The 107,977-nt window shown below is 39.0% G+C and overlaps 3 protein-coding genes across 4 annotated transcripts; 1 reads left to right on the top strand and 2 right to left on the bottom strand.

Annotated features, from left to right (window-relative positions):
- Nucleotides 1-21,460: 21,460 nt before the first annotated feature.
- exoc2 (exocyst complex component 2) lies at nucleotides 21,461-75,961 on the top strand. The gene is made up of 28 exons (XM_022205147.2): nucleotides 21,461-21,530; nucleotides 32,855-33,012; nucleotides 34,732-34,908; nucleotides 36,399-36,525; nucleotides 38,425-38,538; nucleotides 42,963-43,087; nucleotides 48,345-48,425; nucleotides 49,434-49,579; nucleotides 50,948-51,029; nucleotides 51,168-51,270; nucleotides 53,874-53,992; nucleotides 59,272-59,385; nucleotides 59,708-59,832; nucleotides 60,516-60,584; nucleotides 60,698-60,855; nucleotides 60,974-61,095; nucleotides 63,003-63,064; nucleotides 66,137-66,217; nucleotides 67,226-67,285; nucleotides 68,001-68,062; nucleotides 68,176-68,245; nucleotides 69,296-69,412; nucleotides 72,110-72,251; nucleotides 74,371-74,426; nucleotides 74,550-74,672; nucleotides 74,888-74,949; nucleotides 75,236-75,295; nucleotides 75,398-75,961. Exons 2-28 carry the CDS (start codon nucleotides 32,895-32,897, stop codon nucleotides 75,489-75,491), a joined length of 2,769 nt encoding a protein of 922 aa, XP_022060839.1. The 5' UTR covers nucleotides 21,461-21,530; nucleotides 32,855-32,894; the 3' UTR covers nucleotides 75,492-75,961.
- A 5,930-nt stretch (nucleotides 75,962-81,891) lies between these two features.
- On the bottom strand, nucleotides 81,892-91,955 carry LOC110958559 (interferon regulatory factor 4-like). 2 transcript variants are annotated; one of them, XM_051947321.1, is made up of 9 exons: nucleotides 90,849-91,954; nucleotides 90,473-90,721; nucleotides 89,285-89,471; nucleotides 88,950-89,026; nucleotides 88,369-88,507; nucleotides 88,153-88,254; nucleotides 85,806-86,180; nucleotides 84,634-84,746; nucleotides 81,892-82,800 (listed from the first exon to the last, which is right to left on the bottom strand). In XM_051947321.1, exons 2-9 carry the CDS (start codon nucleotides 90,668-90,670, stop codon nucleotides 82,639-82,641), a joined length of 1,353 nt encoding a protein of 450 aa, XP_051803281.1. In that variant the 5' UTR covers nucleotides 90,671-90,721; nucleotides 90,849-91,954; the 3' UTR covers nucleotides 81,892-82,638. The 2 variants fall into 2 exon arrangements, with proteins under 2 accessions (XP_051803281.1, XP_022060840.1); XM_022205148.2 differs by having other exon boundaries at nucleotides 90,473-91,955.
- A 1,524-nt stretch (nucleotides 91,956-93,479) lies between these two features.
- Nucleotides 93,480-104,082, bottom strand: LOC110958556 (dual specificity protein phosphatase 22-B-like). The gene is made up of 8 exons (XM_022205145.2): nucleotides 103,952-104,082; nucleotides 103,797-103,819; nucleotides 103,611-103,644; nucleotides 100,539-100,621; nucleotides 97,987-98,036; nucleotides 97,339-97,413; nucleotides 96,565-96,736; nucleotides 93,480-94,259 (listed from the first exon to the last, which is right to left on the bottom strand). The coding sequence occupies exons 2-8, from the start codon at nucleotides 103,815-103,817 to the stop codon at nucleotides 94,113-94,115; spliced, it is 582 nt and encodes a 193-aa protein (XP_022060837.2). The 5' UTR covers nucleotides 103,818-103,819; nucleotides 103,952-104,082; the 3' UTR covers nucleotides 93,480-94,112.
- Between the last annotated feature and the right edge of the window lie 3,895 nt (nucleotides 104,083-107,977).

A 107,977-nucleotide genomic window follows, 5' to 3' on the forward strand; every position in this document is an offset into this window, starting at 1 on the left:
ATTTCACCATTCATTTTAGAATTTAACGTTTTCACCAATAAACTGTGTGCAAATACAGTACTTAAGGAAACATGCTCACACAAAAAACTTTGACACAGCAAGTTCATATCTCCCGTCTAGTGGATTTTGATTTCAGGTCATTTAATGAGAGGAGAACAGGAAAGAAAGAAATCAAGATTTAAGTAAAATCAATGGTGTTAATATTAACATCTAATGTAGTAAGGAAAGCAACATATTTTAAGATATGTAGATAAAGCAGCAAAACGCTAGAATGACGATATTCAACTGTACGTAAGGAGAACAGATACGTAATGTAGTCACAACACCTCTCTGTCTCTGATGGCGATTGAAAGTTGAAGCACAGAGGTAAACAAAGAAGCAGAAAAGCTGGAGGGCAGGGACGGAGTAAAAATGAGCAGAGAAATTTTCGACACCTCTATAGCAGCTGGCTCTGCCAGTCACGCCATCCTGGGTGGGTTTGCTGACATGTATTACTTCACCTGCCCTGTGGTTACTCAGCAAGAGACCAAAACACACGCATACACAAACATACACACAGTCTTGACCGTGTAATTCTGTCATATGTACAATCACCATGCGTTGGTTTGAGCTCCAGGAAATTCTGTGGAGCTCGAAGGTTCATTTTATAAAGCGTTCCTCTAAAGTGCCTTTGCTTTTCATAGAGTTTTCTGTTACTTGTAACTGTTAAATGCTTAAACATCAGGAACACACAGCAACTACAGAAATGTGACTTATAAGCTATGATCGCTTTTTTTATACAGATCCAAAATGTTGCCAATTCTTAGCAATTACAATAGCAACTGAAACTATGACTCCTCTTACCCTTTACAGAATGCCATGCATAAACAACAGTGGTGCATTTTTCACTGTTAGGCATTTTTCTGTGAAGTTAATATCTATAAATTAATTTCAGTAAAATAGAGACATCAAAATAGTAACAAATCCTTCTGTTTTGACTAAGTAGCTTTTAGCATGACTGATATTTTATTGATGCATTTCACTGTTTATTTTCCCCTTGTTCATCCATATTGTAATGTATGCTAAGCACATCAAATGTTTCACCAACTCAAGTCTGTATATGGCTGCACTTGTTAACAAATTGATTAATTTTACTGAAATCATATTTAATCAAATACGCTCAGACATAAACCTAGACATACAACATCCTTTTTTTTGGTTTGCAAAGAAAATGACAAAAATAGAAGTGGTTATTTCACAGGCGGAGGCCTCAGGACATGTGGCAGTTACGCAATATAAAGACACAGACACTCTCAGGAGACATTACAAACAAAGGCAGTTTCTGAGAACATGACAGTTACACAATCCAGCTTCTGAGTGACTTCTGAGGTCGTATTGTGCAAATGGTTATATAAATTATCCATATTACATAAGAAACAACACATCTGAGATGAGACCGTGTCATCCATATTGTCATATCACTAACACACTGACTTACATAAATGAGCATCACCCACTTGAGATGCCCTCCTCAGGGAATCAGTAAGGCGTCATCAGATTGGTTGGCCAGTATCATATATTCTCTCCTCAGATTACCACCATAAACACACAGCACTATGTGGTGTAGGTGTCAGTCATAAAGATCCCTTGCATTTGGGATACGACCATTAATAGCTCTGTGACATGGTTGTACTCCAGTCTATTATTTACAACAGCATAGCTTTTAAGTTCAAATTCTGAAACTGTTATTTGTTCTAAATGGTTCCAGAAGCTGAAGGTGTCAGAAGTGAAATAAATCAATAATACCTGTGTGAGAAAGCACTGGCAGTTTCTATTTTAAGATAATGTTTCCCCAGGGCAACACAATGTAGCTGAGAACGTGTGTTTGTTTATTTCCAGTTGCTGTTTTGAATCATCTGGTTTATTATCAGTGTGGTAGTTTTTGATGTGAGTTTCCAGTATTTTCTGTTATCTCTCAAACAGTTCTCCTGTTGTAGATATTATTCAGAAGCTCCAGTACCAGCGATTGTACTCTTTTTGTTCTGCTGAGAGTTGTTTTTTCTTGGATTATTAAAATTGTCATTGGATTCAATAATCAAAATCAATTTGATTGAACTCATTTTTCAATTGTGCACATCTTCATACTTAGCGTTTTTTTTTTTTTTTTTTACATATTTTTCATTTCTATTTGACCCACTGGACCATTCAGTGCACTTGTTGTACAGTTGCACAACCATTATTGAGATTCTGAAGTACTTTCTTAGATAAACCTCTCCTTGTAGGATCATTAGTGAAACTGTACTGGAAAGAAATTGTGATAGTTAAAGTACATGGATAGCTGTGACCGTTGGCAGGTTGCTAGTAGAATCTGATGTAGCTGCTTTGACAGAGCATCTTTCTGAGCATCTCATGTGTAGTCTTGAAGCATACTGGATGTCACACCTCACCATAATATAGAATTTCGTCATTTCTAATTGTCATCTTGTTATTAGTCATATTAGCTGACTGTGTAAATAGACTGTCTGTTTACATTGCTACACGCTGACCCGTGTCCTGAACTGCACTTAATGTCTGACTACCTTTTTTTGCATTAAGGTGTGTATCTGTGAATGGCTCATGGCTTTAGCACATATATCTTGTAATGGGTGTGTCACCTTATGGTTCGGTGGTGAACTTTATGAAAGACAAACATTCGTTACTGCAGTAAGAGTAGACCTAAATGTTTACATGGGCTTGTATTATACAATGAACTGTATTACACCAGTCCTCAAATCACTACACTAGCTTTCGGTTATTCAAAGGATAGAGCTCAATATCTGACTCCTGGTCTACAAAGCACTGAATGGTCTTTGACAAAAATACATCCTGGACGCATTAGCTCCATATGAAGCATCCAGAGCCCTCAGGTCATCAGGGACAGGTTTACTGTGTGTTCCCAAAACCACAACCAAAAACAGTGAAGTAGCATGCAGCTACTACTCTTCACCTGTGGAACAAACTTCCTGAACACCTGAAGTCTGCTCAAACTGTCGGCTCTTTTAAATCAGGAAAAACCGATTGTTTACTGCAACTTTCTCTTAGATACCCAGTATCTTTTCTTGTGTTTTTTAATGCACTTTTATGATCTTAATGTCTACTTTTATGTTTTATTGAAAATGATTTTAATGTGTGTCTGTCTTTAAACCATCTTTCTGAATAGTAAAAACAGGCAAAAGGTGAGTGCATCAGTGGGTAAAGAGAAGTATTACAGGTGCTCTTCAGGATTTAGTGGAAAAAATCCATTGTAACAGCAAAAAGAAGAGCGGTCCGAGGCACTCCGAGTACCTAAAAGTCCTTTATTGACTCATGGACAACAGACACATTTTTCTGAATGTATTTCTTTTCCACTGTAAAACACCTTGAATTGTCTTGTGTATGAACTGTGCTATACAAATAAACTTGACTTCCTTGCCTTGCTTTACAGTACTGTACAACATTTTAGTGCTTAACCCTATGAGCTCTTGGTATTCCCAGGGTAATTTCACTGCCTTTATTTTTAAGTTCCTATTTTGGACATTATAAGAGCCAAACATATGTGGTGCATCTTTTTGTCTCAGAACAGTCTAGGCTATCCAGCTCAATATTGTATGATATAAAAATTTAAAAAAATGATGTACTTGGTTCCAAATATAAATAAGTGTTATTATTTTTGTCAATGAAATGTTCATATTTGGTTGTGTAAAACAGATGTGGCAAATCATGAGCACCTGTTTAACGAGGGCTCCCTAATTACCACTTTTTTTTGGTGATCTGCACTTATCTTTTGACCTCAACTTTAAAATCATTACAATAAAAACAAATTCAAATTGTTTGCAGAGGTTTAATAGAAAGGGGGATTTAATGTCAGCACTATGTTGAAGACAATATAAAATTTCCCTATGATTAGAAAGCCAGATTACTTTAACAGTTTTTCACACAAAGAAACCAGTAGTATACACTATATTGCCAAAAGTATTCATTCACCTGCCTTGACTCACATATGAACGTAAGTGACATCCCATTCCTAATCCATAGGGTTCAATATGACATCGGTTCACCCTTTGCAACTACAACAGCTTCAACTGTTTTGGGAAGGCTGTCCACAAGGTTTAGGAGTGCGCTTATGGGAATTTTTAACCATTCTTCCAGAAGCACATTTGTGAGGTCACACACTGATGTTGGACCAGAAGTCCTGGCTCTCAGTCTCCAGTCTAATTCATCTCAAAGATGATCTATCAGGTTGAGGTCAGGACTCTGTGCAGGCTAGTCAAGTTCATCCACACCAGACTCTGTCATCCATGTCTTTATGGACCTTGCTTTGTGCACTGGTGCACAGTCATGTTGGAAGAGGAAACAGCCAGCTCCAAACTGTTCCCACAAAGTTGGGAGCATGGAATTGTCCAAAATGCCTTGGTATGCTGAAACATTCAGAGTTCCTTTCTCTGGAACTAAGAGGCCAAGCCCAGCTCCTGAAAAAGCCCACACCATAATCCCCCCTCCACCAAACTTTACACTTGGCACAATGCAGTCTGACAAGTATGGTTCTCCTGGCAACTGCCAAACCCAGACTGGTCCATCAGATTGCCAGATGGAGAAGCGCGATTGGTCACTCCAGAGAAGGCGTCTCCACTGCTCTAGAGTCCAGTGGCGGCGATTTTTAAATCACCGCTTTGCATTGCACTTGGTGATGTATGGCTTGGATGCAGCTGCTCGGCCATGGAAACACATTCCATGAAGCTCTCTATGCACTGTTCTTGAGCTAATCTGAAGGCCACATGAAATTTGAAGGTCTGTAGAGATTGGCTCTGCAGAAAGTTGGTGACTTCTTGGCACTATGCGCCTCAGCATCCACTGGACCCGCTTCGTCAGGTTACGTGGCCTACCACTTGGTGGCTGAGTTGCTGTCGTTCCCACACACTTCCAGCCATTCTCTGTCCATTCTCTACACACCGCTTTATACTCACTAGGGTCGCAGGGGGTGCTGGAGCCTATCCCAGCTGACTCCGGCGAAGGCAGGGGACACCCTGGACAGGTTGCCAGTCTGTCACACTGCAGTCTGCAGTCCCACACTGCTGCTCCTCACTGCTGCGGACAACCAACTGACAGAGCAAGAGTAGAGACAAAGGTTTTAGCAGATTTACATTACTGAAGGGGCCTTGAGTACCTTTAACAATTACCTATACATCCATTGACTATTTAATATAACGGTGTAATGCTATTCCTTCCTACACTACAGTAAAAAATGAAACTCACACACCATTTTATGCATTTGCAACAACTAATTGTGGCAATATTTCATCCATTCTCTACACACCGCTTTATCCTCACTAGGGTCGCGGGGGTGCTGGAGCCTATCTCAGCTGATTTGGGCGAAGGCAGGGGACACCCTGGACGGGTCGCCAGTCTGTCGCAGGGCTACGTATACAGACGAACAATCGCACTCACATTCACACCTATGGACAATTTAGAATAATCAATTAATCTCAGCATATTTTTGGACTTTGGGAGGAAGCCGGAGTGCCCAGAGAAAACCCACGCATGCACAGGGAGAACATGCAAACTCCATGCAGAAAGATCCCAGGCCCAGGCCGGGATTTGAACCGGGGATCTCCTTGCCCCTTGCTGCAAGGCAAAAGTGCTAACCACTACTCTACTGTGCAACCCCCCACTTTCTTATAATACAGCTGACAGTTGACTGTGGAATATTTAGGAGCAAGGAAATGTCATGACTGGATTTGTTGTACAGGTGGCATCCTATCACAGTACCACACTGGGATTCACTGAGCTCCTGAGAGCAACCCATTCTTTGACAAATGTTTGTAAAAGCAGTCTGCATGATTAGGTGCTTGATTATATACAGCTGTGGCCAAGGAAGTAATTGGAACACCTGATTCTGATTATTTGGATGTGAACAATGTTTAAGATGTGCAAAACCAAAATTTTTTCTATCAATAACCTACCAAAAAAAAGTCTGTTAGTATAAACAAAGGTAAAGCTGTTAAAACACAATTTTGTATTGATATACAATATTAATGCTCATATAATGTGCAGCGGAAACTATAAAACAAAAACAAGGATTTCAACCAAAAAATAATAGTAATTGTTTCAACTGGGTTGCTTTAATACTTTAAATACACAAAGTGTTTTTTATGGCAAAATAGCTGTCGACAAAAATGTCATATGGATATATTTATGGAAGTTCTGAAAATAGTATTTAGCACACAAAGTGCATCTTATATAGGAATCAATGTACTATTTCTGAATACATGCAAAGTATGCTTACTAAGTAATAAAATACAATTGTATGCATACGATATTGTTTATTTTCTATTGTTATACAAACTTAATAAATTGTTTTCATCCAATAAAATATACCTGAGTTTTTCTCCTCTACATTTACCTAATTGCTGCTTCATCATATGTCAACACATGATCATTACAGCTTCTTTGTGTTATTTTAAAACGTGAAAACCACCTGGAACTGGAAGCCGGCCGTTGCTTACAGTAAGGTTTTGACTCTGTTTTTCTGGATAGCGTGACTGCAGCCTACAGAAGTGCTTTGACTGTAAACTGAGGTCATCTACTGTGTTTGAGGATCTGGGCCTTCGCCAAGGAGTGGGGAAATCGGCAATACCTGCAGTCAACGGCTTTTGGAGCCATTAGCGCTGGGTGTGTCTGCATGCTGTCCAATTTTGTGCTTTGTGTGAATGACTAAGCATTCACATTAACTTAAATGAGCTGACAGCTTTATAGTTGTGGATTGAAGATTAAAATATTGATGCCATTTGGCCAAAAGGGTACAGAGCGACTCAGGTGAAGTTGTTGTGGAGTGATGTTCTAAAAACCACTTTTCGTGATAACTGAACCAACTTATATTTAACACTTACATTTAACTAAACATGTATGTGTTTTTTTTTTAGGGTACAAAGCTGAAAATTGCTTACATGTGACCATAGTTTCAGAGAACAATAGCAGAAAAGCTTAGGACCTGTGTTGTTTCTTGTCTCTAGGTGTGAGCAAGCCTCCCTATCAACAACCAGAACTGTTTAAACAAGATATAGCGAGTCCATTACCAACTCAGGTGTGTAACTATTCAAAATTGAGGCCAAGAGTCAACATGTGTAACACCTGTACTGATACGTAGCTCCCAAGTTTACCTTCTAAAGTCTTTACACAAAGCCTGAGAGATGAAAATGGCACTCTTATCAGCTTGTGAAATGACAGCCATTTTATTCCAGAAGCAGTTGCTGCAGTCTTTTCAATACAACCTACATTCTTTGAATAACCTTTGACCCTGACTAATTACTACAGCACAGTTTTACTATTACTTTGCCCCTATGGGTGCACGGAAGCTTTTTACATTTCTTCTCCTTCACTTGACAGGCAGGTACATAAGATGGTGTTATAAATGGAGAGACAGATCTGTCAGATGAGGTACACCTCATTACGAGTGACTTTTTATGTGATGTCTACATATTTGTCTGTTCCCTAGAGCCTGAAACACTTAAATAGCTTTCAGCCCCGTAAGTAATTACAGCCTTGTGTCATTTCATCAATCACCTGTAAGTTTCATTAACTCTGGGAGTTAACCTATTCCGAGGTGAACTTTTACATGACAGTTGGCCGCACTGAGCCGATGATTACTCATTTGTGTACGATGCACACAAGCCCACTATTAATGTCAGACATGCACTATCAGACAGAGAAATCTCACATGTACATTCAAATACATGTGTAACGGCTCATTAGAGCAGGCAACAGCTATCACCTGCCATTTAGGAGACCACATGAACCACGCTGCCACTTTCCATCCCTGCTCATAGCTAGACAGTTATGTGTGTATGGTGACTTGATTAAATGATGACGGACGGATTATAGTCGAAGTGAGGGACAAAGGACTTCTGAAAGGTAGATATATAACAGTTAAAGAGAAGTATGTGCATGAAGAAGAGACACTAATTGTTGCAGAAGAGAAACTGTAAAAAATATTGGGAGTTTGGGCGTGCTGCTTTGTGCTGCGGTTTGCATATATTGTATTAAGAGACAACAACATTGCAGAGTGTGCCTGTGCATGCTTGTATGAGCCACTGTATTGGAATGCTGGCCCCGGGCACTCAGCAGCTCACAGCTTTAACTTCTGTAAACAAACTAATGGCAGAAGACTGGAGGACCACACAGCCTCTCCGATGGAACACTAACTGCAGTCTGCAGTCCCACACTGCTGCTCCTCACTGCTGCGGACAACCAACCGACAGAGCAAGAGTAGAGACAAAGGTTTTAGCAGATTTACATTACTGAAGGGGCCTTGAGTACCTTTAACAATTACCTATACATCCATTGACTATTTAATATAACGGCGTAATGTTATTCCTTCCTACACTACAGTAAAAAATGAAACTCACACACCATTTTATGCATTTGCAACAACTAATTGTGGCAATATTTCATCCATTCTCTACACACCGCTTTATCCTCACTAGGGTCGCGGGGGTGCTGGAGCCTATCTCAGCTGATTTGGGCGAAGGCAGGGGACGCCCTGGACGGGTCGCCAGTCTGTCGCAGGTCTACATATACAGATGAACAATCACTCTCACATTCACACCTACGGGCAATTTAGAATAATCAATTAATCTCAGCATATTTTTGGACTGTGGGAGGAAGCCGGAGTGCCCGGAGAAAACCCACACACGCACAGGGAGAACATGCAAACTCCATGCTGAAAGATCCCAGGCCGGGATTTGAACTGGGGATCTTCTTGCTGCAAGGTGAAAGTGCTAACCACTACGCTGCTATGCAGCCCTAATTGTGGCAATATTTAAGCATATTGTAAATCACTGTCAGATGCAAATAGACTTTCAAGTGCAAGTCTCTATTCTGAGAGTCTCAACATACTCAATGTGTAACATAGCAGGTGCAAAAATGTCTGGTCTATCGCAAAAACAGAAATGTTCTGGCTGGGGTGAAGAATTCAAATAAGCATACATGTATTAAGTGAGCGGAACTTCAACATCTGTTGGTGCTTCATGTACACGTACCCCACAAAAATGATTTATGTTTGCTTATTGGACCTACTGTAATGAATCAAACTGTGATAATACAAAGTCATGGACGAAGAGTGTTTGTAACAGCCAGAAAATAGTTCACAGACTACTATTTTATGATGTTTGCATTTGAGAAAAAGTTTTTGAGCCAGGAGGCGTCACACGACCTGCAGTTCTATCTGTGTTTACTATGCTACAGCAACCTCAATCCTCTAGTGGTGTTTCTGGAAGCTTTAGCCAAAATAAAGTTGTGGTTTTATAATGGTAAATTGAAAAAAGATGCTCAGTGGTGTGATGGTTAAGGCAATCAACACAACTGTAATGTCCTGTCTTTGATTCCTGGCTGCAAAGATCTTTGTACCATATGACACCTCATCTGATGTGAACCCTCCATCTCCACCAATTCTCACTAATTAGGGTAAAATGTTGACAAAAACAGAAATGGCAAAATCCCTAGTTGCAGGTTTGATGCGAACAACACATACACCTGTCTTGAATCATCCTCAGATAAACCCCTTGGCAAGAACATCACTTGAAAGTATCATGATAATAAGTTCAATCAAATGAAATCTTTGTTGTAACATTAATGCCAGGGATGGACCAAATACACATGTTCAGTTTGTATTAACATCAACAGTAACAAACATGCTGGTGCTGTTCTTGCTCTGTTCACTGTGTACTGTACAAAACACTGTAATGTGTGTCAGAAGATGTGGTAAGTTGTCTTTTGTGAACAGAGCAAAAAGAGGAAAATTAACTTTGTGCTTAGAATGTTTTAAAAGTGTGAGAAAATACCACACTTCATGACACACTGTGACAAGTTTTCATTGTCGCTGAAGTATGCTTTAATTCTGATTTGAGGTTTAATCTGATTTCAGTCACAAAATCAATATACCAATTACAGATAATTGGTTTAAGCCTATCAGCAATATTTAGACATTGAACTGAAAGTGTTTTGTTTTATGACTTTATCTGGGAAACAAAATTTTATTGACCTGCAGACAATTCAAATCTAATGTTACTCTCTGGTGATGTGTAAGTCGGCTAAACCCGGGTCAATGAGAAGCTCACTGAGGTGTCAGCGTGTCTCTAACCTGCCTTTGTTTGGCTCCCTGATAACAATCCAACTGTCGCCTCATTATAAGCTGGAACAGGTTGGATGAGATGTTACATCTAAGAAGCCTCCCTGTGTGTTCGCTCTCCGCACAGCAGTTGCAGACGATGGGCAGGTTTTGGGTATTAAAAGAACAATACACGGCTCTGCCTCGATGTCTGCTTGTATAAACCAAGACAATTAGACTTTCACAAATGTAAAGAATTCAATGTAGCAAGGCATGTATCCTAACCTACTTATATTTTGCCTCTGCATGTCTATGTGTGTAGGTTTGTGAGGATTTATGTCGAGCAGGGCCATTGTCTCCTGCTGTAAACCCATGATGGATGTTCATTCAGGAAATCGTTAATCTATGATGACACCTTGATTCTTGCACTTATGAAATGTATTAACCACTGTAAATGCATCACATTCCATTTCCTGTTGCACACAAGGGAGTTGGGTGGGGGTGGGATGTGTGGGTGATGAAGGTAATTAAATGTGGAGTGGGAGAAGGATTTTGGAATTTGTTACCTTTTCCAGACACATTACACACAAGATTCCACTGTGATTTGAGCTCTCAGATGTCATTGCTGGGCTCTGTTGACACTGTAGGTCATCAGAGGAGAGGAGAGACAACTGTAGGAAAGTCACACAACTACAATAGATTTGCATATATGTACACGACATTAGTTTAGGGTCATTTTGAAAAGTGTGGGTTTTTTCAACAGTTTTCTTTTTCAATGAGGATAACATTAAATGAATGATAAATCCAGTCTAGACATTGATAAAGTGGTAATTAACTATTCTAGCTGGAAACGGATGATTTGTAATGGAATTCATAGGGATACCGAGGAACATTTCCAGCAACCATCACTCCTGTGTTCTAATGCTACATTGTGTTAGCTAATGGTGTTGAAAGGCTAATTGATGATGAGAAAACCCTTGTGCAATTATGTTAGCACATGAATAAAAGGGTGGGTTTTCATGGAAAACATGAAATTGTCTGGATGACCCCAAACTTTTGAAAGGGAGTGTCGGTGATTATTTTTATTTTACTTGCAGTCAAGTATTGTTCTTTAAACACCCCTGCATTTATTTGACATATAATGATAATACTGTACACTATTCGCCAGATCATTAATCACTTAGAAAAACACATCCAAACAGCAAAATACATAAATAATAAAATATTATAATGGGAAATTAAAGAATCAGTGTAGTTACAAAAGGACAAATCAAAGTAGAAGAAGTTCATTCAGTGCAAATTAGTTGTGATTCATAAATTGTTTCAGATGTTCAAGTCAAGTCAGTGTAATTTATGAAGCCCATTATCAGAAATAATGAATTTACCTTAAGGGGCTTACAATCTGCACAGGTCACAACAACCTCTATCCTAAGATCCTCACTTTATAAAAAAATAAACTTGACTTTCTTCTTAGCTAAGCACATTTCTGGGTAAGACCTTGCATATAGGAGCTAAACTTAAATGAAATATTTGTGTGAGGACATTTTCTTTTAGTTCATCAAAGGACTATAATGGCCCTTCATCTAATGAGCAACTTGTATGTACATCACAATGATTTGATGTTAAGAGAGTAAAAGAGCCTGTTTCCCAGGTCATTGAATAGGTGTTTTTCTGGCTGTGGAGAAGTGTCAGGACAGATTAGTTTAGAGAGTAAGAGAGATCCCCAGCTGTTGTGACTTGTCTTATTATGTGATATACAGTAGCTGATGATTCCATCCCCGTTCTAAAGCGAGAGGTGGTGTTGTGTTTCTCTTCAGAGCATTTTAGCATTTGGATGTGATGTATCAACCTGTCCATCAGTCAAGGCTAAGCTATAAATTACAAATCTGGTAAACACCTAAGAAATATGAGTTATATGTTGTTTCTAATAATTGGATTGTTTTAATTATGCACTGTGATAGAAACTATTTCAAAACTGCATTCCTCCTCTGCATGTTTCTATTCTCTTTGTGGAGTTACACCAGTGATCTACCATCTTTTATAGTAAATTATCAAAGGAGTACAACCTCTTCTCAGAGGGAGTTACTGACGCATTGTTTACTGATGTGAAGATGCTCTTTGTTCCCACAGACAGTGTGAGAGGATTCAGGCTGAATGGGTGCCAGATTAGTTGAGTTATTCAGTTATTCCTGTAATGTCACATCAGGTCAGATTATCTCTCAAGATTTCTTTGTAGCTCTGTTTTATTTCACACACATCATTTGCATCCTCCCACTTCTCTGATAAACCTCCAAGCTAGCAGCACGCACATCTCACATAACACCTTCAAATTTGACTGTTCATCTTATTTCTATTCCGCCAGTGATGAATTCCTTTTGACTGTGTGATCTCTCTCCCAGATGTCTGCTATCCTTGTTTCCCCATCCACACACTCCACTCAAACAAGAACAAATAAATGAAGAACATGCAGGACATCTATGGATCTGCTTGTCCTGTGTCAAACACAGGAAAGTGCTCCTCTATTAAGCCTCTTTGTTCTGGACTTCTATTGTATTTGAGCTCATAGTTCCATCCTGCCATTTACGCTCTGTTTTTTTTTTTTTTTCCAGTGTGAAGAAATACTTATCAATATTTCTCCAGAAAGCTAAACACAAAGTGAGAATTTAAAATGAGAAATGGCAACACTCAAAACTGGTGCAGGGACAAATGAGCTCTTTTATACTTTGCTGCCATTTATGCTCATATTCAGTATGGACATTTCTTTCAAGATAAAGGCTCCCACTGGAGTTCATGGCCATTAGTAGGGCTCTAGAGCAGTATTTTTATGAGTGGGTCCCCATTTTGTTGTCTTTGTAAACACTCATGAGGATGCACACACACATAGCAAGCACACAGGAGGCACAATTCACATCCTGCCATTGATTTCAAGTTATTCTACTGAGTGGTAACAAATTAACAAAAGCATTGTCTTTATTGCTTTTTATGACTGCAGGATATATGTAAACAATGTATACTTTCAAATAAAAGAATTAGTTTTACAAATGTTGAAATCTCAAGATCAAGCTCAGTGCATTTCAGTGAGTGACAGAGAATGTAAATTTTTGTTTGTTTGCATGAAAACTTCATGGAGAACCTTTCCTTCTCAGATATGACCCATAGAGGAAGCAGGTATGCCACAGATAAAGTCAATCACTTCTTTTGAACCAGGAAATAAAGCTCTGAAATAATTGTGACTGTCGGTTGGAAATGGAAAACAAACAGCGGTTTCTATTTAAGTGCAATTTTCTGTTGATCCGTCCATCCATCCACTACAACCTTCTTCCTCTCCATCTCTGTGGGTCTATAACAATGCCAGATTCCTTCTTTGCTACTGTCATAATTACTATTAATAGTTACCATTACATTTTGGGAGATCTGCTGAAACACCTGATGCTGGCTAACATAATAGCCAGACAGAACAAAACACACCATCACCATGGGTCATAATAAGCTGCAGCTTATTATGACTCACTCAGTGGAGTTGCTTGTTATGGGATGAGTCCTAACAATAGCAGAAAAAACATCAAAGAATTTTGACCAAGTAAAGGTTCTGCATTTTTTTTAAAAATTATGTTATCGCTACTGTAAACACTGTGGATGTCTCTTGACTTCCAACTTCCAAACACTTACTCGATCAAGTTCAGTGTTATTGTAAGTAATAGTCACAATCAAAACTACAGAAAATGGACTCCAGTTACAGCCCCTGTCCTTTTCAACCCATGCTGAAAATCTTTTTCCATCACCATGCTCACATTATGAATACACATGAGTGACATAGGGAGTTGAGTCTGAACAACATAATCCCATTAAGTAATTATTTTTTGATCACACAAGTAATGAGTGACATGATGTGGATGCTTTTGTGCCAGATCGCTCATGTGAAAACACACATGAGGCCACACACACGCAAACGTCGATTGCTCCAGGCTTTGGGTCCGGAGTCTGACAGGTTGTGGGAGGATCAAAGTTCACATTTTGAATGCACTGTAAAGGAAAACAACAGAATGGAGGGAGTCAGGGAAGAGCAGATAGAGAGACAAAGCATTGATAAAATCCATCAGGATTTATACAAGCAGGAAAAAGGGGGGAGGATTTACAGAATGGCGTGGGCGCAACTAGTTTAGCTGAGGAGAGACAGATGAAAATCAGAGATTAACTGTGTAATAGAGAAAACAGTTTGTGCTGCATCAAGCCATATTTATCAGGTAGAAAACTGGAGCCCTCCCCCCTGCTCGCCTCCCCGTTCTTCTTGGCGAGGGAAGCAGGATGTCTTTCATCCAGTTCAGCTGAAGGATCAAAGCTAAAAGGCTACTCAGCTGAAACTGACCTCAATTTGCACTGCTGCAGACTTGCGCACCTCTCCAGCATACACAATCCTATAGTTCTCCCTATACCCCAACACCACCTCCTGCTGAACTACACACGTTATTTCCTTTCCTGTATGCGACACTACCTCATCCACTTAGCACAGGAAATCTCTCACCGCCTCCAATCCATTAATAGTACAATTTATAGCCTCCTCATTAACCTCACAACATATTACTTCCAATCTGCACTATTTATACAATGCCATACATCCACCGTTATCAGGTTTGATTATCAGATATGTGTTGTACTAACTTGTATTTGTGTTGGTTAAATAACCTGTTCACAATAGCATTACCCTGTTCTGTACTTCAAAAAGAGCAGTCAGTGTTTAGCTTCCTCTCTGTGTCTTCTTTTGTACTGTTTTCACTACAAACAGCCTCTCTGCCTCAACTCCCCACCCACACACACACTGTAATGTATACACACACAATATTTGTGTGCATATACACTACTGTTCAAAAGTTTGGGGTCACCAAGGCAATTTCATGTTTTCCATGGAAACTCACACTTTTATTCATGTGTTGAGATAGTTGTACAAGGGTTTTTTACTCATCAATTAGCCTTTCAACACCATTAGCTAACACAATGTAGCATTAGAAAACAGGAGTGATGATTGCTGGAAATGTTTCTCTGTACCTCTATGTAGATATTCCATTAAAAATCAGCCGTTTCCAGCTAGAATAGTCATTCACCACATTAACAATGTCTACACTGGATTTGCGATTTGTTTAATGTTATCTTCATTGAAAAAAAATGCTTTTTAAAAAAACAAAGACATTTCAAAGTGATGATAGTGTACATGCACTCTCAACCATACTGATGTCTCATAAAAGTCTGAAATGTATTTGTTGTAGATTTTAAAGGAAATTATTGATTTATTACAAATGTTTTTTTTTTGACAATTCTGTTGTGTTTTAATACTACTTACTCTATTCTGTCATTTTGTTTGGAGTCTCTGGATGTACTGTGCAGATGTGTACCCCTTCATACACACATTTTTTTTTAACTGTTGCACTGATTCTGAAATTAGAATTAAACCACCTGTTTACTCAATATGTTGTTACCTGCCTTGTTACATGAATATAATCTAGTAAACAAAAATGATGTCTTAGCTGTACTGCAATAATAAGCAATTTAAAATGTTTTTTGGAGTGTGTGCGAAAGGTTGCTGTTAGCTGTATAATTATATGACCCTTTTATCTAGATTTCAGCTCTCTCATTTCTTTGTATGTCAAGTATTATTACTTTTATTTCCTTTCTTTTTACTTTTGTACAATCAATTCTGTAGATACTTGTATCTTGTGACTGGAATTTATTTTGTCTTCCAAACTAAATCACTTTGTGTTCCTCCTCTGTAAATGAATAAATAAATAAATTAATATTGTGAGGGATTGGCATTAAAGAGTAGTATTTTTTTGGTAGGAATCAAAATGCATTTATGGTGCAAATAATGATGTAAATCGTTAAAAATATTTCAATGCTCACCTTGGCAATGTGTGCCTGGTGAGATTTGGTCATTTATCAAAAACTTCATAATTATGATTTCAAACCTTTAGTACTGACAGTTCTATCGCTGAATTTAAATCAGTATTGGCACCAATTATACATCTTTTGAAAGGACAAAGCCTTGTGATTCAAATAATACAAACACAACAACAGCAGCTTTAGTCACTGAGGCTACTTTGTTATAGGAATATTCACACTCTAAATCAGTGACTTTTTAATTTTTCTGTCATCTATAGAAGCATATACTTGTTGATTCATTATGTATTCAAAAAAGAGAAAAGAGAAAAAACACTTTGTAGAAAAATATGTTCATTTTCACTACGAGTCCAAAGTTTGGACACATCTTCTCTTTCACTGCCTTTTATTTATTTGTGTTATTTTCTGCATTGTGGATTAATACCGAAGATTAACATTTTTTATTTACAACATGCTTCCACAAATATTCTTTTATAGTTTTGATGTCTTCAGTGTTAATCTACAATGAAGAAAATAATAAAATAAAAACTATTGAATGAGAAGATGTGTCCCGACTTTTGACTGGTAGTGTATGTTAATGTCAGGAATCTGTAGAAGCAGTCATTGTGTCATACAAAATCAACAGTAATATAGATTTTTGAAAACAGTCATTTCATAATTATTATTTCATATTGATACTTTCTTCACCCCCTACATTTATACTAGTACAAATGTACTGGTGAACAATGCAAAACTTAATGCTGGACTAGAGAAGTCACATTTCCTTTTGTTGCATTTTTTGTGTTTGTGCACCTCTCATTCACTGAACATCTTTTCTTAACAAACTAGATCACAGTGGAGAGGCCAAGTTCATAAACCACATTCTTGGGCGCCCCCTTCTGGGCTACAGCTACAGTTTTATCCTATTTGGTCTGCATGGCTAGAGTAAATTTTTTTGAGGACACAGTGAAGCTGCCCGCCAAGGCCTCAGTCCTTACTCTCATTGATTTAACAACGGAAATGAAGAAATATTATTAAATCACAGTTTCGTGAGCCAATACACAGTAAGCTCTGTTAATAGTCACTGAGTTCCACAGCTGAGTTCCTCCTGAGTGTGCTAAATCCTTACAGGCGGATTTGTGGGATAGAAAACCCATGTATAGCATTAGAGGGCTCATTCAAGTTAAGACTCTCTCTTCCTTTCACACAGTGGAAAGCAAGATTTTATTTTATTTTCATTTTGTATCATGTGGTTTCTAATCTATGATTTGTCCTTTAATTCCATGATTTCTGTGATATCTTCAAGTAGGTCCCCTATTTTTGAAGTTACTCTGTAGTATTACTTCTATACATGCCGTTTTGGGATCTGTCATTTTTTGTTAAAGTCTTTCATGTATGTCTATTTTGTTATTTTGTAATAAAAGACTGTGTTAGATGTGTTTGCAGAAATATTTTATTTCAAAAGCACAATAAAATCATTTAAAATGTCACAACAGAAACACACTCAGTACTTAAAATGAACAGCATGTCATTTTAGTGATGCTTTTGCTGTGCAAAGAAAGGTATAGTAATAAGATTATTTTACATTTAAATTAGGTAATATAGCTACAGTAGAAATGTCTCAATAAAGGGTACAATATGGCAGCATTATATCAGCAAAAAATATCAAAACATTGAAACAAAGACAACAGAAAACAGAGCTGAGTGTGATGTCAGCCGGGTGTATGTATGATTTTCTTATGCTCTCTTGATTGCGATTGACATGGGACCATCCAGCACACAAATAACCCCCAGCTAACCAAATCCACCTGTTTGTAGACACAAACAGTTATGAACTCACTCCAACCTGTCACATCTCATCAAAGCTTCAGCTTGCCCCTGTGCATGAAAGCTGTTTCCTCTAAAATTTGTCTTACTCATTCAAGGAGGAAAGAAACATTAAAATTTGAAAATGTATTACACAACAACAAATTAAAAGGCAATCCATGTAAGAGGAGGAAATTCTGGCTCTACTTTACGTTTTCAGCATCCTTGAGGATTTTTCATTTTACTCTCTGGACTTTTCCCAGGCAGTGTTTCTCCATAGCGCTCAGAGCTGATGTGGATGGTGCCTCCTGAGACACAGTAGCCTGTTGTCTGGCCTCAGGGGCCGAAAGAGTGTTGTTATGAGAAGCCAAGGAACATGTTATGTTAACCTGGGTGGTAAAAGCCTGAACATATTTGGGAAAATGTCCTTTTATACCATCTCACACCCTCCCATTTTCTTCAAAATCCGACACTTAGTTGCAGAAATTCTCCCTATATTCTCTATACATCTGTTCTTTAAGGATCAGTTATGTCTGATATTAAAATTCAAACTCTCCCTTTTCTCCTGTGGTATTTAGCTATTTAAATAGTGTTGGTTTCATATGATGAATTAGATTCTGTTTGTGGTGCTTATAACATTGGCAAATGACATTTATAAAGTCATCAGCCATGTAGCTGTAAAGACACACTGTTCCGTTCATGGAGGATAGTCATAGCTATCACGGCCACGGAAAGGATTTGAGTTCCAAATACAACTGATGCCACAAAGAAAATTTCATCGGTAATCAGAAACTCTATAATGCATTTTCTCCCCATTTTTAAAAGACAATGGGGCACCTATCGTAAACTTTTCAGTTCATAGAAAGTCTGTTCCTCTACTGTTTGTGTTATTTGTTCATCATATCAAGCAAAGTCTCAGCACTCAGACTGAAAGATTCTCTGTTCCCTCTAACTCTCATTCTTGCATTGTGTTCATCTGGATGCTTTTTCAAGCTAAGCCTGGCACAGACCTAGATTTCCGGAACCCAAAATGTGAGCCCAGGGAACTAGGCTCCTCCGGGAAAGGGGGACAGCAGGAGATAGAGCACCACTCAGAAGCAAAACAAACCCAAATATCAGAGGTTTATTTAAAATCTCCTTGTCTTATATTAACAGCAGCGCTACAGGCGAGTTATTAGCCACACATGGGTGGGGGTTCCTAAGCCTCACTTAATTTCCTTTGGAATACATATTTTGTGTTTTTTTTATGAGATGTGTAATACAGGCAGTCATTGGATTCATACATGGTCATTAAAAACATATTATGGGTCATTTAACAGTTACAGATACTCACTTAACAGCACCAATAGCATATATAGAAGAAAATGGGTATTTAATGACAAATTGAAATGTTTGTATAGATATTACACTATCTTAAGTTCTTGTCCATGAGCTGAGACCTGCCCAGGTTATTGTAATGTCAACACTGAGCATATGATCTCACTGCAGCGATCTTTGACATTGAGGGATTCATACTTGTTTGATGTCTTACAGTTGAAATGCCCCGTGCAGGAAGGAAGTGCTCACCCACTGGTCGCCTGTTCCATCTTCAGGAGCTCTCTGGGAGGGAGGGGGGATTTCAGTGCAATATTTACAGTGACCTTTTCCTCTCACTGGCCAAGGGCCCATGGGAAAAAACTGGAGAAGACAAACAATGAACAATAGGGTTCAGGGATGAGCAATGGTGCCAGCGCAGCATGTGCCATTACGGGATGTAGATTACAGAGAGATGGAGGGTCACAGCAAGGATCAAGGCACTGGCAGTGTCCCTAAGGAGCACACCTGGGACACCTACTCAGTACTATTTCAAAATACAACATGCAATCACAGGTTTCTTGATGAATGAGAATAATGCCAATACAGAGTAATATAAAGATTGATGTTTCATCTATCTATCTATCTATCTATCTATCTATCTATCTATCTATCTATCTATCTATCTATCTATCTATCTATCTATCTATCTATCTATCTATCTATTCATTTTTTTGTCGAGATTTATATGAGAACGTCATAACACTGTCATCCAGTTGTAGTCATCAGCCTGGTGAGCACAAAGTCCAGAAATGGGGGTGAACAGGTAGTCATTTCCACTAGTCTACCCAATAAACCCTGCAGGATATGGCCTCATGTAAAACCACAATTAGCTATTTTTACATTTTGTTGGTGACACATATTAAACAAATATAGTAAATGTAATAAATAATTGTGTTAATGAGTCAGCTTTTGAGGATTTGACAGGCAGATTTTGTTGTGTGTGGACAGTGCTAGGCTTGCTGCTTCTCCTTGTTTCCAGTCTTTATGCTAAGCTAAGCTAGCCAGCTCCTGGCCTGTGATTCTGAATTAACGGACAGACATGACAGTGGAATTCTTATCTTGTTCCTTATAGTGTATTTCCCAAAATGGTGAATTATTCCTTTGACCTGAGTAAATACTAATAATATGTACTAGGGGTTCTTGCATTTCTGAGCTGTAACATGTAAAATGGATCAAATCTTGATAAATACATAGATATTCTCTTCAAATAATTTTGCATGCATTACACTTCTATCTTAAAACACAGAGCATATATAATGAGATAAATAGCGTGCTGATTTGTAGATTTAGCAGGTGGTATATGTGATATGCCACTGAGTTTCTCATTCGCTGGCAAAGGCTGCACCACTGAGACCAAGATCAAAATCTTCCAGCGTCATTGCTTTAAGTTGATGTTTATGTAGACAAACAGCCTCTGTGTTACATCAGCATCTGTGCAAACTCCCAAGTCACAGTTTGATCCCTCAGTTATCAGATTATCCTGCCTAATTGGACAATGTGGTTTCCCTGGGGATTGGGCCTTGCCTTATCTCAGAAATTCTTTCTGTCCTGCACAATTTAGTGAGATAAATGTAATGGAATCAGGGTTCTACAGTGTGCCTGGGTGGTCTCTGTTGCATTTCTAATGATGCTGCGCCTTTCCCAGAACAAGTGGAAATACCTCAGAGATACACCGTGAAAAGAGAGATGAGGAAAGAAGTTTACCTCCCATTGGGCTTTAACATTCTCACACAAAGGACACAACACTTCAGATGAGCATGCAGACTGCTTTTATCACATGAAATTGATCCATTTTGAATATAAAAAAAAAATCGAGGACTGAATAAATTTTAGTCATCATTTGCTGTGGTCTTATTGATCACTTAAATTGATTCTCGAAAAAGTGCTCTGGCAGATGAGAACAAACCACAAATCATCACCGACTTAACATCCTGTCAAAGGCTAACTGAAAAACTGAACTACAATCAGAGATGATAAATCTGTCTTTTAAAGTAGAATGAATTTAGTAGTAATATTTAATCCTAAGATGTTGGAATTTCCCACTTGATTTTGCTTCTAGAATTTTATTTTAGGTCATGAACAGTTATGAGCAAAAGTGACTTGAAACTTGTATAAACCACAACCGTACTATAGTATTTTTCAACTGCAATGACAAACATAAATTGGAAAATTGCACGTTTCAGTGTAATAAATTACTCATAGCGTTTGCTGCAAACATTTTAAGTATATATATTATTATACATACAAATAATTATTATTCTGTTTCATTAATAGACTATTAATTATATACCGTCTATAATTTAAATTCATCAATTTTATTTTGAAGGGTGTGGCTGGAAACAGCAGCCGGAAGTAGTCACAGATACAGGAAACGGTCGCTGCAGGGACCCTGCTGTAAACTGTAAGTTTCCATTTCTCGAAGATATTTAACCTTTAGCTGTCTCAGATAGACTCAATTTAATTATTACACGGCATGTAGAAATAAAAGCGCTTCTTTTAGTGTAAGACGAACGTAAATGACAGCCAGTGCGTATCTTTCGGCCAAAACGAATTGGACTGCTAATGAACGTTAGCCTTAGCTGACGTTAGCTGTGAAATATGCCAACAAGGAAGAAATAATTGCCTTTAAACCCACTGAGGAGAGTTTTGTGTGTTGGAACGGCTGTCTGTAGCGTGTCTGTGATAGTGGGTGTTCGTAGAAGAAGCTGTGCGACGGACTTAATGTCATGTCGCATTGTGTGAACGACATGACGAGTAGTCACACTCCGTTGGCATTTCTGTCTGTGTAAAGGTGATATTGTGTGTTGTATGTTGCAAAACATATTTCTAGACTTTGTATTAGATGTGAACAGTTTCTGGGAATTTCGGCACTGTAATGTCACATTAATGGCTACAAAAACTCCTGCTGCTGCTTTGTTTTCTACTCCTGGCCACTTGTGTTTTTCTCTGTATTGTGATTGTCTCCGTATATTGAATAATATATAGTTTGTTCATATTGTCAGTATAATATTCTTCAAATATTTGTGATGCTCAGAGTCTTAACATTAAGTTTCACTCACCTGCAAATTGTTACTATGTTAATAGTTTGGTAATTCAAAAGGTGGCATTTTCTGCAAATATACCAAAACTAAATCAAAACACCATCAACATCAAAACCTTCCTTTATCACCCCTCTGTGTGATCCTCTAAACTGTGCGGAAGAAATCTCTAGTTCAAATTAAATACAATTGTGTGATGGTGGCAATTTAATACAGCACACACAAGTTAGGGAGTGTGTAGGTAATAGAAAATTTGCAGTTGTTGCTCATTGCCAGGTGGCATGATTTCTATTAAATTTTAAAAACACAGCAAGGCATTCCAGTGTATCATGAGTAGCAGCCCTTTAACTTCACTAAAATCACTAACATAATGGCCCATGAAACTGCCACTAAAAACAAAGAAAACGCATTGGATATGACACTTAAATTGTACTTGGAAAACATCTAAATGTTTACAGATAGGATTAAGTACAAAAGGAAATGACCACACCAAATGACATCATATGATTTAAAGTCAGCCTTGCATGTAGTGGAAGACACACAGATCACACTAAACCTTAGAATATTTGGATGAGATAGCACAAGTTGGTTTGTATATAATGGCAATTTGACTAACTGTTCCATTAAGCAACTTGATTGCAAGTAGAGCATTCTTCCAGTCTTGTCTCACTGCTATGACTTTGTCATTCAAGTACAGATGTGAATCTGCATTGAACAAAGGTATTTGTTTATCACTGGCATGAACTCGTTGGCTTGTTTTAAAAAACTGGACATCATTCCTTCCTCTTTGGAAATGATCTTATTATTTTTTTATTAACTGACTTTTTTTTTATTGCACACCATTCTCTCAAACTGCCTCTTTAGCTTGGAAAACTTGAACTGTAGCAAAGCTTGGAACTGTAGAAGGACACAGTAATTGTGCTACTGTACTCATTTTTAAAGCTGCTATTAATTGTGACTGCAGCTAATCATAATTTTCATTATTGAGTCACCAGATAACATTTTTATTGGGTAATTGTTTTATCTTAAGCTGTTGGAAAATTCCTGTTTTAATTTTGCAGAGCTCAAGAAGATATTACAATAGGGCCTGAAGAATTAATTGAAATACTACTCACTATGTGTCACAACATAAAATCACAAATTAAACAGATTTGTGTTATAAAGGTGCCTTGACCGCCAAATCATACTCTCCAGACATAAGGGTATTTGACTTTTTTGGTATGGACCACAGCAAATTCCCATAGTCATTTTTAAAGTTGTACCAGTGGTAAAGGAATGCAAAAAATCCTTTAAAAATTGTTACCGTACTCACATTACAATCCTAATATCTGTCAAGATAATGGCTGTATGATTTTTCTTTGTTTGTAATGCCCCAAATTTATATTTCTTGTTTCATTTAGCATGCCATGTTTACCACTTGAGAATCTAGAACCAGTGAATATTTGCCATTTTTGCTTGACATACCTTTATCCTGTAAAAATATTGTTTACGCTCACTGACAAGAGGGGGGTGGGGGTGTGGGGGGCGGCGCAGTGGAGATGACCCGAATATTTGAATCCGTTCGTCTGGTCTCCCGGGTCCAAATGTTGCCTTCGTTTTGTCTTCAGTTAAACTGAAGAATTCACAAACAGGGGAGGTCTTCAGCATCTTCTCTTGTGTTTATGCAACGAAGTGAAGTGTGACATCAGAGTCGGCAGCCACCCGGCCATTCGGGTGGTGTTTACAAACACGAATGGAGGAGCTGAAATGAGCCGAAGAACACGGCGGGATGAGCCGAAGTGGGCCGAAGGCGCAGGGAAGAGACGAGCACCGAATATTTTCGTCTGGGGGGAGGAGGGGGTGATCACATTTACATATGTGTATATGTTATAGACATATGTTTATGTGATCACACGACGAGATGAGCCGATAAATGCTGATGTGGGCCGAAGGCGGAGGGAAGACAGTAATGCTGCATATTCTTTCCGCCCGGTAACCTCTGACCGGGGGGGGGACGAATATTTGGATACCAAAATTAATATCCGGATAGTGCCGTAGCGAACGAATATTCGGATATTCGGGTCCAGCCCTACAAAAAAGTAACATCAAATTGTCCCCCCGAAAAAACTAATTAAATAAGAAGAATCAGAGAGCTCAGTTCTCCCCTATCATGCAAATTCAAAGAAAATAATCAGACTGGCCACAGAAATGAATAGTTCTTCCATTATTCTAAGATCTTGCCAAGTGTTCGCAGACTTGGCTGACAAATGGACAAAAGCACTGAGCTCATGCCTTCACCAAGGTGGAACGGAGGCAAAGGAATAATCTGCTTGGGCTGCAGTTAACAATTTACTGATGGGGGAAAAAAAGTGAAAACCAAATTCAGAAGATTAAACAAAGGAAAACAAAGAAAAAATACTGATATGGTTACTAGATGAGAAAAAAACAATTTTAACTGTTCATTTTGTATTAAGTGTGCCACTTTATAATTAAGCTTTGTCGGTGAGGCTGAATCTTGCAAGGATCCACACCAACTGAACTACACTATACACTGAGTCTGGGACTTTGAGCTATGCTGTTTGCCTGTTCACGTCTGACTGGGTCACAGAAACCATTGCGAGAAGATCAGTGGCCCAGCAAGCCTGTCAGCAGGGAGGAGGCTACCAGGTGGGGCAGACTGCAGAGAGCAGACAGGGGAAAGAGAGAAGTGCCGCTTCAAAAACAAGGCTCGGCCTGACCCCCGTCACTTGATTCACCCCGAGGTCTATGGAGCAGCGGCACTGAGGAAAAGCCTAAAAAAAAAACAACCCACCACATTCCACCAAAACAAACAAGCAGGGCCACCCAAATTTTTCAATTAGAGCTCCAGGAGGGGACAGGAAATGGATCAGCATAGCATTGCCCCCGCCATCTACCCCACCTTCCCCCAGCTGAGTAGCGCTTACTTTGGGGAAGAGAGGCAGAAGTGTAGTATAGAGTCCTGTATTTGCTAACTGTTAGGTGCTAACAGGGAACTTTTAAGGATGGATATCAACACAAATGATGGACAATGCACTGCTATCAACAATCAATGGCTCGCATACACTCTCATCCAATCAATCAGCTAAGCAAACCTATATGATCAGGCAATGCTTAACTTAGAAAGACCAAGTTAAAGAAAGTATTTTGCAACAATATTTGATAAGGTGCATTTGCTTAAATAGGCTTAGACTCTGCCCTGTATGAAAACACTCAAATTTGAAGTGTTTATACAATAACGAAGAGGGCTTCAGGTCTACTAAATAATATCTTAACATTTAGAGAAGAAAATAACTACATGTGCAGCCACAGTTTAAACAGTGAATTGGTATAACTTTTTTTAAGTGCAAAGAAATACAAAAAGAAGAGAAAAGAAGTATTACTGTAAGATTTCTCTTGCAAGCAGTCAAATGACTTGGAAACTTTTAAAAGCACTAAAGAGTGGTAAGATACTGTCAATTTTGTTAGTTTCTCTTTTTCCTTGCGGGCTCCAGTATTTATTACATAGATAGATACTTTATTAATCCAAACGGAAAGGAGTCGGTCCATGGTGGAGTTCTTAACAAGAAGGCACATGACATGTCTTCTTACCTGAGGAACTCTGGATATTAAGCAACCTCTTTACCCATTCCTCGGTTTAGCAGTTTAGCAATTTTACGTGTGTGTGTGTATATATATATATATGTGTATATATATACACACACACACACACATATATATGTATGTGTGTGTCTATATATATATATATATATATATATATATATATATATATCTCTACACACACACGTGTGTGTATATACATCTGCACACACACACACGTATATGTGTGTGTGTATATATATATATATAAATATATATATATATATATATGCGCCATTTGGAGGGAAGTGAAATACAGTTTAACTTGTCACTGTAAGTAGTCTGCAGTGACGGACAGGGGCACAGGCGAATATTCGGATCTCAAAATTAATATTCGGATACCACCGTCACGCCCGACTAATATTCGGATATTCAGGTCCAGCCCTAATATACACATTCACATATGATGGCCTAGCAGTGTTATAGCCTGGCTTACGAAGGTTCAAACTGCTCCATTTCGCAATGTCATTGTTTAGAGCTCCCCGTCTCCAGCTTCTTTATCCTTTCAAAACATTTTCCTGCATTTGCAGGCCTATACTTCATATTTCTGTTTATTGGTCCAAGGTTTTTATATGGGAAGTTGGGAACTTCACTTCTTTAGTCATAACTCTGTAAAGCACTTGAGACTGACAAACAAACAAACAGATAGCCCTAAAGATAATAAACCCTGTGGGCAGACATCATGATGGGAGGATAGTTAGCCAGAGGCACACATCTGATCACTCTGTCCTCCTTTGCTGTCACGGAAGAGTCTGCATGAGTTCTGGGAGTCGCTGGTCACAGAGGAGATGCTGACTCATGGTGGAAGAACTCTGTGATTGGTCAGTGGTCACAACATCTGTTTTCAAACAGATTCTGCGATTTTCATATTAATATGATCCATTCAGTTGAAACTTGATACAGTTGACACATACTATGGTCAATTTTTGGCTTTCAGCTACATTCCCCTCTCCACATCTTAGAGGCATGTGGTAGCCTGGGTGTGAGTGAACACTGAGGAGGATTGTTTGAAGCTCCACCCAGCCTGTGTGATTAAGCCAGTCTTCTCAAGCTGGGTGATGTTTGCTTGGCTCTGTGCATTCAGAGGAGTTGGGGGGGATCTTTTATGGAATCTGGTGGTTGTGTAATGTTGGGGAGTACGGAGTGAAATGGAGTTGGTGGGGGCATGGGGAAGGGGGTGTTTCTCAGCATAGCAAGTTATATTTTCTGATGGATGATGGAGGGGGTTGAGGGTGATGAGCTGTCTAAATGGGTCCCTTTGTGCCTACTAAACCCAACGCGCTCTCTCTTAGACACACACGCGCACACACACACACACGCATGCGCGCGCCAATCACTGCCATATGTGAGTCACCTTTGAGCTCAGAGCAGCATATGATATAAGGTACGAATGCCTTATTCATGAGGTAGTCATGTGGCAGCGTGTGCATGTGCTGATATCGTGAATAAGGTAATGGTAGACTTTATGTCTGTGTTAAAGCTGAGACTGTTTTTTTTTTTTAATAGTTATCAAAGTAAAAACCAATCAACGTTCAGAGTATGGAGGGGGAATTGTGATTCTAATGCATCACTTGGAAGACTATAAAGATTCTTGTTGCCCAGATGAACAACTTTTAGAGTTAGACTCTTCCATTTTTTATGGTGCACAGCAAAGATAGGCCAGAAATGGAGAGGGAGCTGTCTAATCTAAGTACATTTCAATTAGTTGTTGACCATTTTTTCTGATAGTTATTTTTTTATTAATCAATTATTTACATAGTGTATACAATTTCAAAAAATGTTCAGTTGTTCAAACCCAATGTGATAGTTTCAGATCGCTTAATGTGTTAAACCATCAACTGTAATCAGAAAACATGGGGCATTTTTGACTGATAACTGACTGAAAAGTAATTAATGAATAATTTTCTGTCTGTTGACCAATTCAGGAATCAGCATTTCAGCTTATTCCATAAATGCTTTCCAATTACCCGCAGAGTTGCATTTTGTATCTGATAATAGTATCGTTTTTACAGAATTCTGTTTTCAACATTGATGGTTTCAACTTTTTGTCAACAATCAAACACCGTTAAATACAAACTATTTTTTTTTTGTTTAGGTTTAATTTTTTGTGTTTTCTATGTAGTTTGGCTGGTTGTGATAAAAAAAAACATATCAATCATATTAATAAAGTATTGAGTTGGCTTATGAATGATTTTATAAGCCAAAATTGCAGTTGTGATTCCAAAATGTTTTTCTAATATAGTAGACTTTTCCAACATGTGTTTGCCATCGCCTTTCCAAACCCAGCATCCTGCCCAGCGACAGAGAAAATTCAGTCAGACATAAAAATCTTGATGCCTACATTCTACTCTCAAATATTTTTACAAGCATGCCTTTAGTGTCCTGATTTTCATTGAAAGGGAAGCATTGCTGCCATTATCTCTGGAACATTTAGGAAATGTTTTTTGTTAATAAAATGAAATGGTTTCATATGACAAAAGATTTGTTGAGATTTAATAAAAAAACGTTTTTCCTTTATGTCTGCCTATTCCAGCACTGAGCCAAAGTATGGTGGCCACTTAGTGCTGCCATGAGATCCCAAACTTCAGAGTTCTACAGCTCCCATGCAAATTAGTCAGCCACTAAGAAAAACAAATCTGCCTTTTTAGACAGTTTACCAAAAAGAGAAGGGTTGGGGCTTATGGCTACTGGCATCATGGTTGGGAGAGATCAGGCAAAACAAAAGAGGCTAAATCTGGTTCAGTGTTGTCATTTATTTGACTTTGCCTGCACAGAGCAACATAGCTTGACACAAGTTGGAAGCAACATGGGTATAATCTTAAGGGGATCTTCTAATGCCCTCTAGAGGTTAATGCCTTTATTCCTCTCACTGCCTACCTCATAAGTTTCCACTTGGAGATTCTGAAAGATTTTCTTTTGTTTTCCTCTTCATACTACTTTTAGGAAAATTCATTCATAGTTAGACCTCAGCCTTTATAAAATTATAGTTCCTATTACCTTGTTTGCAGGGTATTTGTGATGGTGCATGACATGAGACTTGTGCAAGAGTCTCCTTAGTTACTATGTGACTTGGAGCGTCATATGAGTGTGCGTGTCTGCGCGTGTGCGTGCATGCATGCTGGTGTTATGGAGAGGGGTCTGGGCAGTGTTCCCGTGTCCATGCACAGCCCCCAGAGTAAAGTAAACACAGCGGCTCTTTTCTCATCCCAGCCGTCAGCAGGCTCTCCCCAGGCCCGCGCCGGAGACCACACACCCAGACCACACACACACACACACACACACACACACACACACACACACACACACACACACACACACACACACACACACGCACTACCCAGACCTCTTTGCAGATCCTTCCACATACTCGCATACGCACAGACCACACAACACTAGTTCAGGCCCCTTGCACGCAACCTAGCTGAGCTGTCATTTTGCCCTGTGTGTGTGTACGTACATATATGTGTGTGTGTGTATTTCCAAGATTACTAGGGGATAGGATAGAAACACTCCTGGAAGCAGAATCAGAATTATACAAAACAGAGAGCCCTGTGCTGTGCCCCTTGCTGCTCCCACTCTAAACATGTGGGATTGATGAAGGGATATGCCAAGCTCTTGTTTTAGGCCTGTTAACCTTTTATCTTCTTCATGTCAGATCCATAGCCCCTCCATTTCCTATGACAAACGCAGGGCAGCAGCAACAACCAGAGGTAAATCCCGCTGGAGTTTACGTGTTAACTGTTACGCTGGCGCAATTTGGAAGACAAGGGGAGTTCCCATAAAGGTTCCTTCTCTTGGATGTTTCTGGGTCAAGACATTTGCTGGGGTCTAGACTGCTGTTTTTTGTGCTTCTGTGTTTTTGCTGTGTCTTGTTTCTGTAATTTCAGACCTTTTAAAGGAAAGTGTAATGAAAATCTGAGTTCTTTGTCCTGTGGTTTTTACTTCATGCCATATACTGAACAGCTGATAAACTGGGAGCTTTAAGTGGTTAATCTCTCAAATGCTTCGCCGATTTTAGTTAATTGACAATATTTTTTGTAATAGAGTATTTCAGAAAGATTCCCAACATTTCAACCCTCTGAACCCAAAGGAGTTTCTGGTCGATTTTTGCTCCTAACACATTTTTACTCACTTTGGGCTAATTTTTTCAATAAATTATAAACTGTGGCACCTCTGTGGAAGAAGTACAATGGCTCGAAGTAGTGAGAACTCAACAATGTCTTTAGTGCAGTATAATAAAGTTAGAATGCTGTCAATCCTTCAATAATGAAAGTTGAATTTTTGTGTACAAAAATTGACAAAATCTTGAAACAAGTCGACATTTTTCCATCTGCCCAAAGGTGTTACCAAAACTGGGAAAAAATGCTAATTATACATGCTATACACATTTTACCAAATAAATTTCTAATTTGTTTCCATCCTTGACTGCTGTTGGCCATGCAGTTCAGCCCAGTTCAGCCCAAAAGTCTGTGAGTTTTTGTTTTGTGACTCTTGTTTGCCGTTGTGTTACTAATGACTTCATGGTTATGCTGAGGAGTGTAATTTCTGTATTTATCGTATTTTTTTTTCTTACAGAATCTGGTGCAAAGAGATTATTTTTTGTGCATTTTGAAATGAAATAAAGAATGGAATCTAGAATAAAGTGATGTTATTACAATATTAGACATTTCAGTGAAGGAGCACAGCATAGATGATTAGTCGAAGCACCATCGAAAAATTGAAAGTCTGATGAATCTTTCTGTTTTTGTTATTAGTTTGTTCTTCAGTTTTATTTATATAGCTCAGATTGACAACATATGCCATCAAAGTGCTTAGGATAGTAAGGTTCAGAACTTGCGAATTACGAACAGGGAAAGCCCAACAATCCAAAGTTCTTCTGATAAATGGTGTAAGTTTGGTGAGTTCTATGTATTTGTTTATATTTTTAAAGAAAACAGGCTTGAACTGGCAGGTTTAGGTTTCAGAGGGTTAATTGACAGGTATTTTAATGATGTGTTATGAAAAAATATTTTACTCTAAAATGACCACTATGCAGCTTAAGATTCCTGAAGCACAATATGTTGACACTAGTGTTTATTTGAACTCACCAGGTCTAATTAGATGGGGTACAGGGCCTCACTGTGTAAATAATTAGTCAATGAATGCCTGATTTGTATATAGTAAGTCTGCAAGTAATGATCATCTTTATTATTTACTAATCTATTGTGTTCTTGATTATTCAGTACATTTATTTGTTTAGTCCTAAAATGCTCGAAATAATAAAAGGCATCCATCACACTTCCTAGAGTCCAGTGTGAGATCTTCAGCGTACATAATTGAAGCAGTTTATTTTTGACATGTGTATATAGGTTTTAAATTAGACTTTTTATTAAAGCTTTTTCAGTTTTTGGATTTAATCGCTACCTGTTTTTAATGTCATCACTTCAGGTCCAGACCCTGAGACTGGAATAGGATGCCTTAATTGTTAGGTTCATTTGTCAAGCAAAAGAATCTCTTGTGCTTTTTAAATGTGAGGTTTTGCTGTTTTTCTCACCTTTATATCCGTGAAAACTGTTGGTCCAGCCAAACAAGCAATGTAAAAATGTTTCCTAGGCATCATGGAAATTGCAGTGAACTTTTTATGAATTATGTACTTGATCTAATATTTACAAAATAATAGATTAATGCATAGTTAAGAAGAGATTAGCATACGCTGCAGCCCTAAACTTGGTTTGTGGCCATTGATCGATGAATTGGCCACTGAAGGAACTGAAACTTTTTGCTACAAGATAATATCTTTAACAAGTAGACTAATCAGTGTTGTGCTCTGTCAGTTTTTGTTTCCTCTGATGTTAGAGCCTCTGACTGGTTGAAGTCTGACTGCATCTCATTTGTGCACGTAACACCTAATTAGTGGCCAAATAACGCGTGGCTACCATGATTTTATTGTAGGTCTGGCCCATGTGAACTCCTGCATTGTTTGTGGAGATCGTGTTTTGGCTGCGGAGCAAAAGGGCGGAAGCCTTGCTCAACCCGCTTCAAAGAGTCTCAATTGGTCAGCCTTTTTGAGACCTGGCAGTAATTTATTAGCAAACATCTGTGCTGCTGAAATACATCCTTTCATTTTTTCATTTGGAACCTTTCCCTCTCTTTCTTAACTCAGACCCAACATGAACAGATTTGCATTGGTGCTCCTTCTTTGGTCCTGTAATCTGTACAGTATTGTGGAGGCTTATGTGGAATGATTGGGAAGGCCAGGTTTATTTATCCTGCACTGCAAGGTTTACATTCTTCCTTTCCTCCTTACTCTCTGTCTGCTCCTTCATTCTTGGCTGCCTTTTCTATTTTTCCAATTATCTAAGAGATAACTGCTGCAATGCATACATTGTTTGGAGACCTACAGGGTGGGAAATTAATTCTACCAACGTAACGCTACTCGTATTTTAAAATCCCCAGTCAGTCCTAAAAAACAAAGTATTAGAAATCCTGGGAACTTCTGGTGAATTGATAAAAAAAATATCTTTCATGAATTCTGATTAATCAGAACAGGGTTGTGTGTTTTCCAACTATTGCTGACAAAAATTTTCAGAGTTAGGCTTTCTGCGAAAATTTCTATTATGCATGCTTGTGTTTGTGGGAACCATTTGACACCATTCTGTCCCTTCGTAAAGCAGTATTGATTTTTTTTTTCCGTAGGCCATTTAGCGCACTAGAGATGTATCTAATACTTTTTATTTAGTCCGATTTATTGCTTTTATATGAAAGATCAATCATTTAGCTTTTAAAAAGTTAGTGATTTTGCTTCACATGATAATGGAGACCAAGCTGCCTTGTCCACATGTTTTTCAGTTTTTTCTAATTAAAAATAAATAATTATATGTGTCGAACAAACAGTGGGATGAATGATGTTTATACATTTCTTACTTATTAACCGATTTTCAATACTTCTGATTAATGTCCTGTCAGCGGTCGAATGAATTGTTTTTGTACAGATTGCTCAGTCAGTGTGCTGAGTTCTTTGTTAGTGACCATGTTCTGCTGTGTATGATTCTTCATTATTTTCCACTTCCAGGTGCAGATAGACCCAGCGTTCCTTTTTGCCTCAGACCACCATGTCCCGTGCCCGTCAACCCCCGTTAGTCACGGGCATCTCGCCCAAGGAGGGTGCAGCCTGGACCAAAGTCACCATCCGTGGAGAAAACTTAGGCACAGGCCCAGCTGACCTCATCGGTAATACGTTTCTAAACACATAGCTAACCTTACACACATCTCTGTCATAGTAAAATGTTGTAGTTTCTAAGTTTGTTACATTTTTATGTATATTTTTGTTATACTGTATTGCTTTTCATTTTTTAACTTTATCTTTCTTAGTAAAGTATTTTTATATGTTGGTGTATAATCATGATAAATATGCAATATCTGGATTTTTTTAGAGCACAATACGTAGGTGAACAGTACACCTAACTTTTTCCCCCTCTGACATAAGAATTTCCTTAGCTATTCACTACTTAGGTTTTGCTTTCAGAGCAGTTTAATAAGTGGAATAACAAGCTGCCTAAGTAAAAGCAAGTTAAGCCCTAATTCTGCAAGCATTGTCGCTATTCACATCAGCAATAATTAATTATTTTTCATCTGTATACATGATTGTTTAAAGTACCTAAATATATGTTATAACAACTATTTTTAAAATTAAAACAACTTGTTTATTTCTGTAATATTATTAAAAACCTGTGATATCTTATAGCTGAAGGAAGTGTTTTAAAACAATATCAGCTTAATTGTACAATTTATTTGTGCGAGTATAATTTGAAATATGCCATTTGTACTTTGTTTTACATTTTAAATGATTTGGTGCTGCAGTGCTTTTTACAGTTTACACACCAGAAAAGAAAATCTCCATGGAATTGAGATATTAGAAATTCATCAGTTTTACTAGAAAGAAAATATGTGAACAAATATCCCAGACTCGGCAAATATAAATTGACTTTGATTTAGTTCAGTTTTGCTTTTTGTGTTTTTCTCATTACTCTTGAAAAAGACTCCGTAATACACTCAATAATTCATTTATATTTAAATTACTGTCTGCCCAGTTTTACAAATGCAGGAGCTTATCAATATGGATTAATGTGTAAAAAAAATTGTTGCTGGTGTGTTTTTAAAATAATAATCTAAAGCCACACAGATGCACCATCTTGTTCTCATTGTGTGTTTTCTATGCGGGTATTTTCCCTCACATTTGTCAGTTCCTCCTGTAGCCTGCTTCTTTGATTTTAGTAGAGGTGGAGAAAGGGGAACGGGTTAGTGGACTCATACTTGGCAAGCAGTGTGGTGTCCAGTGATACAGGTCTATTTCTGACCACGAATGTCCCTGGGGCCTGGAATTAGACAAATAGATATGCACAAATGTGAGTGAGTGCTTATGTATTCAAGCAAAGTGACCAGTAGAGAACAGAGGCAGGAAATGGGATTCTAATGGGCATATTATTCATGGTTTTATGGGTCATTTGATAATCAGCTCTTGTAGGCTCCTACAACATTTGATTACACTCAGGTGAAACTTTTTGAATCCCCTTAGCTGGAAATGTGAAAGTAATTCCTTTGTCTGTCTTCCACTGCCCAAATGGTGTTTAAAAAGAGGTTGACAGATGCAGAGTGCACATCGTGCCACTAATGAGCCACTTAGCTCTGAAGTGACAAACATGACCCTGAAGGAGCTGAGTGAGAGGAAGGAAGATCAAGGCCACCCACACCCATCATGGCCCCAGCTTGAACTTTGACCTCCATTGACAGTTTGACTAAACTAGCGGATAGACTTCACTGCTGTCTAAGTGAGATCCTCTTGTTATAGATTTTCTGTGGGTGTGTGTCTGTGCGATAGTTTATTTATTCTGTCACAGTGTGTCTGTGTCTCTCACCTTTTTCACCTTTCCCTTCTCTCCTCTGTCTCAGGTCTGTCGATCTGTGGCCATAACTGCCTGCTGACAGCTGAGTGGATGTCAGCCAGCAAAATAGTGTGCCGCGTGGGTCCTGCCAAAGATGACAAGGGAGAAATCATTGTCACCACCAAGTCTGGAGGTCTCGGCACCTCCACGGTCTCATTCAAGCTGATCAGACCAGAGAGGATTGGTGAGACTCGAGACAAAAAAATCAACATGACATTTGTTATGTGCTGCCCTGGACAATTAGCACAGATAAAAGTTGCAGTAAATATTTGATTAAAAAAAAAAAAAATTAGACCATTTTACTCTTAAGACTATGAATTGTTGTAAAATTGTGAAAGTTCAAGTTGTTCAGCCTAAAATTGCAGGTTTGGGCCAGATGTCTATGTCATCACTGCAACACTGTTTCTCACGCCCTTGCTTCATGTGAGGGAAAAGCTAAAACCAAATGTACAGAAATAAGAATGAGAGAAACCTCAAGGAAATTTCCAAATGAAAGTGCATTCTAACAGATATCGTTCAAAAACAGGAAAACATGTTGAACAGTTTGACAACACATGAAGTACACTAAAAAAAAAACAAAAAACGAGCAAATTGAGAGACCCATTAACGAAATACTGTGAAAAACACATATACTGTTTGTAAAATGAACTTGCAATGTTTATTTTACTTCCAACATTCTGAGTGATGAAAACGCATGGACACATGTGGCAGGTTTAAGTCAAACACACATCAATGAGGTTGCTAAAAATGTTTATTTTACTTGAAGCATTCTTATGCATAATTACAATGGTTACTATTGACTATAAAGATAGTATTAGCCTTTTACTAATGCCTAGTATATTCATCATTCATTGTGTCCATTTCTTCATGCTGCATATATATTGTCACATTAAAAAATGTGTCTCAAATGGCGGGCTTTTTTTTATATTTGCAGCTTCTCCTAAAACTAATATAATTGTAATTAAACTAATTGTAATTGCTTGCATGATCATATTTGTTCATGTGCATGTGTTTTCTGAAACTGCAAATGTTAAGCCACTCTCAATCCCTTGACAGGAACCTACAATATATAGTTGACAGAATTTGGATAAAGTATAAATAAAACAAAACGAAAGATAATTAAGCTATATATTCAATCAAAGGAAAATAAATGTAAATAGTAAAGTATCTATCCTAAGTCGGTACTAATACTAATTAAAGTTTGGAGTCACTTAGAAATGTCCTTATTTTTGAAGGAAAAGCATTTTTTTCAATGAAGATAACATTAAATGAATCAGAAATCCAGGCTAGACATTGTTAATGTGTTAAATGACTATTCTAGCTGGAAACGGATGATTTTTAATAGAATATCTCCATAGGGATACAGAGGAACATTTCCAGCAACCATCACTCCTGTGTTCTAATGCTGCATTAGCTAATGGTGTTGAAAGGCTAATTAATGATTAGAAAACCCTTGTGCAATTATGTTAGCACATGAATAAAAGTGTGTTTCTATGGCAAACATGAAATTGCCTGGGTGACCCTATACTTTTGAACGGTAGGGTATATGTTGCTACATGTATATTGTACCTGCGTGAAATATGTTTGAGAGTGTATTTCAATGTGTGGGAGCACATCTGGGATGTGTTGTAGACCAGAGTGACTGTGTCTCGTCTGCCCTGCCCTGTCTTGCAGGTATCCTGGACCAGTCTGCAGTGTGGGTGGATGAAATGAACTACTACGACATGAGGACAGACCGCAACAAAGGAATATCCCCACTCTCCCTGCGTCCCAGCAATCCACTGGGCATCGAAATAGACAAGTATGGGCCGACAGCTCACCAATACACGCACAAAAATCGCTCAGCACAATCAGACCGCCATAAACACAAGTGCTCTAGTCATTGAGTCATGGTTTACATCTCTAAACAGAACCAAACTCGCCCCATATGCCAGCATTGGAAATATTATGCCAACACGGCAATGGCTAAACAGCACCTTACCGCTCCACACAGGGAGTGGAAACGAAATAATTGTGTATAAAGCAGAGAGGACAGCGATAGAGATTTGGAAAGAAGTAAGGCAGCAAACCCACACACATGTTCACTGCCTCAGAGCAGGCAGCATGGTGCAGCCTCCCACGTGCCTGGCAGGGACTACACAAGTTGTAATGTATAGTTTGTGTTTCAAGTTCTGGCATTTCTGGCTTAGCGTTTGTTTGGTTTAGAGGGGCCGGGGGCAAGTGACCGCTCGTGGTCAGAGACAAGACCCCCATAAATAGGCTGTACCATTCACTCTATGCACCACCAGTTTGAGTTGATTTGTTGCACAAAGGCATTTAAAAGGAGATGTTTTGTTGGTTGTAAAGCATCACTCTGTTGTCTGTTCTGTCTGCGTGTTTGTGTACATTTTTGTTTAGTGATGTCACTGGTAGATTATTCAGCTGTAGCTGTTTTTACAAGCTGTTCATTACTTAAAACTTGGACTAGCTGTAATGCAAGTGTTCGAGACATTTCAGTTGATGATTAGTTACACTCACTAAATATACTGTGATTGCTACACTTGCTATAATCTTAAGTGTTATGCTCGATTAACGATGTAATAAAATTCTTGATGCCGGGTGAATTTCCAAACATGAGTAGTAAAAATGTAGCTACCTGTCTATCTTGTGTCCTGTGCAAATTGAACACATGCAAGGACCCTAAAGTGTGTCACTTACCTGTGCAAGTAAATAATAGCCGGAGTGCAGTACCTAGCACATTAAACAAAGATCTAGTAATAGTAAATATTAAATATTTTCCTTCTCTATAATCATGGTGTGGTATCTACTGAAGTAGATTGGGCACCAGAAGCATTTTATTTTGCCATGCATATCTGTCAGTTAGCTTCACAGTTTGTTTATGCTTCTTCTTGGCAGGAATTAGATCACACAGGAAAAAATATACTAAAACCAAATAAATGTCAGTCTTGTTTATGCAGACCAAAATCTAGTACGTTGGTACTTTCTACCTTTAAAAATTCTAGTTTTGCATCCTAATTATTGCAGTATCTCTGCCATTAGAAGTAATATATTGTGTCCTGAATATGTTGAAAATAATTTTCTAATTTATTTTCTGTTTGTACACATAAATCTGTGTGCAATCATTTGTCCGTAAGGTTACGATATGAGCTCTCTGTCTTCTTTGCATGCGTATTTGCATGTCACCTAGACTGTTCTTGCAAATGAATTTTCTGTTTCACAGACTATGCTGTTTGTGTGGTGTTTTTTCTATGTATGTGTGCGTAGCTGCAGAGTGGGTGGTGGTGGTGGGGGGTTTGGTTTGTGTAGACCACAGGTCATTAGTAGAGATCAAGCTTCCCTAATGAGTACTGGGTCCTCCAGGGGCACCCAGGCGTCACACAGTGCACTTCCCACGCCAGGCTCTCCCAGCCTCTGTACCTTTCAGCTGCACACTGCTCCCTGCTGGAAAAGTTGACCCCAATATCACATTGAAAAATTTTCTCACAGTTCTTTTGCCAAGCCTTGCGCTCTCACAGTTTACCATGAATTTATGTGTGCAGTTTTTTTCTTTGTCTTTGTGTCACCACAGTTTTTAGTGCACAGTTTGAGACGTGGAGTTTTTCTGGTGTTTATATACCATATATTTGAACACTGTACATTTTTTAAATACGGTCTAATACAGATCTTCTGTGTTAATTTTTAATCATCTGTCTTTTTCCAGAGGTAAAATCCCACAGAAAGACATGGAGCTGACATTTCCGGGAATGAGTGGAGACTTCACCCGTGAGAACTTCTCTGCCACCTGGTATCTCATAGAAAACCATGCAGGCTCCAGGTATGTTTTTCTTAGTGACCGGTCTTATGTTGTTATTTCTCATAACCATTGCTAAAAAAAGGGGGAAATAAATGCAACACAGACATCATAGTTAAGCATCTTTCCCTTTAGCAGAAATTGTCTTGCATCATATTTGTTTCTCTTTTTTTTCAAAAGTCTTTTTATTAATCAAGATGACACTGTAATGTACAGTACTGCCAATGCTGCCAATTAACGACAACAAAAATAAATAAATAGTAATGGTAATAATAATAACACAAGACGCAAACATAAAACTGAAATGTAAGTAGCAAAAATAACAGTAATTATTCAAATAAATAAATAATAATAAATTTGAAAAAAAGGCAGGTGTGGGTAGGGGGGTGGGGGGGTGGGGCTGCTCAGCTACTCGGTGGCAGTAGTCGAGAGTCTCTCAAAGAAATCCAGAAAAGGACGCAGCGCTTCGTAAAAATTGTTTCTGAACCTCGAACTGTATACCTGATTTTTTTTCCAAGTCCATACATGACATTACATCTTTTAACCATTGGGAATGTGAAGGGGATGAGGAGTCCCTCCACTTTAGCAGAATAACTTATCTGGCAGTAAAAATGAAAATTTCAAGACTTTTAGCTTGAAGTTTGGTAAGTTAAGGTCTGGGGCCACTCAGATATGTTGACAGTTCGTTAGAACTGAGACCAAAGGACTTTAGAAGCTTCTAAAGTCCTAGAAGCCAAAGGAAGAAGCTTTATCCAGGAACACAATAAAGGCCTGAAACCAAACCTATGTAACGTGAAAAACATATAATCCTATTTGACTCTATTGAATGCTTTTTCAGCATCCATAGCAATAACACATTCTGGTATATTGTGGTTAGGGGTGTAAATAACATTAAGAAGTTATCTTATGTTAAATAAAGAATGCCGATTATTACTAAAGCCGTTTGGCCAGGTGATATTATGGAACGAAGAATTTTTTACAGCCTACATGCCAGTAGCCTAGCCAGAATTTTAAAATCAGTATTCAACAGAGATATTGGCCTATAAGAAGAGCAGTCAGCGGGTTCCTTATCCTTTTTAAGCAACAGAGATCAGAAGTAACATCTGAAACGTTATCACCCCAACAGGTTGCGAGGAACAGCAACCGCATGATCTGCTCTACACTCTTACCCATGCAGTGCTCCCAATCTATTGGTTTCAATCCTGCAGATATTAAAATTATAGCCTAAACTAGATTGGTCGACAGATAAACATAATAACAACAATCTAGCAAAAAAACAACAACTTTAGCTTTATATTAAACAGCAGAAAGAATGAACATAGGACGACGCAGCTTCACCATAACCGAAGATCGAGTGTGCTATCTGATCTGGCATAGTCAGTCCGGTAGTTGTGGAAGATCCATACCAGTGAGCCACATTATCGTCCGCCTTAATTTAGAGAGCGTTGGTTTCCCTCTGTGCCATAAACGAAGCGGGTGGCCTCAGAGACGAAAGACAGCCACCAGTTTTTGCCATCTGGAAGAGTAATCCGAAGCCTAGCAGGGAAGAGAAGGACGGAAACCTCTCCTGTATAGTTTGGCCATAACATCCCTGTACTCGACCCGATGCTTCTGAAGATCGGCGTTGTACTCCTCATAAAAATGAAGCTTGTGACCACGGTATTCCAAAGTCCCACGGCGTCTCCGCCACTTTTTCTCATCACCAAGTCCTTGACCTGAAAACGGTGAAAGCGAAGGATGACCGAGCGTCGGCCTCTCGTTTGGACCCAGTTTGGCCATCAGGCTACGATGGGCTTTATCCAGCTCGGGGGGAGACGATAGTCTGTGCGCCGAAAACCTCAACAAGCAGCTGTGAGATGAACTCAGTTTACCGTGGACCCACCAGACGAACGCTTTGCCTTCTGCTTCTTCCTTCCACGTCAGAAACATTAATTTTCGAAAGTTCATTCTCCCCTTGCATTGCTTGGCACGTAGCCTCGAGGGCCGCCAAGCGCCGGTGTTTTCTTCAAGTGCACCGATGCGTTGCTCCTGGTTCACAACCTCAGCTTGAATCTTCTCCAGTTTGCCGTTAATCACATCTGACAAAGCCTTAAAATCAGCAGCTATAGCCACTCTGTGCTCTTCAAGCAATGCAAGAAGTGCCGGTGTCAGATAGAAAATTGACCCCCATGGAAAAGTGACCCGTGGGTCACTTTTCTATTATAGAATTCTGACCCCCCCTATGGAAAAGTGACCCACCCCCAATTATTCTGTAAGAAATATTTAAACACATGAAAATTAAAATAATATTATTGTGTTTTACAAATACATGATATTTTTCAATATTGCAATAATAATTATATATAATAATAATATATAAGATTATAGGAAAAATCATGAGGGCCAATACTTTATAGCATGTAAGAGAGACTGGATGAAAACTTTACAACACATTATTGAAAATAATGATTTTATTTACAAATTCATTGTATTTACATTAAAATATACATTGAATCAGCTTAAACAGAGAAGACAGACTGGAAGTGGCTGCAGAACTAGCATAATACATAGTGGGGGTCAATATTCTATAGCATGGAAAAGTGACTTAGATTAAAAAACTAGTATAATACATAGTGGGGTCACTATTCTATAGCATGGAAAAGTGACCTAGGTCACAACACATAAGTAATATAAACACAAGTTTAAATGCTTTATTCAACTTACCATGGCTACTTCTGGACTGTTGAGAAAAGCACATATGCTGTCAAATTCACTGGATTCCATTCTGCTGAAGCTCATCGGCTGATAACTCTTGATATGTACTCAATGGATGTCAGGTGGATATCTGACACTTGACATGTTCATGGCCCTTTATATACCTGAGTTAATTCACACCTCATGTGAAACACCTATGAGGTGTGATCAGAGAAAAACACCTTCAGCCTTTAGGATAATCTACTCACAACCTCACAATAGGCAAAGATTAACTCAATCCATTACTTCTATCACATACATACATACATACATACATACATACAGAAATGTACTTTGTAGAATGTTCTTTAACATATGTAAATTATAGGCTATGGTGGTGAAAAGATGTTTTTTTCTAGTAAGTAAGTATAGCAGAACATTTTTATTAGCAAATTTTTAAATTTCATATAGGGGGTCACAATTCTATGGGGCGGGTCAGTTTTCTATACTAGAAAAGTGACCCACAGGTCAGAATTCTATATAGAAAAGTGACCCGGGGTCAGAATCAGAAACTCACCACGTCCAAAGAAGCAAAAACGTTTGCAAATGTACAGATGTGAGTGGGAAGACTGGAACCCCTAGCAGTGGGTACAAGGTCTAGCTGAAGTAACGCAGTGTCAGGGGACCAACATGTAAGAAACATGAGAACAGAGAGGACCCAACCAGCAGGTCAGAGTTTTTCATTCCCCAATCAACTCCCGAAGTCGACTTGGTAAGGGACATCAGTATATGGCTGTGGATTTACCAGAGGATGCTTATAGTCTGGCTAATGTAAAATTGCAAATTCCAAAACCGCTGAGAGAGACACAAATATTCAATAACTTAGCTCTTATACACTGTAGTGTCACCAAAATCACTGCAGCCTTCAGCTGGCTCACGGTTTGTTTTTTTCTGTGTGGTTTTTGTCTGTTTGTTTGTTCACTCTCAAATAGTAAACCACAGATATTAAGTAGGGTTATGGACTTTTGGTCAGAATTAACTGATTAATCCAGTAACCAAGGTAACCACTGATAGATTTATGAAAATAATCTTTAGTTACAGTCCTGTTGTATGGACTGGGAGATGTTATTAACTAAATTCAAAAGTAAATACATTACAAAGAACACGTTTAGGGGAAAAAATGTTCTGCTTGGTTTTATTACATTTTTTACGTTTTATTTTCTTGTTCAAATCTCCACATGGTCAGCTGTTTCTTCATAGAACAGTTAGGTATGCAGACAAGGCAGCCGCTGACCCAAAAGGCTGTCACATTAGGGCAGAGCAGAGTTATTTTGGACTCTCCTGGCTTCCTCTCCCCCTGCTTAGCCTTTCAGTAACCCAGACCCCAGGATCCAGCATGACCAGGGGCCTCTGTTTGGATCGCACCGGGTGACTGTTTCTTCCTGCGGAGGAAACCTCACTCAGGAGACTGACACACAGACACACGTACTCACAGTCCCTCCAGATGTGTGTCCAGAAATTGTTTCTCTTTACATACCAAAATACATGCATGCACAAAATTGGCAAAAATATATTTGAGTGTTGAAATTTTCTGTATTTTTTCTTTTTGATAATCATTTTATATATATATATATATATATATATATATATATATAACTGCTGAATGTACAAAGTAAGCATTTTAAGGATCTTCAAGATTCATCAGCTTATTTTAAATAAGTAATCATTAATTGCCGCTTTAGTGTAATGGCAATATAACTTTGTTGTTTTCACAGTTTTGAGCAACTGAAGATTGCAGCCAGTAATCTGAAGAAGCAGGCTACCAAGAAGAATGAGGGGAGTCTGGCTTATGTAAAGGGAGGCCTCAGTACATTTTTTGAGGCTCAAGACGCTCTGTCAGGTGAGAGGAATTAACACATTTATGTGTGCTATGGAATTGCACCAAATGGTCTGCAATTAATATACAAACTTTCAAATTTCCACTCTTCACCTCTACTCAGAAAATAACTTTTTTGAAAAGTGTGCAAGTGTCTGTGGAATATTTTCCTCCACATGTGGTTTAGCAGCGGTTGATTAAAGAGACTCATTTGGACGCGGTGTGAAAACCCTCCACTTTGTGCTACAGTTACACCAGCCAACCACAACATGGTTAATTCACCTTCATCAAAATGAGATCAGCTCTCACCTGTTACACACACTCTCACTTGACTCGGAAAAGTGGATATAAACACAGACATGTGCACACTCGCTGACCTTCAGATGCCAGAAAGATTTCAAGGTAGCAGAGCCTGACTGCTGTCACTCTGCCAGGTACCTCAAATCAATTGTTCACTTCATCATTCATACTTTTGTCTGTTTACTCTCTGCTCCCACCATAGCCACTCAGTTACTTCCCCTTACTATTTATATGTACACTTTTCTGCCTCCATCATTATTATTATTGCTTTCCGTATGTTTGTGCCCCGATTGGAAGAGAGGCAATGTTTTCATTGTTAGTGGCTGAATCTAAATAAACGGAGCAGCCCAACACAATGCAAGCCGGAGTATTAGGACTGATAGTGCTGATAACGGACCCAATATGACCAATGGGAACAATGCACAGTCATTCTCACGTTCAGACTGAGCGTGCCTACTGTGTGCCCGCTGCCCCAATGGGAAATGTAAAGGCTCCAGGGATGGAGGAAGCTGCGCACCATGGATGCCCTGTGACCAAGGCAACATGCTACACTGATACTTTATGACCTGTGAGACTACATGGAATTTTCTGGATCTGAATGTTATGTGTTCCTTATTACTGGACTACCCTCCTTGTCCTTCTTTAATTGGAACACCTGTTGTTAGAGAGCAGCTTTTTGAATAAGAGCAGATAGACAGATATTTAACAGAATCAGAAAAAGCAAAATATCCAGCAAACAAGGCAAGCTGTGCTCAAGTATCCTTTCTAGATTTATTCTGTATTTTAGAAACGGTTAACATAAATAAGTCAGTGCACCAAATGGATGCAACTGATTAGACTTGCCTTGTTTATTCAGATTTCCTCATTCTACATTTAATTTGTCAGCCTTAAAGCCAGTTGTATTTTAAAGTGATACATGAAATGATCTTTTTTTTAATCTGCTCTAATCAATATTTTTATATTTATAATGAATCAAATAACTAAATCTGAAAGGTGTCGCTGGCAGTGAGAATTATCTTTGAGCACCTCTTGATCCTACAGAGTGATTTTGTGCCTTTTCAGTCATTGTTTTGTAATTCTCTAACTCAGTCTACTGTACTCAACCTTCTCGGACACAGTGAAAAACAAAGTGAGTATCTGGAGAGTAAGTGATGTACTTAAATTATCAGGTGGTATTAAGCACATCTCCAAATGAATACTAATGTATCCTCTAAATGTTTAATCAGGCAATTGTTGAATAACATGTTTGCCATTTTAACCTTTTACCCAAATAACAAGAGAAATGAATGAATTCAGCTTTAAATGATGAATCTCATGTGTTTAGATTGTTGAGGTGTGTTTGGCAGGCAGACATTTGTTCATAAGTTTTTTGGTAGAGGTCAAAATGATTTCTTTGTTGGCATTTTCCAATCTGTCTTATTGGGCTTTACATTTTCCACCCCGTTAATGCACTTGATTTCATGCCTCATGGCTTTCTAATTTTCTTTACAGCAACTATACTTTAGTCTGGTGACATTATCATCTAGGAACAGGCTCATTTGGTAGCACAGTAGAAGGTGCAAGTGCTGTGAATCAACAAATATCTATTTCTTAAATGAAAACTCCTCTCTTCTCACAGTGACTTAATACAGCCCTACAGCATCTTGCTTGGGCCAAGATTTGGCTCTCAATCAAGTAGTGACTTCGAATGGGTAGCTCAAGTGCAGATAGTTCTGCACGCTAGGTATGGTCAGCCAAACCGACATACCATCTAGCACACTTGCAGTCAGCCAGCCAGCTAGCTTGAGACAGCTCTGCAGTAGTTCACTGCCAGACCTAGTTAGCACAGCTGTCTGAGCAACTGTGAATCCTTTCTTTGTCTCTCTGCAGTGTTTGGCAGTTTTCTGTTTTTCTTAGTCAATCCAAATGAATCTCACCTGAGAAGTAACTGTAAGAATTTGAAAGAAATCAACTGTGAAATAAGATATTAACAAGGCGCTTGTGTGTTGTTGTTAAGAGTGTGCTGTCTTACAAGTAGCTGTCATGCCTCCAGCTCTCTCAGTCATCATCATGACATTTCCATCTCCTGTTTATTTTCAGTTCTACTTGCATGTGAGATTTTTATTGATGACTTTAATAGAAATTTTTTTTCATGCAAGTGTTCTGCTGCTGGCAAGGTAGAAACAAGGAAGTGATGCCAAATCTAGGAAAAGAAATTAAGCAGATAATTTTTTTTTTTAGAGCAAACACCAAGACTCTGACTTTGATATCCAAGAGATTTCTGCCTCTCGCTCTTTTTTTCCCTCTTTCAGCTAATTGCTTCATAATTGCTCTCCAGTATAGCTAACAGTTTCCAGCAGAAATAGCAAAATAAAATCCTTATATAATAAAATGTCTTTTTTTGATAAACTCTGGACTCCAAGCTAAAGCACACACAGTTTAGACTTTTGCTTCTGCAAACCACACATCTTATTAATTACTATGCTGCTTGGGTTAGTTAGATGATTTCAACTTCTGGCAAATGGAGGAAAAAGTCTGGAATCTACAGACAGATTTTTAGCTTAGGATCATAATCTTAGAGTTTCTAAAGTAAAGATTTGATGTATATCATCAAGTTGCCTGGCCTCAAAAGATTTTCAATACATAGGATTAGCTGGAGCCATATCAAAATCCACTGTTTTATGTTTGTAATATCATTTTGGCAGAAGTGTTTAGTGAAATGGCATTATAGCGTATCTTTAGGTCACAATGACATGGTACCGCACTTGATGCTTCAATCCAGAGAGTCATTAGTCAAACAGAGTATCAGGGTCAGACATGAAGCAAAATTGATGCTCTGGGTTTAAGTTCCTTTTACAGTAGTCTAGTTTCCAAGAGGTAGAATGATTAAAGGGTGTTGGCGGCCATTTTGGTGGAGCATCATTGATCAGAGGAGTTTAATGAAGTTATTCTGTTTTATTTAGTCAAACATTTGCGTTGTCAAGCATTTCTGTCTTGAGATTCCAAAGTTTTACGTCTTATATCAGCTCTGTTTTGCACTTCTTTTACGGTTAGATAGAGATTTATTACAGTGTCATTTTTTTGTCACTTTCAAGGGAACCTATTAGTTAGATGTTTTTGCCCCACTGGAAAACTTTTCTGTTGCATACTCGCAGATTTCTTTGAATTAATTTTTTTTTTCTCTATGTTGAAGGGGAATATTTTGTTACAGTAAGTGGAATGGTTCTGTAAACACTTCATGTGAACCACCATAAACTGGTGAAAGAAATGGAAGGTTTGGGCCATGGCTGTTTGTTCATAAAGCTTTAGTGACAAACTGAGCCATGCTTCTGAGACAGACACACTCTGGCTGATTGACTGAGTGACAATTTGCCAGGGATCCCAGGGTTGTTTGCTACTAAAATGCTGAAATTTGAGGTTTTTCATTGTTGTGTGAAAAGGAAGTCTCCCAGTGATGCAGGAAACGGAACAGCTACCGTGTTCCAAAAATGCAAGATTCCCAGGGCCTATTCCCTGAGTTCCCAGCTCCGGCAGGAGTCAAAACATCTCCAGCTTTAGAAACCAGGGACACTGTATTTTTATTCTTATTCTTTTTTCCCCTCAACGGTTCCAGGAAGTTAAGTGGGAGCTGCAGCTCTTCCCCAGGTTCAGGCTTGTTATCCGGACCCTGACCTGATGTTTAGGTTAACTGTGACGTCGGTGGCCCTTCGGTGTGTGACAGATGCAGAGGACACACAGCTGGCAACTGGGTAAAGGGGAGTGTAGAGACATGAAGCAGACCTTCAGTGTGTGTCTTCCTTTGTATTCATCCCTATCAATCCTGTGCTCTCCTGTATACACTCTCATTGTACAGGCTTTAGTCCCAACCTGCATCTGGCCACATTTTCTGCTGGGTAGGAGTGAAGGCCAGTGACGTCCACACTGATTAGGCAATAGCATGTTTGAACAGTGCGTTTTAGGAATACCTCAGTCTCTGCCTTGAGGCTTCTGTCTGTCAGAATGGACCCACATATTTATTTACAGAACTCTCCCCCTTCACTTTGCCTCCTACTCCCTCTGCTGTCAAGCTCTACTAACAGCCAGTATTTGTAGTAGGACAATTGTGGCAGTAGAAGAAAGGCAGGGAGATTGAGATGATATTTGTTCTTTTTTGTTATCTTTCTATGACTCTTTCTGTCTTGACTTCATTCTTCAGATATCTGCTTGTTGTGTAGTTGAGTCACTTCACAAGTATGTATGAGAAGGTTTTTTTAAACCCTCTCCACCTCTCTTCCACCGTGTCAATAAACCCACACTGCAGCTCTCAGCACCCAGCTGCCCACTACTGCACAGCATTTATTTTTTCACTGGGGTAGCCCCACCACTCGCTCGCCTTCTTTTTTTTCTGTCTGTTTTCTCTCCTCGTTCCCTCTTTTCAAATTCTCTCTCCCGCGTGAAGCTCTTCATGCTAAGCATGGTAAGTAATAGATACAAGCCATTAGAGAGTTCCTGCCTAACAGTCATTTCTGGCATGTAGACCTCAAGCTCTGCTCTCCAAAATGTTTTTCAGACAACTGAAACATTTTAGATTCACATTACCTCTGGATCATAGGGCTTCAAATGTCCCAAGACCACCAAGCTGTACTGTTAATGGCTATGGTTTGGTGAATTGATCCGGTACAGTCACATCTGGGACAAGGCAAAGTCCTTGTTGCGTGAGAACAGGCACAAGAGGGTCTGGGGTTCAGTAGCAGCATCTATGGGTGGAGGGCCAGTGAGGTTATCTCCCATCTACCACTGGGGTAGGGCCTGTTTATTGTTTTACCTTCGGTTCCTGAAATTGAAAATGTTCCCATCTTTGTGGATTGGGTACTCCACTGTGTAGGGAACCTAAAATCATTTTCACTTTTCTTACCACTGCTCTCTCTGTTCTTTCAGCTATAATTTGCCAGTTTTTTTTATTTGTTGTCGTTTTTGTGGTATTTCACTAATAGTATGAATTAATTCAGACTTAATGTTGCAGCTATCCACCAACGGCTAGAATCTGATGGCACAGAGAAGGTGGAGGGATCGATGACCCAGCGACTGGAAAACATTCTGAACAGTAAGCATGTTGTCATTTGGGGTCCAACCCCAAGATGAATAGTGTCATCTTGCTGTGTAAATTATTACCAGCCTGTTACTGTTGGTTGTGGCATTATCTATATAATTATTTAGATCTCAGTTTTAGGAAATTTTCCCCAAAACATATCCAACAAATATTCAGATACTTAAAGAGGTAAAAGTAAATAGCAGAGCAGAAACGGTCTGTGTTCCACTGTGCACCTTCAACCAGCAGTTATTGCAGACACTGATACACTCTCTATGCAGGCCAAACTCATCTACATTTTGTATGTTCAATCAGCTTTGTAGGTCTATCTTTGTTCAGTAAACAGATCTTCTCAGAAGAGTGTGTGTGTGTGTGCGCTCACTGTTTCATGTCATACACGATAATCAGAGTGCTCTAATGGTGGGTCAATAAGCCAATCATTTTCCTCAAGTCTAGAGTAAATACGTGTCCAAGCCTGACATGGGTTTCATCCCTATGAACCCAGACTTGAGGGCTCTTGGCCCAGTGGGCCTAGGAAACCGTTTGTCCCCAAAACGCATACATCAAATGCACGGCGCCAGTCAAAAAATGTCCTTGTAAAATGTCAGTTTCAAGACAATTTAGATTGGTGAGTGAAAATGTAAAAATTTCCTCTGTTCATTCTCGTGCTGTTTTTCCATTGGGGATTTTGTTTTGGGAGTGAGGTTTTGTTTTGATTAGGTGAACTTGATTTTTTTTTCTATTCGACTGCACATCCAAGGCCACCCATGAAGTCAGTTAGTTATACAAAGGTACCACCAAGCACCCTGACTAAGAGATAGCTGTCACTTTCTCCTTAGCAGCTCAGTCTCTACTCTTGCTCCTCTCTCTGTGTCAAATAACATCCAGAGCAGGAAGAAAACCAGAGACCAGCAATAAGAGGGAAATGTGGTATCAACATTTGTTTATATAGTATCCCAGTTTCTCATTTTCTTGTGCCTCGTTTACTCGCACTCACTCTTTCTCACTCTGTCTTTCTCGTAGGGGCGAGTGATACCGCAGATACTCTCTTCCAGGAGGTCTTGGGGCGGAAAGACAAAGCTGATTCCACACGCAATGCACTCAACGTCCTCCAACGTTTCAAGTTTCTCTTCAACCTGCCACTCAACATTGAACGCAATATCCAGAAGGTACTTCATATTAGAAACAACAGCACATATCCAACTATTAAGTATGTGGTGCAAAATAAATGCAGCTTCCCCATTGCTTTCACACCAGTCCACAAATACAGTCATGAGTCCGAAGCTGTTAGTGTTGTGATATTAGATGATCTAGACGGTAAACTTTTATTTCTTTGTGTGATACAGGAGATGAAAAATGTATTTTACGAGCTGAGAATTTCCCTGAAAAGACATAGTTTAGTACTGGTTATTTGTTATGTCATTGTTTCAATTGTGCTGTTGATGAAATCAACTTTAAGTTCATGTAGCTGCCATAATATTGTCCTCTACTGGCTTAATATTTCATTTGGTTACATTGTCTCTCCTAGCACGACCATTATAATCCAAAACATGAAGCACTTAAACATACAAATATGTAGATAAAAACATTACCTAAAAGAACGGCAACCATAAAAAGAGCAAGTACACCATGCACCCAAGTTGCTATTTCTTCACAACTATAGAAACTAGTGGAAGATGGAAAGTTTGGAATTAAAAAAAAACCAACCCATTTAGGCTCACTTAGAAATGTCCTTTGAAAGAAAATCATTTTTTTCCCATGAAGATAACATTAAATGAATCAGAAATACAGTCTAGACATTGTTAATGTGGTAAATGACTATTCTAGCGGGAAACGGCTGATTTTTAATGGAAAATCTACATAGAGGTACAGAGGAACATTTTCAGCAACCATCACTCCTGTGTTCTAATGCTACATTGTGTTAGCAGGCTAATTAATGATTAGAAAACCCTTGTGCGATTATGTTAGCACATGAATAAAAATTAGTTTTCCTGGAAAACCTGAAATTGCCTGGATGACTCCAAACTTTTGAACGGTAGTGTACATTTTTGTTAAAATAGAGCTGTTGATTAAAGCTTGTTGTTAGAGTTGAGGCTGTAGATTTTTTGTCTTGTGCATTATGGCCATGTCTGTCTGAGTCTGTGAATTTAAACTAAATATTTTGCTGATTAATTTTTGTATGTTAACAATTACTATCACAAATTTCAAGAAATTATTAAATATCCAGTGACTTTTTCACTTATATGGAGTATCTAGTTGTCTCAACCACTTCCCAGAAGAAATGCCCCACAGGGCTACAAGATCCAGTGTTTTGTAAATATTAATTGTCATGTCAAAGTTTCAGCTCTTTTTCATTAAGCATTCCTTCAGTTTTGTCCATCCCCAGTTTGCATAGTTTATTTGTTTAACGAACCACTTGGATGGCTGTCAACCAGAGGGTGGAGCTAGAGAGTCTTAAATACACAGTGTATGCCATGATTGATAAATGAGTTCAGAAAAAACTCTGCGTTATTAACTGAACTGACTTTTCTTTCCAGGGAGATTATGATGTGGTGATCAATGACTATGAGAAAGCCAAATCTCTTTTTGGCAATACAGAGGTCCCCGTTTTCAAAAAAGGTATGGTTTTTCCTTTTTGATTTTTACCTGAACAAGTAAATAAAATAAAGTGAAAAATATCTGTATTTCAAGCTTCACAGCTTTTAAAAGGCTGAATTTCATTAAATTTGCCATTATTTGTTCTCTGCTCTGCTCCAGTGTATGCTGAAGTTGAGACAAGGATTGGAGCACTGAGGAGTCTGTTGTTGGAGAAACTGCTGCAAACACCGTCAACACTCCATGACCAGAAAAGATACATCAGGTAAAAATTACAATTTTATTATCTCTCAATGGCTATTTCCAATCTTCTGTCTGTATTCTGTCTGTTGTCATTCTGTGGTCTTGTTTGTCTCAGTTTGATTTGTTTGTACATCACGGCTTCATTATCTGCAAGTTCAGATTTTTTAAATCTTTGTCTCCACCCGTCATACAATCCACTCATTGCATACAGTCTGTAAACATCCAATAATAAGTCATGACAAATCTCTTATACTCCTTCATTGCCCTCCTTTTGGGCTCTTTGATGTCTGTTTGTATCATTGTTTACCAGAACTTCAGCCTCCATCCATATTTTTTCTTTTTGCCTCTCACTTTCCTCTGCTCACAAATCCTCTCATCTTTCTGTTGTCTGGCGCTCTTGTTTCTGCTTCTATTTTTCTCTCTCCTTTGCCTTTCTTTCCCTCTTTTTTCCCTTCATCCATCTGTCCATTCATACTTGTGGTCTCTCCCAATTTATTATTGTTAAGACCAACCTGTCAGGATCATGGAGACCAGCTCTCAACCACACGGCAACATCTTTCATCCTGGTGCATTAGGCACAGCTCTGAACGCCCACTCAGCTCCTGTTTACTCTTCACGTGTATGGCAGAGCTGCAGTGCTTGTGTGTTCATTTTGTTCATGTGAGTTTTACTCAAATCTTTGAGAGATGGCAACTAATGAAGAACAAACGAGCAGCTGGTTCATAGGATGACAGTAGAGGAGGCCAGGACACAGCTTGGAGAGTGAATCATCTGACATTGTAAAGGTCACTGCATGATGTCTAGGATATTAACTCCTGGCAGAGCGATAAGGCTCATTAAGGTGGATAAGAAGTGACCAAAAACTCTTTATGCCTTTCAGGTGCATATATTTACATCACATGTCCAGGGTGTCAACTGCCTTCGCTCCAAGTCAGCTGGGATAGGCTTCAGCCCCCCCGCGACCCTAATGAGGATTAAGCGGTGTATAGAGAATGGATGGATGGATGTTACTGGCTTTTTGTCTCTTTAATTAGCAATTTTGTTTGTCAGTGGTATATTGTTTTAACAGAGATGTTTATATTTTTTTCTTATTTACTCTTTTTGATCTTTCTTTTCCTTTAGATTTGTCCATATATTAGATTTGTTCTTTGGCCAACAACTAAAATTAGTGTAATTTTTATGTAATTGTATAAAGCCAAATTAGTGCACACAGTGTTGATTAAGTCTGTTATGGGCAACCAAATGCAATCCCTTTGTGTCAAAGTTACATATTTAGAAGTTATTTCCCTATAATGGCTTAGATTTAACTCTACATCATTGCTTTCTCTGGTCCCTGCTTCTCTCTTTGTCAACCCCTCAAGGCTCCCTGCTGCAACTGAAGCACACCAGCTCACCTACAACTCTTCTCAAACACTGCAAAACTAGTTTGCATGCTACAATAGCACATTGTGATATTAGAGTAATTCAGCCTTATATGTTTCAACAAGAAAGACATTCTGAAAAACAGTAATGATACAGAATGTCTCACACTGCTAGTAGACAGGATTGATTTATTAGACATGAAACCCAACTGACTGAATCTGGGTGTTTGAGACTGTCATTGACACTTTCTAGTTCTAAAGTGAAAATGCTCAGCCATGGAATTCACTCCTTATTTTGCCCATGATATGTTGAAACTGATGCTTCAGATACAAAAGAAACTTGGTGTTCAGTGGAGGAATTAGTGTTTGTGTCAGTGCCAGAAGGGGGAGACAAACATTCTACACTGTGTGTTTAAATGCTATTGCAACCAAGATTCATTGCATACTGAATGTGAGGCTTTATAATTGGAATAAAGAATTTGTTGCTGTTCTCTAATGGACAAACTATAAAATGCCAAACATATTGGCTATTGTGATACATTTGGGAAAAGGTACAAACATCTAAACTGTAACGACAGATACTTCTTTGCAACTCCCACTGGAGGTTCCAAAGGTAACATTATATAAATGTACACCGAGTGCCCTTCGTTTGAATGACAGTCTTGATTTGTGTATTTTGCTTTACTTTGTACTTTACTTTATGTCTTTTATGGTACAACATGACAAATTCAAGGTGGAATATTTTATCTTTTTTTCACTATTTTTTAACCTACTGAATTGTGTCAGCTGGCCTACACATTGTATACATGTTGAGGTCAAATGACAGGAAGAACGTAATGAATACTTAGAGGAACATAAAGATATATTTCCATGTATGGTAAAGCGTTGGTTGAAGGAGCAGCAAATTTTGAGAACAATCTGCTTTAGACTTTTCAGTTGCCAGATTTCCACCCAATTGGATACCTATGGAAGAATTTGATTACGCAGTCCTTAACAACATTAAGCACAGCCTTTTATTTATTCACTATTATTTATTTTATTTCATTATTTGTATTCTAAATACTTTATGTTCTTTCATTTGATTTTCTACCATCTGTGTGTCGCTTAGATGATTTCTTAATTCATAGATTCAGGAGGTTAAAGGGTGCCGCTCTCTCAGCCTTCCTGCAATATCTACATGCAAGTCAGCACTGCTCAACAATATGTGTAGATTCTCCTTTTATTCTTTCAGTGTTTATTTTTAACATTGTTCTTCTGTCTGTAGATACCTGTCTGATCTGCATGCTCCCGGTGACCCAGCATGGCAGTGCATCTACGCTCAACACAAGTGGATCTTGCAGCTGATGCAAAACTGCAGAGATGAGTTCATCAGTGGCCAAAGAGGTGAGGAACATGCACCGGACCACAGTTGTCTGAGCTGACAAGTTTAACACACAAAGCAAAAAAAACCCCTGCTTAGCATTTCCAATCACGTGGCTAGTGGATGTCATGTGGGCCTTATGGTAGCTCAGGGTAGAGAAAGCCAGCTACCCCTCTGTCGTACCAGCTGTCTTTCTGCATTCCCTGTACTGTTCCCGCCCTCCCCTGCCTGTTCTGCTTGAGGGCTTTATGTTTATTTTTTCGTGAATGTATGAATAAGATGAAAGTGAAGGAGCACTGGCTTTGGATTTGGGTTTCAGAGCTTGACATGTTACTGCACACAGAAACTCTCTTTCTCACTCACACAACTTCACAGATGGATTGGAACAATTAACCCCAATTAAGCTGTTTCTCTGTTAAATCAACCAGCAGAAAAATCTGGATTTGAAACCGTCCACTCAGGAAGACTAGCGATTCGCCAGCCATGCTTAGACACATACATGCACACACTCCTACACTTACACCTACACAAAGGCACCCACACAAATACATTGTGAGTGGGTGGCTGCTTCACATAGTGCAGCTGGAACATAAACACGTCTAATGCTAAGGGTAACAGTGGTTTCCGGGGCTCAGACTTGATGAATCTGGGGCTTGGTCTGTTCTCTGCTTCTCCACAGTTAAATATCATCCTGATTATCATGTCAGGGATGGCCCCTTTTTAGGTCACACATACATTCCACAGCAGAGCTACATGTGACAGAGAGTGAAATCGCATCCAATTTAGGCATCACATTCAACCTCAACTATTCTGAAATATGTTGGTTTGCTAAAATGCACGGAAACTGAGACACATATTTATAGTTACTTTAAGATGTATATTTATAGTTATTTTATATACTTTAGTGCATCTATATAAGACAGAAATATCAATTGTTTTAAGTGATTTAATAAAAACATTGGATTCCAACAGTAATCTATATACAAAACAATTCTGACATATAAATAAATGTCTTGCACAGTCCTCACACTTAAAACATGTAATGTGTTGTCAGTGTCTTCCAAAGGGACTCATTTAACTGCAATCAAGAATCATCGATCTGAGTAATCTGAGTCAATGAAATGATTTGAATCATTGTTTGACTAACTTATGTATCTCGACTATTGTTAAAAAGTGTATTCAACTAAGGCTACTTGGTTCAGTATTATGAGAAGGCCCACCTTCATATTTTAGAAGAATCCAAACTTGATCTTTTAGCAGTTTGAACATGAGTTGTAGTTTCTACTTTCAAGGCCATGTCATTTGTTCAAACCTTCCTGTATTGGTAGGAATAATATCACACCGTCTCTGTATAATATAAATATAGGTTATTTTAAATGTACCATGTGACGTTTTCTCATAAATACAATTCTCTCTGTGGTGTTCCTCATTGAAGCTTCTGTGACATTACTATCCTGTTTAGTGCATGTCCTTCATCATAACACATTTGCAAAGTTAATTGTTTCAACATTGTAGAACTGCAGTATTTACATCCACTTTTAATTCACTGAGCAATCCTGACTGCCTTTTGCTAGTACAGTGCAGTTTTCATGGTTTGTTACTGGAAATAACTGTCACTCAGTAGATTAGCATGAAACCATCTGTAGGAATGTGCTTTGACACGTATGTTTAGAAAAAAGAGTTGAATTATTTGGGGACTATCACTATTTTTTCTGACATCTTTTGAAATTGCAGCTTGCTTGAAAGTCAAGTTTCAGTTCGATATTTATTACTGTTAAGTTTAAAATATAGTGGAGCATTACCACATTATACACAATCAAAAACAGGACTACGATAAATAAGACAGCATGGATTTGTAAAACCACACAACAGTGTAAACCCTTGGGCAGACACAATGCATAACGTGTTGCCTAAATTGCAGCCTTTGCAATTTGTTAATTACTTTCTATCGAATTTCAGTTTAAAGTTAATTGATTATTCAGCCCTAAGACAAATCTTGGACACTTTTCAGTTTTCATTGTGACTTATAAGTCAACTTTGGATACCAGATAAAGACCAAGTGTTTGTGATTCTGATGTTTGTGTGCATGCGTATGTTCGTGTGTGTGTTTTTGCAGCTGTTTATTTTGGAATAAAAACTGTTAGAGCCAGTGATCATTATGTGACTTGCAGTTTTAACTGTGGTCACTAAACACATCTTAAAATCCAGTTAATTTTTTGAGGACTGGTTCAAGTAGTACAAAGAAGTGATTGGCCATTAGCACATTTACAGGTGAAAAACTCCACTGGGTGTTTTAAACAAATGACTGATGCAGTAAATCTTCTAGTGCGGACGGCCTTCATATACACAAAGACAATAGCGTACTCGCATACGGAGGTGTACACAGCCTTCCTGTTTTTTAGTAATTTCTGCTCTTGTTCTTTGCCACAGCTGTCTCCTGTCTTTTCTGCTGTCACACCCTCCACCTCTTCCCTTCATAGACGCACCTGGTAGCTATTTACCATCTCCGCTCTTCGAGGCTCACCTCTGGCCCAAGTGCGAAACCTGTGCCCCCTGAAACATCCCTCCACCCAGGCAATGCTTGAACAGCCATCATCACAAAACCACATCCACTACATTTCCCCCCGAACCCACTCTTCCTCCCCTTCCCTCCGACCTTACCCCTCCACTTATATAGTCAGGACCCCCCCCCTTTCTGGTACCTCACAGGCATCCACTCTGCTGGACACGTCCTCTTCCACTTCATATGACATTTACAAACATGATGTATTCGTAAGCCATCTTTTATGCTATTGTCAGCATCACAGGTGGCAGGGATTATTCATCTGTGATGGATCAGCCTTATCTGCAGTAACTGCTGTCATTTTGTCTGTCTTGTGTGTTTCCTAGTCATGAATGTGAGGCCAGAGGGCGTTCTGGTGGAATTGTGATACCATTAATTACCGTATAAATCGCCTTTAGTGAGAAATAGAGCCATCCATCTTTGTTGGAACCAAAGCCTGAGGGCTGAGTTTTCTTATGAGGGAGCATAACAGCACAAGTTGCTTCCGTATGTCTAAACTCTCCCGTCGTGTCCTGGTGTTGCAGTCTGACTGCCCGATTGAATTATAAACCACAGTGCTCTTATTTCCTGAATAGCGCTTCTTCTGCCAATGTCAATATAATTAGCAGTAATTTTTTTTTGTACAAAAATAGGTTTGTCAGTGAACAATTAGAGGGATTTCCGTGTTCAGACATTTTACTGTGAGACTTTCTCTTTTATTTAAGGTTTAGTCATCTCACTCCAGTACAAACATATTATTCCCCATTGTTGCCTTTTAATTATCGTTTTATCAGATCCCATGTGTTAAAATGTGTGGTGCAAGTTTTCAACTACATTTTTTGGAGCCATACTGTGTTTTCTTCTTGAAACTGTACTGAACGCTGTTTTGCTGATTCTAAGCCAGTCAGCGCTTTCTTTCGCACCACGATGGCTGTGATCTCATCATTTTGCAATTCTTTTAGACATTATTGAGGGTTAAAAATTTGTTTATTTTGGAGTATTTGGAGTAGCTTTTGCAGAAAAAAAGGGTGATTTAAAATTATTTTGGCCATCTAATATGAATTTAGAAAAGTTTACAGTTTCATTACATTAAATTTATAAACATAATTTATTACGTTTAATAATTATTGTAGGACTTTTTTCATGTCTTTTAGAAGATGCTTTACTTATTTAACCACTATAAATCAAATTAATATTTCCACTTATTACCAATGCTGTAGGGCCAAAACTGAAGGAAGAAAAGATACAAAAAACACTATTTAAAAATGGTTTGCAGTGCAAACACTAGTTTTACCATTTGTGTCTGCTACTCATTTTGCTTCATCCCATTTTTTTGCCTTAACATTTGGTTACCAGATAAATCCTCTGATTTGTTTATTGTGAAATATAATGGCAAGTATTTTGTAGCATAAAACATTTGACATTGTCTCAGAGAACATACAAAATGGACGAAAATCAAAGAAAATATGAATTATTTTGTAGTTGAAAAGTGAGAGGCTGTTGTTTTCTGTAAGAACTCTCTTACATTAAAGAGGGATCAATAATGTGTGTGTACATTTAGACAAAAAGCAGGCGTATGTATGTGTGGTCAAGGTCAGTGACCTTTGCAGGAACAGGAACTCATCCAACCTGTGGAGAAGCCTTAGACCTGATGAGGAAGTGTGCATTCAGTGACACACATTGTCTCAGTTCTTCAACACACATACACAGAGGCCCCTACCTTTGAACCTTCAAACCTTCAGCAACAAGCAACGAAAAGTTTGGACATATATAGGAGCCCTGCATACTTGTGCATTCTGAGGACGCTGGGGATTCAGTCGACACCTGGATCAACAGCAGCTCTCATCCCTGTTAAAAGACAGAAAAACAGCATGGAGGCAGACTCAGCACTGCTCCATATGGCCTCTGTGTGTGTGTGTTTTGTGATGTGAGAAAACTTAGTCTGTTTACAGACAGTCTGACTCAATTGAGAATTTCCTTGCATTTTCTAGACTGGATGGGTGTGTGTGTGTGTGCACGGCCATTTCAACCACATTTGCTCCTCTGCTTGGGGATTTCTCTATACTTGCATACACGCTTCATTCAGCCTGTGACTCACCAGTACACTTTTCTCTATGTGTGTCAGACACATGTTTTGGAAATGTGGCCATCCGTCTCTCATCGTTTAGACAAACTAGATGTAGGCGTTTTGCAGCATTGCACGAACCTGTCTTTTAAGTTTCAATTTCATTGTAGCAATTTTGATCCCCTCTTACCACCCAGTGTTTCACTTTCATTCCTGTTTGTCAACTTTCATCCCTTCTTCTGTTATCTTGAAGTTATCTCACAGATTCATTGTGCTGAAGTCATCTCACTCGTTGAGATAGGAGTGTGTGGTTGCAGGGCTTTTTCATTCACTGTTGCTGCGTGTTGCTGTTGCCATCTAGTGGAGCTGGGGTGTCTAACGATCAGGCATATTTGAGCGCAGTGTGGCTGATGTTAAACCCACTTCACCCCAGCACTCCCAAAGCCCGCTGCTCTGTTTCCCCACCTTGGAAACAACAGGACATTCTCTCAGCTGTGGGCTCGAGCAGAGATGGATCAGAACACAAATAAAGAAAGTCCGAGAGGGCCGAGTGAGGATTGTTTGGTGTGAAAGCCTGCTGAGCTTATTGAGGAATGTGGAATTATGAAAATAGCTTTTTTAATTATTTGATATCGAAGTATGTGTTTGTTTTTCCTCACCCCCCACCCCCCCCCACCTTTGGTTATGTCTGTCAGTGGGTGCAGGAGCTCTGGACCTGGAGGGGGATACCCGTCCGTCAGCCCTCGGCAGGCTCAGCCACACTGCATCTCTGAAGAGAGGGGGCAGTCTCCGAACGCCACGACCCAGCAGTGAGTACAACAAATTCACCCACACAGTAGGTGCTGAGAGGGGGCTTCCTTGTCTGTGTGAGACTCTGAGTACATGTTTGTTTGTTTGTGTGTGTAACACTTTTTTCAAGTACAGTGCTTAGGGGAATCTTCTTGCATCTGACACTACGGTAACAAACAAACAAAAAGATAAACTTGTGTGCCAGGAAGTGAAACATTTGTTCTGTGATTCTTTGAATTACAGAAGTACCATGACTTGAGTTTAATTCCCCCATCACTCTTTAGTAATATTGAATGTTAGTGGGTTTGTCTAAATAAAAATATGAGTGTGTTTTTCTTCCAGCCTGGCGTTTTGAAACTCCACAGCAGGTGCAGTTTGTGGAGAAGCTTTCAGATGTGGTGATCGGTCAGCTGCCCAACTTCTGGAAACTTTGGATCTCTTATGTTAATGGAAGTCTTTTTAGTGAGGTACTTGAGAAGCCTTTACAGTTAAAAGACAGAAGTACTGATTTAAAGCACACTCAGTTAATTCATTGAAATCACAAAAATATTTTTGCTTGCTTACCTTTTGTGGCGCCTAACTATTCGGCTAGTTCCATGTCAGTGTGTGAGATTAGAGCCTCCACTCTATAACAATGGCATTCCTTTCTTGACACCATGGATAATCCACCAAACACTATCAACAAACACATTCACCATGAAAACTGTTGATGATTAAAAAATAGACTTTTAGTTATTTTGGGTGGATGGACCCTTTAAGTTTAAAGTTAAAAATAAAGTCTTATTTACTCTGTTTTTATTTCACTGCAGGTGTACACTACAGACCTGTATTTTCTTTCAGAGTTTCCAAATACAATGATTCTAGTCGATGGTGTTCAATTAAAGAGAGTCTATATAGTGTGGTGTAGTTTCTGAAAATTATTGTTATTATTATTTGGTGTAATGGAATCACAAAAACACATTTTTTATAATATAAGCAAAAATTCTAATTTGTACCTGAAGAAAGCTCTTGAAAACTCTTTTCCTGCTGGCATTATTATTAAAATTCTGTGACTTAATTTAAAAAAAAAATCATCTGTGGAAGCTTACCCCTTTGACTTTCCTTACAGCTGAGAATAAGCATTTCTGGGTTTTTTTGTTGTTTTTGGCAGACTGGAGAGAAATCTGGGCAGGTGGAAAAATCCAAGAAGAATGCCAGACAGAGACAGAATGACTTTAAAGTATGAGGCATTTTGATTCTCCTGTTTACACTAAAAAATATTAACTTGAGATTTGGTTACTTCCAACAGTAAATAAATGCTGCTTATTTGTTCATATGTTGCATGTGCTGTAGAAAATGATTGAGGAGTTGACCAATCGACTTGTTAAGCTGATTCGAGGGGCTCTCCTCCCCACCACCCTGCCACAAGGGGAGCTGAGTCTTTACGGAGGCTGGGAGAACAAGACGGAGTTGACTGGAGCCTGGCTCACACAAATCATACACACTGTCAGGTTGTCACACCAAGTATTTTAAGGTGTCTCTCACTGAGTTTAGACTCTGGTAAATTCAGAAATTTTAGAAATTCATACCCATCATGCCTTTAATGACCTAGCTGTGTCTCTCACCTAGGGGTTGTCATGACGCTCTGTCTGCTCTGGAGATTCCAAACGATTTGCTGCAGGTGATCCAGGATCTGCTGCTGGAGTTGAGAGTTCACTGCCTCATGGTGACTCTGCTGCATACGACTGAAGGTGAGAGAGGGCTCACTGGGCAGGAGCAGTCATTACTGCGGTATGTCAGTGTATTTAGTTTTTAAGGCTCTTTATCAAAAAATATGAAGATTTTAAAGAGAGACTTTGTGTCCTCGATTGCTCAAACTTTTGGTATATTTGGTATGAAAAATGATAACAATATGCAACAAGAAAAGCATTCTGAGAACACAGTACTCCCCCAAGGCTGCTCTGTCATATCATTTCCGACGGATGAAATCTTTCATAAAAAATTACCTTGCGGTGAACACAGGCATGTGTTATGCATGTGTACGTTATATACTGAGTCCAGTGACCTAAATATGTAGTGGGCGTCGGGAATTGATGAGACTTGGAAACACTCCCACAATTTAATCAGTTGTTCCTTGTATCATTTCCGACAGATAAGTCCCAATAAGTCTGCAGCAGCCGATTTGTAGTAGGATTGCAATCATGTGATCGTCAGCAGACAGCTGACATAGATTTCACTTGTTGTCATAGTTATAGTGATGCCGTGCCGCTATCTCACAATACAGGAATCTTTAACAAATTTGTGAATCCAAACTATACCATCTGCATCACTGCCAAAATCTAATGAGGTGGTCCTTGTGTCATTTCTGGCCTCCCCTGAAAATTTTATCTAAATCTGTCTGTTTTTGAGTACGGTAATGTTGCTAACAGACAGACAGACAGACAGACAAACAGATGGACAAACGTACACCAATTGTCACATAACTCCACTACGTTCCTTGGCGGAGTAATTATTCCAATGAATATACACTACAATTTTTTTAATATGCATTGCCTATATATATATATATATATATGTGTATATATATATATATATATATATATTTACACCTGATATTGAATTATCACAGAGCTGTGGCTCAGTTTCATTCTATATACTAGTTCTTGGAAGGTTTTAAATTTGTAGTACTGGTCTGTCCATGTTAGAGATAATGGAAAGTATGCATGCAAAAAGGACAAAAAATGCTTTAATTTTTCCTGCACTGTTATTGTAGCTTAGCTCCAAAATGCATGATAAACTAAACTGAGGAGCTGCAAATATCCTAATTGGTGATGAAAGTGAAACAGCATTAGGATGACTTTGCTAAAGATTGGAACGCCTATCAAAGTAAACACATTTTTCTTCCTCATAAATTTTAATTGACAATGTCATTCTGAAATTATAGTTTAAATGGCATCTGTTGGTATGTGTATGTTTGTCATCCCCTGCAAGCTCAAAATAGTGAAGTACATTGACTGTTCTAATGCTGACCACATTATTTAACAGTTTGTATACAGTCTGTAATGGATGCAATTACTGTGAAGTATGGGACTGGGGCATACACGCTGTTACTTCTTAGGCAGTACGTGAGAATATTGATATACGTCAAATATGGTGATTTATCACTTCTAATAACCCAAGACAGACAGTAGAAACACATCTGCTGGACTCTGACCCTGAGTGTCCTGAGGTGATCAGTGTCCTCAAAACTGTTACTTTTATCTCATACAACTTCCAGAGTAGTAATGGAGAAAGTGTTATGACACTAAAACCAGACATGCTCAGTTTCACTTGCGGTTGCGTATGGTCATTTTCAGAAGAGTGACTGGTTTTCACTCAAACCCCCCCCCACACACACACACACACACACACACACACACACACACACACACACACACACACACACACACACACACACACACACACACCACATTGTGGTCTGGGCTGAAAGAGTATGATTTTGTGTTGTGCGATTTTACCTGAGAAAATTTTAACTTTTTGTATTGTCATTTGTGATGACCCTGGTATGAAAGTTCTTGCTTCTCGTATGTAAAAATACTTTGAGTTCAGTAAACTGTACTTTCCCTTTCGATTCATATTTGTACTTTTATACACTTAGATGTCAAGAGGCTTGCTGAGAAGGAAGACTGGGTTGTTGATAATGAGGGAATCACCAGCCTGGTAAGGCCAAGCAGTTCTCCAAGTTTCATGTCTGTGAAATGTTACAGACATCGTCTGTTTAATAACAGAATCACACTATTAAAATTAATATCAATATTGTGTTAAACGGAAATGTTTCTAATCATCAAACAATTTTATTATGTAAGACAAAGATAACCCAAGAAAACACAAAATGCAGTTTGTAAAGTAAAATGCTGTCCAACCCATCTTGCCCCGTGTGAAAATGTAATTGCCCCCTTAGCTACCAATCTACCAAATGACCAAATTCATTTGGCAACTGGGCTCAATTTCAACCGGCCACACTCGCATATGATTACTGCCAGACTTGTTGAATCTAAACATCACTAAATAGAATCTGTCTGGTATTGTAAAATTGCTAAATGGGTATCAAAAAGCAACACATGATGCCACGCTTGAAGGAGATTCAAGAACAGATTTAAAACAAAGTCATTGACATTTATCCATCTGGAGGGTTACAAAGACATTGCTGAGGCTCTGGGACTCCAAGGAACCACAGTGAGAGACATCCGCTAATCGAGAAACATGGTACAATGGTGAACCTTCCCAGGAGTGGCTGGACTGCCAACATTTCTCCAAGACCACATCAGCGGCTAATCCAGGAGGTCACACAAGAACCCAGACGAGCATTAAAAGAACTGCAGACCTCACTGGCCTTAGTTACGGTCCGTCTACATGATTCCACAATAAGGAAGACCCTGGGCAAAACTGGCCGCCATGGAAAAGTTTCAAGGCACAAACCACCCCTGGCCAAAAGAGCATAAAGGTTCATCAAGCATTTGCAAAACAATGTCTAGATAAGCTCTAAAACTTTTTGGAGTAATATCCTGGTGTAAAGCTAGTACTGCACTCCACAAGAAGACCATGATACCAACTATGAAACATGGTATTGTGATGGACAACTCATTATAATTGATGGAGCCATGAATTCTGTTCTCTATCAGAAAATCTTCACGGAGAATATCCACCATAAGTTCAGCCCATCAAATGTAGTTATTGATACCATGAGTGGAACCACCAATTATTAGGGTTAAGCAATTACTTTTTCAGAGGGAGATTTTTAATATATCATCATTTAAAAACTGCATTTTATCCATCCATCCATCCATCCATCAGTCCATCCATTCATAATAGATATACACACGTGGACAAAATTGTTGGTACCCCTCAGTTAAAGAAGGAAAAACCCACAATTCTCACTGAAATCACTTGAAACTCACAAAAGTAACAATAAATAAAAATGTATTGAAAATTAAATAATCAAAATCAGCCATCACTTTTGAATTGTTGATTAACATAATTATTTAAAAAAACAAACTAATGAAATAGGGCTGGACAAAAATGATGGTACCCATAACTTAATATTTTGTTGCACAACCTTTTGAGGCAATCACTGCAATTAAACGATTTCTGTATTTGTCAATGAGCGTTCTGCAGCTGTCAACAGGTATTTTGGCCCACTCCTCATGAGCAAACAGCTCCAGTTGTCTCAGGTTTGATGGGCGTCTTCTCCAAATGGCATGTTTCAGCTCCTTCCACATATGTTCAATGGGATTCAGATCTGGGCTCATAGAAGGCCACTTTAGAATAGTCCAACGCTTTTCTCTCAGCCATTCTTGGGTGTTTTTGGCTGTGTGTTTTGGATCGTTGTCCTGTTGGAAGACCCATGACCTGCGACTGAGACCAAGCTTTCTGACACTAGGCAGCACATTTCTCTCCAGAATGCCTTGATAGTCTTCAGATTTCATCGTACCTTGCACACTTTCAAGACACCCTGTGCCAGATGCAGCAAAGCAGCCCCAAAACATTACTGAGCCTCCTCCATGTTTCACCGTAGGGACAGTGTTCTTTTCTTCGTATGCTTGGTTTTTGAGTCTATGAACATAGAGTTGATGTGCCTTACCAAAAAGCTCCAGTTTGGTCTCATCTGTCCAAAGGACATTCTCCCAGAAGCTTTGTGGCTTGTCAACATGCATTTTTGCAAATTCCAGTCTGGCTTTTTTATGAGTTTTTTTCAGCAGTGGTGTCCTCCTTGGTCGTCTCCCATGAAGTCCACTTTGGCTCAAACAACGACGAATGGTGCGATCTGACACTGATGTACCTTGGCCTTGGAGTTCCCCTTTAATTTCTTTGGAGGTTGCTCTGGGCTCTTTGGATACAATTCCAACGATCCGTCTCTTCAATTTGTCATCAATTTTCCTCTTGCGGCCACGTCCAGGGAGGTTGGCTACTGTCCCGTGGGTCTTGAACTTCTGAATAATATGAGCCACTGTTGTCACAGGAACTTCAAGCTGTTTAGAGATGGTCTTATAGCCTTTACCTTTAAGATGTTTGTCTATCATTTTTTTTCGGATGTCCTGGGACAATTCTCTCCTTCGCTTTCTGTTGTCCATGTTCAGTGTGGTACACACCTTTTCACCAAACAGCAGGGTGACTACTTGTCTCCCTTTAAATAGGCAGACTGACTGATTATGAGTTTGGAAACACCTGTGATGTCAATTAAATGACACACCTGAGTTAATCATGTCACTCTGGTCAAATAGTTTTCAATCTTTTATAGAGGTACCATCATTTTTGTCCAGGCCTGTTTCATTAGTTTGTTTTTTTAAATAATTATGTTAATCAACAATTCAAAAGTAATGGCTGTTTTTGATTATTTAATTTTCAATAAATTTTTATTTATTGTTACTTTTGTGAGTTTCAAGTGATTTCAGTGAGAATTGTGGGTTTTTCCTTTTTTAACTGAGGGGTACCAACAATTTTGTCCACGTGTGTAAATAATAATTTGATGATGTAGAACATTTAAGTCTGAGAAATGTGCAAAAATAGAAGAATTCTGTTGGGGGGGGAAATACTTTTTCACAGCACTGTCAGCCTTCATTTTAATTTGAAAATGAAGAAAAAAATCCTTTGATAGCATTTGCTTCAGTTGTACTGCGTTTGTCTAGTAAAGAATTCCCAATGTACAATGTAAGTTTGTTGTATTTTGAAGTACTTTTTCAGCAGCTTGTTTTTCATGTCTGCATCTGTGTTCTGTTTCTGATGTTTTTGCAGCCTTCACAGTTTGAACAGTGCGTGGTCCAGATGCTGCAATCACTCAAAGAGCCTCTAGAAATCAAACTGGGAGAAATCAATGTAAGAAAATTGCCTGCAACCGTCAATGCCCTCACAGTACCTAGAGTTGCACAAGTGTCTGTATGACAATCAGTATTGGCAGACTAAGTTATTGCTTCCGCGTGCCTTCTCTATACTGTCACTACATTTTGGAGCTATGACATCACAGAGATCACACACAGAGGCTGTAAGAACTGTAAAGATGTGTTCTCCCCTAAATTGTTTCTGAACTGCACTGAATAATAAAACCAGCGCAGAGACGCCATAAGTTTCAGTTCCTCCAAAAGCGAGTCAGTCCCTATAAAATCCAATGATAACATGTTTAACTTTACAATCATTCACTTCATGACAACTGTGCAACTGAGAATTTTTATGTATCTTACTTGTTTGAATTGTATTAAGCCCAAAGTAATGCATAATAAAGTGCATAGCTGCTTTGAGTGACACATGGCTACCGTCACGGACAGTCCATGGACCAGAGAACTTTGCATGGCCCACCTTAGCTCCACTCAAGTTCTATCTATCTATATGTTTTTTGAATTGCCTGGGTTATGAGGACACTGCCACGATGGCAGCAGCTGGAGCCACCACACTGACCTTCAAAACTTGTGGGTGACGGGTTTGTTCATCTTTGTATACAGTTTATATTTCTGAAGCTGGTGGTGTTTGCTAAAAGCGAAGACAACTTTTGCAAAGCTAAGGAATGACTGAAATCTTCTGCTTCCCAAACACTAAAACTAGAGTGCAGAAAAGCTGTTTCTTTGGACTTAACAGGTGAAAAATTGTGAATGATTGTTACTTACAACAGATCATTTTTGCCGTAATTATACAGCCCAATTAACAGATATTATAAAGCTGCCATCTTAAATATTTTTGATTCCATTAACAGCACAAATAGGAATAGTGGAGAACAGACACAAAACATTTTATTCATTTCATCTTGGCAAAAGCACAAAATTTAGAACCTAAGCTAAAAAGGATAGTAATGCTTTTCTGATGCTGTGTTTTTTTTTACTGTATTTTCTTCAGGTGTTGCAGTTGGACCAGGTCCAGGACCAGGCTGCAGAGCTCAGTGTTAGCATCATGAAGGTAAGATCTGGGAGCTTGTGGCCAAAATGATGCATGGTTTTATTGTGCATGCTTGAAAAGCAATATTTAAATCACCGCATATAGAACGGAACATATAATTCTAAACACATCCAAAACCAATTTAACACTCATGCAGCTCGCACCCCTGCATCAATTAGAAATCGACAGCTGTAAGGAAAATGTGGTGAAACCTTGATCATTATCAAAAATTGTGGTCTTGTATACCACAGACAGGCTGTGTCAAAATTCTGTCAAAAATTTCAAAATGAAGTCCAGCACTGTGACTACTGCTATGAGCCGCATCTACAAACCAGCTAGTTGTAATATGCCATGAAGTGATGCAGCTAGCATCGTGCTCTTGTTGTCTTTTGCATTTCCACAACAATTCAGCACTCACCTACTCTGTTCAGTCTTTCCAAACATGAGAGCAGCATACATTTCTGACACATCTCTGCTTGTATTTGTTTTTTGTCTGTTTACACTACTGCTGAAGTGATCATGTTCAGGACAAATTGCAACCAATATATTTGATCCATCTCTTAGACTGTGAGATGTAGTTAACATGCAAATGTTGACATTGTGGTATGCATTCACCACAGGTATCTAAGATCTAAATCTGCATTGAAAAGACTTCATCGTGAAGTAAAATATGAGTATAGCACCCAACTAGTATATTTTGCAACATGCCTGATGTGTTTCCATGTGTTCCATATAGGTTTTCATAAACTGTTTGGACCAGCTGAGCACTAAGAGAGATGAAGACATGGACACATCTCAGTAAGCATTTGCATCACTATTATTTTTATTATTATTATTTATTATTATTATTATATTAAAAATCTCTTTGATTATATTGTTTGTCTCTGAAAACATGTTTCGTTTGTGTGCAGCAATATTTCAGTAGACCTGACCTCTCCTGATCGCTTTTCTGGCATTCGAGAAGGCTTCAGTCCAACGTCTGTAAGCACAATGTTTTTTTTCTGTTGTTTCCTTTAAACTGTTTGGGTTTAATACACCTGAAATCCCACATCTGGCGACTGTCAGCGTCACCATAGCGTGGGTTCTCTCCTTTACACAACTTGACAAACACGTGTGTCACTCATTCGAACCACGAAATGTTATCAGGCTGTTTCCTGGTTGTGGACAAGAAGCCGATGCGTCCTCATTTCCTGTAACTTGAGTTGAGATGTCAGTGAAGGGGGTTAAGCGCAGGGGAGGAGGAGGACGAGAAGGAGGAGGAAGAGCAGGGTGTAGAGTGCTTCTGGTAAAGGGAAACGGAGCAAGGTACAGATGGGGCTTCCCCAGCCCAAATATGCGTAGCAGGGGTTAGACAGACACGACCGAGGGCTGATCACCAGGTTTTAAACTGGTCTCTTACTATAAACTATGGTTTTTCCTAAGGTGGAAAGCAACAAAATATTAATGCAAATTAGTACACAACTGCCATTACATCAGTTTTCTTCACCCCTTTGACGAGTTGTCTGCTGTGTTGGTTAGCTCGACTGTGAACAACAAACTGCTGCCAGTGACGACGACATTTGTGGCTGGCAAAACATGGGCATGACATTCTGTCATGAGTGCTGTCAGTGTTTTTTTGCTTGTGTTTGTTAATCCATATGCACTATTGTGTGTTTGTGCTCTTGTATCTATTTTGGTTGTGAGGATCAATTTGGGTTTTAGACCTTGAAAGTGAAGAGAGTGAATTTTAATGAGGGCAGATGAAAACATTGACATTGTTTACATAGTGGTAGCAATTTTGATAAGTAAGAGCATTTTATGGAAAGTAAAGAATATTTTCTTAGGTAATGACCTATTCAAATGGTTGTTTTATAGGTTTTTGTATTTTTTTTAACATCTATTTAAGCAGGAAATGGCTCATTGATATGAAGAGACCTTCTCCTGGCTAAGATAAGGTTTTAGACTTATATTTAGATGTTATATTGATGAATGCACTGTAAGGTGAGATATTTCAGTGAGAGAAAGTATAAACATGAACTTTTGTGTGTGTAGGAACAGCGTCTACTAATCATCCTCAGTAACTGCCAGTACCTGGAGAGACACACCTTCCTGAACCTGGCTGATCACTTTGAGAAACATGGCTTCACAGGGACAGAGAAGATCACACGGGTCAGTATCACAAACTACACTTCCAATTCTTTCAAATAAGTATAGAGTGCAGAAGAAAAAAGAGTGACCAGCTCTGTCTTATTGTTGGTGCTGTTGATGAGAAGTGCGTTGTGGTGTCATTAACGACAAAGCTTTTCAGAGATGCTGAAGGTCTCTTATCTCTTCTGAGCAGAGATATGACTGTTTTCTTTAAGAAAAAAAATTAAAGGTCATTGTCTAGGAAGCTCAGTTCCACATTTTCAACCCTTTCTCTTCTTCACACTGTCAGACATACACACTCACACTGGTGCACACAATGACTAATGGCTGAATCACAAAGCAAAGACGTGTTCGGTTGGTTTTCCAGTAAAATCAGTTGATTATAATTTTCTATGAAAGATCAGTTTACTTGTCAGGTCTCATAATTATTTAGAAAGCATGATATGGGTAACAGTTTGACTTGACTGTAATCTTCAAATGTTAACATAGTTATTAAACCCTGAATATGAAGAATTCCCCCATCATGCATCTCCCATACAGCTGCCTCCGTGTTAGCCGTCCCATTATACAGTAAAGCTTTATTCACAGGACACTAGTACGACCTGAGGAATACTTTGAAATTTGAACTGCAAAGTCAAAACATCCACTGCTTTCCTTGCGTGATACTACTCAAGCAATCAAATGTCACAGTCAGGATATGCACTTACAAGTTAGAGCAGTTACTACAGCAAAATTACATGCAAAGCTTCTTGTGACCTGGCAGTAGTTCAGTATTATTTATCGACCTTGAGTGGAATTGTTTTGTGATATATACACTGCATTGGCTGAACAAAAGTATTTTGAAGACATTGCCTGGAAGATTGTGATAGGCATTTTCTAGTCTTTTCTAACATTTTGCAAAAGAAGAGAGTGGTGCATGTAGGTAAATGCTAACATTAAAATCTGCTCACACTGACATAGTGCTCATCACATGCTGATGTTAACTGCAATCAAGTCAGCTGGCTTGGTTTGTTCCACCTAAAAAGCATTAACTCAGGTTGTTAGTAGCTTTCAAGGTACAAATACAGACATGCAAATAAAAAAAGAAAGCAAACATATACACTTGAGAAAAAAAATTGTCCCCATAGGACAAATTAATTCTTTCTACAAATATTTCTTAAGTACTTTTTAACAGCAAAGGGAATTTTTAGCATAATATTTCTGACCATAATGTGTTTTTGAAAACATAAATACTTTTTATTTGCACACAGTAACAGAATTATTTCACACAAACCAAAAACCAGGGTCAGTATAATTCGCTTCCCTAAGAACGAGCAAAAACCACTGTCGTGCACATGGGCTTGTAATTTAAAGTTAAATCTGCAGTTTATCTTCCAATATCCGCCCTGCATAACATCTTACATGATATAGACAAAAGTCTTTGGACACCAGCAAAAGAAATCGGGTCAGTCGGGCATGAACTGTGTGCAGGAAAAGGATTCACAAATTTATCAAAGCGTTTTCAAGACGTTCAAAGAGAGCCACACAGTACAAACCAAGAGTGGCAGAAGTAGGAAGCAAAAGATTTTTAAAACTCTGGCAAGAAAAGTAGTGAGTGATTTATCTTTAAGATCCGTACAACAATTACCAAGACAGGAGTAAATGATTTTGCCAAGTCTGAAATTGAAGTTTTAGAAGACAGATCTGCACAGAAATGTACTGTGAGGATATAGACCAAGAAAAACTCCCGTTTTGCTGGAAAGACACCTCCAAGCCAGACTGAAGTATGCTCGGAATAACCGTGAGAAAGAGGGTGCATACTGGAAGCATGTCATTTGATCATTTGACCTTAGAGATGCTGCTTGTGTTTGGGGGTGAAGGTGAGAGGTGTATAACCCACAATCGTGAGGCCCGGCCATGGGAGCACAGTGCTGTGGCGATGCATCGCTTTCTCCAAAATGGGAAGTCTCAATATAATGGAATAATGAAGAAAGACGAAGATTCAAAGATTTTGAATGCACAAAGTCGTCAGCAGCAAAACTGGGTCTGAGTCGTCATTTTGTGTTCCACTGTGACAACTATTTAAAGCATGTCATTTCTGGCAAACAACTACCTCTGGAAGGCCAAAATGAATATTATGGACTGACCAAAGACCAAAAGGATTGGGCAGGGATTCCTCAGTAGAAATGCCTAAAGTTGTTGAAAACTAAACCTAATAACTGCAGGCTGTTATCCAGGTAAAAAAATATACAGTTGACAGTTAGCATCTCTTAGTTTTGATCCTGGTATTTTTTGTTTGCGTGTGAAAAGTAAAATAATGTAAACTTCCTGAATAAAATGTGTGTTTGGAAATGCTGTATAAAACATCCCTTGCTCTGTTAAACAGCACTTGGGAAATGATTAAGAAGAAGTTAAACTTGAGGGGGCTAATGATTTTGTCCCCAACTGTAACTATTCAGCACAAACAAGATATGAACATTGCATATGTGCAACAACAAACATGCAACATCTCTTTAATTAAACTTGGTTGGTGTTGTTGAGCCCAAGTAGTGCAAGACTGTGTGCCGATGGAAAGAATGTTGAATAACTATTTACTTGTCTCTCTATAAGGAGGTCTGTTATGTGTGTCTCATAATGGATAGAGAGTATTTACAGCCTGTTTAGACTTCTAAATAACAACAAAAAAGTTACCATGTATTTATTACTTCTTTTTCTTGCGGTAACATGATTATCTGCCAGGTGAGTGTGGATGCTGTACGAGAGCTGGATAGAAAACTGTTTGACGCCTACATTGAGAGACGAGCCGACCCAATTGCAGGCTCCCTGGAGCCTGGCATCTACGCTGGATATTTTGACTGGAGAGACTGCCAAACACCTACAGGTATTATACAGCAGAGGCTCACTGTGGGTATTTTACCCAACTTATCTTGTGTTGATAAAACTTGGGAACTGTGTCGAAGTCTATTGGGGAAATCACCTGCAGCAATCACTCACTGATCCTGGTAATATCATAAATGAGCCCCAGACAGTCCTGTGGTTCACATGTGTCATGTGTAAAGTACAGCTCTTTGATGGATTGCTGTAAACACCACTGAGATCATTGTCTCCGTCTCCCTAAAGCCCTCATGGCCTTTTTGTCAAGTTGTGGTTGTGCAGTTATGTGTGCATGTGTGTGTGTATAAGTTTAGGTTGACTTTACTCACCAGATGCACTCTAAACCCAGGTGAAACTTCAGTGTGTGTTTATGTGGTTTACCTTAGCACAGGATGTGTAGCAACATGTCAGACCTCCGAGTGATTTTTCAGGTGGGCAACAGCTTCTCGCACCGTGTTAAATGCAAGCCTTGATCAAAGGTTTAACGCTTAATCTGGCTTCTTGCTGTCTTGGTGAGTTTGTGTGTTTAACCTACATGTGAAAGAGGAACATTTTGGACTCTAAACCACAAGTTCTAGGATATGATACTTTCACTTGTTGCATTTTTTGTGAGGGACTCGTGCTAATGTGTGGGGTGCTGCAAGGCATTAAAAATCCGGTTTCAGTACTTTCTTTCTGCTGTTGCCTTCGACTGGTTGACTGTTAAAGTTTACTAGATTTTATATTTGAAGCTTACAGGCTGCACATGAACGGGCCTCTTTTCCTCCTCTTTGGTCAATGTAAATTTTTTTAAAAAGAAAGAATGAAAAAAAATCTTGAATTACCACACTTTCATGTCTATCTTTTTGCATTATTTTTATCTTTGGTGACCTGTTTTGTTTTTTTACTCAAATATCATAAAGCAATTCTAATAAAATCTTAATTAAATCCTCTTCTTTAGTTGCATTTCTAGCTAAATCCTAATAGGAGGTAAAGCATTAAGACTGAAAGGAATAACCACTTAAATTAACCATTTGTCATTGTGTAAACAGTTGCCAAAACGCTATGGCATGACCCAGAGGACTGTACTACAAAGCATGATCAGTATACCCAGAATATTTTTCCACTACCTGGCTTCACGAAACCTAACAACCACAGTCACGCTACGTGGTCACATGAAGCTGGTTATCAACTTTTTAAGTCAACCCAGAGTTTCTGAATCTGGCTGTGAGCGTGTTTACATAAAAGGGGTGGTGTTGGCACCGGATGACCAGTCACAAACGTGGGCCAGTCTAGATCTGCATGTTTCTTACAAGAGTAACAGTCTATAAATATGAACCAATATAAAGACTTAAAAATATAGTACATTCTAAAAGCAGCACAACTACTGCAGCTGAAGCAGGAAGGAAAGCTGGTAAAAACCTGCAGACTGTGTGAATATGTAGGTTAATGGGCTTATTGGCATCACTCCGTGTTATTATTGCACTTACATGTGACTATAATTGCAATTGTGTATTACATTTAATTAAAATTGGCAGGAATGTTCAGTACAGCTGGTGTTTGATAGGCTGAAGACCTGACAGATGTCCATTGTAGCACTTGCTATAACCACAGCGCTGTCAGAGCAGAAACATCATCTGGCTATACCGCATTCATTCTGCCATGGGTGAAAAAACTCTGGCTGTTTGGGTTTTGTCCAAAAAATTTTGAAAATTGAATGCTATTACTATGTCAAGGAACACAACGGAGTTATGCAACGATTGACATAGGCCTGTCTGTCTGTCTGTCTGTTAGCAGTGTTACTCAAAAACGGACTAACGGATGTGGATGAAATTTTCAGGAAAGATCAGAAATGACACAAGGGCCAAGTGATTAGATTTTGGCAGTGATGCGGCTTAGTCTGGATCCACGGATTTGTTAAAGATTTCTGTTTCATTGGGAGATAGCGGCACGGCGTCACTGCAACTTTGACAACAAGTGAACACTACGTCAGCTTCCTGCTGACGATCACATGGTTGTGATCCTACTACAGATCCACTGCTGTGATTTATCGGGACTTGAAATTTTAGCTAAGGAGATTTTTAAAGTGGTGAAACATCGTGGAAGGCGGGGAGAAAACCATATAAAATGTTCTTTTTCTTTCCCAGGTGTAAGGAACTACTTGAAGGAAGCTCTGGTCAACATCATCACAGTTCATGCCGAGGTACAAACCGCCTACACAGCATGAACATTCATCTTGTTCTTTGAAGTAGGCATTTTCTCAAAGCCTGCATCTACCAGAAATCCTCTGTCTTATCATTTCAACACCAACTTTTTTCTGTGTCAGGTCTTCACAGTCTCTAAGGATCTGGTACCTCGAGTTTTGTCTAAAATAGTTGAGTCAGTTGCGGACGAGATGTGCCGTCTCATGCAGTGTGTGTCGTCCTTCAGTAAAAACGGAGCCCTGCAGGTACACGCTGGCACGCAGATAAACACAGTCATAGAGCCATTTAGTACTCACAGCAAGTCCCTGACTCATAAGCCACATTGTGGGGGATTCACCTATTGTTTCTGATAATGCCATATTTCAGTTCAAGCTACCAACTGCTGTGAGCTGGTGAGGATCACTTGATTTCATCTACACTGTTATTCTTTTTTTTTGTTTCCTCCCCCACCCGGCTACAGGCTCGACTTGAGCTCTGTGCTCTGAGAGACGCTGTGGCCACATACCTAAACACTGATAGCAAGTAAGCAAAACACACACTTATTCACACATGTGCCGTGTGATTTATGTCAGTGAGTGTCACAGACATAAATCTTAGCAATCGCACATCCATCACTACAATCCCTATTTATTTTAGTTTGTGGGTAATGGAAAGGAAGTGAAAGTAATCTGGTTCTGTTGTATGCATGCACTGTGGTGTACGCATGCATGTGTCCATACATGTGTGTTCATGTGGGTAAACCAGTGCCTGGATGCACATATACGTAGGCCCATCCTGAACTGTGTTTCTGGTTTTGTCTCATTTTTAGTTCCAGCTTCAAACTGGCTTTGGATGCTCTACCTCAGTTACACAGTGGAGCTGATAAGAAGTAAGTCTGGCACACCACTAATTAAAGAGATTGTGACTTTTTGGGATTTTCTTCATGCTTTAAAAAGGATTTTACATAATTCATGTCCATCTTTTCCTTCAGGTTACTAGAAGAGCTGCTGAACAAATTTAAGAGCAACATGCAGCTCCAGCTCACCTGCTTCCAGCCCTCCTCCATCCAGCCTGTGAAGAGATAATTCTCAATCCACTCTACCCGTATTCTGCGCTGTCTTTCATCCTTATCTATGTGCAATCAGCTAATGAACTTTACCTATATCTTTTCAGTTATCACTTTATTGTTTACTCATCACTATTTCGGTGTCACTTTCAATTTCTGCTTTACTCGATTGAACACAAATGCTTGTTCATCTAATCTTGAAGACACTAAATGAGTTGATTTCACTGTTACTGTGCAGGACAGTCCCAGTTCTGTCGGTTATGCTAATCATGTATGGCCACTCATGTAGCTACCAGGCAGTGTGCAAGAGGCTAACTTGCTAGTTCACAGAAAGTTCTGGATCAATTTAGGAATGTAGGCTGCAACCAAGCTGTAGTCAGACTGAAATGTGTGTTATAAGTACTTGTTAAAGATGAAAAGCTGCTGTTCTTTCTTTGCTGTACTTTGCCATATTCACTGTCCAAGAAAATCCGACAACTTACTAACTTACTTTGAAAGTGGTTTCTTTTGGTTGTGTAGTAAGCTTAACTCCTGACTTGCTGTTCACATGGCCCTCAGCATCTGCACCTAGATGTGAATCAGATTTACCTCTGACTCTTTGATGGTTGATTTGGTCCGTCCCAGATCTTGAGAAAAGGCTGATATTGGCACATATACATATATATATTTCATTCAAGTATTATCCTCACCAAAATCTGATTGCTTCATTCTTGGCTCTCAATCTTTCCATTTCACTGAAATCCAACATGTCTAAGACACATAGTTCCATTATGGTACACAGTAGCGGCTGGTGATGAAATTTGTTTGTTGGGCTAACAAATGCATAATACCGATTAAATGGTTAACGCAGCTGCAAAAGCAACATCACCTATGATACACACAGTTACATCAATTACAGGTACACTATACTTTTTTAGTGCTCTACATCAACACTCTCTCTCACACACACACACACACACACACACACACACACACACACACACACACACACCACTACAAAACGTGTTCCAACTGCAACGACTGCCCACAGATAGCCTGCTGCAACTGTCTCATTACAACTGTTTGGCGACATGTAGTGCAAAACACGCCTTCAGTACAACAGATGACCTCGGCAAAAACAAGGTGTCACAGTCCTTTAACAGGTCAACATGGACCTACCTTATTTGAAAAGAAGCTCACATCGACGGCCGATGTGATCCCAGTCGCTTAATTTCCAGCTTTTCCTCCAAAGACATTGAGGAAAATGGACATGAAAGCAAATAATCCACCTCGTTCCTGCTAACGCCCGCCATAGCTTAACTCGTTCTCGCTGTGTCAAAGGCCTGTAGGCTGACCGAAGTTAGCCCAAATGATCAGTAAATCACGGGGGCGGGACATGACACCTGTCAATCACTTACAAGAACGAAATGAATGAAAGCGGACTGTATCTGCTGGGGCTGTAAAAAATAAGCCCATTTAGAGATATTCTATGTTTTTCTTTTGACTGATTGGTGCTGTTGCTACCTTTTTTCACATAAACTTAAAACAATCTGTTGTAAGTTATTTTAAAAATAATTTTCTCATCGTTTTTGTGTTTGCTTGGGAGGGCTTAGCCCTGTTAGCCCATTTATACCTGCCGTCCCTGATGGTACATTGAAATTTGTATGTAGTTTTTCTTACATTTCTTGCTGTATTGTGACAGTTACCTAGAAAAAACACTTGTCTAAGTAGTCCATCCAAGTATTAGGTTCAGAGGAATGTTTCTTTTTGGGGTCCAGGTGCAAAATCCATATAACCTGCCCGATTATAAAATGAGCTGTGAGCATCAGAACTTTCTCAGTTTTGGATCTATGACCTGTGTCAATCTGCATGACTGCAAAAGGAAAAGAGTAACCAGACAAGCTGAAAATTTGGTTTCTGAGAATTCACAAGGATGGAAAAGGATACAAGGAGATTGGTGAACTACTAAAACTCAGTGGAAACACAGTTGCTGCAGCAATCAGGAGATACAGAATGATTCATAGTACTACATTAAATTAACCCCACAGATGGTGTGCTAATTGCACAATCGAGCTTTGAAAAGCAGACGGGCAGGCGCTTCAGTCTTGGCACAGAAGATATCAGTGAAAATCTGATTTCCTGGTACAGTTCAATCAGTATAAACCTCTATTTCTTGCTTGCTCTTTAGTACAAACTGCATGATGACACTTTCATAAAGTAACATGATAAGAAGCGTGCTGAATGCAGAGAGCACATTCTTTGATCAGATACATTTGTTTGGTTGCAGTATAACATGTTTGGTGTGGATCGGGTCAGGACTACCACAGTGAATGCTTAGCACTAGCAGTGAAGCATGGAGGTGGTAGTTTGGCGTGATGGGGCTGAATGAGTGCAATAGTTGTTAACATTTATAGTTATCACTATGGATGCCTGCGGATATACCAAAGTACTGGCTGACAGAAAAGTATTATTTCAGCATGAAAACCCTTTCAAAGCACACTGCCCAAAAATCACAGTTTCTAAAAAAGAGAAAGGTGAAAACTATGACATGGAGATACGCTGCTTGACTTCAATCAACTTTGACACATTTCTGGTATTTTTAAGAGAAAGGCAGAGAAACACAACTCTTCCAGCAAAGAGCTGCTGAAAGAAAATGTATCTAAAGAATGGCAAAACATTTCTCCAGAAATTTGGTATCCTCCATGTTGAGAATGATTTAGTCTGTTGCCAAAAATAAAACAAAGACAGAAAGCATTGATTCGACTATTTAAAGAAAAGTTTCGATCTCAGTAATGAAAGGTGTGCAGACTTTTGTTGTACAGAATTCCTACTGTGGGACCCATATGTTTAATTTAATAAATCTAAGCTTTTAATTTCTCATTTTAATTAAGAGCAAATGCCTACTGTTCAGCTTAGAAGTAATGTCATTATTGTAAGATAATACAATCTAAAATCATTGCACAGCAGTGTAGTCACTTTTATTGCATATTGTAAACTTGGCTACAGAAAAAAATATGACAGTTGTAGATTTTGAATTCACTGATTTGCATGCAACATGGTTCAAACCATCGACTTTAGCGAGTAATCTCTGGTGCTCCAGGACACGTTTCACTCACGCTGTCTGGTAAGTCAGCGTCTAGCTCTTTGGGAGGACAGGGGTGTATGCAGGGTGGGGACGGTGCAGACCGTTACTCAGGGCAGCAAACAGAAGAGCTGGATCCCAAAGGAAGATGATGACAATAGAAAGTGTGATTATGATCATGGGTGTAGAGACTCAGAGAGCGAGCGGTACGTTTGTGGTAGGTCGACTCACTCAGCCAGAGGAGACACACACACCCACAACTCATAAGAAAGCCTGATGAGACCTAAGTGGTTAATTGAGGACAACGTGGATGTGCTGTGTGGTGGCAGGAGGCTGACCCATTAGGTTTTAACTGTTGAATGCACAAGCCACACCCTTACGTTTCACAATCATTCGGCTACAGCTTTCTGTTATTGTCTCCATTCAGACACCTCGCACCTTTTTTGCTAACTTGGTTTCCCATCGACATGTAGGGGAAGGCCGCGCAGGGCAGGCAAGAGTTGTTTTGATTCTCTGTGTTCTAAAGTTAGCTCTCTATCCTCCCACGGATTCATTCACAAATAAGTTCAAAGCCCAAAACCTTATCCGCTCTCCACCAGCTTTCTGTTTACAGTAACAGAGGTACGAAGGGGGAGTTTTTCTTTTATTTTTATTCACCACTTTTCTGTTCCATTCAGGAGACGAGATGACAAGAGCTGCTCAAAAATGTTGTCTTTGATCTGTGTTTTTCGTCACTGTGAGTAGGTAAATGAAAGAATGGAGAACTCTGACACATCAGAGAAAACTTGTTTGTGTTCACCTTGATAGGAGAGCTTCACCTGTTTTTAAGAGTGATGGTGTGCAGCTGGGCTTCCAAAAGCACACTGAAGTTCTTGAAGTGAGAAAATAAGATGCACAACATGCACACTGGAAAATTGGGGCATTTACAAAGGTGTTCTATACATTTATTATTTTTTGTTATTAGTGATGCGTGTTTTGATAGTTTGTGGACACAGATGCTGCACATACTGATAGTATTTATTAGTAGGACACATTTATTTATTAATTGGTTTTGGTTTTTTTATAGGATTAGTTGACAAGATCATCCTTTGCTTTATTTTATCAAATGTGTATCCATCCAGCATGCAGTGCAGTTCTGTAATAGTACATTAACTGGTGGGTCAGGTGCTGGAAATGTTTTCTGCGGTGTATGTATATTATGAAGTTTTTTGGTAAAACCAAGCCACTTGAATATTTCACCAGGGCACAGGAAAGTGACGATGTTTCACCTTTTATTGCTTTTCAACATTGAAATAGTCAATTAAATTAGACTGTTTTTGACCAAAAAAAAGAGTCACAACCAGAAACCGATTTTACCAAAGTAATAAAATAGTGAAAAATATTAAATGTAAAATAAGTGATGTCATTAGTATTTGCCCTGCTTCAAGTCAGTATTTAGTAGATGCATCTTTGGACAGGTTTCAGTCAGCCTTGTACATCTGGACACTGCAAATTTAATACATTCTTCTTGGCAAAACTAATTAAGCTCTGTCAGGTTACACAGGCATTGTGAGTTAACAGCCTCAAATTCTCCCTGGGATGGAGATCTGGGCTCTGACTCTCTGACTTTAAAACCATTTCTGTGTAGCTTTGTATGCTTTGCTGGAAATCAAATGTTCTCCTGCATTTTCTAAACCAGGTTGTCCTCCAGGATTTCCCTATACTTTGTGTAATTCATTTTGCCCTCTACCTTTACAAGCCTTCCAGGACCTGGGAGGATCTCTACATCATGATACTGCTACCACTGTGATGGTGTGATGTTGTGCTGTATTTGGTGTTGGTCAAATGTAATGTCTAGTCTGGATCTGTTGGCCAATAAGTTAAATTTTACTCTCATCAGACCAAAGAATCTTCCTCCTCTTTAGTTCAGTCTTCAAATGCCTTCTGGTAAACTGTAGGCAAAATTTAATATGAACTTTTTCCATCAGTGGCCTTCTCTTTGTATCTTTCCTATAAAATTTTGGCTGAGGAAAAACAGGAAACACTTGTGTGCAGAGGCTCTCCAATCTCAACTGCTGAAGCTTGTAACTCCTACAGAGGAGTCATAGGTGTCTTGGTGGCCTCCCTCACTAGTTTTGTTCTTGCACAACCTCTCAGTTTTTGAAAATGACCTGCTCCTGGCAGATTTATGCCATTGACTTGACATTTTTCTTATCATCCCCTTCAACTCTGTGAAAAGCATTCAATAAGCTTTTCACAGAGTTGCTTGGAGTATTCTTTTGTCTTCATGGTGTTGTTACAGCCAAAAGTACTCATTCACCAATCACTGGACCTTCCAGGTACACAGGTCTTTGTACTACACTGAGACACACTCAGATGTTTTCCAACTCACCTGTGTTGAATTAGGGGGTTAATACTTCAACAATAAATTATTTTGCATTTTATTTTTAAATAACTGACATTACTTTGTAGAAATCAGTTTTCAATTTGACACAAATGTCTTTATTTGAAATTGATTTCTGAAAAGCGAAATACAATTTACCACTATGCAATGTTGAAAAATATTAAAAGGGGAGCATTTCAAAGGTGGTTGGATAGTTTTTATAGGCACTGCATGAGTTTAAGTAAAAGCTGAATGAATGAATAATAAACCCTAAAAGCCTCTTCCTGCTGAGAAGGCATTTAGCAAAGGCTTTCAAAGTAAGCTCTTTGAATTGTTTTTCTAAAGCAACCTCATCTACTGATCACATCATCTTGCTCATCTTCTAAATTATTTTGTGGCTCTGACATGTTTTTGTGGTTTTGTTTCTGATTGTTTTCCATGGAAGTGGAAACAGCCTCACAATGCGAGTAGAAGCCAGGAAGGCTTTCTCTGAGCACAGCTCGGAAAGCGTGGCCGACCTCTTCCTCTCTCTCCGCCCTCCTGATGTCGTCACATTGTCTGTGATAACGAAGTGTTTCATTAACCAGCCTCATCCTGCATCTGAACCTCACATCCTGCACAAACACACACACATACTGACATTACCCACAAAGCTCACACAGTTCCGAACACAGCCTGTTGCTACTTACAGTTTATTGGGCTGTCTGTAATAACAGAAATTGTTTTTTAGTACAAAAAAGCTCAAAACATTCACTTCAGCTCTTTCTCAGATGCCATGGATGACATTTAAATGTAAAATATACAATGTAATTCATCTGTTTAATACAAAATAGTTGAAAAAGCTTATCTGAAATCATCTCCCTGAGATCCAAACACAGCCAGGCACATGGTTTCATTCTTAATTTACTAAAAGGTGGTCATAGTGTCTCCTAGCAAAAGAAAATTATGTACAAGGAAAAAAAACATTTGTAAAAAATTGACTTAAAGGAGAAGTTGAACATTTTAAGAAACATACTCCGTCACTTTTTTGCAGATAGATAAGAGGAGTGATGCCATATGTCACGTTTGTACAGTAAATATGAAGCCTGAACCACCAGCTACTTAGTTTAGGTTAGCACAAAAACTGGAAACAGCTAGCATGGTTCTCCCCAAAAGTAACACAAAGTTGCTTCCAAATTCCTAAATATTTAAAATACTATTTCTCCAGGTCCTTTGAACAGATGAAGCAAATTCAAAAATGACAATTTGCCGATTCACGAGGGAGGGAGGGCATATATGCTAAGCTAAGGTAAGCTAACTAGCTGGTTGCAGCCTTACATTTAATGGACAGACATGAGTGGTATCAATCCTCTTTTCTAACTCGGCGAAAACGTAAGTAGGTGCATTTCCCAAAATGTGGGACTGTTTCATTAAGGCACTAAAATTCAGGTCACAGTTTTTGTTTTTTTTACAGTACAATCACCTCAGCTGTCAGTTACATCTGCATAGTAAGTATAGCAAATATTCATTATGCCCTAGAATTTACACAGAGGAAAATAAATGCCCTGCAACCTTGCTTTCAGCCACACGCACACAGACAAATACACAGAAAACCCTACGGGGCAAACAGTGACTGAATGTCCATCATTTTGTGCATGATACTGTCCAAGTTTGTCCTCTCGTCTCATGGTTTCCTTGCCCGCTGGTTAAAATGCCATTGCTGCATTTTGAACTTTTCAACAGTCACTTGAAGCCACACTCCTGTCACTCCTGCAGGCTGCTGCTGTGGTGGTGTGTGATGGCCCTCTGGTAGTCCTCAGAGGCGTTTATGTGGTCTGTGACCCCAGGGTGCTCGTAGCTGCGGTAGTAGTGGCCGCCTGTCTGCTGGGCGTAGTACAGGAGCTGCCTGGCGAACAGGGGCTCCACCTGCAACACAGGAGGGCCACAGAGTCAGCAAAAGCCTTTAACATGGCTTTTACACTCAAAGGAGTGCTAGTTCAAGCTATAGTTTGAAAAGTGAAAATTACCACGTAAAAGTATAACAATTAATACTTCAAAGTTTGTGGAAATTATTTTCCATAAAGTTAACCCCTTAATGCAAATCGTCACAAGTTCTCATCATATCGCTTTCATTCAGACTGCAACTGAGATCGCATCTACATTTCCCAAATGCCGATTTCTGCATATTCAATACGTACCTAGGAACTTTTTGCAAGCACTGGTTTCTCATAGGACTGCTCTTAGTGGGACTTATTTTATATCTATGTTACATTATTATATATCAATATATAATTTCTATCTATTTTCTATGTGCTGTAGACAAATAAACAATCTACTTAATTTAGCGTGAGCTTGAAATCAAACACAATTTTTTTGTATAATTGAAAATAAATTCAGGTGTCAAGGGGTTTGGAGTGTTTCAAAAATAATAAATAAACTAAAAGATTTGTCCAGTTAACTGATAACAGATATCTCTGACATGATCAAAGTTCCAATCTGGCAATTCAGCAAACTCCATGTCTTGCAAAAGAAGAAGCTGTGGTTAAAAGCTCGATAAATGTGGGGTTTTTATGTCAAACTACTCTTTCCAAGGACAATCATGAGCATTAAACTTCATAATTCCTGTATTTTTACTCCATTTGAACACATTGCACACCAAAAAAAGCAATACAGCTGCATTTTTCTCACCCAGAAATAATGAGACTCCTGAATGTATAAATCTCAAATCTTTTTGTTCGAGCTTTGAGCTTTTAAAAAGTGTTGAGATATGCCGCACAGTGAGGGTCTGTGTGCCAGCTAAGTTATGAGAACAACTTTTCCTCCCTGTGATCATTGGTTTTAAATGTCAATGTAGAACATTATTGTCATTAATCTGGATTTAGACAGATGACATTATGTTTCTAAAGAGATTTTCTCAAAGTTGAACCATTGCGTTTTGAGAACGACTACATGAAGAGTTTAATAAATCAATATTTCATACCTGGTTTAAAGTCTGAAAACAGAAAAAATATATAAATAAGAAGTGTGCTGTGAGTTCTGCTTTTTTAGACACTGTAAAGATGACAACAGAGGACAGGAGAAGAGAGACAGGATGGCCATGGCTTTCACTCTCACAATCAGTCCTTTTCCTCTATGTTGACTGTAATGCACAATTCTGTTGTTTGGCTACAAAAGCGACAGAGAAGATTTTGCCATTTTCTAATTGTGCAGCTGTTTCATTACAGATGGAGACCTTTAAAAACGGTGGAAGAGCTGCTTGCTGCTAAAGGTCAAACAAATCATATGCACCAATACATCAACAGTAATAAATAGTGCATAGTTTGGCTAAAACTGACAAAAATCCCGCATTCTGAAGCCGAAAGAGCTGATTTGAAACTCAAGTCAGCCTGTTCATTTCACTTTAAGTTGCTACAAACATGAAAGCATGCAGTGATACTGAGCTCTAGAACCAGGCTCACCAAGACCTATTTAAAGACTCAGTTTAGTCTTGAAACTCTGCAAACATTATGACTACCTGCAGACTTTCAAATCCTATTTTTCACTTTTCAAACTATGCTTTCAACACTGAACTTTCAGCATTTAAAATCTTACTTCTGATTTTAAGAACAGAGGTACTAATTTGACCACAGACTTTCCCAGCAGATATTTGGGTTTTGTTGGACTCAAAAAGCAATTTAATCTCCATGTACATAGAAGTACTGTGAAGAGACAATAGTTAGGGCTGATGAATCAGTAATTAAACACTGAGGCAGCAGTCACCTGGACAGTGAGGATCCGTCTTTGTCTCTGTGGGTCCAAACACTCGTCTCCAAAACTCAGGAGGACCTGGAAACGAGACAGCGGCCGACCGTGGAGCCCGTAACTCTGGATCTCTGATTGTCAGGAAACAGAAAACATCATTTCATTATTAACCCTGGTATCTAAAACACATCAGAAATGGGAAATAATTTCTGAAGAATCTCTCTTGAAGTGGCATGACATTTGGGGTGAATCGAATGGAAAGTCCTGATCACATCATGTATGCAAATACATTTAGCTGTCAGAGTTTGTCACAGCTGGAATTGTCTAAGCATGTGGGTGGAGATGATGTGGCTGTGCAGAAGTCAGGTGACTGTCAGCTTATCCTGAAACACTACTTTAAGAAGTTCTTGGCTACCACAATTGTAATACTGTGTTGTTTTAAGTCATGTTCTCAGATGGCTTTACTGTAAATAAGCCTATTTTCATACTGATCAAAATGTGTCTGTCACAAACTGTCAAGAACTAAAAGCTTGTACCACAGATTTATAGACTTGTTCCTGATTTAAATCTAAATTTTAGACTGTTATTGAGGTTAGGTTCTAGTCCTTGTTTTAAAACCATGTTAGACTTTTAAGAGGTTTGCCTTCTTCACTTCAGTGCTTAAATGGTTTGGCAGCAAAAGATGGTTTTGTTATTCAGAGTGATCTATTGCAAAAAATATTTAGCTAGTCCTACTTGACTGACAGAAAACAAATCTATTCTAGATATTAGGAACACACACAAAGGTGTAAAGCAGAGTGAGCTTCAGTGTAAGTCCACCAAAATGAAAACACATGGTCCAACACAACATTTTGAGGAAATCTACACTTTGGCCTCTGTAGGGTCGGGGGGGGGGGGGCAGTTTATCCTAGATGGCTTAGGGTGAAGGCAGAGGACACCCTGGACAGATCACCAGTCTATCACAGAGTTACCAAACACGTATGTGAAATTTTTTTATCAATTATCTGACAAAAACGCCAAACACACTGGTCGGAGTTTCTTGAATTTGAGGATTTGCTATTTGATATTGTAAATGTTATGTCTTTGGGGTTTTCCATGTTTTTGCATTTTATAGGCAGAATGGGATCCATTACTAGACAAATACATTAGGTTTTCAGTGACATGTTGCAGCCATGTTCCTGCTGTCTCACCTGTGAGGTAATCCTGTGTGTGGAGCAGTTTACAGGTGACCTCCCTCTCCAGCTTGTTGGGTTTCTCTCCATACGGCGACAGGCCTCCCTGCCAGTACACTCTGCTCTGACACAGCCTCCGGGCGTAGAGTCCATCAGCGCCCATCCACAGCAACACTCCCCTCTCCAGGGTGGACGGGGGGCTCGGGGGACACTCGTCTGCCCTCCTCTGGGCTGAGAGGCTGTCCACGGGGAGCGGCACCACCTCAGGACCTCCAGGCGTCAGGTAGTGCTTCTCTGGGGAGCATGGAGTAATGTGGCAGCCCTCTGGACTGGATGTGGTCACCTCCCTCACCAGAGTGTCCCGCAAATACACAGACACATGCAGACGGAAGTCTGGATGGAGGATACATAGACAGTCATAAAACAATACTGCTTTTCACACTTGGTGATTCTTAGTACTTCAACTGTTAGTGTAGTATTAAATAGTGTCAGTTATCTCAGTAAATCTATTCATACTGTCGCAGCTGCTGTTCCAAATACAGATTTTTGTAGATCTTAGTTTGAATCCCAAGGTTAAATAAGTGAACTTGCCTTTAAAATGGATGTTAAAACAATTCAGCAATTGTTTAGACAGAAATTAAAATGACAAAAGTCTGAAGACTTTAAGAACTATTTGTGAACCTTTTGCAGGTTGAATCTTCCCAAAGATGAAACATTTGCTTTAAAACGTCTGAAAAAATGGAATTCCAAAGTCCTACTGTATCATGTTGTGATTTCAGCATTAACCATTCTCCAAATTGAGACACTGGCAGTTGTGCTGTTGTAATGCTGGACTGCTTTCACTTCTAGATCTGCTTTAACAGCCACAAAAGTTTCTTTCATTTCTTGAACTCTTCGTAGATCAAATTGTGATGGATACATTAAATTGGGAATGCAGCAGGACATGTGAAACGTTCTTTATGTGAGAAATTATTGTATTGTCCGACACACTAAGGCACCCTGTCATTCTCTGGCCAGTAACATCAGACAGGTAAACCGTAGTCTGACTCACAGGATGTAGACTACAAGCATTAGCCTGTCATTGGCCATCTTCCCGTTCAATGATCTACATGTTACTGCCTGTAGTCAGCAACCTTCCACGCTGACATTTTCGAGTTTTTCCAAGGATTTGGTTCATGCAGTAAGACAGGTCTGCTAGTGCCTCCTCTGAATTACCAGTTTAGTCTCCCTGCATGCAAATGTTTAACCAAAACGATTCCCTTGTCACTATCTTGAGTGAATACCATTGCAACATCCTGTTGTTACGGTTTACAGAAATATGCCAGAGCTTTTCTTCTCCTATAGCACAATGATAATGAGGTGCAGTCAAGCCAATCTACACAGCGCCTTGTCAGCACTAGACAATGGTCTGCTTATTAAAGGCTATGTAGACAGGGAAACAGTCTCTGTCTGTCAATACTAGAAATCTTTGCTTTTGAGGAACAATGATCTGTCAAATATAAAACTTTAAAGCCTCCACCATCTCAGTGTTCTCAGTCGGTCAACATGTTGAACTGCTAGAAAACATTTTTGCAATTTGCCATTCCTTCATATTTCACTAAAGCTAGACCTGCTTCATCTCAGCAAGAGAGATCATTGACCTACAACTGAAGCTATTTCAAGCTTGTATCTCCATCAGGCTTACCACTGTATTTCTAGTTCCAGAGTACTGTGCTGTGCCTCCCAGTTTGATTAAAGCTGGATTTGTTTATTTCTCACCACTGGAGATGAAGTAAGTAGACAAATCTAGCTGATGGATACACAGACTCCACATCTGGCATGTAGCAAACAACCACCAACTTTGATATTAAGTTTATTTAGTCACATTTCTGTCTGCCTGATGAATTTCCATTGAAGCATGAGAAAATATCTGGCTCTATAGCTGCTAGATGTGATAGTGATATAGTACATATATAGATATAGTAGATATAGAGTAACTGAAAATATTTGTGATTGCTTCTCTTTGCTTTGTTTGTTGCTCCCTCACAAGATCAATCAGACTACTTTAATTAGACTTCTTAAATGAATATTAGCTAAAACTAGGCTACGTAGTTTTAAGGTTAATCTTGATCAATGTTTTCATCTCTAACTAAATCTTCTGATCAGAGTTATCCTATATGGACCTATGTGTTTCATGTAAATATATTTACAGCTGTTTATGTAAATAGTAATTCATTGCTTGGTCTGAATTTGGGGATTTTTTTAAAAGATTCTGGTTGAACAAGAGCTGAAGTTGCATTAAAACCATACCTAATGCTCAGGTTAGAATCCATACACCTTGTCCTTTGAGATCCGAGTGTTATGTGAAATGAGTGTGTTTGCATACCTGAGAGTGCCTCTGCAGATCTGATGCTTGCGTCCAGTGTGAAAGGCGAAGGCTGGCTGTCAGCAGGACCATACGAGTAGATTGAGGCTCTGAGCTGGTATCCTGTACACAAGGAGAAACAGAGAAAATCTCAATGCAAGCAGAGAACAAAGTTTTCGGCGCAATACTAAAACTACTGATGACGCTGCTGCTTATATATGGTAGTGAGTTACGTACCATTTTCCATGGTGGGGCCTTGCCACGATAGGCTGCGGGGGGGACAGGGACACTGAGAGAAGGGCAGCTCAGGCAGAGAGGCCTGTTCCTGACAGTAATCTCTCCAGCTGCAGTCTGCACTGGGCATGTACTGTGGCATCTGTAGACACAAACTGCTTGTTCAGCACAGGTACATCAAATGAGCAACTTTGCTCTTGGTTAAAATGCACATCAGTTGCTGTAAATTCCTGATCATGCTCCTAGCACAAGCATCCACTTTAACTTTATAACATGACAATTTATTGTTATTTTAAATGGCAAATGCTGCCTGCAAATTAGTAGCCCATCTTTTTACGAAAAGTTTTCTTTACAAATTTGGACATTAAAGACAAATAGTTATTAAAACTCCCCTGAACTCAGCACCGGTTTCACTTTTGGACACATATCAGAAAGCTGCAGCCTTTACTTAGTATCATGTTTGTAGGGTCATTCATGCATGCACAATGTGACACTGTCTATGCTGTGCATCCAGACTCTCTCTCTGTCTCTCTTGAGTGTTTCTTTAGCTCCACCCCACTAATTTCCATGCGTATGAAAATCACCTGAGTCGGCACGGTAGGGTAGGACGGATGCATCTGGTAGCCGACTGGACTCAGAGGACTGTCCTCCTGTCTGGGTCCTGCATACAACACAGAAAGGCTCAGTTCAGTGTGAACAAACTGACTGTAAAGACACAGAAAAGTCCATATGGTGACATCATGCAGCCTGACATTAGGTGGTGGTTTGACACAGCTGCACTGAGGAGTCACTCACCTTTATCATTCACACACAGCTGCACTCAGAGAACGCACATAGAAACTCTACCATATCAGAGACTAAGAATCACACAGTAAGCTACAGCTCAGAAGGGTTAGGAGGAGTTTTTCGGAGTACTGACTTTTCTTTGCGCCCTCGGGGATGATGCGGTAGACCTTGTAGGGGTCGGAGATGTCCAGCTGGCTCCTCTCCACGAGTTCCTCAAAGTCGTTGCTCTTGTTGAGGGCACAGCGGAGGCGAGTCTTCCAGGTCGGTGGATCTGGCTTGTCGATCCCCTCCCGAAACTTGCCTTTGAACAGCGCCCATGCCTGCAGACAGCGAGCCGGAGAAGTTCAGAAACTGTGCGACAGTTCAGCCTGAGAGGATCAGAAACCTGCTCTGTTCCACGGCGAGCAGAAGTGAGTTTTAAGGCTGAGGCGTCTTCTGTAAAGCCATTTAAAGCTGCGCTGATAGTGGATTAATTCACCAACTAAACATTCACCTGGTTGTTGTTTTTTTTTATTATTGAAATAGGCCAAAAATGTGCAGATTCCAACTCTTGAAATAGCTAGAATCCCTATTTTTCATTTAGTAAACTGTCCTGCACTGCATTAAAAATATGATTGGGCTCCGCTAAAAGAAGCTTCCATCAATATTTATTGTTATGACAAATTAGATTATTAAAATTATGTCCAGCCAACAAACTCCATTGAGTTTGGGGAATTTCATTTTTCTATTCAATTCAAAGTATTTTATCTAAACTGCCTGGAGTTGTGCAGGAGGATAGAAATCCTAACACGTCATTAGTTACCTCAACTTAAATTTAGTTTTACACAAACTAACTCAGAAATTTAGAATATGCAAAATATTACATTAATGCAACATGATTATCTGAAACCAGCCCATCAGAATAATGTTTGTAACTTTAGTAAGTTACCTAAATCACTACATTTATTCTCTTTTTGATTCATGCATTTTATGAGAATAGGTCTGTTTATTATTATTCTTTAAATACTTTATAGAGTATGTTTTGGCAAAGCAGTCATTCTAAAAAAAAGAGTAATCTTGACTCTTCCAGTTTTTTTCTGGCATTTTCTCGTCTTAATTCTGCAGATTAAATGACAACAGTCGTTAGCTGCATCCCATTTTAAACTGTGAATTTCCTGTTTGGCAAAGACTTTCATGCACTAAACACATTAAATATTAAAAGTCTGGTTGTCTGAGTCATTAATCTTGCACATTCATTGATACTTTTCCACTTTGCGCACTACTCTCTGACAGCCACATGTCATCTGTGGAGGAGCACCGCAGCAGGATGCGGCTCTCCTACCTTAAAAAGCGCGGCATCCTCATCCCGGTTGTAGTCCTGCTTCCCTGCGTGTTTCCACGGTATCCTGAAGATGGTCTTCTCGTCGTTCTCCCACACCAGCCCGGGATATTTCCCGCAGTCCACCTGCTCGATGAGCCACTGGCGTAGCTTTCCGTTCCCGCTGCTGCCGGAGCCTCCGTAGTCCAACTCTGGGTTCATGTCTGAGCAGATCCGCTGTCAGATCCTCTAATCTGATACCTGATGTGTTGCCTGTGTGTTGTGAAAGTTAGTGAAGGTTTAACACAGAATGATGAGTAAAGTAAAAGTTACCCACTGCTCTCCCACGCGGACTAACGTGGCTCTAATGCGCCCCGGATGAGCGGATAGCTTGTCTTACCTGTGAAACTCGAAACCCGTCAACTTTTGAAATCAGTCAGCGTCAGAAAGCCCTCATCATTCCGGCGGGCCCGCTTAAATCCTCGCAGCCTATAGCAAGCGGAGGGAGGGCGGAGACAGAACCGGGATGCTGAGGAGGAGGACGCACCTGCTGCTGCTGCTGAAGCTCTCCGGCGAAGCTTATCAGTGCGCACACAGCGACAGATCTCCAGTAAGACACCGGGGGAAACCCTGCCGCCGTCAGCCGCCACTGTCACACACCCGCACACGTGGAAAATCGTGGCACAGAGACGAAAACAATTCTTTGAAATGATAAAGCTTTACGCAAAGCAGCCGTAGATCGGAGTGGTCCTGTTGTAGAAACCAGACCAAAACAACAATACGACTTTGTTCCCATAGTGGAAGGTTAAAGAGCCGACCAGATAAGATTATTATGAACTGTGCGCCAAGTCAAGTGCACGGAAGTACACTAAATAGAGGAACTAAAGCGCAAAACACCCAGCGATAGGAGCCTGTAAAATACATGATTTCTTAACAAAACACATAAAGCTCAGTGTCTGACTACATCAACCTCCTAAACCTTTAGCAGTGGTGGAATACTCACAAGTTATTGTGAGTATTCCACAATACTCACAAGTATTATTGCTCTTATAAAAGTGCAGAATTGTTAGAGAAATGTGCTTAAATATCCATCCATCCATCCATCCATCCATCCATCCATCCACCCATTCTCTATACACCGCTTTATCCTCACTAGGGTCGCTGGAGCCTATCTTAGCTGACTCGGGCGAAGGCAGGGGACACCCTGGACAGGTCGCCAGTCTGTCACAGGGCTACATATACAGACAAACAATCACACTCACATTCACACCTACGGACAATTTACAATAACCAATTCACCTCAGCATATTTTTGGACTGTGGGAGGAAGCCGGAGTTGTGCTTAAATAGTCAATAGTAAAAGTTATATTCAGCAGAATGACTGGATGCCAGTGTTACATGATTATGTATAATCATGTAACACTGGTATCATGTAACAGGGTGTCCCTAAAGTCTGGACACACAGGAAATCTCATAAACTATAATTGGTTTGCCTCCACAGATTAAGAATCTTTGTCGAAAGAAGAAAGAGTTGAACTGGTACTTCTCAGTGGACGTGAAGGATGGACATATGAAAAGATAGCAGATGAATTTAATCTTTCAAAAAAGCCTTATTTCATCTGTGGAGGCAAAAACAATATTATATAGTTGAGCTTTCCTATGTGTCCAGATTTTAGGGACACTCTGTATTAGTATACTGTCTTCACTATTGTACCAAACACACACATAATGCAGCACATTTTTTCTGTGGTGATCAAGGTGAAGCTGGATTCAGCTTGTTCTGTACTTCATCCACGAAATGGTTGTATGTGCTTATTATAAAATCTTGGGAAGTACAGTTATTTGATCTGAAAAGTAACAAAGCAGAACTGTAAAATACCTGGTCATAACTAGGAATTAAATTCCAAATAAACAGTATCTTCATCTTCACTGTTTATATTAGATTAATGATAATTGAATCTCTAACGCTACATCATAAATCACATGGCGTGTTTGTACAGTTTTTATCTGTGACTAGTCTGTCAGAAGCATGTAGTGGATTAAAAACTATTTGATGTTATTAAAATATTAATATTGAAGTACTGTATTTACTGTAAAATTTGTAGGCAGCTTTATTTTTTAGGTTGAACTTTGCTTTTTACTTCCAGTCCTTTACATTTCATATGCTGTGCTTTTAAACTGGGCTACAGGTATCTGATAGCACTGGCTGATTTATTTATTTATTTATTTATTGTATTACATAAAAATACAATTAAAAGGCTTTATGGTTCTTCACGTGTCTCTCTGACTCCTTAGTTTCTTGCTGTGAGAATTTTCTCTGAGAAATGATTTAAACCTTTCAGAGGGTTCATTTAAATAACTGCAGAGGCACACAAAGGTAAATTTAGGATATATTTCTGATCTGAGTAACAAAAGTTACCCATTATTCATCTCACGACCCTTCAGACTTATCTTATGATGCTTTGAACTGAGCCCGACCTCTAGTTTGAAAACTACTGCTCTAAACTACCTGACTGTATAATAAAAGTAGCTCCACCTCAACTACAACAATATAACAACTATATGCACTGATGCTCCAGCTGCCCTGTAATAGTGTTATAATAATAATATCATAATATACTGATCACAGGTGCAATTATTCTGCAGAATATGCACTATTTCTAGTTCTCTGCTTTCATTTAAGCAGGATTTTGAATGTAACTGTTTGCTTGTCATGGAGTGAATTTCAATTCTGATTTTGTACTTTTACTTGAGCAAACTATATGCATTTTACCTCACTGACCAGTTGTAACCGGTTCAGCAAGCTTGTATTTTCTTAATTTTGTTGAATAGAGCCACAGTATATTTTGTGAAACAAAAATATTTTTTTCCTTCTGTTTATCTAATCATGCTGTGAATCTCGTGACTTTTCACACTTGCAACCACTTGAATGGGTCCTGGCTCTCAAGTTGGTAGTTCTAGAAATATATACAAATATTTCCCTGACAAATTAAATCTCATGCTAATAGATCTTTAAAGAAAATGCAAACTCATTAATGGAAATGACGGTTTCATTCATTTCTGCAGAAACTGTTAACATGACATTTAATGTTAGAATTGCATTCAGAAACATAATAATACAATTAAAATCAAAGCAAAACCTAAATTTAGGAAGTATAGTGCAATACAGACATTGTTTTACTGGAAAATAGAGCATTCCTCAGCCTCCACATCACCTACAGAAAGCAGTAGTCATATTTCAAGTACAAGACACAGCATAACATAACTGACAGGGGGAGTGAACACTACTAAATGTGTGTTCTCACTGTGGACTGTATGTACATATTTCCCTGGTGTTGTGCTTGACTGCCCTTGCATGTTGTTTTGACAGTTAGAGGCAAGGACATGACATGACGATGGGAAATGACAACACTGACATAAAATCCCCCCATCACACGGCTGCTTGTCCTATTCCTCATACAGGAGAGTCGACCTGTCATATCGATACAGGCGTTTTTACAAAAAAGATGGTCCTGAAGCAGCTTTTCTGTGCAGGATCAGTGATGAAATGATGTTTTTTTTAATGTAGCTAAATTGGCCTTTGTGGGTTTAATGGTCCAAGCAGAAGCTTACAGCAATCAGCTGCTCGAGATGAGTTAAGATCAGGCTGACAGAAGATCTTCTCATCAGGTTCCGCTTGTGGCCAACACAGGAGTGATGCTGTTTGACACGATGCTGCTGCTGCTGTTGGATTTTCGAGTTATAAGGTTCTCGATCTCCTCATCGTCATTGAATGAGTTCTTCCCATACCGCTCCGTCCACCAGGCTCGATACTGAGGGGAGGGCAGATTGAGTGTTAAAGTGTCAAAAACAACACAATGTAAGGCAAAGAATGCTTAATCAGAGCTGAAATTAGAGTTTTATAAAGAATTGTAGCCCAGTTGACTGGGCAACATCTGTAGTAATTGATGGTAACAGCAGGTGTGTTTTATAGGATCAGTACAGTTTGAACAAAGATCCTGTCAGATAATAATCTAAATCTTCCTGTACCATTTCCTCTCTGTTACAAATCTACCAAGTTACCTGTGTTGCTTTCATTTGTACAGGTGAGTACAGATGCACAAATTCATTTTTAGCAGATGCAATGCAAATGTAGCGGCAATATTCAAAGGATTATTGCATCTTGTCAACATGCAGTATGAACTACACCAAGAACACAAATGAAAAGTAAATCCTGAACCCTTGAGGGGATCTGGTGACTCTCTTCTGCTGCAGTGGCTTTTTGTTGCCATTTGCATTTGGTTCTATTTGTCTCCTGAGAGGAAAGATCACTGCAAAGTGCTGTGAGTGATCATATTTATTCTATGATAAAGACATCTCTATTCTGATGGGAGTGGTCTCTTCCTGAATGACAATGCATCCATCCATAAGGAACGAGGGCTTTCTAAATGATTTGGTTAATGATGTGAATCATATGCTCTGACCACCACAGTCACCAGATCTCAAACCAGTTGAACCAATGGAAATATTGGGCCAGTGTGTCAGACAGTACTCTCTATCATCTTAAAAACACCAAATGAGAGAATATTTTCTATAAGAAAGGTCTTCAACCCTTCAGTGGAGCTGTAGAGTCTTGGAGAGTCAATGTGGAGGAGCACTGACGCTGTTATGATGACGTATGCGAGCCCAATACCTTACTAGAACACTTTGTGTTGGTTTGTGTCTGTAGTTTGTTTCAAGCATACTCCAGCATTTAGCTATACCAGTGAGAATTCTGTCTAAAATGATCACTGGAAGGAGGAAGCTCACTTTGAACTGTCAGAAATAGGAGAAACAATTTAATCCCCAGGAGCAATATTGAGCCATGAGGCAAAGGCCACAGTAAAAGTAGGACTCTTAATATTACCAGACTTTGATCTATTCAATTAATGATTGAATAAAGAGAACACTATACCCTGCTGAGGGCTGCATAGCTCAGTGGTTAGCACAATCACCTTGAAGAAGATCCTCGGTTAGCATCCCAGCCTGGTGTCTTTCTCAGCCCTATATTACCGTTCAAAAGTTTGGGGTCACTTAGAAAAGCAGTTTTTTTTAAAATAAAGTTAACATTAAATGAACCATAAATACAGTCTAGACATTGTTAATGTAGTAAAATGCTATTCTAGCTGGAAACGGCTGATTTTTAATGGAAAATCTACAATGGGATACAGAGGAACATTTCCAGCGGCCATCACTCCTGTGTTCTAGTGTTACATTGTATTAGCTAATGGTGTTGAAAGGCTCACTGATGATTAGTAGAAAACCATTGTGCAATTATGCTACACATAAATAAAAGTGAGTATTCATGGAACACATGAAATTACCTCGGTGACCCCAAACTTTTGAATGGTTGAGTAAGTCAGCTGGGATAGACTCCAGCCCTCCTGCGACCTTAATGAGGATTAAGCGGTGTATAGTTCATGGATAGATGGATGTGCCCTGCTGCATATAGACCTGCTGTACCATGGTGAACCAGGTTGTGAGGTCATCTATGGTCTGGTAAATGGCGTTCATCTTATTGCATCCCTCCTTCAGAACATACATAATCTGTCTGCTCAGATCATATATGTATCCGCCTGGTTATTAACAGTCCCTAATGAATCCAAATCCCCTGGTGACTGAGCTGGAAATTATAGCTCCAACATTAGCTACTGATCTTAGTGCTGTTCACCTCCAGCTAATTTATTTGAGAACTTAGCTGGAGCACATTCAAGACTTCTGCTGTTTGAGTCATCTGACTTCCTGTTGAATCCACACACACACATGGATGAAACCAATCATATAATCATATGATTCCATCCAGATTTGATGTGTAACTAAAGTTATAGTGAAACAAACTGTAGGAAGAGAGGATTTATCACACTTTGTTTTGAAACAGAGGATAGCCAAAAGAGTTGTCTAACAGAGAAACACTAAACTCATGATTGAACGTTGTCTCTCCCATGAACCAGCTTTTACCAAATCCAGTACATGAATGCTAGTCCTGGGAAGGTGGTGGCACATAGAGGCAGTGAACAAATGCAAATACATAGAAAGATTACTGTGGAAAAATCTGTGCATGAATTACTTCAAAAATGCAGTAGTAAAATACGAGCTTACTTCTGTCAGTTCCGTGTTTTCAAACTCCTCAAGCTGCCTCAGGAAACCCAAATTGGGCCCTGCACATGGCCTGGCTGCCCTCACCGCCGCCAGAGCCTCCACCCAGCCACGGCCCGTCACTGTCATGATGTAGGCCACCACCAGAGTGACGCTGCGAGACACTCCTGCCACGCTGAAAACACACACCTTCACAGCTAGTAATCCTCTCACATTCACATTCTCTGCTTCAGTGTACTTGTACAAAGAAGTGAAACCCCCTTTTTTCCTAAAGCTGTGGTTTAATGCCTGATGTTGCATCTTTGATATGAGAACAGATGAAAGGTGATGAAATTTGCAATGAAAGCTTTAACCAAAATCCTTGGCAGACAGCTCCCTTTTGGTGACTGATGTGGTTGAAAATGAGAATTAGGTTAAAAAATAAGAGGATCTCCAGTCAGTAATCACTTTGAGACAAACTCTCATTCTTATTAACAAGAATAAAGTCAATGTGAATTGTCAAGTTTCTTCTTTTCAGCATTCTCTTATGCAAATGACACTACTTTCATAACATGTACTTCATATAATTTTCTCTATATTATGACTCACTGTCATAAGTTTTAAAAATAATCATGAGAAGGAATATTTAATTTTCTCAAAAAATGATGAAAAACCCTCACTATTCTCAAGATGAATCTTCCCTGGATTTGTTTCAGTATGTAATTTTAAGATTAAGCTTCTTAATACACATATGAGGAACCAAAAAATAGGATTAGTTTAAAATAGAATTCCACTCACCAGTGAACCAGGCAGCCTTCTCCTTTCAGTCGAGACTCGTGAATAAACATAATGCTGTCTCTGAAGTACTGAATCCTAGTGAAATGATCATATTAAACATCAAAATCTAAAACAATATTGAATAAGCACACTTTTTTATGATAAAAGATTTTTAAAGTATTTTTTAGTTGGTTTGCATTAGTCCATCTGTTATGAAGTTATGTGCTTGACTTTTAAAATTGGCTAATAAATGTTCTAAATCAGAACATTTCTATGAAATAATTATCACATTGAGCACTCTTTATCAAAATTAGAAACAAGACTGACTGAGGACCTTTCATTTTCAACAGGAAAACATCATAAAGGATATGATTATTGATAGTTATAGGGTTTTTTGGTTTGCATTTGCCTGTTAAGAGGTTATGTGGTTAACCTTTTAAACTGGTAGATAGATAAACAATCTAAATGACTCTGTTGGGAAATCAAAAAAATCTGCATTCTTAGGATATCACAGATGTAATTTTAATACAAAATTTTATATCTAGAAAATTTGAAATTTATAATTTGACTCTTATTCTTTTTTATTAGCTAAAAATCACAAGATGGTTATTAGATCAGAGGTTATACAAAATAACTTTCTGATATTTATGGACCTTATTAAGTACTCACAGGTTTTGCTTAGAATGGTCAGCAGCAGATATACAAAGGTACATCATGTCCTGCAGGAGAGGGAGGCAGCAGTTTAGACTTGTAAAAATGTGACATTAAAGAGTTATTTAAATTTTACAACAGCTAATAACATGAGGAGTACATTACAGTTTAGGGAGGGTCATTTGTTTGAACACACTTCCTGTTTTCCGTTTTGTATGGAACAACCCCTGAAACCTCGCCTCTCTGACCCTGCTGGTGTGGTAGGTCATGATATAACGATGTTTGTGTGTGTGTGTGTGTGTGTGTGTGTGTGTGTGTGTGTGTGTGTGTGTGTGTGTGTGTGTGTGTGTGTGTGTGTGTGTGTGTGTGTGTGTGTGTCTGTGTGTGTGTGTGTGTGTCTGTGTGTCTGTGTGTCTGTGTGTCTCTGTGTGTGGAGTACTGTACTGTGCACCTGGCAGCTGATGGTACATACAGTGGACAGAAACTGCCTTGTCCTGGTATGACTGCACCACTGCAAAAACCCCAAAGCCCTCTGGGACAAGATGAGGTACGGAAGAGCTCCAGACGGGTCATCATATGCACACTAACCCTCAGAAATCATAATTTTTTGACTGAAAAAGTCAGAATATGCAGACAGTTACTGCAAATTCATCTTATGTCTTTGCACCTTCAGTCTGAAACCTTATCATGAACCCTAACATCCAGAAATCATAAAATTTGTGCATGCAAATTGTGGACACATGCACAAATTTTCTTTACTTGCATAAAGGCATTCTGAGTTTCAAATTTTGTTTTAAAATAATTGCCAAGTGGTTTTATTTTGCAGTATGTTAATTACTGTAGAGTAAATGGCACATCCGACCTTAGAGACTGAGTGGTTGCAAATTCTACCTTCCTCTCTCAGGAACCATCATGCTGTCTTCCAAGAAATCAATCAGTTTGACTGTTAGGTATGCAAATAAGCCATCCCATCTGGCCATTTGGTCGAAAACAGACCTGAGTCATCGTTTAGCCACAGATCTCAAAAACCTGTGTCATACATATAAATGCAAGAACAGTAATTGAGAATTATTTGTGTGTGGGATTAGCAAACTGCTGAATGACACAGTTCAGAAAGTGCGTGTAGGCCCAGACATAATATCAAACCCAAAACCTGTTAAAAGTTTTGGTGGTTGACCGGTTTAAGTAGTGATACCATAATAGAAGTTGCTGTTTCTCCTCACTGTTCAATGAAACATACTAGCATGGATGGAGAAAGTGTTCAGAAATCTCTACGTGCTTTTCATGCTCGCTTTCAACAAGAAAAGATGAAAGTTGTGAAAGCGGACACTGAAGATGTCAGACGGAGTCAAGATTTTCAAAAACAAGTCCAGTGATGATGGAGCGAGAATAATTTCAGGACACCATTTGACGGGTTGAAATGAGATGTCAAATGGATCATTTCAGAAATAATTACGGCTCATCCAATGTCTGCAACACTGAATACACTTCTGCTGTTTTTAGTATATCTGCTGCAGCTGTATTGTGAGGACAAAGACCACAAAAGTAAAATTTATTTAAGCAGCATATAACAGCAATAACACACTACACTTGAGAGCAAAGTACACTCTTGCATCTTCACCAAATGCAATCTCCGCATCTAACACCTCAGGTTCTCACAGAAGTATTAGCTCTTCAAATTCACTCACATTCACATGAGTAAAAACACCTTTCTCACCCTCTCACTCACAAGTCTTCAAAAAGCAGCGCTGAAAAGCCAGAAACCTTTTTTTTTAATGCAGTTCCACTTTCAAGACCTTATGGACTTCAAGCTGCTGAGCTAAAAGCATCCCATATGAAAAATATAACATACAGTATGTTGGCTCGCATCTGCATCACAGCTGCATCAACTGAAAACACATTTTCATATAGTCACTGGAACCCCACACGATATTGAATCCTCACAGTCAATCAGAGAAGTGCTTATTTGGTGAAACCTGGTGAATTCCAGGTCTTGTGACTGACACTAAATTGAAAATAAGAACATCTGACTTTCACACCATTTGAAGTGGTCTATTTCAGCTGCCTTTGATAAAGATGTGACATTTCTGTAAAGAATAGAGAATATTCTCTTCTTATTAATCCTTTACAAACATAACATGGCCTTTTCATGAATAGATTGTTAAAAAGGTGATACCTCATGAGGTATGGGAGCTGAGGGGATTTATTGATAAATCTATTAGTTGATCAACAGAAAAAATAAATTTTTTAAACAATACATTGTTCAGTGTGCCATTTCAGGTGTCTTAAGCATAAACATATTCCAGCTGTTGCTTGATAGATGTGTGGATCTTCTTGTTTTCTGTATTTTTTTGTAACTATTTGACAGATAAATTCACATAAATGTATTTCCAAAGATAGTCTAGAAAAGACAGTGTGGGACCCCTGGACTGATGCCAACCTTTCACACATTCAGAATGAGTACTGGTTGGGGGTGGGGGTGGGTGGGACAGAGTTCAGGGGAGTGTGTGTACTTTCTGGCTGTATTAATGCTGGGGTAGGGGGCTATAAGACAAATAACGACGCCTCACCTCCAGGACTGGTGAAGCAGTGTCATGGATTGACAGGATGTGGGTGATGCTGTGCTTTGCCAGCAGCTCCCTGTCTTGCGCATCTGCGGATCACAAAACAAATCAGGAAATCAAAGATATACCTTGCATCCAATCACAAATCACAGCATGTGAGCTCCAGCCTATATTAAGCATTTTCTACCCAACAACAACCCCCCTCCTTAAATGTCTCCCAAGCAAATGTGGCTTTATGGCTTCAAAGTTTTACTCTTGTTTTGAACTGAAAGAAAAACCGGAAAACCAGTGTTTCTAAAACAGTCCAACAGCTTGGCCCAAAAGCAAGAAACAGTAATTGTTTTAATCAAATTTTGTTCTTTAAAAGGAAGCCAAATGTTTTCTACCTTGGACAGATGTGCCTTCAGCATTTTTTCTCATGCTTTGCAAATTTGCAGGATGCTGATGATGCCACCTATAGAAGATCAAGATGAGCCTGCACTGAGCCCTCCTGCCAGCCAAATGAATTGAAGTTACTCTATCTCACATTATTAGACTTCATATAAACTGTAAAACAGAAATTACAGATTAAAGAATTATAAAGAAAACAGTGTTTGTAGGGTAGATGTCCATAACACTTGTAGAGGAAATAGAATGTTGAGCCTTTGTTACTTCAAGGTCATAATATACCACAAGTGTCCAAAGGTGTCATGAAGTACGCCTAAATATTTTTATGGAGTATCAGGCTTATGTCACAGTAAAGCTGTTAGCATAGAGCTGACTTTCTGCAGATCACTGACACAGACCCTCTACATGACGAGTTCAGACTAGAACCTTCTTTTAAAGTGTCTTTAAAAATGTACCTTTCATGAGAAAACCAGCTTCACTGAGGGAAAGCAGTCTGGTGAGAAAGACTCTTAAACTTTACTTTTTCTCTTTTTCTTTAGCTGTGAACAGCAGCGATGTCTATTAAACACATGTATTATATACATATACGTACTTATGTACACATAATGAATTTAATATTCCAAACTACAGCTTAGTTATCAAAAAATGTAAAGTGTTGAAAAGGGGCGTGTTTCCCCACAACCCAGAAAAGAAATGCCCCCCCGCCCTCACCTCCTTCTGAGAAGAGGTCCCCGGAGGAATCTTACCACATGAGTCACTTTCATCAATACACAGTTGTTACTTTTTAAGATTAACTTTATTTTCAAATTTTTTAAAAATTGCTTACTTTAACTGCCTCACACATATTAGAGAACACATTCAGAAATCATTTTACTTTGTTTCTAAAACAGTTTGATTATTGATGGTTAATTTACAAATTATATCTGAAGAGACAACAACTCTATCACTGCTGCTTGAAATACTGGCAGAAGAATAATATCACATCATGAGGGATGCTGAGCCAACCTCTTGTAAGGTATTCTTGTTTGAGGAGGTGTCTTCACTTGGCTCACTCTACATTTATTTACCATAAACTCACAAATGAAAAAAATACAGTAAACTATCTTGAAACTAATTAAGTCAAATGGGCAAGACAGATAAAATAAATAGAAATTTCATTGCATTTTTATCTGCATTCTGTGAAACAAAGTTGCATAATCATTTGTATTTTGGGCATTATTTAGACTGATAATGGAATCATTTTTATCTTAAATGATGAGGCTGAAAAGCAATCACTGCAACACTTTTATCCATTACACTGGATCACTTTGAATCTTCCTCAACTTCAGCTTTTCTGTTGTGCACAGACAAAAAGTCAAGATCTCTTATTTTATACCAAGTTGTAAGGAGAAAAGAACCTGTTAACATGAAAGATGAAAAAAGGGGAAAAAAAGGCAGCATAATGATTGCATTTTCTGCTTTGTGGAAACATGTAGAATGCAGTTCAGACTGGGGACACCCCCACACAGTGGGACATCCCCTCCCACACTGACACTCACATATTCACTGCAGCCCTCAAAAATAATGTTCCCTAGCTGCTGAAAGAGAGGTATACACACCACACACACACACATACGTGCGCGCGCGCACACACACACACACACACACACACACACACACACACACACACACACACACACACACACACACACACACACACACACACTATGTTTTTCTATCACTGTGGGGATCTACCATTGATTCCCATTCATATCTAACCCCTAACCCTAACCCTAACCTTAACCCAGACCAAAACAGTGCCTAACTCTAAAGAAACGTTTTTGCACTTTTACTTTTTTCAGTAACAACAACATGGCCAAGAAAACACTGTTTCCCCTCATGGGGACCGTAATGAGGTCCCCACAAATGACATTTCTTTTGGTTTTCCTAATGTCCCCACAACAATAGCCACCACCTGATCACACACACACACACACACACACACACACACACACACACACACACACACACACACACACACACACACACACACACACACACACACACGTATGCATGCACATACACACATACAGGTAAATATATAGTAGTACATATTCACTACAGTTTAGAAGTACGGGGTCACTTAAGAATGTCCTTATTTTTGAAAGAAAAATAGTTTTTTTCTCAATGAAGATAACATTAAATGAATGATAAATCCCATCTAGACATTGTTAATGCAGTAAATGGCTATTTTAGTTAGAAACAGATGATGCTTAATGGAATATCTATATAGAAGTACAGAGGAACATTTCCAGCAACCATCACTCCTGTGTTCTAATGCTACATTGTGTTAGCTAATGGTGTTGAAAGGCTAATTCATGATTAGAAAACCTTTGTGCAAATATGTTAGCATATGAAAAAAGTGTGAGTTTTCATGGAAAACATGAAATTGTCTGAGTGACCCTAAACTTTTGAGCAGGAGTGTATATAAATAATATATTTGTACACTTCAAATACACCATTTCAATCATTATGCTTCGTGCAGTGAGCCCTCCACTCTATAGAAACTGAGTTCAGCGTAGCATCTCACCACATGCCCCTCCATATGAGGAACTGAAACACAATCTACTACATTACTGAAACACAATCTACTACATTATCCTGAAAATAAATATTTTCTTTATTCACATGATGAAAGGAGACACTTCTTACCTTTGATATTTCCAAGATAAAGATCTGGCAGGACCTAAAAGGAGAAGAGTTCAACATGGAGTTAAAGAAAAAATGCAGAAGCTCTCACACAAAACAAGAACAAATAAGTAAATAATAACAAATAACAAATAAATAAATCTTTTAATCATTTGTAGAGACTTAAATCAACACAACATAGTACTGCACCTTGTTTATTCCGTTACCCATATCTGTGAAAGGTCACAGGGAAATAACATCAACTTTAAAACAAATTTAAGCTCATTATCTACAAAAATTTTGCTTGGGGAAGCATTTTAAGAGTTCCTTAAACTGCATCCTCTAGAGCTGCAGTAGCAACTTGCCTCACAAGTCACGAGCTGTTATTGTGTCTCCTTGTTTCCAAACCACCCCTGATGGCTTCTTTGTTTGACCTAGGATATCATAAAGCCTTCGATGTTTCCACAGCTCATGCCTTGAGTCCTTCTTCATTGAGAATACGTTGTGCAGAATGATGTAATGTGACCTTAGCAGTGCAACACCCTGCTTGGATGTTTATATTTAGACCGGTGTGGGTCATGGGACCATGGATAGGCACATACCACGCAGACAAAGATGGTTGAGGGCCAGAGGGAAGAGGAGAACATACCCTCGATATCACTCTGCTGAGCTGTTCTACCGTACAAGGAAAAGGCTCAAAATACAATGACTGCAGCAAATATCAATTTAACTTGTCTTTAAACTAAGACTTTGCTCATTTTACTCAAATTATGAGTGGATGTGGTGGATTTTCAGTGGTTATCCACAGACTTCAACCTAAATCTGTTACATCTTCAGGTGACTGTAACTTACAGTTACAGTTTACTAGTAGAATATAAATCAAACAAATGCAGCAAATCTTGCTTGACTTGCCTTGTATTATTAGTATTGCTCAAATATCAGCTTTGTTTTGGAACCATTTATCTTTACGTACGCACTGATTCTCAGTGGACATGTGCTTGAACCTACTTCAGTCACTGCATTTCCAGTAAATCTGGCTACATCTTCGACGCATCGCTCTGTGGCGATCGAGGTATTTTTAGCCCGACTTTGTCTTGTGTTCCTGTGTGTGGTTCAGTGTGTGGCACAGCTCAGACGCTCTGACAGGCAGAGGAGAGTGGAGGCGTTTACAAAAAGCTGCCTGCCTCAGAGAATCAGACCTGAACAGCTCATCAGGACCAGCAAGTCGAAGCCATTGATAAACAGAAACATCACACATATGAAACGAGGGCCTTTTTGAAGAGATGATACATGAAAAACACCTTGATCAGAGCATAGTGTGGGTGTGTGTCTGTGTGTGTAGGTGGAGGCGGTTTGAGCTGTGGTGCATGATTAAACAGTTGTCATATTTTCTTCAAAATAGTCACATCCGCAGCCACTTTTCATAGAAGTTGTTTTCCCAGTAGATAAGTATTAGTTCCTGCAATGCCACACTTTAAAGTCCCACAGACAGCTGTTTTAGGAAATTCTCGATGTATTGATATACTGTTTTTGCAAATAAATGCCAGAAAATAGTGGAACTGAATTTTCTAGAGCCCAAGAAGAGGATTTTTTTTCAGTGAAACCAAACAGTTCAGACCCAGGGAGCATAGTATTTACAGTAATGAAACACAGCTAAAATCATCACATTTTGAGTAGTAAGAACCACAACAGTGTCAGTGCTTTAGGCTACATGTCTGTGTCGCCACGTGTAATATGTCTCTGTGGTCGGAGATGTCGAAGTGAGTCGACCCACCGCTCTGTTCCAAATTGCAATATTTCAAAAATAATTTGATTAATTAGTTGTACAGACATTTATTCCAGGGGTGGAGTAAAGGAAAGGCTGTTGCTGTGAGATGTATTCAAACGACTGAAGTTACATCCAGCCACTGGCATTTTGCTGATTTTGTGACACTTTAAAGATTTTGTATTATTGTCAATTATACTTTGAAAAAAGTCAGTATAAATGACAGTATAAAGTAATATGACAGTACAAAAATGCACTTGTTTTCACATATAAACAAAGAATGTGTCTGCACATGTCTTTATTGGCTGCAGTGTGTGTGATATGGGTTTAGTTGTGGATGAAGCTCTTGTACAGATTCCTAAAGACTGGAGGGATGAAACTGACTTTGAAGAATTCTGGAAAAAAACTGCTGAACAATGTGAGAGTGATACAGAGCCTGCAGCCAGAGGTAATAACTAAAGGCTGGTTTGATGTCTCAACTAGGAGGGAGTCCTGCACAGAACAAGGACATTTTGGACATAAGTGTCTTATCCATGGGCTGCACAGTGAGGTAGTGGTTAGCACATTTGCCTCGCAGCAAGAAGATCCCTGGTTCAAGTCCCGGCCTGAGCCGATCTTTCTGCATGGAGTTTGCATGTTCTGCCTGTGCATGCATGGGTTTTCTCCGGGTACTCCGGCTTCCTCCCACAAGCCAAAAATATGCTGAGGTTAATTGGTTACTCTAAATTGCCCGTAGGTGTGAGTGTGATTGTTCATTTTGTATGTGTAACCCTGCGACAGACTGGCGACCTGTCCAGGGTGTCCCCTGCCTTCGCCCGAGTCAGCTGGGATAGGCTCCAGCACCTCCCTGTGACCCTTATGAGGATGTTCTCATGTACTTCTATTTGGCTTATGACTTACCTGCATAAGGAAATGATAAGGCTGAGTCCCCTACGAATGGATTATTTGGCCAGCAGAGATTTGCTGAAATTACATTGGACAATTACAAGTGGACAAATCTTGACAGCAACTGGTTGAACTGGCATAAAATTTCAATCAAAGTAAATTCCAGTAACTCTTATGATCCTCTGCCTTTTCCTGTAATGCAGACCAATGTTTGTACTTCATTCAGTCAAAGAAGGAGCCTGACATGTATTTGATGGCCTTGTACAAATATTCATTACTCCCAGGTGATGCTTCCTACAGACTTCGGCGATCCACTGACTTTACACGTGGACTCAACGTGAGTTTTGCAGTTATGTCTCTTAATGAAAGTTCTTGATGGATATTAGATTAGAGCTCTATGAAACATACTTCAGATACTTACTCAAGGACTGGTTAATGTTATTGAGAACCTTAATTTGAAAATTAATCATAGAAATACAAACACATTTATCAACAAAAGAGATGATATTTGATCCTAAATGTGCTTGTACACATGAGCCGGTAGTAATAGATGATTGTTCAATTGAACAGGTCTGCTCCTATAAGTATTTAGGCATTTTTATCGATAAGTTGCTTAAATGGAAAGAACATGTTGACTGCCTGTGTTCGAAGTTGGCACAAAGGCTCTATTTCCTTAGAAGGCTCAGATTATTTGGAGTAAGTTCAAAGATCATGAGTATTTTTTTATATTGCAGTATTGGAAAGTTTGATCAGATACGAGATGGCTGCCTGGTTTGGATCTCTTACTGTTCAGTTAAAACCTAAGATTGAGAAAATGATTAAAATAGCAATGAAAGTATTAGGAAATGAAGAATATCAGTCTCTTCAATCGAAATATGAGAAATGTGTTGTTCAACTGGCTCACAAAATTGTTAATGATCCATCCCATATCCTTTTCTCAGAATATGAGCTATTACCATCAGGAAGGCGTTTTAGAGCTATTAGATATAAAACAAACCGTTATAAATTCTCTTTTATCCCAACATCTGTTGGTTTGCTGAACAAGGAGCAACATCAAATTAACAGGTTTTAAGATTGCTATTTATTATACTTGATTGTATTTATGTAGACAACTACATTTTACAATATTTAGTATTTTTGAATTTTAATTAATAGAATGTTTTTCACTTCATGATGTATTTCTGCTTTTATATGGTTTGGATGATGTTTAAAGTATGCTCTGTGGGTTGTATCTTGAGTACGGTAGACAGTGGTGATGAGACTGTAGGGTTGGATTGAAAATGTACTGATGGGTTATATAGAAGTAAGAATGGACTGTGTGGCTGTTGAAATTGCAATGATCTGATGTGGCACTTCGTCCAAGACAAATTTCCTTATAGGACAATAAAGTTGATCTGAATCTGAGATGAGGGGACAGACATGGACTAAAGGTTCCCAGCCACATTCAGAGGGCTGTAACGATGTGTATTTAAAACTGCACGACTGTAGATTTTTTCCCTGCATTTGGTGAGTGTTTGATCGAGTGGTTGGTCAAATGTTCGAGCCCACTTTATGGTAAAGAAAGTACAATTGTTCTTATTCTATCTAAAAGAATGCTTAAAGTAAAAACATTTTTTAAGAAATTTAAACATTTATTGCATGAATAATGAACTGACATTTTAAATGGGTGGTGGGGGGGACATTTAGAACCCACCGTAGCAAGAATACAACATCATATCTCTCTCTCTCTCTCTATATATAT

Source organism: Acanthochromis polyacanthus, chromosome 4 (genome assembly GCF_021347895.1).
Source record: "Acanthochromis polyacanthus isolate Apoly-LR-REF ecotype Palm Island chromosome 4, KAUST_Apoly_ChrSc, whole genome shotgun sequence".
NCBI lineage: Eukaryota > Metazoa > Chordata > Actinopteri > Pomacentridae > Acanthochromis > Acanthochromis polyacanthus.

What these genes read in the sequence shown, in the direction of transcription:
- exoc2 (XM_022205147.2), top strand. Translation starts at nt 32,895, where the DNA reads ATGTCCCGTGCCCGTCAACCCCCGTTAGTCACGGGCATCTCGCCCAAG. An exon ending in GACCAGAAAAGATACATCAG is followed by an intron (nt 51,271 to 53,873) that starts GTAAAAATTACA and finishes TTCTGTCTGTAG; the next exon opens with ATACCTGTCTGATCTGCATG. An exon ending in AAGGCTTCAGTCCAACGTCT is followed by an intron (nt 68,246 to 69,295) that starts GTAAGCACAATG and finishes TTGTGTGTGTAG; the next exon opens with GAACAGCGTCTACTAATCAT.
- LOC110958559 (XM_022205148.2), bottom strand. Translation starts at nt 90,670, where the DNA reads ATGAACCCAGAGTTGGACTACGGAGGCTCCGGCAGCAGCGGGAACGGA. An exon ending in AGGATGCCGCGCTTTTTAAG is followed by an intron (nt 89,472 to 90,472) that starts GTAGGAGAGCCG and finishes CGCTGTCTGCAG; the next exon opens with GCATGGGCGCTGTTCAAAGG. An exon ending in AGGCCCCACCATGGAAAATG is followed by an intron (nt 88,255 to 88,368) that starts GTACGTAACTCA and finishes CCTTGTGTACAG; the next exon opens with GATACCAGCTCAGAGCCTCA.
- LOC110958556 (XM_022205145.2), bottom strand. Translation starts at nt 103,817, where the DNA reads ATGGGTAACGGAATAAACAAG. An exon ending in CTGCTTCACCAGTCCTGGAG is followed by an intron (nt 98,037 to 100,538) that starts GTGAGGCGTCGT and finishes CCTCTCCTGCAG; the next exon opens with GACATGATGTACCTTTGTAT. An exon ending in GACCATTCTAAGCAAAACCT is followed by an intron (nt 97,414 to 97,986) that starts GTGAGTACTTAA and finishes TCATTTCACTAG; the next exon opens with GATTCAGTACTTCAGAGACA.